This window comes from Passer domesticus, chromosome 7 (assembly GCF_036417665.1).
Source record: "Passer domesticus isolate bPasDom1 chromosome 7, bPasDom1.hap1, whole genome shotgun sequence".
Taxonomy (NCBI): Eukaryota; Metazoa; Chordata; class Aves; order Passeriformes; family Passeridae; genus Passer; species Passer domesticus.
In genome coordinates, this window is record NC_087480.1 from 28,259,551 (window position 1) to 28,402,765 (window position 143,215).

Below are 143,215 nucleotides of genomic sequence, written 5' to 3' on the forward strand. Positions count from 1 at the left end.
AAGTCACCAGGCCAGGTTCCTGATGTCAGTTTGCAGGAGGCGCTTGGCACTGTCAAACCAGCCACAGTTGCCTGTGGCGGCACCTTGCATCTGGGAGGTATCCGGATCCGTGTGGAATTTCATCAGGCAGCAGGCAACTGCGAGCCACCGGGCCCTGGACATGAACCATGGCCTTTCCCCTGAGAAAGAAAATCACCAGGCCAGGTTTCTGATGTCAGTTTGCAGGAAGCACTTGGCACTGTCAAACCAGGCACAGGTGCCTCTGGGGGCACCTTGCATCTTGGCGGTATCCTGGCCCGTCCAGAATTTTAGCAGGCAGACGGCCACTCCAGGACACCAGGCTCAGGATACCAACCATGGCCTTTCCCCAGAGAAACAAAAGTCACCAGGCCAGGTTCTTGATGTCAGTTGGCAGGAGGCACTTGGCACTGTCAAACCAGCCACAGGTGCCTGTGGGGGCACCTTGCATCTGGGAGGTATCCTGATCTGTGCGGAATTTCAGCAGGCAGCAGGCCACTCTGGGCCACAGTTTGTAGAATATGAACCATGGCCTTTCCCCAGAGAAACAAAAGTCACCAGGCCAGGTTCCTGATGTCAGTTTGCAGGAGGCACTTGGCACTGTCAAACCAGGCACAGGTGCCTGTGGGGGCACCTTGCATCTCGGCGGCATCCTGATCCATGCAGAATTCCAGCAAGCAGCCGGCCACTCCGGGCCACTAGGCCCTGGACACGTACAATGGCCTTTCCCCAGAGAAATAAATGTCACCAGGCAGGTTCCTGATGTCAGTTTGCAGGAGGCACTTGGCACTGTCAAACCAGCCACAGTTGGCTGTGGGGGCACTTTCCATCTGGGAGGCATCCTGATCCATGCGGAATTTCAGCAGGCAGCCGGGCACTCCAGGCCGCAAGGCCCTGGACATGAATCATGGTCTTTCTCCAGAGAAACGAATGTCACCGGGTCAGGTTCCTGATGTCAGTTTGCAGGAGGCACATGGCACTGTCAAACCAGCCACAGTTGCCTGTGGGGGCAACTTGCATCTGGGAGGTATCCTCAACCGTGTGAAATTTCAGCAGGCAGCCGGCCACTCCGGGCTGACGGGCCCCGGACAAGAACGATGGCCTTTCCCCAGAGAAACAAAACTTACCAGGCCAGGTTCCTGATGTCTGTTTGCAGGAGGCACTTGGCACTGTCAAACCAGCCACAGGTGCCTATGGTTTTAGTTTCGGTGTGGGAGGTATCCTGATCCATGCGGAATTTCAGCAGGCTGCTGGCCACTACGGGCCACCAGGCCTCGGAAAAGAATGATGGTCTTTCCGCAGAGAAACAAAAGTCACCAGGCCAGGTTCCTGATGTCAGTTTGCAGGAGGCACTTGGCACTGTCAAACCAGCCACAGGTGCCTGTGGGGGCACTTTTCATCTGGGAGGCATCCTGATCCATGCGGAATTTCAGCAGGCGGCCGGCCACTCCGGGCCACCAGGCCCTGGACAAGAACCACGGCTTTTCCCTAGGGAAACAAAAGTCACCCGGCCAGGTTCCTGATGTCAGTTTGCAGGAGGCACTTGGCACTGTCAAACCAGCCACAGTTGCCTCTGGGGGCACTTTCCATCTAGGAGGCATCCCGATCCATGCGGAATTTCAGCAGGCAGCCGGCCACTCCAGGCCGCAAGGCCCTGGACATGAATCATGGTCTTTCCCCAGAGAAAGGAAAGTCACAAGGCCAGGTTCCAGATGTCATTTTGCAGGAGGCACATGGCACTGTCAAACCAGCCACAGTTGCCTGTGGGGGCACCTTGCATCTGGGAGGTATCCTCAACCGTGTGGAATTTCAGCAGGCAGTCGGCCACTCCGGACTACGGGCCCTGGAGATGAACGATGGCCTTTCCCCAGAGAAACAAAAGTCACCAGGCCAGGTTCCTGATGTCAGTTTGCAGGAGGCACTTGGCACTGTCAAACCAGGCACAGGTGCCTGTGGGGGCACCTTGCACCTGGGTGCTATCCTGATCTGTGCGGTATTTTAGCAGGCAGCCGGCCACTCCTGGCCTCCGAGTACGGGACACGAACAATGGCACTTCCCCAGAGAAACAAAAGTCACCAGGCCAGGTTCCTGATGTCAGTTTGCAGGAGGCACATGGCACTGTCAAACCAGCCACAGTTGCCTGTGGGGGCAACTTGCATCTGGGAGGTATCCTCAACTGTGAGAAATTTCAGCAGGAAGCCGGCCATTCCGGGCTGGCGGGCCCCGGACAAGAACGGTGGCCTTTCCCCAGAGAAACAAAACTTACCAGGCCAGGTTCCTGATGTCTGTTTGCAGGAGGCACTTGGCACTGTCAAACCAGCCACAGTTGCCTATGGTTTTAGTTTTGGTCTGGGAGGTATCCTGATCCGTTCGGAATTTCAGCAGGGTGCTGGCCACTACGGGCCACCAGGCCTCGGAAGAGAATGATGGCCTTTCCCCAGAGAAACAAAAGTCACCAGGCCAGGTTCCTGATGTCAGTTTGCAGGAGGCACTTGGCACTGTCAAACCAGCCACAGTTGCCTGTGGGGGCACTTTTCATGTGGGAGGCATCCTGAACCGTGCGGAATTTCAGCAGGCAGCCGGCCACTCCGGGCCACAAGGCCGTGGAAATGAACTATGGTCTTTCCGCAGAGAAACAAAAGTCACCAGGCCAGGTTCCTGATGTCAGTTTGCAGGAGGCACTTGGCACTGTCAAACCAGCCACAGGTGCCTGTGGGGGCACCTTTCATCTGGGAGGTATCCTCAACCGTGAGGAATTTCAGCAGGCGGCCGGCCACTCCGGGCCACCAGGCCCTGGACAAGAACCACGGCTTTTCCCTAGGGAAACAAAAGTCACCCGGCCAGGTTCCTGATGTCAGTTTGCAGGAGGCACTTGGCACTGTCAAACCAGCCACAGTTGCCTGTGGGGCCACTTTCCATCTGGGAGGCATCCCGATCCATGCGGAATTTCAGCAGGCAGCCGGCCACTCCAGGCCGCAAGGCCCTGGACATGAATCATGGTCTTTCCCCAGAGAAAGGAAAGTCACAAGGCCAGGTTCCTGATGGCAGTTTGCAGGAGGCACTTGGCACTGTCAAACCAGCCACAGTTGTCTGTGGGTCCACCTTGCATCTGGGAGGTATCCAGATCTGTGCGGTATTTCAGCAGGCAGCCGGCCACTCCTGGATTCCGAGTACGGGACACGAAGGATGGCACTTCCCATGAGAAACAAAAGTCACCCGGCCAGGTTCCTGATGTCAGTTTGCAGGAGGCACTTGGCACTGTCAAACCAGCCACAGTTGCCTGTGGCGGCACCTTGAACCTGGGAGGTATCCTGATCCATGCGGAATTTCAGCAGGCAGCCGGCCACTCCGAGCCACCGGGCTCTGAACAAGAATAATAGCCTTTCCCCAGAGAAACAAAAGTCACCAGGCCAGGTTCCTGATGTCAATTTGCAGGACGCACTTGGCACTGTCAAACCAGCCAAAGTTGCCTGTGGGGGCACCTTGCATCTGGGAGGTATCCGGATCCGTGTGGAATTTCAGCAGGCAGCAGGCAACTGCGAGCCACCGGGCCCTGGACATGAACCATGGCCTTTCCCCTGACAAAGAAAATCACCAGGCCAGGTTTCTGATGTCAGTTTGCAGGAAGCACTTGGCACTGTCAAACCAGCCACAGTTGCCTCTGGGGGCACCTTGCATCTTGGCGGCATCCTGGTCCGTCCAGAATTTTAGCAGGCAGACGGCCACTCCAGGACACCAGGCTCAGGATACCAACCATGGCCTTTCCCCAGAGAAACAAAAGTCACCAGGCCAGGTTCCTGATGTCAGTTTGCAGGAGGCACATGGCACTGTCAAACCAGCCACAGTTGTCTCTGGGGGCACCTTGCATCTCGGCGGCATCCTGAGCCATGCAGAATTCCAGCAAGCAGCCGGCCACTCCGGGCCACTAAGCCTTGGACACGTACAATGGCCTTTCCCCAGAGAAACAAAAGTCACCAGGCCAGGTTCCTGATGTCAGTTTGCAGGAGGCACTTGGCACTGTCAAACCAGCCACAATTGCCTCTGGGGGCACTTTGCATCTGGGAGGCATCCTGATCCGTTCGGAATTTCAGCAGGCAGCCGGCCACTCCGGGACTACGGGTCCAGGATATGAACCATGGCCTTTCCCCAGAGAAACAAAAGTCACCCGGCCAGGTTCCTGATGTCAGTTTGCAGGAGGCACTTGGCACAGTCGAAGCAGCCACAGGTGCCTGTGGGGGCATCTTGCATCTCGGCGGCATCCTGATAAGTGAGGAATTTCAACAGGCAGCCGGCGTCTCCGGTCCTACGTATCCAGGATATGAACCATGGCCTTTCCCCAGAGAAACAAAAGTCACCCGGCCAGGTTCCTGATGTCAGTTTGCAGGAGGCACTTGGCACTGTCAAACCAGCCACAGTTGCCTGTGGGGGCGCTTTTCATCTGGGAGGCATCCTGATCCATGCAGAATTTCAGCAGGCGGCCGGCCACTGCGGGCCACCAGGCCCTGGACAAGAACCACGGCTTTTCCCTAGGGAAACAAAAGTCACCCGGCCAGGTTCCTGATGTCAGTTTGCAGGAGGCACTTGGCACTGTCAAACCAGCCACAGTTGCCTGTGGGGCCACTTTCCATCTGGCAGGTATCCTCAACCCTGTGGAATTTCAGCAGGCAGCCGGGCACTCCAGGCCGCAAGGCCCTGGACATGAATCATGGTCTTTCCCCAGAGAAAGGAAAGTCACCAGGCCAGGTTCCTGATGTCATTTTGCAGGAGGCACATGACACTGTCAAACCAGCCACAGTTGCCTGTGGGGGCACCTTGCATCTGGGAGGTATCCTCAACCCTGTGGAATTTCAGCAGGCAGCCGGCCACTCCGGGCCGGCGGGCCCCGGACAAGAACGATTGCCTTTCCCCAGAGAAACAAAACTTACCAGGCCAGGTTCCTGATGTCAGTTTGCAGGAGGCACTTGGCACTGTCAAACCAGCCACAGCGGCCTATGATTTTTGTTTCGGTCTGGGAGGTATCCTGATCCGTGCGGAATTTCAGCAGGCTGCCGGCCACTCCGGGCCAGCGGGCCCTGGAGAGGAACGATGGCCTTTCCCCAGAGAAACAAAAGTCACCAGGCCAGGTTCCTGATGTCAATTTGCAGGAGGCACTTGGCACTGTCAAACCAGCCACAGGTGCCTGTGGGGGCACCTTGCATCTGGGTGCTATCCTGATCTGTGCGGTATTTCAGCAGGCAGCCGGCCACTCCGAGCCACCGGGCTCTGAACAAGAATAATAACATTTCCCCTGAGAAACAAAAGTCACCAGGCCAGGTTCCTGATGTCAGTTTGCAGGAGGCGCTTGGCACTGTCAAACCAGCCACAGTTGCCTGTGGCGGCACCTTGCATCTGGGAGGTATCCGGATCCGTGTGGAATTTCATCAGGCAGCAGGCAACTGCGAGCCACCGGGCCCTGGACATGAACCATGGCCTTTCCCCTGAGAAAGAAAATCACCAGGCCAGGTTTCTGATGTCAGTTTGCAGGAAGCACTTGGCACTGTCAAACCAGGCACAGGTGCCTCTGGGGGCACCTTGCATCTTGGCGGTATCCTGGCCCGTCCAGAATTTTAGCAGGCAGACGGCCACTCCAGGACACCAGGCTCAGGATACCAACCATGGCCTTTCCCCAGAGAAACAAAAGTCACCAGGCCAGGTTCTTGATGTCAGTTGGCAGGAGGCACTTGGCACTGTCAAACCAGCCACAGGTGCCTGTGGGGGCACCTTGCATCTGGGAGGTATCCTGATCTGTGCGGAATTTCAGCAGGCAGCAGGCCACTCTGGGCCACAGTTTGTAGAATATGAACCATGGCCTTTCCCCAGAGAAACAAAAGTCACCAGGCCAGGTTCCTGATGTCAGTTTGCAGGAGGCACTTGGCACTGTCAAACCAGGCACAGGTGCCTGTGGGGGCACCTTGCATCTCGGCGGCATCCTGATCCATGCAGAATTCCAGCAAGCAGCCGGCCACTCCGGGCCACTAGGCCCTGGACACGTACAATGGCCTTTCCCCAGAGAAATAAATGTCACCAGGCAGGTTCCTGATGTCAGTTTGCAGGAGGCACTTGGCACTGTCAAACCAGCCACAGTTGGCTGTGGGGGCACTTTCCATCTGGGAGGCATCCTGATCCATGCGGAATTTCAGCAGGCAGCTGGGCACTCCAGGCCGCAAGGCCCTGGACATGAATCATGGTCTTTCTCCAGAGAAACGAATGTCACCGGGTCAGGTTCCTGATGTCAGTTTGCAGGAGGCACATGGCACTGTCAAACCAGCCACAGTTGCCTGTGGGGGCAACTTGCATCTGGGAGGTATCCTCAACCGTGTGAAATTTCAGCAGGCAGCCGGCCACTCCGGGCTGACGGGCCCCGGACAAGAACGATGGCCTTTCCCCAGAGAAACAAAACTTACCAGGCCAGGTTCCTGATGTCTGTTTGCAGGAGGCACTTGGCACTGTCAAACCAGCCACAGGTGCCTATGGTTTTAGTTTCGGTGTGGGAGGTATCCTGATCCATGCGGAATTTCAGCAGGCTGCTGGCCACTCCGGGCCACCAGGCCTCGGAAAAGAATGATGGTCTTTCCGCAGAGAAACAAAAGTCACCAGGCCAGGTTCCTGATGTCAGTTTGCAGGAGGCACTTGGCACTGTCAAACCAGCCACAGGTGCCTGTGGGGGCACTTTTCATCTGGGAGGCATCCTGATCCATGCGGAATTTCAGCAGGCGGCCGGCCACTCCGGGCCACCAGGCGCTGGACAAGAACCACGGCTTTTCCCTAGGGAAACAAAAGTCACCCGGCCAGGTTCCTGATGTCAGTTTGCAGGAGGCACTTGGCACTGTCAAACCAGCCACAGTTGCCTCTGGGGGCACTTTCCATCTGGGAGGCATCCCGATCCATGCGGAATTTCAGCAGGCAGCCGGCCACTCCAGGCCGCAAGGCCCTGGACATGAATCATGGTCTTTCCCCAGAGAAAGGAAAGTCACAAGGCCAGGTTCCAGATGTCATTTTGCAGGAGGCACATGGCACTGTCAAACCAGCCACAGTTGCCTGTGGGGGCACCTTGCATCTGGGAGGTATCCTCAACCGTGTGGAATTTCAGCAGGCAGTCGGCCACTCCGGACTACGGGCCCTGGAGATGAACGATGGCCTTTCCCCAGAGAAACAAAAGTCACCAGGCCAGGTTCCTGATGTCAGTTTGCAGGAGGCACTTGGCACTGTCAAACCAGGCACAGGTGCCTGTGGGGGCACCTTGCACCTGGGTGCTATCCTGATCTGTGCGGTATTTTAGCAGGCAGCCGGCCACTCCTGGCCTCCGAGTACGGGACACGAACAATGGCACTTCCCCAGAGAAACAAAAGTCACCAGGCCAGGTTCCTGATGTCAGTTTGCAGGAGGCACATGGCACTGTCAAACCAGCCACAGTTGCCTGTGGGGGCAACTTGCATCTGGGAGGTATCCTCAACTGTGAGAAATTTCAGCAGGAAGCCGGCCATTCCGGGCTGGCGGGCCCCGGACAAGAACGGTGGCCTTTCCCCAGAGAAACAAAACTTACCAGGCCAGGTTCCTGATGTCTGTTTGCAGGAGGCACTTGGCACTGTCAAACCAGCCACAGTTGCCTATGGTTTTAGTTTTGGTCTGGGAGGTATCCTGATCCGTTCGGAATTTCAGCAGGGTGCTGGCCACTACGGGCCACCAGGCCTCGGAAGAGAATGATGGCCTTTCCCCAGAGAAACAAAAGTCACCAGGCCAGGTTCCTGATGTCAGTTTGCAGGAGGCACTTGGCACTGTCAAACCAGCCACAGTTGCCTGTGGGGGCACTTTTCATGTGGGAGGCATCCTGAACCGTGCGGAATTTCAGCAGGCAGCCGCCCACTCCGGGCCACAAGTCCGTGGACATGAACTATGATCTTTCCGCAGAGAAACAAAAGTCACCAGGCCAGGTTCCTGATGTCAGTTTGCAGGAGGCAATTGGCACTGTCAAACCAGCCACAGGTGCCTGTGGGGGCACCTTTCATCTGGGAGGTATCCTCAACCGTGAGGAATTTCAGCAGGCGGCCGGCCACTCCGGGCCACCAGGCCCTGGACAAGAACCACGGCTTTTCCCTAGGGAAACAAAAGTCACCCGGCCAGGTTCCTGATGTCAGTTTGCAGGAGGCACTTGGCACTGTCAAACCAGCCACAGTTGCCTGTGGGGCCACTTTCCATCTGGGAGGCATCCGATCCATGCGGAATTTCAGCAGGCAGCCGGGCACTCCAGGCCGCAAGGCCCTGGACATGAATCATGGTCTTTCCCCAGAGAAAGGAAAGTCACCAGGCCAGGTTCCTGATGTCATTTTGCAGGAGGCACATGACACTGTCAAACCAGCCACAGTTGCCTGTGGGGGCACCTTGCATCTGGGAGGTATCCTCAACCGTGTGGAATTTCAGCAGGCAGTCGGCCACTCCGGGCCGGCGGGCCCCGGACAAGAACGATTGCCTTTCCCCAGAGAAACAAAACTTACCAGGCCAGGTTCCTGATGTCAGTTTGCAGGAGGCACTTGGCACTGTCAAACCAGCCACAGCGGCCTATGATTTTTGTTTCGGTCTGGGAGGTATCCTGATCCGTGCGGAATTTCAGCAGGCTGCCGGCCACTCCGGGCCAGCGGGCCCTGGAGAGGAACGATGGCCTTTCCCCAGAGAAACAAAAGTCACCAGGCCAGGTTCCTGATGTCAATTTGCAGGAGGCACTTGGCACTGTCAAACCAGCCACAGGTGCCTGTGGGGGCACCTTGCATCTGGGTGCTATCCTGATCTGTGCGGTATTTCAGCAGGCAGCCGGCCACTCCGAGCCACCGGGCTCTGAACAAGAATAATAACATTTCCCCTGAGAAACAAAAGTCACCAGGCCAGGTTCCTGATGTCAGTTTGCAGGAGGCGCTTGGCACTGTCAAACCAGCCACAGTTGCCTGTGGGGGCACCTTGCATCTGGGAGGTATCCGGATCCGTGTGGAATTTCATCAGGCAGCAGGCAACTGCGAGCCACCGGGCCCTGGACATGAACCATGGCCTTTCCCCTGAGAAAGAAAATCACCAGGCCAGGTTTCTGATGTCAGTTTGCAGGAAGCACTTGGCACTGTCAAACCAGGCACAGGTGCCTCTGGGGGCACCTTGCATCTTGGCGGTATCCTGGCCCGTCCAGAATTTTAGCAGGCAGACGGCCACTCCAGGACACCAGGCTCAGGATACCAACCATGGCCTTTCCCCAGAGAAACAAAAGTCACCAGGCCAGGTTCTTGATGTCAGTTGGCAGGAGGCACTTGGCACTGTCAAACCAGCCACAGGTGCCTGTGGGGGCACCTTGCATCTGGGAGGTATCCTGATCTGTGCGGAATTTCAGCAGGCAGCAGGCCACTCTGGGCCACAGTTTGTAGAATATGAACCATGGCCTTTCCCCAGAGAAACAAAAGTCACCAGGCCAGGTTCCTGATGTCAGTTTGCAGGAGGCACTTGGCACTGTCAAACCAGGCACAGGTGCCTGTGGGGGCACCTTGCATCTCGGCGGCATCCTGATCCATGCAGAATTCCAGCAAGCAGCCGGCCACTCCGGGCCACTAGGCCTTGGACACGTACAATGGCCTTTCCCCAGAGAAATAAATGTCACCAGGCAGGTTCCTGATGTCAGTTTGCAGGAGGCACTTGGCACTGTCAAACCAGCCACAGTTGGCTGTGGGGGCACTTTCCATCTGGGAGGCATCCTGATCCATGCGGAATTTCAGCAGGCAGCCGGGCACTCCAGGCCGCAAGGCCCTGGACATGAATCATGGTCTTTCTCCAGAGAAACGAATGTCACCGGGTCAGGTTCCTGATGTCAGTTTGCAGGAGGCACATGGCACTGTCAAACCAGCCACAGTTGCCTGTGGGGGCACCTTGCATCTGGGAGGTATCCTCAACCGTGTGAAATTTCAGCAGGCAGCCGGCCACTCCGGGCTGAAGGGCCCCGGACAAGAACGATGGCCTTTCCCCAGAGAAACAAAAGTCACCAGGCCAGGTTCCTGATGTCAGTTTGCAGGAGGCAATTGGCACTGTCAAACCAGCCACAGGTGCCTGTGGGGGCACCTTTCATCTGGGAGGTATCCTCAACCGTGAGGAATTTCAGCAGGCGGCCGGCCACTCCGGGCCACCAGGCCCTGGACAAGAACCACGGCTTTTCCCTAGGGAAACAAAAGTCACCTGGCCAGGTTCCTGATGTCAGTTTGCAGGAGGCACTTGGCACTGTCAAACCAGCCACAGTTGCCTGTGGGGCCACTTTCCATCTGGGAGGCATCCCGATCCATGCGGAATTTCAGCAGGCAGCCGGCCACTCCAGGCCGCAAGGCCCTGGACATGAATCATGGTCTTTCCCCAGAGAAAGGAAAGTCACAAGGCCAGGTTCCTGATGGCAGTTTGCAGGAGGCACTTGGCACTGTCAAACCAGCCACAGTTGTCTGTGGGTCCACCTTGCATCTGGGAGGTATCCTGATCTGTGCGGTATTTCAGCAGGCAGCCGGCCACTCCTGGATTCCGAGTACGGGACACGAACGATGGCACTTCCCATGAGAAACAAAAGTCACCAGGCCAGGTTCCTGATGTCAGTTTGCAGGAGGCACTTGGCACTGTCAAACCAGCCACAGTTGCCTGTGGCGGCACCTTGAACCTGGGAGGTATCCTGATCCATGCGGAATTTCAGCAGGCAGCCGGCCACTCCGAGCCACCGGGCTCTGAACAAGAATAATAGCCTTTCCCCAGAGAAACAAAAGTCACCAGGCCAGGTTCCTGATGTCAATTTGCAGGACGCACTTGGCACTGTCAAACCAGCCAAAGTTGCCTGTGGGGGCACCTTGCATCTGGGAGGTATCCGGATCCGTGTGGAATTTCAGCAGGCAGCAGGCAACTGCGAGCCACCGGGCCCTGGACATGAACCATGGCCTTTCCCCTGACAAAGAAAATCACCAGGCCAGGTTTCTGATGTCAGTTTGCAGGAAGCACTTGGCACTGTCAAACCAGCCACAGTTGCCTCTGGGGGCACCTTGCATCTTGGCGGCATCCTGGTCCGTCCAGAATTTTAGCAGGCAGACGGCCACTCCAGGACACCAGGCTCAGGATACCAACCATGGCCTTTCCCCAGAGAAACAAAAGTCACCAGGCCAGGTTCCTGATGAGTGTTGGCAGGAGGCACTTGGCACTGTCAAACCAGCCACAGTTTCCCGTGGGGCACCTTGCATCTGGGAGGTATCCTGATCCGTGCGGAATTTCAGGAGGCAGCCGGCCACGCTGGGCCACAGTTTGTAGGATATGAACCATGGCCTTTCCCCAGAGAAACAAAAGTCACCAGGCCAGGTTCCTGATGTCAGTTTGCAGGAGGCACATGGCACTGTCAAACCAGGCACAGGTGCCTGTGGGGGCACCTTGCATCTCGGCGGCATCCTGAGCCATGCAGAATTCCAGCAAGCAGCCGGCCACTCCGGGCCACTAGGCCTTGGACACGTACAATGGCCTTTCCCCAGAGAAACAAAAGTCACCAGGCCAGGTTCCTGATGTCAGTTTGCAGGAGGCACTTGGCACTGTCAAACCAGCCACAATTGCCTCTGGGGGCACTTTGCATCTGGGAGGCATCCTGATCCGTTCGGAATTTCAGCAGGCAGCCGGCCACTCCGGGACTACGGGTCCAGGATATGAACCATGGCCTTTCCCCAGAGAAACAAAAGTCACCCGGCCAGGTTCCTGATGTCAGTTTGCAGGAGGCACTTGGCACAGTCGAAGCAGCCACAGGTGCCTGTGGGGGCATCTTGCATCTCGGCGGCATCCTGATAAGTGAGGAATTTCAACAGGCAGCCGGCGTCTCCTGTCCTACGTATCCAGGATATGAACCATGGCCTTTCCCCAGAGAAACAAAACTCACCCGGCCAGGTTCCTGATGTCAGTTTGCAGGAGGCACTTGGCACTGTCAAACCAGCCACAGTTGCCTGTGGGGGCGCTTTTCATCTGGGAGGCATCCTGATCCATGCGGAATTTCAGCAGGCGGCCGGCCACTGCGGGCCACCAGGCCCTGGACAAGAACCACGGCTTTTCCCTAGGGAAACAAAAGTCACCCGGCCAGGTTCCTGATGTCAGTTTGCAGGAGGCACTTGGCACTGTCAAACCAGCCACAGTTGCCTGTGGGGCCACTTTCCATCTGGCAGGTATCCTCAACCCTGTGGAATTTCAGCAGGCAGCCGGGCACTCCAGGCCGCAAGGCCCTGGACATGAATCATGGTCTTTCCCCAGAGAAAGGAAAGTCACCAGGCCAGGTTCCTGATGTCATTTTGCAGGAGGCACATGACACTGTCAAACCAGCCACAGTTGCCTGTGGGGGCACCTTGCATCTGGGAGGTATCCTCAACCCTGTGGAATTTCAGCAGGCAGTCGGCCACTCCGGGCCGGCGGGCCCCGGACAAGAACGATTGCCTTTCCCCAGAGAAACAAAACTTACCAGGCCAGGTTCCTGATGTCAGTTTGCAGGAGGCACTTGGCACTGTCAAACCAGCCACAGCGGCCTATGATTTTTGTTTCGGTCTGGGAGGTATCCTGATCCGTGCGGAATTTCAGCAGGCTGCCGGCCACTCCGGGCCAGCGGGCCCTGGAGAGGAACGATGGCCTTTCCCCAGAGAAACAAAAGTCACCAGGCCAGGTTCCTGATGTCAATTTGCAGGAGGCACTTGGCACTGTCAAACCAGCCACAGGTGCCTGTGGGGGCACCTTGCATCTGGGTGCTATCCTGATCTGTGCGGTATTTCAGCAGGCAGCCGGCCACTCTGAGCCACCGGGCTCTGAACAAGAATAATAACATTTCCCCTGAGAAACAAAAGTCACCAGGCCAGGTTCCTGATGTCAGTTTGCAGGAGGCGCTTGGCACTGTCAAACCAGCCACAGTTGCCTGTGGCGGCACCTTGCATCTGGGAGGTATCCGGATCCGTGTGGAATTTCATCAGGCAGCAGGCAACTGCGAGCCACCGGGCCCTGGACATGAACCATGGCCTTTCCCCTGAGAAAGAAAATCACCAGGCCAGGTTTCTGATGTCAGTTTGCAGGAAGCACTTGGCACTGTCAAACCAGGCACAGGTGCCTCTGGGGGCACCTTGCATCTTGGCGGTATCCTGGCCCGTCCAGAATTTTAGCAGGCAGACGGCCACTCCAGGACACCAGGCTCAGGATACCAACCATGGCCTTTCCCCAGAGAAACAAAAGTCACCAGGCCAGGTTCTTGATGTCAGTTGGCAGGAGGCACTTGGCACTGTCAAACCAGCCACAGGTGCCTGTGGGGGCACCTTGCATCTGGGAGGTATCCTGATCTGTGCGGAATTTCAGCAGGCAGCAGGCCACTCTGGGCCACAGTTTGTAGAATATGAACCATGGCCTTTCCCCAGAGAAACAAAAGTCACCAGGCCAGGTTCCTGATGTCAGTTTGCAGGAGGCACTTGGCACTGTCAAACCAGGCACAGGTGCCTGTGGGGGCACCTTGCATCTCGGCGGCATCCTGATCCATGCAGAATTCCAGCAAGCAGCCGGCCACTCCGGGCCACTAGGCCTTGGACACGTACAATGGCCTTTCCCCAGAGAAATAAATGTCACCAGGCAGGTTCCTGATGTCAGTTTGCAGGAGGCACTTGGCACTGTCAAACCAGCCACAGTTGGCTGTGGGGGCACTTTCCATCTGGGAGGCATCCTGATCCATGCGGAATTTCAGCAGGCAGCCGGGCACTCCAGGCCGCAAGGCCCTGGACATGAATCATGGTCTTTCTCCAGAGAAACGAATGTCACCGGGTCAGGTTCCTGATGTCAGTTTGCAGGAGGCACATGGCACTGTCAAACCAGCCACAGTTGCCTGTGGGGGCACCTTGCATCTGGGAGGTATCCTCAACCGTGTGAAATTTCAGCAGGCAGCCGGCCACTCCGGGCTGACGGGCCCCGGACAAGAACGATGGCCTTTCCCCAGAGAAACAAAACTTACCAGGCCAGGTTCCTGATGTCAGTTTGCAGGAGGCACTTGGCACTGTCAAACCAGCCACAGTTGCCTATGGTTTTAGTTTCGGTGTGGGAGGTATCCTGATCCGTGCGGAATTTCAGCAGGCTGCTGGCCACTCCGGGCCACCAGGCCTCGGAAAAGAATGATGGTCTTTCCGCAGAGAAACAAAAGTCACCAGGCCAGGTTCCTGATGTCAGTTTGCAGGAGGCACTTGGCACTGTCAAACCAGCCACAGGTGCCTGTGGGGGCACTTTTCATCTGGGAGGCTTCCTGATCCATGCGGAATTTCAGCAGGCGGCCGGCCACTGCGGGCCACCAGGCCCTGGACAAGAACCACGGCTTTTCCCTAGGGAAACAAAAGTCACCCGGCCAGGTTCCTGATGTCAGTTTGCAGGAGGCACATGGCACTGTCAAACCAGCCACAGTTGCCTGTGGGGGCAACTTGCATCTGGGAGGTATCCTCAACCGTGTGAAATTTCAGCAGGCAGCCGGCCACTCCGGGCTGACGGGCCCCGGACAAGAACGATGGCCTTTCCCCAGAGAAACAAAACTTACCAGGCCAGGTTCCTGATGTCTGTTTGCAGGAGGCACTTGGCACTGTCAAACCAGCCACAATTGCCTATGGTTTTAGTTTCGGTGTGGGAGGTATCCTGATCCGTGCGGAATTTCAGCAGGCTGATGGCCACTACGGGCCACCAGGCCTCGGAAAAGAATGATGGTCTTTCCGCAGAGAAACAAAAGTCACCAGGCCAGGTTCCTGATGTCAGTTTGCAGGAGGCACTTGGCACTGTCAAACCAGCCACAGTTGCCTGTGGGGGCACTTTCCATCTGGGAGGCATCCCGATCCATGCGGAATTTCAGCAGGCAGCCGGCCACTCCAGGCCGCAAGGCCCTGGACAGGAATCATGGTCTTTCCCCAGAGAAAGGAAAGTCACAAGGCCAGGTTCCTGATGTCATTTTGCAGGAGGCACATGGCACTGTCAAACCAGCCACAGTTGCCTGTGGGGGCACCTTGCATCTGGGAGGTATCCTCAACCGTGTGGAATTTCAGCAGGCAGTCGGCCACTCCGGACTACGGGCCCTGGAGATGAACGATGGCCTTTCCCCAGAGAAACCAAAGTCACCAGGCCAGGTTCCTGATGTCAGTTTGCAGGAGGCACTTGGCACTGTCAAACCAGGCACAGGTGCCTGTGGGGGCACCTTGCACCTGGGTGCTATCCTGATCTTTGCGGTATTTCAGCAGGCAGCCGGCCACTCCTGGCCTCCGAGTACGGGACACGAACAATGGCACTTCCCCAGAGAAACAAAAGTCACCAGGCCAGGTTCCTGATGTCAGTTTGCAGGAGGCACATGGCACTGTCAAACCAGCCACAGTTGCCTGTGGGGGCAACTTGCATCTGGGAGGTATCCTCAACCGTGAGAAATTTCAGCAGGAAGCCGGCCATTCCGGGCTGGCGGGCCCCGGACAAGAACGGTGGCCTTTCCCCAGGGAAACAAAACTTACCAGGCCAGGTTCCTGATGTCTGTTTGCAGGAGGCACTTGGCACTGTCAAACCAGCCACAGTTGCCTATGGTTTTAGTTTTGGTCTGGGAGGTATCCTGATCCGTTCGGAATTTCAGCAGGGTGCTGGCCACTACGGGCCACCAGGACTCGGAAAAGAATGATGGCCTTTCCCCAGAGAAACAAAAGTCACCAGGCCAGGTTCCTGATGTCAGTTTGCAGGAGGCACTTGGCACTGTCAAACCAGCCACAGTTGCCTGTGGGGGCACTTTTCATGTGGGAGGCATCCTGAACCGTGCGGAATTTCAGCAGGCAGCCGGCCACTCCGGGCCACAAGGCCGTGGACATGAACTATGGTCTTTCCGCAGAGAAACAAAAGTCACCCGGCCAGGTTCCTGATGTCAGTTTGCAGGAGGCACTTGGCACTGTCAAACCAGCCACAGGTGCCTGTGGGGGCAACTTGCATCTGGGAGGTATCCTCAACCGTGTGAAATTTCAGCAGGCAGCCGGCCACTCCGGGCTGACGGGCCCCGGACAAGAACGATGGCCTTTCCCCAGAGAAACAAATCTTACCAGGCCAGGTTCCTGATGTCTGTTTGCAGGAGGCACTTGGCACTGTCAAACCAGCCACAGTTGCCTATGGTTTTAGTTTCGGTGTGGGAGGTATCCTGATCCGTGCGGAATTTCAGCAGGCTGCTGGCCACTACGGGCCACCAGGCCTCGGAAAAGAATGATGGTCTTTCCGCAGAGAAACAAAAGTCACCAGGCCAGGTTCCTGATGTCAGTTTGCAGGAGGCACTTGGCACTGTCAAACCAGCCACAGGTGCCTGTGGGGGCACTTTTCATCTGGGAGGCATCCCGATCCATGCGGAATTTCAGCAGGCGGCCGGCCACTCCGGGCCACCAGGCCCTGGACAAGAACCACGGCTTTTCCCTAGGGAAACAAAAGTCACCCGGCCAGGTTCCTGATGTCAGTTTGCAGGAGGCACTTGGCACTGTCAAACCAGCCACAGTTGCCTCTGGGGGCACTTTCCATCTGGGAGGCATCCCGATCCATGCGGAATTTCAGCAGGCAGCCGGCCACTCCAGGCCGCAAGGCCCTGGACAGGAATCATGGTCTTTCCCCAGAGAAAGGAAAGTCACAAGGCCAGGTTCCTGATGTCATTTTGCAGGAGGCACATGGCACTGTCAAACCAGCCACAGTTGCCTGTGGGGGCACCTTGCATCTGGGAGGTATCCTCAACCGTGTGGAATTTCAGCAGGCAGTCGGCCACTCCGGAATACGGGCCCTGGAGATGAACGATGGCCTTTCCCCAGAGAAACCAAAGTCACCAGGCCAGGTTCCTGATGTCAGTTTGCAGGAGGCACTTGGCACTGTCAAACCAGCCACAGGTGCCTGTGGGGGCACCTTGCACCTGGGTGCTATCCTGATCTTTGCGGTATTTCAGCAGGCAGCCGGCCACTCCTGGCCTCCGAGTACGGGACACGAACAATGGCACTTCCCCAGAGAAACAAAAGTCACCAGGCCAGGTTCCTGATGTCAGTTTGCAGGAGGCACATGGCACTGTCAAACCAGCCACAGTTGCCTGTGGGGGCAACTTGCATCTGGGAGGTATCCTCAACCGTGAGAAATTTCAGCAGGAAGCCGGCCATTCCGGGCTGGCGGGCCCCGGACAAGAACGGTGGCCTTTCCCCAGGGAAACAAAACTTACCAGGCCAGGTTCCTGATGTCTGTTTGCAGGAGGCACTTGGCACTGTCAAACCAGCCACAGTTGCCTATGGTTTTAGTTTTGGTCTGGGAGGTATCCTGATCCGTTCGGAATTTCAGCAGGGTGCTGGCCACTACGGGCCACCAGGCCTCGGAAAAGAATGATGGCCTTTCCCCAGAGAAACAAAAGTCACCAGGCCAGGTTCCTGATGTCAGTTTGCAGGAGGCACTTGGCACTGTCAAACCAGCCACAGTTGCCTGTGGGGGCACTTTTCATGTGGGAGGCATCCTGAACCGTGCGGAATTTCAGCAGGCAGCCGGCCACTCCGGGCCACAAGGCCGTGGACATGAACTATGGTCTTTCCGCAGAGAAACAAAAGTCACCAGGCCAGGTTCCTGATGTCAGTTTGCAGGAGGCACTTGGCACTGTCAAACCAGCCACAGGTGCCTGTGGGGGCACCTTTCATCTGGGAGGTATCCTCAACCGTGAGGAATTTCAGCAGGCGGCCGGCCACTCCGGGCCACCAGGCCCTGGACAAGAACCACGGCTTTTCCCTAGGGAAACAAAAGTCACCCGGCCAGGTTCCTGATGTCAGTTTGCAGGAGGCACTTGGCACTGTCAAACCAGCCACAGTTGCCTGTGGGGCCACTTTCCATCTGGGAGGCATCCCGATCCATGCGGAATTTCAGCAGGCAGCCGGGCACTCCAGGCCGCAAGGCCCTGGACATGAATCATGGTCTTTCCCCAGAGAAAGGAAAGTCACAAGGCCAGGTTCCTGAGGCAGTTTGCAGGAGGCACTTGGCACTGTCAAACCAGCCACAGGTGCCTGTGGGGGCACCTTGCATCTGGGTGCTATCCTGATCTGTGCGGTATTTCAGCAGGCAGCCGGCCACTCCTGGCCTCCGAGTACGGGACACGAACGATGGCACTTCCAATGAGAAACAAAAGTCACCAGGCCAGGTTCCTGATGTCAGTTTGCAGGAGGCACTTGGCACTGTCAAACCAGCCACAGTTGCCTGTGGCGGCACCTTGAACCTGGGAGGTATCCTGATCCATGCGGAATTTCAGCAGGCAGCCGGCCACTCCGAGCCACAGGGCTCTGAACAAGAATAATAACCTTTTCCCAGAGAAACAATAGTCACCAGGCCAGGTTCCTGATGTCAATTTGCAGGAGGCACTTGGCACTGTCAAACCAGCCAAAGTTGCCTGTGGGGGCACCTTGCATCTGGGAGGTATCCGGATCCGTGTGGAATTTCAGCAGGCAGCAGGCAACTGCGAGCCACTGGGCCCTGGACATGAACCATGGCCTTTCCCCTGACAAAGAAAATCACCAGGCCAGGTTTCTGATGTCAGTTTGCAGGAAGCACTTGGCACTGTCAAACCAGCCACAGTTGCCTCTGGGGGCACCTTGCATCTTGGCGGCATCCTGGTCCGTCCAGAATTTTAGCAGGCAGACGGCCACTCCAGGACACCAGGCTCAGGATACCAACCATGGCCTTTCCCCAGAGAAACAAAAGTCACCAGGCCAGGTTCCTGATGTCAGTTGGCAGGAGGCACTTGGCACTGTCAAACCAGCCACAGTTTCCCGTGGGGCACCTTGCATCTGGGAGGTATCCTGATCCGTGCGGAATTTCAGGAGGCAGCCGGCCACGCTGGGCCACAGTTTGTAGGGTATGAACCATGGCCTTTCCCCAGAGAAACAAAAGTCACCAGGCCAGGTTCCTGATGTCAGTTTGCAGGAGGCACATGGCACTGTCAAACCAGGCACAGGTGCCTGTGGGGGCACCTTGCATCTCGGCGGCATCCTGAGCCATGCAGAATTCCAGCAAGCAGCCGGCCACTCCGGGCCACTAGGCCTTGGACACGTACAATGGCCTTTCCCCAGAGAAACAAAAGTCACCAGGCCAGGTTCCTGATGTCAGTTTGCAGGAGGCACTTGGCACTGTCAAACCAGCCACAATTGCCTCTGGGGGCACTTTGCATCTGGGAGGCATCCTGATCCATGCAGAATTCCAGGAAGCAGCCGGCCACTCCGGGACTACGGGTCCAGGATATGAACCATGGCCTTTCCCCAGAGAAACAAAAGTCACCCGGCCAGGTTCCTGATGTCAGTTTGCAGGAGGCACTTGGCACAGTCGAAGCAGCCACAGGTGCCTGTGGGGGCATCTTGCATCTCGGCGGCATCCTGATAAGTGAGGAATTTCAACAGGCAGCCAGCGTCTCCGGTCCTACGTATCCAGGATATGAACCATGGCCTTTCCCCAGAGAAACAAAACTCACCCGGCCAGGTTCCTGATGTCAGTTTGCAGGAGGCACTTGGCACTGTCAAACCAGCCACAGTTGCCTGTGGGGGCGCTTTTCATCTGGGAGGCATCCTGATCCATGCGGAATTTCAGCAGGCGGCCGGCCACTGCGGGCCACCAGGCCCTGGACAAGAACCACGGCTTTTCCCTAGGGAAACAAAAGTCACCCGGCCAGGTTCCTGATGTCAGTTTGCAGGAGGCACTTGGCACTGTCAAACCAGCCACAGTTGCCTGTGGGGGCACTTTCCATCTGGGAGGTATCCTCAACCGTGTGGAATTTCAGCAGGCAGCCGGGCACTCCAGGCCGCAAGGCCCTGGACATGAATCATGGTCTTTCCCCAGACAAAGGAAAGTCACCAGGCCAGGTTCCTGATGTCATTTTGCAGGAGGCACATGACACTGTCAAACCAGCCACAGTTGCCTGTGGGGGCACCTTGCATCTGGGAGGTATCCTCAACCCTGTGGAATTTCAGCAGGCAGCCGGCCACTCCGGGCCGGCGGGCCCCGGACAAGAACGATTGCCTTTCCCCAGAGAAACAAAACTTACCAGGCCAGGTTCCTGATGTCAATTTGCAGGAGGCACTTGGCACTGTCAAACCAGCCACAGGTGCCTGTGGGGGCACCTTGCATCTGGGTGCTATCCTGATCTGTGCGGTATTTCAGCAGGCAGCCGGCCACTCCGAGCCACCGGGCTCTGAACAAGAATAATAACATTTCCCCTGAGAAACAAAAGTCACCAGGCCAGGTTCCTGATGTCAGTTTGCAGGAGGCACTTGGCGCTGTCAAACCAGCCACAGTTGCCTGTGGCGGCACCTTGCATCTGGGAGGTATCCGGATCCGTGTGGAATTTCATCAGGCAGCAGGCAACTGCGAGCCACCGGGCCCTGGACATGAACCATGGCCTTTCCCCTGAGAAAGAAAATCACCAGGCCAGGTTTCTGATGTCAGTTTGCAGGAAGCACTTGGCACTGTCAAACCAGGCACAGGTGCCTCTGGGGGCACCTTGCATCTTGGCGGTATCCTGGCCCGTCCAGAATTTTAGCAGGCAGACGGCCACTCCAGGACACCAGGCTCAGGATACCAACCATGGCCTTTCCCCAGAGAAACAAAAGTCACCAGGCCAGGTTCTTGATGTCAGTTGGCAGGAGGCACTTGGCACTGTCAAACCAGCCACAGGTGCCTGTGGGGGCACCTTGCATCTGGGAGGTATCCTGATCTGTGCGGAATTTCAGCAGGCAGCGGGCCACTCTGGGCCACAGTTTGTAGAATATGAACCATGGCCTTTCCGCAGAGAAACAAAAGTCACCAGGCCAGGTTCCTGATGTCAGTTTGCAGGAGGCACTTGGCACTGTCAAACCAGCCACAGGTGCCTGTGGGGGCACCTTGCATCTCGGCGGCATCCTGATCCATGCAGAATTCCAGGAAGCAGCCGGCCACTCCGGGCCACTAGGCCTTGGACACGTACAATGGCCTTTCCCCAGAGAAATAAATGTCACCAGGCAGGTTCCTGATGTCAGTTTGCAGGAGGCACTTGGCACTGTCAAACCAGCCACAGTTGGCTGTGGGGGCACTTTCCATCTGGGAGGCATCCTGATCCATGCGGAATTTCAGCAGGCAGCCGGGCACTCCAGGCCGCAAGGCCCTGGACATGAATCATGGTCTTTCTCCAGAGAAATGAATGTCACCGGGTCAGGTTCCTGATGTCAGTTTGCAGGAGGCACATGGCACTGTCAAACCAGCCACAGTTGCCTGTGGGGGCAACTTGCATCTGGGAGGTATCCTCAACCGTGTGAAATTTCAGCAGGCAGCCGGCCACTCTGGGCTGACGGGCCCCGGACAAGAACGATGGCCTTTCCCCAGAGAAACAAAACTTACCAGGCCAGGTTCCTGATGTCATTTTGCAGGAGGCACTTGGCACTGTCAAACCAGCCACAGTTGCCTATGGTTTTAGTTTCGGTGTGGGAGGCATCCTGATCCGTTCGGAATTTCAGCAGGCAGCCGGCCACTCCGGGACTACGGGTCCAGGATATGAACCATGGCCTTTCCGCAGAGAAACAAAAGTCACCAGGCCAGGTTCCTGATGTCAGTTTGCAGGAGGCACTTGGCACTGTCAAACCAGCCACAGGTGCCTGTGGGGGCACTTTTCATCTGGGAGGCATCCCGATCCATGCGGAATTTCAGCAGGCGGCCGGCCACTCCGGGCCACCAGGCCCTGGACAAGAACCACGGCTTTTCCCTAGGGAAACAAAAGTCACCCGGCCAGGTTCCTGATGTCAGTTTGCAGGAGGCACTTGGCACTGTCAAACCAGCCACAGTTGCCTGTGGGGCCACTTTCCATCTGGCAGGTATCCTCAACCCTGTGGAATTTCAGCAGGCAGCCGGGCACTCCAGGCCGCAAGGCCCTGGACATGAATCATGGTCTTTCCCCAGACAAAGGAAAGTCACCAGGCCAGGTTCCTGATGTCATTTTGCAGGAGGCACATGACACTGTCAAACCAGCCACAGTTGCCTGTGGGGGCACCTTGCATCTGGGAGGTATCCTCAACCCTGTGGAATTTCAGCAGGCAGCCGGCCACTCCGGGCCGGCGGGCCCCGGACAAGAACGATTGCCTTTCCCCAGAGAAACAAAACTTACCAGGCCAGGTTCCTGATGTCAATTTGCAGGAGGCACTTGGCACTGTCAAACCAGCCACAGGTGCCTGTGGGGGCACCTTGCATCTGGGTGCTATCCTGATCTGTGCGGTATTTCAGCAGGCAGCCGGCCACTCCGAGCCACCGGGCTCTGAACAAGAATAATAACATTTCCCCTGAGAAACAAAAGTCACCAGGCCAGGTTCCTGATGTCAGTTTGCAGGAGGCGCTTGGCGCTGTCAAACCAGCCACAGTTGCCTGTGGCGGCACCTTGCATCTGGGAGGTATCCGGATCCGTGTGGAATTTCATCAGGCAGCAGGCAACTGCGAGCCACCGGGCCCTGGACATGAACCATGGCCTTTCCCCTGAGAAAGAAAATCACCAGGCCAGGTTTCTGATGTCAGTTTGCAGGAAGCACTTGGCACTGTCAAACCAGGCACAGGTGCCTCTGGGGGCACCTTGCATCTTGGCGGTATCCTGGCCCGTCCAGAATTTTAGCAGGCAGACGGCCACTCCAGGACACCAGGCTCAGGATACCAACCATGGCCTTTCCCCAGAGAAACAAAAGTCACCAGGCCAGGTTCTTGATGTCAGTTGGCAGGAGGCACTTGGCACTGTCAAACCAGCCACAGGTGCCTGTGGGGGCACCTTGCATCTGGGAGGTATCCTGATCTGTGCGGAATTTCAGCAGGCAGCGGGCCACTCTGGGCCACAGTTTGTAGAATATGAACCATGGCCTTTCCCCAGAGAAACAAAAGTCACCAGGCCAGGTTCCTGATGTCAGTTTGCAGGAGGCACTTGGCACTGTCAAACCAGCCACAGGTGCCTGTGGGGGCACCTTGCATCTCGGCGGCATCCTGATCCATGCAGAATTCCAGGAAGCAGCCGGCCACTCCGGGCCACTAGGCCTTGGACACGTACAATGGCCTTTCCCCAGAGAAATAAATGTCACCAGGCAGGTTCCTGATGTCAGTTTGCAGGAGGCACTTGGCACTGTCAAACCAGCCACAGTTGGCTGTGGGGGCACTTTCCATCTGGGAGGCATCCTGATCCATGCGGAATTTCAGCAGGCAGCCGGGCACTCCAGGCCGCAAGGCCCTGGACATGAATCATGGTCTTTCTCCAGAGAAACGAATGTCACCGGGTCAGGTTCCTGATGTCAGTTTGCAGGAGGCACATGGCACTGTCAAACCAGCCACAGTTGCCTGTGGGGGCAACTTGCATCTGGGAGGTATCCTCAACCGTGTGAAATTTCAGCAGGCAGCCGGCCACTCTGGGCTGACGGGCCCCGGACAAGAACGATGGCCTTTCCCCAGAGAAACAAAACTTACCAGGCCAGGTTCCTGATGTCTGTTTGCAGGAGGCACTTGGCACTGTCAAACCAGCCACAGTTGCCTATGGTTTTAGTTTCGGTGTGGGAGGTATCCTGATCCGTGCGGAATTTCAGCAGGCTGCTGGCCACTCCGGGCCACCAGGCCTCGGAAAAGAATGATGGTCTTTCCGCAGAGAAACAAAAGTCACCAGGCCACGTTCCTGATGTCAGTTTGCAGGAGGCACTTGGCACTGTCAAACCAGCCACAGGTGCCTGTGGGGGCACTTTTCATCTGGGAGGCATCCCGATCCATGCGGAATTTCAGCAGGCGGCCGGCCACTCCGGGCCACCAGGCCCTGGACAAGAACCACGGCTTTTCCCTAGGGAAACAAAAGTCACCCGGCCAGGTTCCTGATGTCAGTTTGCAGGAGGCACTTGGCACTGTCAAACCAGCCACAGTTGCCTGTGGGGCCACTTTCCATCTGGCAGGTATCCTCAACCCTGTGGAATTTCAGCAGGCAGCCGGGCACTCCAGGCCGCAAGGCCCTGGACATGAATCATGGTCTTTCCCCAGACAAAGGAAAGTCACCAGGCCAGGTTCCTGATGTCATTTTGCAGGAGGCACATGACACTGTCAAACCAGCCACAGTTGCCTGTGGGGGCACCTTGCATCTGGGAGGTATCCTCAACCCTGTGGAATTTCAGCAGGCAGCCGGCCACTCCGGGCCGGCGGGCCCCGGACAAGAACGATTGCCTTTCCCCAGAGAAACAAAACTTACCAGGCCAGGTTCCTGATGTCAATTTGCAGGAGGCACTTGGCACTGTCAAACCAGCCACAGGTGCCTGTGGGGGCACCTTGCATCTGGGTGCTATCCTGATCTGTGCGGTATTTCAGCAGGCAGCCGGCCACTCCGAGCCACCGGGCTCTGAACAAGAATAATAACATTTCCCCTGAGAAACAAAAGTCACCAGGCCAGGTTCCTGATGTCAGTTTGCAGGAGGCGCTTGGCGCTGTCAAACCAGCCACAGTTGCCTGTGGCGGCACCTTGCATCTGGGAGGTATCCGGATCCGTGTGGAATTTCATCAGGCAGCAGGCAACTGCGAGCCACCGGGCCCTGGACATGAACCATGGCCTTTCCCCTGAGAAAGAAAATCACCAGGCCAGGTTTCTGATGTCAGTTTGCAGGAAGCACTTGGCACTGTCAAACCAGGCACAGGTGCCTCTGGGGGCACCTTGCATCTTGGCGGTATCCTGGCCCGTCCAGAATTTTAGCAGGCAGACGGCCACTCCAGGACACCAGGCTCAGGATACCAACCATGGCCTTTCCCCAGAGAAACAAAAGTCACCAGGCCAGGTTCTTGATGTCAGTTGGCAGGAGGCACTTGGCACTGTCAAACCAGCCACAGGTGCCTGTGGGGGCACCTTGCATCTGGGAGGTATCCTGATCTGTGCGGAATTTCAGGAGGCAGCCGGCCACGCTGGGCCACAGTTTGTAGGGTATGAACCATGGCCTTTCCCCAGAGAAACAAAAGTCACCAGGCCAGGTTCCTGATGTCAGTTTGCAGGAGGCACATGGCACTGTCAAACCAGGCACAGGTGCCTGTGGGGGCACCTTGCATCTCGGCGGCATCCTGAGCCATGCAGAATTCCAGCAAGCAGCCGGCCACTCCGGGCCACTAGGCCTTGGACACGTACAATGGCCTTTCCCCAGAGAAACAAAAGTCACCAGGCCAGGTTCCTGATGTCAGTTTGCAGGAGGCACTTGGCACTGTCAAACCAGCCACAATTGCCTCTGGGGGCACTTTGCATCTGGGAGGCATCCTGATCCATGCAGAATTCCAGGAAGCAGCCGGCCACTCCGGGACTACGGGTCCAGGATATGAACCATGGCCTTTCCCCAGAGAAACAAAAGTCACCCGGCCAGGTTCCTGATGTCAGTTTGCAGGAGGCACTTGGCACAGTCGAAGCAGCCACAGGTGCCTGTGGGGGCATCTTGCATCTCGGCGGCATCCTGATAAGTGAGGAATTTCAACAGGCAGCCAGCGTCTCCGGTCCTACGTATCCAGGATATGAACCATGGCCTTTCCCCAGAGAAACAAAACTCACCCGGCCAGGTTCCTGATGTCAGTTTGCAGGAGGCACTTGGCACTGTCAAACCAGCCACAGTTGCCTGTGGGGGCGCTTTTCATCTGGGAGGCATCCTGATCCATGCGGAATTTCAGCAGGCGGCCGGCCACTGCGGGCCACCAGGCCCTGGACAAGAACCACGGCTTTTCCCTAGGGAAACAAAAGTCACCCGGCCAGGTTCCTGATGTCAGTTTGCAGGAGGCACTTGGCACTGTCAAACCAGCCACAGTTGCCTGTGGGGGCACTTTCCATCTGGGAGGTATCCTCAACCGTGTGGAATTTCAGCAGGCAGCCGGGCACTCCAGGCCGCAAGGCCCTGGACATGAATCATGGTCTTTCCCCAGACAAAGGAAAGTCACCAGGCCAGGTTCCTGATGTCATTTTGCAGGAGGCACATGACACTGTCAAACCAGCCACAGTTGCCTGTGGGGGCACCTTGCATCTGGGAGGTATCCTCAACCCTGTGGAATTTCAGCAGGCAGCCGGCCACTCCGGGCCGGCGGGCCCCGGACAAGAACGATTGCCTTTCCCCAGAGAAACAAAACTTACCAGGCCAGGTTCCTGATGTCAATTTGCAGGAGGCACTTGGCACTGTCAAACCAGCCACAGGTGCCTGTGGGGGCACCTTGCATCTGGGTGCTATCCTGATCTGTGCGGTATTTCAGCAGGCAGCCGGCCACTCCGAGCCACCGGGCTCTGAACAAGAATAATAACATTTCCCCTGAGAAACAAAAGTCACCAGGCCAGGTTCCTGATGTCAGTTTGCAGGAGGCACTTGGCGCTGTCAAACCAGCCACAGTTGCCTGTGGCGGCACCTTGCATCTGGGAGGTATCCGGATCCGTGTGGAATTTCATCAGGCAGCAGGCAACTGCGAGCCACCGGGCCCTGGACATGAACCATGGCCTTTCCCCTGAGAAAGAAAATCACCAGGCCAGGTTTCTGATGTCAGTTTGCAGGAAGCACTTGGCACTGTCAAACCAGGCACAGGTGCCTCTGGGGGCACCTTGCATCTTGGCGGTATCCTGGCCCGTCCAGAATTTTAGCAGGCAGACGGCCACTCCAGGACACCAGGCTCAGGATACAAACCATGGCCTTTCCCCAGAGAAACAAAAGTCACCAGGCCAGGTTCTTGATGTCAGTTGGCAGGAGGCACTTGGCACTGTCAAACCAGCCACAGGTGCCTGTGGGGGCACCTTGCATCTGGGAGGTATCCTGATCTGTGCGGAATTTCAGCAGGCAGCGGGCCACTCTGGGCCACAGTTTGTAGAATATGAACCATGGCCTTTCCGCAGAGAAACAAAAGTCACCAGGCCAGGTTCCTGATGTCAGTTTGCAGGAGGCACTTGGCACTGTCAAACCAGCCACAGGTGCCTGTGGGGGCACCTTGCATCTCGGCGGCATCCTGATCCATGCAGAATTCCAGGAAGCAGCCGGCCACTCCGGGCCACTAGGCCTTGGACACGTACAATGGCCTTTCCCCAGAGAAATAAATGTCACCAGGCAGGTTCCTGATGTCAGTTTGCAGGAGGCACTTGGCACTGTCAAACCAGCCACAGTTGGCTGTGGGGGCACTTTCCATCTGGGAGGCATCCTGATCCATGCGGAATTTCAGCAGGCAGCCGGGCACTCCAGGCCGCAAGGCCCTGGACATGAATCATGGTCTTTCTCCAGAGAAATGAATGTCACCGGGTCAGGTTCCTGATGTCAGTTTGCAGGAGGCACATGGCACTGTCAAACCAGCCACAGTTGCCTGTGGGGGCAACTTGCATCTGGGAGGTATCCTCAACCGTGTGAAATTTCAGCAGGCAGCCGGCCACTCTGGGCTGACGGGCCCCGGACAAGAACGATGGCCTTTCCCCAGAGAAACAAAACTTACCAGGCCAGGTTCCTGATGTCATTTTGCAGGAGGCACTTGGCACTGTCAAACCAGCCACAGTTGCCTATGGTTTTAGTTTCGGTGTGGGAGGCATCCTGATCCGTTCGGAATTTCAGCAGGCAGCCGGCCACTCCGGGACTACGGGTCCAGGATATGAACCATGGCCTTTCCGCAGAGAAACAAAAGTCACCAGGCCAGGTTCCTGATGTCAGTTTGCAGGAGGCACTTGGCACTGTCAAACCAGCCACAGGTGCCTGTGGGGGCACTTTTCATCTGGGAGGCATCCCGATCCATGCGGAATTTCAGCAGGCGGCCGGCCACTCCGGGCCACCAGGCCCTGGACAAGAACCACGGCTTTTCCCTAGGGAAACAAAAGTCACCCGGCCAGGTTCCTGATGTCAGTTTGCAGGAGGCACTTGGCACTGTCAAACCAGCCACAGTTGCCTGTGGGGCCACTTTCCATCTGGCAGGTATCCTCAACCCTGTGGAATTTCAGCAGGCAGCCGGGCACTCCAGGCCGCAAGGCCCTGGACATGAATCATGGTCTTTCCCCAGACAAAGGAAAGTCACCAGGCCAGGTTCCTGATGTCATTTTGCAGGAGGCACATGACACTGTCAAACCAGCCACAGTTGCCTGTGGGGGCACCTTGCATCTGGGAGGTATCCTCAACCCTGTGGAATTTCAGCAGGCAGCCGGCCACTCCGGGCCGGCGGGCCCCGGACAAGAACGATTGCCTTTCCCCAGAGAAACAAAACTTACCAGGCCAGGTTCCTGATGTCAATTTGCAGGAGGCACTTGGCACTGTCAAACCAGCCACAGGTGCCTGTGGGGGCACCTTGCATCTGGGTGCTATCCTGATCTGTGCGGTATTTCAGCAGGCAGCCGGCCACTCCGAGCCACCGGGCTCTGAACAAGAATAATAACATTTCCCCTGAGAAACAAAAGTCACCAGGCCAGGTTCCTGATGTCAGTTTGCAGGAGGCGCTTGGCGCTGTCAAACCAGCCACAGTTGCCTGTGGCGGCACCTTGCATCTGGGAGGTATCCGGATCCGTGTGGAATTTCATCAGGCAGCAGGCAACTGCGAGCCACCGGGCCCTGGACATGAACCATGGCCTTTCCCCTGAGAAAGAAAATCACCAGGCCAGGTTTCTGATGTCAGTTTGCAGGAAGCACTTGGCACTGTCAAACCAGGCACAGGTGCCTCTGGGGGCACCTTGCATCTTGGCGGTATCCTGGCCCGTCCAGAATTTTAGCAGGCAGACGGCCACTCCAGGACACCAGGCTCAGGATACCAACCATGGCCTTTCCCCAGAGAAACAAAAGTCACCAGGCCAGGTTCTTGATGTCAGTTGGCAGGAGGCACTTGGCACTGTCAAACCAGCCACAGGTGCCTGTGGGGGCACCTTGCATCTGGGAGGTATCCTGATCTGTGCGGAATTTCAGCAGGCAGCGGGCCACTCTGGGCCACAGTTTGTAGAATATGAACCATGGCCTTTCCCCAGAGAAACAAAAGTCACCAGGCCAGGTTCCTGATGTCAGTTTGCAGGAGGCACTTGGCACTGTCAAACCAGCCACAGGTGCCTGTGGGGGCACCTTGCATCTCGGCGGCATCCTGATCCATGCAGAATTCCAGGAAGCAGCCGGCCACTCCGGGCCACTAGGCCTTGGACACGTACAATGGCCTTTCCCCAGAGAAATAAATGTCACCAGGCAGGTTCCTGATGTCAGTTTGCAGGAGGCACTTGGCACTGTCAAACCAGCCACAGTTGGCTGTGGGGGCACTTTCCATCTGGGAGGCATCCTGATCCATGCGGAATTTCAGCAGGCAGCCGGGCACTCCAGGCCGCAAGGCCCTGGACATGAATCATGGTCTTTCTCCAGAGAAACGAATGTCACCGGGTCAGGTTCCTGATGTCAGTTTGCAGGAGGCACATGGCACTGTCAAACCAGCCACAGTTGCCTGTGGGGGCAACTTGCATCTGGGAGGTATCCTCAACCGTGTGAAATTTCAGCAGGCAGCCGGCCACTCTGGGCTGACGGGCCCCGGACAAGAACGATGGCCTTTCCCCAGAGAAACAAAACTTACCAGGCCAGGTTCCTGATGTCTGTTTGCAGGAGGCACTTGGCACTGTCAAACCAGCCACAGTTGCCTATGGTTTTAGTTTCGGTGTGGGAGGTATCCTGATCCGTGCGGAATTTCAGCAGGCTGCTGGCCACTCCGGGCCACCAGGCCTCGGAAAAGAATGATGGTCTTTCCGCAGAGAAACAAAAGTCACCAGGCCACGTTCCTGATGTCAGTTTGCAGGAGGCACTTGGCACTGTCAAACCAGCCACAGGTGCCTGTGGGGGCACTTTTCATCTGGGAGGCATCCCGATCCATGCGGAATTTCAGCAGGCGGCCGGCCACTCCGGGCCACCAGGCCCTGGACAAGAACCACGGCTTTTCCCTAGGGAAACAAAAGTCACCCGGCCAGGTTCCTGATGTCAGTTTGCAGGAGGCACTTGGCACTGTCAAACCAGCCACAGTTGCCTGTGGGGCCACTTTCCATCTGGCAGGTATCCTCAACCCTGTGGAATTTCAGCAGGCAGCCGGGCACTCCAGGCCGCAAGGCCCTGGACATGAATCATGGTCTTTCCCCAGACAAAGGAAAGTCACCAGGCCAGGTTCCTGATGTCATTTTGCAGGAGGCACATGACACTGTCAAACCAGCCACAGTTGCCTGTGGGGGCACCTTGCATCTGGGAGGTATCCTCAACCCTGTGGAATTTCAGCAGGCAGCCGGCCACTCCGGGCCGGCGGGCCCCGGACAAGAACGATTGCCTTTCCCCAGAGAAACAAAACTTACCAGGCCAGGTTCCTGATGTCAATTTGCAGGAGGCACTTGGCACTGTCAAACCAGCCACAGGTGCCTGTGGGGGCACCTTGCATCTGGGTGCTATCCTGATCTGTGCGGTATTTCAGCAGGCAGCCGGCCACTCCGAGCCACCGGGCTCTGAACAAGAATAATAACATTTCCCCTGAGAAACAAAAGTCACCAGGCCAGGTTCCTGATGTCAGTTTGCAGGAGGCGCTTGGCGCTGTCAAACCAGCCACAGTTGCCTGTGGCGGCACCTTGCATCTGGGAGGTATCCGGATCCGTGTGGAATTTCATCAGGCAGCAGGCAACTGCGAGCCACCGGGCCCTGGACATGAACCATGGCCTTTCCCCTGAGAAAGAAAATCACCAGGCCAGGTTTCTGATGTCAGTTTGCAGGAAGCACTTGGCACTGTCAAACCAGGCACAGGTGCCTCTGGGGGCACCTTGCATCTTGGCGGTATCCTGGCCCGTCCAGAATTTTAGCAGGCAGACGGCCACTCCAGGACACCAGGCTCAGGATACCAACCATGGCCTTTCCCCAGAGAAACAAAAGTCACCAGGCCAGGTTCTTGATGTCAGTTGGCAGGAGGCACTTGGCACTGTCAAACCAGCCACAGGTGCCTGTGGGGGCACCTTGCATCTGGGAGGTATCCTGATCTGTGCGGAATTTCAGCAGGCAGCGGGCCACTCTGGGCCACAGTTTGTAGAATATGAACCATGGCCTTTCCCCAGAGAAACAAAAGTCACCAGGCCAGGTTCCTGATGTCAGTTTGCAGGAGGCACTTGGCACTGTCAAACCAGCCACAGGTGCCTGTGGGGGCACCTTGCATCTCGGCGGCATCCTGATCCATGCAGAATTCCAGGAAGCAGCCGGCCACTCCGGGCCACTAGGCCTTGGACACGTACAATGGCCTTTCCCCAGAGAAATAAATGTCACCAGGCAGGTTCCTGATGTCAGTTTGCAGGAGGCACTTGGCACTGTCAAACCAGCCACAGTTGGCTGTGGGGGCACTTTCCATCTGGGAGGCATCCTGATCCATGCGGAATTTCAGCAGGCAGCCGGGCACTCCAGTCCGCAAGGCCCTGGACATGAATCATGGTCTTTCTCCAGAGAAACGAATGTCACCGGGTCAGGTTCCTGATGTCAGTTTGCAGGAGGCACATGGCACTGTCAAACCAGCCACAGTTGCCTGTGGGGGCAACTTGCATCTGGGAGGTATCCTCAACCGTGTGAAATTTCAGCAGGCAGCCGGCCACTCTGGGCTGACGGGCCCCGGACAAGAACGATGGCCTTTCCCCAGAGAAACAAAACTTACCAGGCCAGGTTCCTGATGTCTGTTTGCAGGAGGCACTTGGCACTGTCAAACCAGCCACAGTTGCCTATGGTTTTAGTTTCGGTGTGGGAGGTATCCTGATCCGTGCGGAATTTCAGCAGGCAGCCGGCCACTCCGGGCCACAAGGCCTCGGAAAAGAATGATGGTCTTTCCGCAGAGAAACAAAAGTCACCAGGCCAGGTTCCTGATGTCAGTTTGCAGGAGGCACTTGGCACTGTCAAACCAGCCACAGGTGCCTGTGGGGGCACTTTTCATCTGGGAGGCATCCCGATCCATGCGGAATTTCAGCAGGCGGCCGGCCACTCCGGGCCACCAGGCCCTGGACAAGAACCACGGCTTTTCCCTAGGGAAACAAAAGTCACCCGGCCAGGTTCCTGATGTCAGTTTGCAGGAGGCACTTGGCACTGTCAAACCAGCCACAGTTGCCTCTGGGGGCACTTTCCATCTGGGAGGCATCCCGATCCATGCGGAATTTCAGCAGGCAGCCGGCCACTCCAGGCCGCAAGGCCCTGGACATGAATCATGGTCTTTCCCCAGAGAAAGGAAAGTCACAAGGCCAGGTTCCTGATGTCATTTTGCAGGAGGCACATGGCACTGTCAAACCAGCCACAGTTGCCTGTGGGGGCACCTTGCATCTGGGAGGTATCCTCAACCGTGTGGAATTTCAGCAGGCAGTCGGCCACTCCGGACTACGGGCCCTGGAGATGAACGATGGCCTTTCCCCAGAGAAACAAAAGTCACCAGGCCAGGTTCCTGATGTCAGTTTGCAGGAGGCACTTGGCACTGTCAAACCAGGCACAGGTGCCTGTGGGGGCACCTTGCATCTGGGTGCTATCCTGATCTGTGCGGTATTTCAGCAGGCAGCCGGCCACTCCTGGCCTCCGAGTACGGGACACGAACAATGGTACTTCCCATGAGAAACAAAAGTCACCAGGCCAGGTTCCTGATGTCAGTTTGCAGGAGGCACTTGGCACTGTCAAACCAGCCACAGTTGGCTGTGGGGGCATTTTCCCTCTGGGAGGCATCCTGATCCATGCGGAATTTCAGCAGGCAGCCGGGCACTCCAGGCCGCAAGGCCCTGGACATGAATCATGGTCTTTCTCCAGAGAAACGAATGTCACCGGGTCAGGTTCCTGATGTCAGTTTGCAGGAGGCACATGGCACTGTCAAAACAGCCACAGTTGCCTGTGGGGGCAACTTGCATCTGGGAGGTATCCTCAACCGTGTGAAATTTCAGCAGGCAGCCGGCCACTCCGGGCTGACGGGCCCCGGACAAGAACGATTGCCTTTCCCCAGAGAAACAAAACTTACCAGGCCAGGTTCCTGATGTCTGTTTGCAGGAGGCACTTGGCACTGTCAAACCAGCCACAGTTGCCTAAGGTTTTAGTTTCGGTGTGGGAGGTATCCTGATCCGTGCGGAATTTCAGCAGGCTGCTGGCCACTCCGGGCCACAAGGCCTCGGAAAAGAATGATGGTCTTTCCGCAGAGAAACAAAAGTCACCAGGCCAGGTTCCTGATGTCAATTTGCAGGAGGCACTTGGCACTGTCAAACCAGCCACAGGTGCCTGTGGGGGCACTTTTCATCTGGGAGGCATCCTGATCCATGCGGAATTTCAGCAGGCAGCCGGCCACTCCGGGCCACCAGGCGCTGGACAAGAACCACGGCTTTTCCCTAGGGAAACAAAAGTCACCCGGCCAGGTTCCTGATGTCAGTTTGCAGGAGGCACTTGGCACTGTCAAACCAGCCACAGTTGCCTCTGGGGGCACTTTCCATCTGGGAGGCATCCCGATCCATGCGGAATTTCAGCAGGCAGCCGGGCACTCCAGGCCGCAAGGCCCTGGACATGAATCATGGTCTTTCCCCAGAGAAAGGAAAGTCACAAGGCCAGGTTCCTGATGTCATTTTGCAGGAGGCACATGGCACTGTCAAACCAGCCACAGTTGCCTGTGGGGGCACCTTGCATCTGGGAGGTATCCTCAACCGTGTGGAATTTCAGCAGGCAGTCGGCCACTCCGGACTACGGGCCCTGGAGATGAACGATGGCCTTTCCCCAGAGAAAGGAAAGTCACCAGGCCAGGTTCCTGATGTCAGTTTGCAGGAGGCACTTGGCACTGTCAAACCAGGCACAGGTGCCTGTGGGGGCACCTTGCACCTGGGTGCTATCCTGATCTGTGCGGTATTTCAGCAGGCAGCCGGGCACTCCAGGCCGCAAGGCCCTGGACATGAATCATGGTCTTTCTCCAGAGAAACGAATGTCACCGGGTCAGGTTCCTGATGTCAATTTGCAGGACGCACTTGGCACTGTCAAACCAGCCACAGTGCCTCTGGGGGCACCTTGCATCTTGGCGGCATCCTGGTCCGTCCAGAATTTTAGCAGGCAGACGGCTACTCCAGGACACCAGGCTCAGGATATGATCCATGGCCTTTCCCCTGAGAAACAAAAGTCACCAGGCCAGGTTCTTGATGTCAGTTGGCAGGAGGCACTTGGCACTGTCAAACCAGCCACAGTTTCCCGTGGGGCACCTTGCATCTGGGAGGCATCCTGATCCATGCGGAATTTCAGCAGGCAGCCGGGCACTCCAGGCCGCAAGGCCCTGGACATGAATCATGGTCTTTCTCCAGAGAAACGAATGTCACCGGGTCAGGTTCCTGATGTCAGTTTGCAGGAGGCACTTGGCACTGTCAAACCAGCCACAGTTGCCTGTGGGGGCAACTTGCATCTGGGAGGTATCCTCAACCGTGTGAAATTTCAGCAGGCAGCCGGCCACTCCGGGCTGACGGGCCCCGGACAAGAACGATGGCCTTTCCCCAGAGAAACAAAACTTACCAGGCCAGGTTCCTGATGTCTGTTTGCAGGAGGCACTTGGCACTGTCAAACCAGCCACAGTTGCCTATGGTTTTAGTTTCGGTGTGGGAGGTATCCTGATCCGTGCGGAATTTCAGCAGGCTGCTGGCCACTCCGGGCCACCAGGCCTCGGAAAAGAATGATGGTCTTTCCGCAGAGAAACAAAAGTCACCAGGCCAGGTTCCTGATGTCAGTTTGCAGGAGGCACTTGGCACTGTCAAACCAGCCACAGGTGCCTGTGGGGGCACTTTTCATCTGGGAGGCATCCTGATCCATGCGGAATTTCAGCAGGCGGCCGGCCACTGCGGGCCACCAGGCCCTGGACAAGAAACACGGCTTTTCCCTAGGGAAACAAAAGTCACCCGGCCAGGTTCCTGATGTCAGTTTGCAGGAGGCACTTGGCACTGTCAAACCAGCCACAGTTGCCTCTGGGGGCACTTTCCATCTGGGAGGCATCCCGATCCATGCGGAATTTCAGCAGGCAGCCGGGCACTCCAGGCCGCAAGGCCCTGGACATGAATCATGGTCTTTCCCCAGAGAAAGGAAAGTCACAAGGCCAGGTTCCTGATGTCATTTTGCAGGAGGCACATGGCACTGTCAAACCAGCCACAGTTGCCTGTGGGGGCACCTTGCATCTAGGAGGTATCCTCAACCGTGTGGAATTTCAGCAGGCAGTCGGCCACTCCGGACTACGGGCCCTGGAGATGAACGATGGCCTTTCCCCAGAGAAACAAAAGTCACCAGGCCAGGTTCCTGATGTCAGTTTGCAGGAGGCACTTGGCACTGTCAAACCAGGCACAGGTGCCTGTGGGGGCACCTTGCACCTGGGTGCTATCCTGATCTGTGCGGTATTTCAGCAGGCAGCCGGCCACTCCTGGCCTCCGAGTACGGGACACGAACAATGGCACTTCCCATGAGAAACAAAAGTCTCCAGGCCAGGTTCCTGATGTCAGTTTGCAGGAGGCACTTGGCACTGTCAAACCAGCCACAGTTGCCTGTGGCGGCACCTTGAACCTGGGAGGTATCCTGATCCATGCGGAATTTCAGCAGGCAGCCGGCCACTCCGAGCCACCGGGCTCTGAACAAGAATAATAACCTTTCCCCAGAGAAAGGAAAGTCACCAGGCCAGGTTCCTGATGTCAATTTGCAGGACGCACATGGCACTGTCAAACCAGCCACAGTGCCTGTGGGGGCACCTTGCATCTTGGCGGCATCCTGGTCCGTCCAGAATTTTAGCAGGCAGACGGCTACTCCAGGACACCAGGCTCAGGATACCAACCATGGACTTTCCCCAGAGAAACAAAAGTCACCAGGCCAGGTTCTTGATGTCAGTTGGCAGGAGGCACTTGGCACTGTCAAACCAGCCGCAGTTTCCCGTGGGGCACCTTGCATCTGGGAGGTATCTTGATCCGTGCGGAATTTCAGCAGGCAGCAGGCCACTCTGGGCCACAGTTTGTAGAATATGAACCATGGCCTTTCCCCAGAGAAACAAAAGTCACCAGGCCAGGTTCCTGATGTCAGTTTGCAGGAGGCACTTGGCACTGTCAAACCAGCCACAGTTGCCTATGGTTTTAGTTTCGGTGTGGGAGGTATCCTGATCCGTTCGGAATTTCAGCAGGCTGCTGGCCACTACGGGCCACCAGGCCTCGGAAAAGAATGATGGTCTTTCCGCAGAGAAACAAAAGTCACCAGGCCAGGTTCCTGATGTCAGTTTGCAGGAGGCACTTGGCACTGTCAAACCAGCCACAGTTGACTCTGGCGGCACCTTGCTTCTGAGAGGCATCCTGAGATGTTCGGAATTTTAACAGGCACCAGGCCACATTGCGCCACCGGAACCACGACAGGAAACGTGGCCTTCTCTCTCAGAAACAAAACTCACCAGGCCAGGTTACCGAGGTCAGTTTGCAGGAGGCACTTGGCACTGTCAAACCAGCCACAGTTGCTTGTGGTGGCATCTTGCTTCAGGGAGGCATCCTGAGACATACGGAACATCAAAATGCACACGGCCACTATGGCCCACCGGATGCTGGACACGATCTATGGCCTTTTCTCTGAGAAACAAAACTCAGCCGGCCAGGTTGCTGATGTAAGTTTTCAGAATACACTTGGCACTGTCACACCAGCCACATTTGCCTGTGGTGGCGCCTTGCTTCTTCTGGGAGGCATTCTGAGATATTTGGAATTTCAGCAAGCAGCTGACCACAATCGGTCACCGGGCCCTGGACAGAAAGGATATTTTTCCCCAGAGAAACAAAAGTCACCAGGCCAGGTTCCTGATGTCAGTTTGCAGGAGGCACTTGGCACTGTCAAACCAGCCACAGTTAGCTGTGGGGGCACCTTTCATCTGGGAGGTATCTTCAACCGTGAGGAATTTTAGCAGGCAGCCGGCCACTCCGGGCCATTAGACCTTGGACACGTACAATGGCCTTTCCCCAGAGAAATAAAAGTCACCAGGCCAGGTTCCTGATGTCAGTTTGCAGGAGGCACTTGGCACTGTCAAACCTGCCACACGTACCTGTATGGGCACCGTGCATCTGGGAAGTATCCTCATCTGTGCGGAAGTTCAGCAGGCTGCCGGCCACACCAGGCCACCGGGCACTGGACACGAACGATGATCTTTCCCCAGAGAAACAAAAGTCACCAGGCCAGGTTCCTGATGTCAGTTTGCAGGAGGCACTTGGCACTGTCAAACAAGCCACAGTTGCCTGTGGGGGCATTTTCCATCTGGGAGGCATCCCGATCCATGCGGAATTTCAGCAGGCAGCTGGGCACCCCAGGCCGCAAGGCCCTGGACATGAATCATGGTCTTTCCCCAGAGAAAGGAAAGTCACAAGGCCAGGTTCCTGATGTCATTTTGCAGGAGGCACATGGCACTGTCAAACCAGCCACAGTTGCCTGTGGGGGCACCTTCCATCTACGAGGTATCCTCAACCGTGTGGAATTTCAGCAGGCAGCCGGCCACTCCGGGCCGGAGGGCCCCGGACAAGAACGATTGCCTTTCCCCAGAGAAACAAAACTTACCAGGCCAGGTTCCTGATGTCAGTTTGCAGGAGGCACTTGGCACTGTCAAACCAGCCACAGCGGCCTATGCTTTTAGTTTCGGTGTGGGAGGTATCCTGATCCGTGCGGAATTTCAGCAGGCTGCCTGCCACTCCGGGCCAGCGGGCCCCGGAAAAGAATGATGGCCTTTCCCCAGAGAAACAAAAGTCACCAGGCCAGGTTCCTGATGTCAGTTTGCAGGAGGCACTTGGCACTGTCAAACCAGCCACAGGTGCCTATGGGGGCACCTTGTATCTCGGCGGCATCCTGATCTGTGAGGAATTCCAGCAGGCAGCCGGCCACTCCGGGACTACGGGTCCAGGATATAAACCATGGCCTTTCCCCTGAGAAACAAAACTCACGAGGCAAGGTTCCTGATGTCAGTTTGCAGGAGGCACTTGGCACTGTCAAACCAGCCACAGTTGCCTGTGGGGGCTCCTTTCATCTGGGAGCTATCCTGATCTGTGCGGAATTTCAGCAGGCAGCCGGGCACTCCAGGCCGCAAGGCCCTGGACATTAATCATGGTCTTTCCCCAGAGAAAGGAAAGTCACAAGGCCAGGTTCCTGATGTCATTTTGCAGGAGGCACATGGCACTGTCAAACCAGCCACAGTTGCCTGTGGGGGCACCTTCCATCTACGAGGTATCCTCAACCGTGTGGAATTCCAGCAAGCAGCCGGCCACTCCGGGCCACTAGGCCTTAGACAAGTACAATGGCCTTTCCCCAGAGAAATAAATGTCACCAGGCCAGGTTCCTGATGTCAGTTTGCAGGAGGCACTTGGCACTGTCAAACCAGCCACAGTTGCCTCTGGGGGCACCTTGCATCTGGGAGGCATCCTGGTCCGTCCAGAATTTTAGCAGGCAGAAGGCCACTCAAGGACCCCAGGCTCAGGATACAAACCATGGCCTTTCCCCAGAGAAACAAAAGTCACCAGGCCAGGTTCCTGATGTCAGTTGGCAGGAGGCACTTGGCACTGTCAAACCAGCCACAGGTGCCTGTGGGGGCACCTTGCATCTGGGAGGTATCCTGATCTGTGCGGTATTTCAGCAGGCAGCCGGCCACACCTGGCTTCCGAGTACGGGACACGAACGATGGCACTTCCCATGACAAACAAAAGTCACCAGGCCAGGTTCCTGATGTCAGTTTGCAGGAGGCGCTTGGCACCGTCAAACCAGCCACAGTTGCCTGTGGCGGCACCTTGAACCTGGGAGGTATCCTGATCCATGCGGAATTTCAGCAGGCAGCCGGCCACTCCGAGCCACCGGGCTCTGAACAAGAATAATAGCCTTTCCCCAGAGAAACAAAAGTCACCAGGCCAGGTTCCTGATGTCAATTTGCAGGAGGCACTTGGCACTGTCAAACCAGCCAAAGTTGCCTGTGGGGGCACCTTGCATCTGGGAGGTATCCGGATCCGTGTGGAATTTCAGCAGGCAGCAGGCAACTGCGAGCCAGCGGACCCTGGACATGAACCATGGCCTTTCCCCTGAGAAAGAAAATCACCAGGCCAGGTTTCTGATGTCAGTTTGCAGGAAGCACTTGGCACTCTCAAACCAGCCACAGTTGCCTCTGGGGGCACCTTGCATCTTGGCGGCATCCTGGCCCGTCCAGAATTTTAGCAGGCAGACGGCCACTCCAGGACACCAGGCTCAGGATACCAACCATGGCCTTTCCCCAGAGAAACAAAAGTCACCAGGCCAGGTTCCTGATATCAGTTGGCAGGAGGCACTTGGCACTGTCAAACCAGCCACAGTTTCCCGTGGGGCACCTTGCATCTGGGAGGTATAATGATCCGTGCGGAATTTCAGGAGGCAGCCGGCCACGCTGGGCCACAGTTTGTAGGATATGAACCATGGCCTTTCCCCAGAGAAACAGAAGTCACCAGGCCAGGTTCCTGATGTCAGTTTGCAGGAGGCACATGGCACTGTCAAACCAGGCACAGGTGCCTGTGGGGGCACCTTGCATCTCGGCGGCATCCTGAGCCATGCAGAATTCCAGCAAGCAGCCGGCCACTCCGGGCCACTAGGCCTTGGACACGTACAATGGCCTTTCCCCAGAGAAACAAAAGTCACCTGGCCAGGTTCCTGATGTCAGTTTGCAGGAGGCACTTGGCACTGTCGAAGCAGCCACAGGTGCCTGTGGGGGCATCTTGCATCTCGGCGGCATCCTGATCAGTGAGGAATTTCAACAGGCAGCCGGCCTCTCCGGTCCTACGTATCCAGGATATGAACCATGGCCTTTCCCCAGAGAAACAAAACTCACCCGGCCAGGTTCCTGATGTCAGTTTGCAGGAGGCACTTGGCACTGTCAAACCAGCCACAGTTGCCTGTGGGGGCACCTTGCATCTGGGAGGTATCCTCAACCGTGCGGAATTTCAGCAGGCAGCCGGCCACCGCAGGCCACTCTGGGCCCCGGACAAGAATGATGGCCTTTCCCCAGAGAAACAAAAGTCACCAGGCCATGTTCCTGATGTCAGTTTGCAGGAGGCACTTGGCACTGTCAAACCAGCCACAGGTGCCTGTGGGGGCGCTTTTCATCTGGGAGGCATCCTGATCAGTGAGGAATTTCAGCAGGCGGCCGGCCACTCCGGGCCACCAGGCCCTGGACAAGAACCACGGCTTTTCCCTAGGGAAACAAAAGTCACCCGGCCAGGTTCCTGATGTCAGTTTGCAGGAGGCACTTGGCACTGTCAAACCAGCCACAGTTGCCTGTGGGGGCACTTTCCATCTGGGAGGTATCCTCAACCGTGTGGAATTTCAGCAGGCAGCCGGGCACTCCAGGCCGCAAGGCCCTGGACATGAATCATGGTCTTTCCCCAGACAAAGGAAAGTCACCAGGCCAGGTTCCTGATGTCATTTTGCAGGAGGCACATGACACTGTCAAACCAGCCACAGTTGCCTGTGGGGGCACCTTGCATCTGGGAGGTATCCTCAACCCTGTGGAATTTCAGCAGGCAGCCGGCCACTCCGGGCTGGCGGGCCCCGGACAAGAACGATTGCCTTTCCCCAGAGAAACAAAACTTACCAGGCCAGGTTCCTGATGTCAATTTGCAGGAGGCACTTGGCACTGTCAAACCAGCCACAGGTGCCTGTGGGGGCACCTTGCATCTGGGTGCTATCCTGATCTGTGCGGTATTTCAGCAGGCAGCCGGCCACTCCGAGCCACCGGGCTCTGAACAAGAATAATAACATTTCCCCTGAGAAACAAAAGTCACCAGGCCAGGTTCCTGATGTCAGTTTGCAGGAGGCGCTTGGCGCTGTCAAACCAGCCACAGTTGCCTGTGGCGGCACCTTGCATCTGGGAGGTATCCGGATCCGTGTGGAATTTCATCAGGCAGCAGGCAACTGCGAGCCACCGGGCCCTGGACATGAACCATGGCCTTTCCCCTGAGAAAGAAAATCACCAGGCCAGGTTTCTGATGTCAGTTTGCAGGAAGCACTTGGCACTGTCAAACCAGGCACAGGTGCCTCTGGGGGCACCTTGCATCTTGGCGGTATCCTGGCCCGTCCAGAATTTTAGCAGGCAGACGGCCACTCCAGGACACCAGGCTCAGGATACCAACCATGGCCTTTCCCCAGAGAAACAAAAGTCACCAGGCCAGGTTCTTGATGTCAGTTGGCAGGAGGCACTTGGCACTGTCAAACCAGCCACAGGTGCCTGTGGGGGCACCTTGCATCTGGGAGGTATCCTGATCTGTGCGGAATTTCAGCAGGCAGTGGGCCACTCTGGGCCACAGTTTGTAGAATATGAACCATGGCCTTTCCCCTGAGAAAGAAAATCACCAGGCCAGGTTTCTGATGTCAGTTTGCAGGAAGCACTTGGCACTGTCAAACCAGCCACAGTTGCCTCTGGGGGCACCTTGCATCTTGGCGGTATCCTGGCCCGTCCAGAATTTTAGCAGGCAGACGGCCACTCCAGGATACCAGGCTCAGGATACCAACCATGGCCTTTCCCCAGAGAAACAAAAGTCACCAGGCCAGGTTCCTGATGTCAGTTTGCAGGAGGCACTTGCACTGTCAAACCAGCCACAGGTGCCTGTGGGGGCACCTTGCATCTCGGTGGCATCCTGATCCATGCAGAATTCCAGCAAGCAGCCGGCCACTCCGGGCCACTAGGCCTTGGACACGTACAATGGCCTTTCCCCAGAGAAATAAATGTCACCAGGCAGGTTCCTGATGTCAGTTTGCAGGAGGCACTTGGCACTGTCAAACCAGCCACAGTTGGCTGTGGGGGCACTTTCCATCTGGGAGGCATCCTGATCCATGCGGAATTTCAGCAGGCAGCCGGGCACTCCAGGCCGCAAGGCCCTGGACATGAATCATGGTCTTTCTCCAGAGAAACGAATGCCACCGGGTCAGGTTCCTGATGTCAGTTTGCAGGAGGCACATGGCACTGTCAAACCAGCCACAGTTGCCTGTGGGGGCAACTTGCATCTGGGAGGTATCCTCAACCGTGTGAAATTTCAGCAGGCAGCCGGCCACTCTGGGCTGACGGGCCCCAGACAAGAACGATGGCCTTTCCCCAGAGAAACAAAACTTACCAGGCCAGGTTCCTGATGTCTGTTTGCAGGAGGCACTTGGCACTGTCAAACCAGCCACAGTTGCCTATGGTTTTAGTTTCGGTGTGGGAGGTATCCTGATCCGTGCGGAATTTCAGCAGGCTGCTGGCCACTCCGGGCCACCAGGCCTCGGAAAAGAATGATGGTCTTTCCCCAGAGAAACAAAAGTCACCAGGCCAGGTTCCTGATGTCAGTTTGCAGGAGGCACTTGGCACTGTCAAACCAGCCACAGGTGCCTGTGGGGGCACTTTTCATCTGGGAGGCATCCTGATCCATGCGGAATTTCAGCAGGCGGCCGGCCACTCCGGGCCACCAGGCCCTGGACAAGAACCACGGCTTTTCCCTAGGGAAACAAAAGTCACCCGGCCAGGTTCCTGATGTCAGTTTGCAGGAGGCACTTGGCACTGTCAAACCAGCCACAGTTGCCTCTGGGGGCACTTTCCATCTGGGAGGCATAGTGATCCATGCGGAATTTCAGCAGGCAGCCGGGCACTCCAGGCCGCAAGGCCCTGGACATGAATCATGGTCTTTCCCCAGAGAAAGGAAAGTCACCAGGCCAGGTTCCTGATGTCATTTTGCAGGAGGCACATGGCACTGTCAAACCAGCCACAGTTGCCTGTGGGGGCACCTTGCATCTGGGAGGTATCCTCAACCGTGTGGAATTTCAGCAGGCAGTCGGCCACTCCGGACTACGGGCCCTGGAGATGAACGATGGCCTTTCCCCAGAGAATCAAAAGTCACCAGGCCAGGTTCCTGATGTCAGTTTGCAGGAGGCACTTGGCACTGTCAAACCAGGCACAGGTGCCTGTGGGGGCACCTTGCATCTGGGTGTTATCCTGATCTGTGCGGTATTTCAGCAGGCAGCCGGCCACTCCTGGCCTCCGAGTACGGGACACGAACGATGGCACTTCCCCAGAGAAACAAAAGTCACCAGGCCAGGTTCCTGATGTCAGTTTGCAGGAGGCACTTGGCACTGTCAAACCAGCCACAGTTGCCTGTGGCGGCACCTTGAACCTGGGAGGTATCCTGATCCATGCGGAATTTCAGCAGGCAGCCGGCCACTCCGAGCCACCGGGCTCTGAACAAGAATAGTAACCTTTCCCCAGAGAAACAATAGTCACCAGGCCAGGTTCCTGATGTCAATTTGCAGGACGCACTTGGCACTGTCAAACCAGCCACAGTGCCTCTGGGGGCACCTTGCATCTTGGCGGCATCCTGGTCCGTCCAGAATTTTAGCAGGCAGACGGCTACTCCAGGACACCAGGCTCAGGATACCAACCATGGCCTTTCCCCAGAGAAACAAAAGTCACCAGGCCAGGTTCTTGATGTCAGTTGGCAGGAGGCACTTGGCACTGTCAAACCAGCCACAGTTTCCAGTGGGGCACCTTGCATCTGGGAGGTATCTTGATCCGTGCGGAATTTCAGCAGGCAGCAGGCCACTCTGGGCCACAGTTTGTAGAATATGAACCATGGCCTTTCCCCAGAGAAACAAAAGTCACCAGGCCAGGTTCCTGATGTCAGTTTGCAGGAGGCACTTGGCACTGTCAAACCAGCCACAGGTGCCTGTGGGGGCACCTTGCATCTCGGCGGCATCCTGATCCATGCAGAATTCCAGCAAGCAGCCGGCCACTCCGGGCCACTAGGCCTTGGACACGTACTATGGCCTTTCCCCAGAGAAATAAATGTCACCAGGCAGGTTCCTGATGTCAGTTTGCAGGAGGCACTTGGCACTGTCAAACCAGCCACAGTTGGCTGTGGGGGCACTTTCCATCTGGGAGGCATCCTGATCCATGCGGAATTTCAGCAGGCAGCCGGGCACTCCAGGCCGCAAGGCCCTGGACATGAATCATGGTCTTTCTCCAGAGAAACGAATGTCACCGGGTCAGGTTCCTGATGTCAGTTTGCAGGAGGCACATGGCACTGTCAAACCAGCCACAGTTGCCTGTGGGGGCAACTTGCATCTGGGAGGTATCCTCAACCGTGTGAAATTTCAGCAGGCAGCCGGCCACTCCGGGCTGACGGGCCCCGGACAAGAACGATGGCCTTTCCCCAGAGAAACAAAACTTACCAGGCCAGGTTCCTGATGTCTGTTTGCAGGAGGCACTTGGCACTGTCAAACCAGCCACAGTTGCCTGTGGGGCCACTTTCCATCTGGGAGGCATCCCGATCCGTGCGGAATTTCAGCAGGCAGCCGGGCACTCCAGGCCGCAAGGCCCTGGACATGAATCATGGTCTTTCCCCAGAGAAAGGAAAGTCACAAGGCCAGGTTCCTGATGGCAGTTTGCAGGAGGCACTTGGCACTGTCAAACCAGCCACAGGTGCCTGTGGGGGCACCTTGCATCTGGGTGCTATCCTGATCTGTGCGGTATTTCAGCAGGCAGCCGGCCACTCCTGGCCTCCGAGTACGGGACACGAACGATGGCACTTCCCCAGAGAAACAAAAGTCACCAGGCCAGGTTCCTGATGTCAGTTTGCAGGAGGCACTTGGCACTGTCAAACCAGCCACAGTTGCCTGTGGCGGCACCTTGAACCTGGGAGGTATCCTGATCCATGCGGAATTTCAGCAGGCAGCCGGCCACTCCGAGCCACAGGGCTCTGAACAAGAATAACAACCTTTCCCCAGAGAAACAATAGTCACCAGGCCAGGTTCCTGATGTCAATTTGCAGGACGCACTTGGCACTGTCAAACCAGCCAAAGTTGCCTGTGGGGGCACCTTGCATCTGGGAGGTATCCGGATCCGTGTGGAATTTCAGCAGGCAGCAGGCAACTGCGAGCCACCGGGCCCTGGACATGAACCATGGCCTTTCCCCTGACAAAGAAAATCACCAGGCCAGGTTTCTGATGTCAGTTTGCAGGAGGCACTTGGCACTGTCAAACCAGGCACAGGTGCCTGTGGGGGCACCTTGCATCTCGGCGGCATCCTGATCCATGCAGAATTCCAGCAAGCAGCCGGCCACTCCGGGCCACTAGGCCTTGGACACGTACAATGGCCTTTCCCCAGAGAAATAAATGTCACCAGGCAGGTTCCTGATGTCAGTTTGCAGGAGGCACTTGGCACTGTCAAACCAGCCACAGTTGTCTCTGGGGGCACCTTGCATCTGGGAGGCATCCTGGTCCGTCCAGAATTTTAGCAGGCAGACGGCCACTCCAGGACACCAGGCTCAGGATAACAACCATGGCCTTTCCCCAGAGAAACAAAAGTCACCAGGCCAGGTTCTTGATGTCAGTTGGCAGGAGGCACTTGGCACTGTCAAACCAGCCACAGTTGCCTGTGGGGGCACCTTGCATCTGGGAGGTATCCTGATCCGTGCCGAATTTTAGCAGGCAGCCGGCCACGCTGGGCCACAGTTTGTAGGATATGAACCATGGCCTTTCCCCAGAGAAACAAAAGTCACCAGGCCAGGTTCCTGATGTCAGTTTGCAGGAGGCACTTGGCACTGTCAAACCAGCCACAGGTGCCTGTGGAGGCACCTTGCATCTCGGCGGTATCCTGAGCCATGCAGAATTCCAGCAAGCACCCGGCCACTCCGGGCCACTAGGCCTTGGACACGTACAATGGCCTTTCCCCAGAGAAATAAATGTCACCAGGCCAGGTCCCTGATGTCAGTTTGCAGGAGGCACTTGGCACTGTCAAACCAGCCACAGTTGGCTGTGGGGGCACTTTCCATCTGGGAGGCATCCTGATCCATTCGGAATTTCAGCAGGCAGCCGGGCACTCCAGGCCGCAAGGCCCTGGACATGAATCATGGTCTTTCTCCAGAGAAACGAATGTCACCGGGTCAGGTTCCTGATGTCAGTTTGCAGGAGGCACATGGCACTGTCAAACCAGCCACAGTTGCCTGTGGGGGCAACTTGCATCTGGGAGGTATCCTCAACCGTGAGAAATTTCAGCAGGAAGCCGGCCATTCCGGGCTGGCGGGCCCCGGACAAGAACGGTGGCCTTTCCCCAGAGAAACAAAACTTACCAGGCCAGGTTCCTGATGTCTGTTTGCAGGAGGCACTTGGCACTGTCAAACCAGCCACAGTTGCCTATGGTTTTAGTTTTGGTCTGGGAGGTATCCTGATCCGTTCGGAATTTCAGCAGGGTGCTGGCCACTACGGGCCACCAGGCCTCGGAAAAGAATGATGGCCTTTCCCCAGAGAAACAAAAGTCACCAGGCCAGGTTCCTGATGTCAGTTTGCAGGAGGCACTTGGCACTGTCAAACCAGCCACAGTTGCCTGTGGGGGCACTTTTCATGTGGGAGGCATCCTGAACCGTGCGGAATTTCAGCAGGCAGCCGGCCACTCCGGGCCACAAGGCCGTGGACATGAACTATGGTCTTTCCGCAGAGAAACAAAAGTCACCAGGCCAGGTTCCTGATGTCAGTTTGCAGGAGGCACTTGGCACTGTCAAACCAGCCACAGGTGCCTGTGGGGGCACCTTTCATCTGGGAGGTATCCTCAACCGTGAGGAATTTCAGCAGGCGGCCGGCCACTCCGGGCCACCAGGCCCTGGACAAGAACCACGGCTTTTCCCTAGCGAAACAAAAGTCACCCGGCCAGGTTCCTGATGTCAGTTTGCAGGAGGCACTTGGCACTGTCAAACCAGCCACAGTTGCCTGTGGGGCCACTTTCCATCTGGGAGGCATCCCGATCCATGCGGAATTTCAGCAGGCAGCCGGGCACTCCAGGCCGCAAGGCCCTGGACATGAATCATGGTCTTTCCCCAGAGAAAGGAAAGTCACCAGGCCAGGTTCCTGATGGCAGTTTGCAGGAGGCACTTGGCACTGTCAAACCAGCCACAGGTGCCTGTGGGGGCACCTTGCATCTGGGTGCTATCCTGATCTGTGCGGTATTTCAGCAGGCAGCCGGCCACTCCTGGCCTCCGAGTACGGGACACGAACGATGGCACTTCCCATGAGAAACAAAAGTCACCCGGCCAGGTTCCTGATGTCAGTTTGCAGGAGGCACTTGGCACTGTCAAACCAGCCACAGTTGCCTGTGGCGGCACCTTGAACCTGGGAGGTATCCTGATCCATGCGGAATTTCAGCAGGCAGCCGGCCACTCCGAGCCACAGGGCTCTGAACAAGAATAACAACCTTTCCCCAGAGAAACAATAGTCACCAGGCCAGGTTCCTGATGTCAATTTGCAGGACGCACTTGGCACTGTCAAACCAGCCAAAGTTGCCTGTGGGGGCACCTTGCATCTGGGAGGTATCCGGATCCGTGTGGAATTTCAGCAGGCAGCAGGCAACTGCGAGCCACCGGGCCCTGGACATGAACCATGGCCTTTCCCCTGACAAAGAAAATCACCAGGCCAGGTTTCTGATGTCAGTTTGCAGGAGGCACTTGGCACTGTCAAACCAGGCACAGGTGCCTGTGGGGGCACCTTGCATCTCGGCGGCATCCTGATCCATGCAGAATTCCAGCAAGCAGCCGGCCACTCCGGGCCACTAGGCCTTGGACACGTACAATGGCCTTTCCCCAGAGAAATAAATGTCACCAGGCAGGTTCCTGATGTCAGTTTGCAGGAGGCACTGGGCACTGTCAAACCAGCCACAGTTGTCTCTGGGGGCACCTTGCATCTGGGAGGCATCCTGGTCCGTCCAGAATTTTAGCAGGCAGACGGCCACTCCAGGACACCAGGCTCAGGATAACAACCATGGCCTTTCCCCAGAGAAACAAAAGTCACCAGGCCAGGTTCTTGATGTCAGTTGGCAGGAGGCACTTGGCACTGTCAAACCAGCCACAGTTGCCTGTGGGGGCACCTTGCATCTGGGAGGTATCCTGATCCGTGCCGAATTTTAGCAGGCAGCCGGCCACGGTGGGCCACAGTTTGTAGGATATGAACCATGGCCTTTCCCCAGAGAATCAAAAGTCACCAGGCCAGGTTCCTGATGTCAGTTTGCAGGAGGCACTTGGCACTGTCAAACCAGCCACAGGTGCCTGTGGAGGCACCTTGCATCTCGGCGGTATCCTGAGCCATGCAGAATTCCAGCAAGCACCCGGCCACTCCGGGCCACTAGGCCTTGGACACGTACAATGGCCTTTCCCCAGAGAAATAAATGTCACCAGGCCAGGTCCCTGATGTCAGTTTGCAGGAGGCACTTGGCACTGTCAAACCAGCCACAGTTGGTTGTGGGGGCACTTTCCATCTGGGAGGCATCCTGATCCATTCGGAATTTCAGCAGGCAGCCGGGCACTCCAGGCCGCAAGGCCCTGGACATGAATCATGGTCTTTCTCCAGAGAAACTAATGTCACCGGGTCAGGTTCCTGATGTCAGTTTGCAGGAGGCACATGGCACTGTCAAACCAGCCACAGTTGCCTGTGGGGGCAACTTGCATCTGGGAGGTATCCTCAACCGTGAGAAATTTCAGCAGGAAGCCGGCCATTCCGGGCTGGCGGGCCCCGGACAAGAACGGTGGCCTTTCCCCAGAGAAACAAAACTTACCAGGCCAGGTTCCTGATGTCTGTTTGCAGGAGGCACTTGGCACTGTCAAACCAGCCACAGTTGCCTATGGTTTTAGTTTTGGTCTGGGAGGTATCCTGATCCGTTCGGAATTTCAGCAGGGTGCTGGCCACTACGGGCCACCAGGCCTCGGAAAAGAATGATGGCCTTTCCCCAGAGAAACAAAAGTCACCAGGCCAGGTTCCTGATGTCAGTTTGCAGGAGGCACTTGGCACTGTCAAACCAGCCACAGTTGCCTGTGGGGGCACTTTTCATGTGGGAGGCATCCTGAACCGTGCGGAATTTCAGCAGGCAGCCGGCCACTCCGGGCCACAAGGCCGTGGACATGAACTATGGTCTTTCCGCAGAGAAACAAAAGTCACCAGGCCAGGTTCCTGATGTCAGTTTGCAGGAGGCACTTGGCACTGTCAAACCAGCCACAGGTGCCTGTGGGGGCACTTTTCATCTGGGAGGTATCCTCAACCGTGAGGAATTTCAGCAGGCGGCCGGCCACTCCGGGCCACCAGGCCCTGGACAAGAACCACGGCTTTTCCCTAGGGAAACAAAAGTCACCCGGCCAGGTTCCTGATGTCAGTTTGCAGGAGGCACTTGGCACTGTCCAACCAGCCACAGTTGCCTGTGGTTCCACTGTCCATCTGGGAGGCATCCCGATCCATGCGGAATTTCAGCAGGCAGCCGGGCACTCCAGGCCGCAAGGCCCTGGACATGAATCATGGTCTTTCCCCAGAGAAAGGAAAGTCACAAGGCCAGGTTCCTGATGTCAGTTTGCAGGAGGCACATGGCACTGTCAAACCAGCCACAGTTGCCTGTGGGGGCACCTTGCATCTGGGAGGTATCCTCAACCGTGCGGAATTTCAGGAGGCAGCCGGCCACTCCGGGCCGGCGGGCCCCGGACAAGAACGATTGCCTTTCCCCAGAGAAACAAAACTTACCAGGCCAGGTTCCTGATGTCTGTTTGCAGGAGGCACTTGGCACTGTCAAACCAGCCACAGTTGCCTATGGTTTTAGTTTCGGTGTGGGAGGTATCCTGATCTGTGCGGAATTTCAGCAAGCAGCCGGACACTCCGGGCCACCAGGCCCTGGACATGAACCATGGCATTTCCCCAGAGAAACGAAAGTCACCAGGCCAGGTTCCTGATGTCAGTTTGCAGGAGGCACTTGGCACTGTCAAACCAGCCACAGTTGCCTGTGGGGGCACCTTGCATCTGGGAGGTATCCTCAACCGTGCGGAATTTCAGCAGGCAGCCGGCCACTCCGGCCAATCTGGTCCCCGGACAAGAACGATGGCCTTTCCCCAGAGAAACAAAACTTACCAGGCCAGGTTCCTGATGTCAGTTTGCAGGAGGCACTTGGCACTGTCAAACCAACCACAGTTGTCTGCGGGGGCACCTTGCGTCTGGGATGTATCCTCAACTGTGCGGAATTTCAGCAGGCAGCGGGCCACTCCGGGCCACAAGGCCCTGGACATGAATCGTGGCCTTTCCCCAGAGAAACCAAAGTGACCAGCCCAGCTTTCCGATGTCAGTTTGCAGGAGGCACTTGGCACTGTCAAACCAGACACAATTACCTGTGGGGACACCTTGCATCTGGGAGGCATCGTGGTGCTTTCGGAATTTCAGCAAGCAGCCGGTCCCTGCGTTCCAGCTGGTCCAGGATATAAACCATGGACTTTCCCCTGAGAAACAAAAGTCACATGGCCAGGTTCCTGATGTCAGTTTGCAGGAGGCACTTGGCACTGTCAAACCAGCCACAGGTGCCTGTGGGGGCACATTGTATCTGGGCGGTATCCTGATGCGTTCGGAATTTCAGCAGGCAGCCGGACACCCAGGGACACCCAGCCCTGGACACGAACGATGGCCTTTCCCCAGAGAAACAAAAGTCACCTGGCAAGGTTGCTGATGTCAGCTTGCAGGAGGCACTTGGCACTGTCAAACCAGCCACAGTTGCCTGTGGTGGTACTTTCGTTCTGGGAGGAATCCTGACCCGTTCGGAATTTCAGCAGGCAGCCGGCCACTCCGGGCCACTAGGCTCTGGACACGTACAATGGCCTTTCCCCAGACAAAGAAAAATCACCAGGCCTGGTTCCTGATATCAGTTTGCAGGATGCATATGGCACTGTCAAATCAGACGTAGTTGACTGTGGGGGCACCTTTCATGTGGGAGGCATCCTGATCCATGAGGAATTTCTGCAGGCAGTCGGCCACTCTGGACTACGGGCCCTGGAGATGAACGATGGCCTTTCCCCAGAGAAACAGAAGTTACCAGGCCAGGTTCCTGATGTCAGTTTGCAGGAGGCACTTGGCACTGTCAAACCAGCCACAGTTGCCTGTGGTGGTACTATCGGTCTGGGAGGTATCCTGATCCGTTCGGAATTTCAGCAGGGGGCCGGCCACTACGGGCCTCAGGCCCTGGACACGTACAATGGCCTTTCCAAAGAGAAACAAAAGTCACCAGGCCAGGTTCCTGATGTCAGTTTGCAGGAGGCACTTGGCACTGTCAAACCAGGCACAGGTGCCTATGGGGGCACCTTGCATCTGGGAGCTATCCTGATCTGTGCGGTATTTCAGCAGGCAGCTGGCCACTCCTGGCCTCCGAGTACGGGACACGAACGATGGCACTTCCCATGAGAAACAAAAGTCACCAGGCCAGGTTCCTGATGTCAGTTTGCAGGAGGCGCTTGGCACTGTCAAACCAGCCACAGTTGCCTGTGGCGGCACCTTGAACCTGGGAGGTATCCTGATCCATGCGGAATTTCAGCAGGCAGCCGGCCACTCCGAGCCACCGGGCTCTGAACAAGAATAATAACCTTTCCCCAGAGAAACAAAAGTCACCAGGCCAGGTTCCTGATGTCAGTTGGCAGGAGGCACTTGGCACTGTCAAACCAGCCACAGGTGCCTGTGGGGGCACCTTGCATCTCGGCGGCATCCTGATCCATGCAGAATTCCAGCAAGCAGCCGGCCACTCCGGGCCACTAGGCCTTGGACACGTACAATGGCCTTTCCCCAGAGAAATAAATGTCACCAGGCCAGGTTCCTGATGTCAGTTTGCAGGAGGCACTTGGCACTGTCAAACCAGCCACAGTTGCCTCTGGGGGCACCTTGCATCTGGGAGGCATCCTGGTCCGTCCAGAATTTTAGCAGGCAGACGGCCACTCCAGGACACCAGGCTCAGGATACCAACCATGGCCTTTCCCCAGAGAAACGAATGTCACCAGGCCAGGTTCTTGATGTCAGTTGGCAGGAGGCACTTGGCACTGTCAAACCAGCCGCAGTTTCCCGTGGGGCACCTTGCATCTGGGAGGCATCCTGATCCGTGCGGAATTTCAGCAGGCAGCCGGCCACTCCTGGCCTACGGGTCCAGGATATGAACCATGGCCTTTCCCCAGAGAAATAAATGTCACCAGGCCAGGTTCCTGATGTCAGTTTGCAGGAGGCACTTGGCACTGTCAAACCAGCCACAGTTGCCTCTGGGGGCACCTAGCAACCGGGAGGCATCCTGGTCCGTCCAGAATTTTAGCAGGCAGACGGCCACTCCAGGACACCAGGCTCAGGATACCAACCATGGCCTTTCCCCAGAGAAACAAAAGTCACCCGGCCAGGTTCCTGATGTCAGTTTGCAGGAGGCACTTGGCACTGTCGAACCAGCCACAGGTGCCTGTGGGGGCACCTTGCATCTCGGCGGCATCCTGATCCGTGAGGAATTTCAGCAGGCAGCCGGCCTCTCCGGTCCTATGTATCCAGGATATGAACCATGGCCTTTCCCCAGAGAAACAAAAGTCACCAGGCCAGGTTCCTGACGTCAGTTTGCAGGAGGCACTTGGCACTGTCAAACCAGCCACAGTTGGCTGTGGGGGCACTTTCCATCTGGGAGGCATCCTGATCCATGCGGAATTTCAGGAGGCAGCCGGACACTCCGGGCCACCAGGCCGTGGACAAGAACCATGGCCTTTCCCCAGAGAAACAAAAGTTACCAGGCCACGTTCCTGATGTCAGTTTGCAGGAGGCACTTGGCACTGTCAAACCAGCTCCAGTTGCCTGTGGGGCCACCTTGCATCTAGGAGGTATCCTCAACCGTGTGGAATTTCAGAAGGCAGTCGGCCACTCCGGGCCAGCGGGCCCCGGACAGGAACGATGGCCTTTCCCCAGAGAAACAAAACTTAGCAGGTCAGGCTCCTGATGTCAGTTTGCAGGAGGCACTTGGCACTGTCAAACCTGCCACAGTTGCCTGTGGTGGTACCTTGCATCTGGGCGGCATCCTAATCCGTTCAGAATTTCAGCAGGCAGCCGGCCACTCCTGGACTACGGTCCAGGATATGAACCATGACCTTTCCGCAGAGAAACAAAACTCACCAGGCCAGGTTCCTGATGTCAGTTTGAAGGAGGCACTTGGCACTGTCAAACCAGCCACACTTACCTTTATGGCACCTTGCATCTGGGAGGTATCCTCAACTGTGCGGAATTTCAGCAGGGGGCCAGCCACTCCGGGCCACCGGGCATTGGAGAAGAGTGATGGCCTTTCCCCAGAGAAACAAAAGTCACCAGGCCAGGTTCCTGATGTCAGTTTGCAGGAGGCACTTGGCACTGTCAAACCAGCCACAGTTGCCTGTGGGGGCACCTTGCATCTGGGAGGTATCCTCAACCGTGCGGAATTTCAGCAGGCAGTCGGCCACTCCGGGCCAGGGGGCACTGGACATCATCTATGGCTTTTCCCCAGACAAGCGAAAGTCACCAGGTCAGGTTCCTGATGTCAGTTTGCAGGAGGCACATGGCACTGTCAAACCAGCCACAGTTGCCTGTGGGGGCGCCTTGCATCTGGGAGGTAGCCTCAACCGTGTGGAATTTCAGCAGACAGCCGGCGACTCCGGGCCGGCGGAACCCGGACAAGAACGATGGCCTTTCCCCAGAGAAAGAAAACTTACCAGGCCAGGTTCCTGATGTCTGTTTGGAGGAAGCACTTGGCACTGTCAAACCTGCCACAGGTGCCTGTGGGGGCACCTTGCATCTCGGCGGCATCCTGATCCATGCAGAATTCCAGCAAGCAGCCGGCCACTCCGGGCCACTAGGCCTTGGACACGTACAATGGCCTTTCCCCAGAGAAATAAATGTCACCAGGCCAGGTTCCTGATGTCAGTTTGCAGGAGGCACTTGGCACTGTCAAACCAGCCACAGTTGCCTCTGGGGGCACCTTGCATCTGGGAGGCATCCTGGCCTGTCCAGAATTTTAGCAGGCAGGCGGCCACTCCAGGACACCAGGCTCAGGATACCAACCATGGCCTTTCCCCAGAGAAACAAAAGTCACCAGGCCAGGTTCTTGATGTCAGTTGGCAGGAGGCACTTGGCACTGTCAAACCAGCCACACTTTCCCGTGGGGCGCCTTGCATCTGGGAGGTATCCTGATCCGTGTGGAATTTCAGCAGGCAGCCGGCCACTCTGGGCCACAGTTTGTAGGATATGAACCATGGCCTGTCCCCAGAGAAACAAAAGTCACCAGGCCAGGTTCCTGATGTCAGTTTGCAGGAGGCACTTGGCACTGTCAAACCAGCCACAGGTGCCTGTGGGGGCACTTTGCATCTCGGCGGCATCCCGATCCATGCAGAATTCCAGCAAGCAGCCGGCCACTCCGGGCCACTAGGCCTTGGACACGTACAATGGCCTTTCCCCAGAGAAACAAAAGTCACCAGGCCAGGTTCCTGACGTCAGTTTGCAGGAGGCACTTGGCACTGTCAAACCAGCCACAGTTGCCTCTGGGGGCACCTTGCATCTGGGAGGCATCCTGGTCCGTCCAGAATTTTAGCAGGCAGACGGCCACTCCAGGACACCAGGCTCAGGATACCAACCATGGCCTTTCCCCAGAGAAACAAAAGTCACCAGGCCAAGTTCTTGATGTCAGTTGGCAGGAGGCACTTGGCACTGTCAAACCAGCCACAGTTTCCCGTGGGGCGCCTTGCATCTGGGAGGTATCCTGATCCGTGCGGAATTTCAGCAGGCAGCCGGCCACTCTGGGCCACAGTTTGTAGGATATGAACCATGGCCTGTCCCCAGAGAAACAAAAGTCACCAGGCCAGGTTCCTGATGTCAGTTTGCAGGAGGCACTTGGCACTGTCAAACCAGCCACAGGTGCCTGTGGGGGCATCCTGCATCTCGGCGGCATCCTGATCCATGCAGAAGTCCAGCAAGCAGCAGGCCACTCCGGGCCACTCCGCCCTGGACACCTACAATGGCCTTTCCCCAGAGAAACAAAAGTCACCAGGGCAGGTTCCTGATGTCAGTTTGCAGGAGGCAGTTGGCACTGTCAAACCAGCCACAATTGCCTCTGGGGGCACCTTGCATCTGGGAGGCATCCTGATCCGTTCGGAATTTCAGCAGGCAGCCGGCCACTCCTGGCCTACGGGTCCAGGATATGAACCATGGCCTTTCCCCAGAGAAACAAAACTCACCAGGCCAGGTTCCTGATGTCAGTTTGAAGGAGGCACTTGGCACTGTCAAACTAGCCACAGGTGCCTGTGGGGGCATCCTGCATCTCGGCGGCATCCTGATCCGTGAGGAATTTCAACAGGCAGGCGGCCTCTCCGGTCCTACGTATCCAGGATATGAACCATGGCCTTTCCTGAGAGAAACAAAAGTCACCAGGCCAGGTTCCTGATGTCAGTTTGCAGGAGGCACATGGCACTGTCAAACCAGCCACAGTTGCCTGTGGGGGCGCCTTGCATCTGGGATGTAGCCTTAACCCTGTGGAATTTCAGCAGACAGCCAGCCACTCCGGGCCGGCGGGCCCCGGACAAGAACGATGGCCTTTCCCCAGAGAAACAAAACTTACCAGGCCAGGTTCCTGATGTCAGTTTGCAGGAGGCACTTGGCACTGTCAAACCAGCCACAGTTGCCTCTGGGGGCACTTTTCATCTGGGAGGCATTCTGATCCATGCGGAATTTCAGGAGGCAGCCGGACACTCCGGGCCACCAGGCCGTGGACAAGAACCATGGCCTTTCCCCAGAGAAACAAAAGTTACCAGGCCAGGTTCCTGATGTCAGTTTGCAGGAGGCACTTGGCACTGTCAAACCAGCCACAGTTGCCTGTGGGGCCACCTTGCATCTAGGAGGTATCCTCAACCGTGTGGAATTTCAGAAGGCAGCCGGCCACTCCGGGCCAGCGGGCCCCGGACAGGAACGATGGCCTTTCACCCGGGGAAACAAAACTTACCAGGTCAGGTTCCTGATGTCAGTTTGCAGGAGGCACTTGGCACTGTCAAACCTGCCACAGTTGCCTGTGGTGGTACCTTGCATCTGGGCGGCATCCTAATCCGTTCAGAATTTCAGCAGGCAGCCGGCCACTCCTGGACTACGGGTCCAGGATATGAACCATGACCTTTCCCCAGAGAAACAAAAGTCACCAGGCCAGGTTCCTGATGTCAGTTTGCAGGAGGCACTTGGCACTGTCAAACCAGCCACAGTTGCCTGTGGCGGCACCTTGAACCTGGGAGGTATCCTGATCCATGCGGAATTTCAGCAGGCAGCCGGCCACTCCGAGCCACCGGGCTCTGAACAAGAATAATAACCTTTCCCCAGAGAAACAAAAGTCACCAGGCCAGGTTCCTGATGTCAGTTGGCAGGAGGCACTTGGCACTGTCAAACCAGCCACAGGTGCCTGTGGGGGCACCTTGCATCTCGGCGGCATCCTGATCCATGCAGAATTCCAGCAAGCAGCCGGCCACTCCGGGCCACTAGGCCTTGGACACGTACAATGGCCTTTCCCCAGAGAAATAAATGTCACCAGGCCAGGTTCCTGATGTCAGTTTGCAGGAGGCACTTGGCACTGTCAAACCAGCCACAGTTGCCTCTGGGGGCACCTTGCATCTGGGAGGCATCCTGGTCCGTCCAGAATTTTAGCAGGCAGACGGCCACTCCAGGACACCAGGCTCAGGATACCAACCATGGCCTTTCCCCAGAGAAACGAATGTCACCAGGCCAGGTTCTTGATGTCAGTTGGCAGGAGGCACTTGGCACTGTCAAACCAGCCGCAGTTTCCCGTGGGGCACCTTGCATCTGGGAGGCATCCTGATCCGTGCGGAATTTCAGCAGGCAGCCGGCCACTCCTGGCCTACGGGTCCAGGATATGAACCATGGCCTTTCCCCAGAGAAATAAATGTCACCAGGCCAGGTTCCTGATGTCAGTTTGCAGGAGGCACTTGGCACTGTCAAACCAGCCACAGTTGCCTCTGGGGGCACCTAGCAACCGGGAGGCATCCTGGTCCGTCCAGAATTTTAGCAGGCAGACGGCCACTCCAGGACACCAGGCTCAGGATACCAACCATGGCCTTTCCCCAGAGAAACAAAAGTCACCCGGCCAGGTTCCTGATGTCAGTTTGCAGGAGGCACTTGGCACTGTCGAACCAGCCACAGGTGCCTGTGGGGGCACCTTGCATCTCGGCGGCATCCTGATCCGTGAGGAATTTCAGCAGGCAGCCGGCCTCTCCGGTCCTATGTATCCAGGATATGAACCATGGCCTTTCCCCAGAGAAACAAAAGTCACCAGGCCAGGTTCCTGACGTCAGTTTGCAGGAGGCACTTGGCACTGTCAAACCAGCCACAGTTGGCTGTGGGGGCACTTTCCATCTGGGAGGCATCCTGATCCATGCGGAATTTCAGGAGGCAGCCGGACACTCCGGGCCACCAGGCCGTGGACAAGAACCATGGCCTTTCCCCAGAGAAACAAAAGTTACCAGGCCACGTTCCTGATGTCAGTTTGCAGGAGGCACTTGGCACTGTCAAACCAGCTCCAGTTGCCTGTGGGGCCACCTTGCATCTAGGAGGTATCCTCAACCGTGTGGAATTTCAGAAGGCAGTCGGCCACTCCGGGCCAGCGGGCCCCGGACAGGAACGATGGCCTTTCCCCAGAGAAACAAAACTTAGCAGGTCAGGCTCCTGATGTCAGTTTGCAGGAGGCACTTGGCACTGTCAAACCTGCCACAGTTGCCTGTGGTGGTACCTTGCATCTGGGCGGCATCCTAATCCGTTCAGAATTTCAGCAGGCAGCCGGCCACTCCTGGACTACGGTCCAGGATATGAACCATGACCTTTCCGCAGAGAAACAAAACTCACCAGGCCAGGTTCCTGATGTCAGTTTGAAGGAGGCACTTGGCACTGTCAAACCAGCCACACTTACCTTTATGGCACCTTGCATCTGGGAGGTATCCTCAACTGTGCGGAATTTCAGCAGGGGGCCAGCCACTCCGGGCCACCGGGCATTGGAGAAGAGTGATGGCCTTTCCCCAGAGAAACAAAAGTCACCAGGCCAGGTTCCTGATGTCAGTTTGCAGGAGGCACTTGGCACTGTCAAACCAGCCACAGTTGCCTGTGGGGGCACCTTGCATCTGGGAGGTATCCTCAACCGTGCGGAATTTCAGCAGGCAGTCGGCCACTCCGGGCCAGGGGGCACTGGACATCATCTATGGCTTTTCCCCAGACAAGCGAAAGTCACCAGGTCAGGTTCCTGATGTCAGTTTGCAGGAGGCACATGGCACTGTCAAACCAGCCACAGTTGCCTGTGGGGGCGCCTTGCATCTGGGAGGTAGCCTCAACCGTGTGGAATTTCAGCAGACAGCCGGCGACTCCGGGCCGGCGGAACCCGGACAAGAACGATGGCCTTTCCCCAGAGAAAGAAAACTTACCAGGCCAGGTTCCTGATGTCTGTTTGGAGGAAGCACTTGGCACTGTCAAACCTGCCACAGGTGCCTGTGGGGGCACCTTGCATCTCGGCGGCATCCTGATCCATGCAGAATTCCAGCAAGCAGCCGGCCACTCCGGGCCACTAGGCCTTGGACACGTACAATGGCCTTTCCCCAGAGAAATAAATGTCACCAGGCCAGGTTCCTGATGTCAGTTTGCAGGAGGCACTTGGCACTGTCAAACCAGCCACAGTTGCCTCTGGGGGCACCTTGCATCTGGGAGGCATCCTGGCCTGTCCAGAATTTTAGCAGGCAGGCGGCCACTCCAGGACACCAGGCTCAGGATACCAACCATGGCCTTTCCCCAGAGAAACAAAAGTCACCAGGCCAGGTTCTTGATGTCAGTTGGCAGGAGGCACTTGGCACTGTCAAACCAGCCACACTTTCCCGTGGGGCGCCTTGCATCTGGGAGGTATCCTGATCCGTGTGGAATTTCAGCAGGCAGCCGGCCACTCTGGGCCACAGTTTGTAGGATATGAACCATGGCCTGTCCCCAGAGAAACAAAAGTCACCAGGCCAGGTTCCTGATGTCAGTTTGCAGGAGGCACTTGGCACTGTCAAACCAGCCACAGGTGCCTGTGGGGGCACTTTGCATCTCGGCGGCATCCCGATCCATGCAGAATTCCAGCAAGCAGCCGGCCACTCCGGGCCACTAGGCCTTGGACACGTACAATGGCCTTTCCCCAGAGAAACAAAAGTCACCAGGCCAGGTTCCTGACGTCAGTTTGCAGGAGGCACTTGGCACTGTCAAACCAGCCACAGTTGCCTCTGGGGGCACCTTGCATCTGGGAGGCATCCTGGTCCGTCCAGAATTTTAGCAGGCAGACGGCCACTCCAGGACACCAGGCTCAGGATACCAACCATGGCCTTTCCCCAGAGAAACAAAAGTCACCAGGCCAAGTTCTTGATGTCAGTTGGCAGGAGGCACTTGGCACTGTCAAACCAGCCACAGTTTCCCGTGGGGCGCCTTGCATCTGGGAGGTATCCTGATCCGTGCGGAATTTCAGCAGGCAGCCGGCCACTCTGGGCCACAGTTTGTAGGATATGAACCATGGCCTGTCCCCAGAGAAACAAAAGTCACCAGGCCAGGTTCCTGATGTCAGTTTGCAGGAGGCACTTGGCACTGTCAAACCAGCCACAGGTGCCTGTGGGGGCATCCTGCATCTCGGCGGCATCCTGATCCATGCAGAAGTCCAGCAAGCAGCAGGCCACTCCGGGCCACTCCGCCCTGGACACCTACAATGGCCTTTCCCCAGAGAAACAAAAGTCACCAGGGCAGGTTCCTGATGTCAGTTTGCAGGAGGCAGTTGGCACTGTCAAACCAGCCACAATTGCCTCTGGGGGCACCTTGCATCTGGGAGGCATCCTGATCCGTTCGGAATTTCAGCAGGCAGCCGGCCACTCCTGGCCTACGGGTCCAGGATATGAACCATGGCCTTTCCCCAGAGAAACAAAACTCACCAGGCCAGGTTCCTGATGTCAGTTTGAAGGAGGCACTTGGCACTGTCAAACTAGCCACAGGTGCCTGAGGGGGCATCCTGCATCTCGGCGGCATCCTGATCCGTGAGGAATTTCAACAGGCAGGCGGCCTCTCCGGTCCTACGTATCCAGGATATGAACCATGGCCTTTCCTGAGAGAAACAAAAGTCACCAGGCCAGGTTCCTGATGTCAGTTTGCAGGAGGCACATGGCACTGTCAAACCAGCCACAGTTGCCTGTGGGGGCGCCTTGCATCTGGGATGTAGCCTTAACCCTGTGGAATTTCAGCAGACAGCCAGCCACTCCGGGCCGGCGGGCCCCGGACAAGAACGATGGCCTTTCCCCAGAGAAACAAAACTTACCAGGCCAGGTTCCTGATGTCAGTTTGCAGGAGGCACTTGGCACTGTCAAACCAGCCACAGTTGCCTCTGGGGGCACTTTTCATCTGGGAGGCATTCTGATCCATGCGGAATTTCAGGAGGCAGCCGGACACTCCGGGCCACCAGGCCGTGGACAAGAACCATGGCCTTTCCCCAGAGAAACAAAAGTTACCAGGCCAGGTTCCTGATGTCAGTTTGCAGGAGGCACTTGGCACTGTCAAACCAGCCACAGTTGCCTGTGGGGCCACCTTGCATCTAGGAGGTATCCTCAACCGTGTGGAATTTCAGAAGGCAGCCGGCCACTCCGGGCCAGCGGGCCCCGGACAGGAACGATGGCCTTTCACCCGGGGAAACAAAACTTACCAGGTCAGGTTCCTGATGTCAGTTTGCAGGAGGCACTTGGCACTGTCAAACCTGCCACAGTTGCCTGTGGTGGTACCTTGCATCTGGGCGGCATCCTAATCCGTTCAGAATTTCAGCAGGCAGCCGGCCACTCCTGGACTACGGGTCCAGGATATGAACCATGACCTTTCCCCAGAGAAACAAAAGTCACCAGGCCAGGTTCCTGATGTCAGTTTGCAGGAGGCACTTGGCACTGTCAAACCAGCCACACTTACCTTTTTGGGCAGCTTGCATCTGGGTGGTATCCTCATCTGTGCGGAATTTCAGCTGGGGGCCGGCCACTCCGGGCCACCGGGCATTGGAGAAGAATGATGGCCTTTCCCAAGAGAAACAAAAGTCACCAGGCCAGGTTCCTGATGTCAGTTTGCAGGAGGCACTTGGCACTGTCAAACCAGCCACAGTTGCCTGTGGTGGCACCTTACATCTGGGAGGTATCCTGATCCAAGCGGAATTTCAGCAGGCAGCAGGCAAGTAGGGGCCACCGGGCCCTGGACATGAACCATGGCCTTTCCCCTGAGAAAGAAAATCACCAGGCCAGGTTTCTGATGTCAGTTTGCAGGAAGCACTTGGCACTGTCAAACCAGCCACAGGTGCCTGTGGGGCACCTTGCATCTCGGCGGCATCCTGATCCATGCAGAATTTCAGCAGGCAGCCGGACACTCCTGGCCACCAGGCCGTGGACATGAACCATGGCCTTTCCCCAGAGAAACAAAAGTCACCAGGCCAGGTTCCTGATGTCAGTTTGCAGGAGGCACTTGGCACTGTCAAACCAGCCACAGTTGCCTCTGGGGGCTCCTTTCATCTGGGAGTTATCCTCATCCGTGCGGAATTTCAACAGGCAGCCGGCCACTCCAGGCCACCTGGCCGTGGAATGTAACGATGGCCTTTCCCCAGAGAAACAAAAGTCACCAGGCCAGGTTCCTGATGTCACTTTGCAGGAGGCACTTAGCACTGTCAAACCAGCTACACGTACCTGTATGGGCATCTGGCATCTGGGAGGTATCCTCATCTGTGCGGAAGTTCAGCAGGCTGCTGGCCACTCCAGGCCGCGGGGCACTGGACACGAACGATGCCCTTTCCCCTGAGAAACAAAAGTCACCAGGCCAGGTTCCTGATGTCAGTTTGCAGGAGGCACTTGGCACTGTCAAACCAGCCACAGTTGCCTGTGGTGGTACTTTCTATCTGGGAGGTATCTTCAACCGTGAGGAATTTCAGCAGGCAGCCAGCCACTATTGGCCACCCGTCCATGGATAGGAACGAAAGCCTTTCCCCTGAGAAACAAAAGACACCAGGCCAGGCTCCTGATGTCAGTTTGCAGGAGGCACTTGGCACTGTCAAACCAGCCACAGTTGTCTGTGGGTCCACCTTGCATCTGGGAGGTATCCTCAACCGTGCGGAATTTCAGCAGGCAGCCAGCCACTCCGGGCCACCGTGCCCCGGACAAGAATGATGGCCTTTCCCCAGAGAAAAAAAAGTCACCAGGCCAGGTTCCTGAGGTCTGTTTGCAGGAGGCACTTGGCACTGTCAAACCAGCCACAGTTGCCTGTGGAGGCATTTTTCATGTGGGAGACATCCTCAACCGTGCGGAATTTCAGCAGGAAGCCGGCCACTCGAGCCACCAGGCCCTGGACATGAACCATGGCCTTTCCCCAGAGAAACGAAAGTCACCAGGCCAGGTTCCTGATGTCAGTTTGCAGGAGGCACTTGGCACTGTCCAACTAGACGCAGTTGCCTGTGGGGGCTCCTTGCATCTGGGAGGTATCCTCATCCGTGCGGAATTTCAGCAGGCATCCGGCCACTCCAGAACACCGGGAACTGGACAAGAACCATGGCCTTTCCCCAGAGAAACAAAAGTCACCAGGCCAGGTTCCTGATGTCAGTTTGCAGGAGGCACTTGGCACTGTCAAACCAGCCACAGTTAGCTGTGGGGGCACCTTTCATCTGGGAGGTATCTTCAACCGTGAGGAATTTTAGCAGGCAGCCGGCCACTCCAGGCAGCGGGGCACTGGACACGAATGATGGCCTTTCCCCAGAGAAACAAAAGTCACCAGGCCAGGTTCCTGATGTCAGTTTGCAGGAGGCACTTGGCACTGTCAAACCAGCCACAGTTGCCTGTGGGGGCACCTTTCATCTGGGAGGCATCCTGATCCGTTTGGAATTTCAGCAGGCAGCCGGCCACTCGAGCCACCGGGCCCTGGAGAGGAACGATGGCCTTTCCCCAGAGAAACAGAACTCAGCAAGCCAGGTCGCTGATGTCAGTTTGCAGGAGGCACTTGGCACTGTCAAACCAGCCACAGTTGCCTCTGGGGGCACTTTTCATCTGGGAGGCATTCTGATCCATGCGGAATTTCAGGAGGCAGCCGGACACTCCGGGCCACCAGGCCGTGGACAAGAACCATGGCCTTTCCCCAGAGAAACAAAAGTTACCAGGCCACGTTCCTGATGTCAGTTTGCAGGAGGCACTTGGCACTGTCAAACCAGCTCCAGTTGCCTGTGGGGCCACCTTGCATCTAGGAGGTATCCTCAACCGTGTGGAATTTCAGAAGGCAGTCGGCCACTCCGGGCCAGCGGGCCCCGGACAGGAACGATGGCCTTTCCCCAGAGAAACAAAACTTAGCAGGTCTGGCTCCTGATGTCAGTTTGCAGGAGGCACTTGGCACTGTCAAACCTGCCACAGTTGCCTGTGGTGGTACCTTGCATCTGGGCGGCATCCTAATCCGTTCAGAATTTCAGCAGGCAGCCGGCCACTCCTGGACTACGGGTCCAGGATATGAACCATGACCTTTCCCCAGAGAAACAAAACTCACCAGGCCAGGTTCCTGATGTCAGTTTGAAGGAGGCACTTGGCACTGTCAAACCAGCCACACTTACCTTTTTGGGCAGCTTGCATCTGGGAGGTATCCTCATCTGTGCGGAATTTCAGCAGGGGGCCAGCCACTCCGGGCCACCGGGCATTGGAGAAGAGTGATGGCCTTTCCCCAGAGAAACAAAAGTCACCAGGCCAGGTTCCTGATGTCAGTTTGCAGGAGGCACTTGGCACTGTCAAACCAGCCACAGTTGCCTGTGGGGGCACTTTGCATCTGGGAGGTATCCTCAACCGTGCGGAATTTCAGCAGGCAGTCGGCCACTCCGGGCCAGGGGGCCCTGGACATCATCTATGGCCTTTCCCCAGACAAGCGAAAGTCACCAGGTCAGGTTCCTGATGTCAGTTTGCAGGAGGCACATGGCACTGTCAAACCAGCCACAGTTGCCTGTGGGGGCGCCTTGCATCTAGGAGGTAGCCTCAACCGTGTGGAATTTCAGCAGACAGCCGGCGACTCCGGGCCGGCGGAACCCGGACAAGAACGATGGCCTTTCCCCAGAGAAAGAAAACTTACCAGGCCAGGTTTCTGATGTATGTTTTGTGGAAGCACTTGGCACTGTCAAACCTGCCACAGGTGCCTGTGGGGGCACCTTGCATCTCGGCGGCATCCTGATCCATGCAGAATTCCAGCAAGCAGCCGGCCACTCCGGGCCACTAGGCCTTGGACACGTACAATGGCCTTTCCCCAGAGAAATAAATGTCACCAGGCCAGGTTCCTGATGTCAGTTTGCAGGAGGCACTTGGCACTGTCAAACCAGCCACAGTTGCCTCTGGGGGCACCTTGCATCTGGGAGGTATCCTGGCCCGTCCAGAATTTTAGCAGGCAGGCGGCCACTCCAGGACACCAGGCTCAGGATACCAACCATGGCCTTTCCCCAGAGAAACAAAGTCACCAGGCCAGGTTCTTGATGTCAGTTGGCAGGAGGCACTTGGCACTGTCAAACCAGCCACAGTTTCCCGTGGGGCGCCTTGCATCTGGGAGGTATCCTGATCCGTGCGGAATTTCAGCAGGCAGCCGGCCACTCTGGGCCACAGTTTGTAGGATATGAACCATGGCCTGTCCCCAGAGAAACAAAAGTCACCAGGCCAGGTTCCTGATGTCAGTTTGCAGGAGGCACTTGGCACTGTCAAACCAGCCACAGGTGCCTGTGGGGGCATCCTGCATCTCGGCGGCATCCTGATCCATGCAGAAGTCCAGCAAGCAGCCGGCCACTCCGGGCCACTAGGCCCTGGACACCTACAATGGCCTTTCCCCAGAGAAATAAAAGTCACCAGGGCAGGTTCCTGATGTCAGTTTGCAGGAGGCAGTTGGCACTGTCAAACCAGCCACAATTGCCTCTGGGGGCACCTTGCATCTGGGAGGCATCCAGATCCGTTCGGAATTTCAGCAGGCAGCCGGCCACTCCTGTCCTACGGGTCCAGGATATGAACCATGGCCTTTCCCCAGAGAAACAAAAGTCACATGGCCAGGTTCCTGATGTCAGTTTGCAGGAGGCACTTGGCACTGTCAAACCAGCCACAGGTGCCTGTGGGGGCATCCTGCATCTCGGCGGCATCCTGATCCGTGAGGAATTTCAACAGGCAGGCCGCCTCTTCGGTCCTACCTATCCAGGATATGAACCATGGCCTTTCCTGAGAGAAACAAAAGTCACCAGGCCAGGTTCCTGATGTCAGTTTGCAGGAGGCACATGGCACTGTCAAACCAGCCACAGTTGCCTGTGGGGGCACCTTGCATCTGGGAGGTAGCCTTAACCCTGTGGAATTTCAGCAGACAGCCAGCCACTCCGGGCCACCAGGCCGTGGACAAGAACCATGGCCTTTCCCCAGAGAAACAAAAGTTACCAGGCCACGTTCCTGATGTCAGTTTGCAGGAGGCACTTGGCACTGTCAAACCAGCTCCAGTTGCCTGTGGGGCCACCTTGCATCTAGGAGGTATCCTCAACCGTGTGGAATTTCAGAAGGCAGTCGGCCACTCCGGGCCAGCGGGCCCCGGACAGGAACGATGGCCTTTCCCCAGAGAAACAAAACTTAGCAGGTCAGGCTCCTGATGTCAGTTTGCAGGAGGCACTTGGCACTGTCAAACCTGCCACAGTTGCCTGTGGTGGTACCTTGCATCTGGGCGGCATCCTAATCCGTTCAGAATTTCAGCAGGCAGCCGGCCACTCCTGGACTACGGGTCCAGGATATGAAGCATGACCTTTCCCCAGAGAAACAAAACTCACCAGGCCAGGTTCCTGATGTCAGTTTGAAGGAGGCACTTGGCACTGTCAAACCAGCCACACTTACCTTTATGGCACCTTGCATCTGGGAGGTATCCTCATCTGTGCGGAATTTCAGCAGGGGGCCAGCCACTCCGGGCCACCGGGCATTGGAGAAGAGTGATGGCCTTTCCCCAGAGAAACAAAAGTCACCAGGCCAGGTTCCTGATGTCAGTTTGCAGGAGGCACTTGGCACTGTCAAACCAGCCACAGTTGCCTGTGGGGGCACCTTGCATCTGGGAGGTATCCTCAACCGTGAAGAATTTCAGCAGGCAGTCGGCCACTCCGGGCCAGGGGGCACTGGACATCATCTATGGCCTTTCCCCAGACAAGCGAAAGTCACCAGGTCAGGTTCCTGATGTCAGTTTGCAGGAGGCACATGGCACTGTCAAACCAGCCACAGTTGCCTGTGGGGGCGCCTTGCATCTGGGAGGTAGCCTCAACCGTGTGGAATTTCAGCAGACAGCCGGCGACTCCGGGCCGGCGGAACCCGGACAAGAACGATGGCCTTTCCCCAGAGAAACAAAACTTACCAGGCCAGGTTCCTGATGTCTGTTTGGAGGAAGCACTTGGCACTGTCAAACCTGCCACAGGTGCCTGTGGGGGCACCTTGCATCTCGGCGGCATCCTGATCCATGCAGAAGTCCAGCAAGCAGCCGGCCACTCCGGGCCACTAGGCCCTGGACACCTACAATGGCCTTTCCCCAGAGAAATAAAAGTCACCAGGGCAGGTTCCTGATGTCAGTTTGCAGGAGGCAGTTGGCACTGTCAAACCAGCCACAATTGCCTCTGGGGGCACCTTGCATCTGGGAGGCATCCAGATCCGTTCGGAATTTCAGCAGGCAGCCGGCCACTCCTGGCCTACGGGTCCAGGATATGAACCATGGCCTTTCCCCAGAGAAACAAAAGTCACATGGCCAGGTTCCTGATGTCAGTTTGCAGGAGGCACTTGGCACTGTCAAACCAGCCACAGGTGCCTGTGGGGGCATCCTGCATCTCGGCGGCATCCTGATCCGTGAGGAATTTCAACAGGCAGGCCGCCTCTTCGGTCCTACCTATCCAGGATATGAACCATGGCCTTTCCTGAGAGAAACAAAAGTCACCAGGCCAGGTTCCTGACGTCAGTTTGCAGGAGGCACTTGGCACTGTCAAACCAGCCACAGTTGGCTGTGGGGGCACTTTCCATCTGGGAGGCATCCTGATCCATGCGGAATTTCAGGAGGCAGCCGGACACTCCGGGCCACCAGGCCGTGGACAAGAACCATGGCCTTTCCCCAGAGAAACAAAAGTTACCAGGCCACGTTCCTGATGTCAGTTTGCAGGAGGCACTTGGCACTGTCAAACCAGCTCCAGTTGCCTGTGGGGCCACCTTGCATCTAGGAGGTATCCTCAACCGTGTGGAATTTCAGAAGGCAGTCGGCCACTCCGGGCCAGCGGGCCCCGGACAGGAACGATGGCCTTTCCCCAGAGAAACAAAACTTAGCAGGTCAGGCTCCTGATGTCAGTTTGCAGGAGGCACTTGGCACTGTCAAACCTGCCACAGTTGCCTGTGGTGGTACCTTGCATCTGGGCGGCATCCTAATCCGTTCAGAATTTCAGCAGGCAGCCGGCCACTCCTGGACTACGGTCCAGGATATGAACCATGACCTTTCCCCAGAGAAACAAAAGTCACCAGGCCAGGTTCCTGATGTCAGTTTGAAGGAGGCACTTGGCACTGTCAAACCAGCCACACTTACCTTTATGGCACCTTGCATCTGGGAGGTATCCTCAACTGTGCGGAATTTCAGCAGGGGGCCAGCCACTCCGGGCCACCGGGCATTGGAGAAGAGTGATGGCCTTTCCCCAGAGAAACAAAAGTCACCAGGCCAGGTTCCTGATGTCAGTTTGCAGGAGGCACTTGGCACTGTCAAACCAGCCACAGTTGCCTGTGGGGGCACCTTGCATCTGGGAGGTATCCTCAACCGTGCGGAATTTCAGCAGGCAGTCGGCCACTCCGGGCCAGGGGGCACTGGACATCATCTATGGCTTTTCCCCAGACAAGCGAAAGTCACCAGGTCAGGTTCCTGATGTCAGTTTGCAGGAGGCACATGGCACTGTCAAACCAGCCACAGTTGCCTGTGGGGGCGCCTTGCATCTGGGAGGTAGCCTCAACCGTGTGGAATTTCAGCAGACAGCCGGCGACTCCGGGCCGGCGGAACCCGGACAAGAACGATGGCCTTTCCCCAGAGAAAGAAAACTTACCAGGCCAGGTTCCTGATGTCTGTTTGGAGGAAGCACTTGGCACTGTCAAACCTGCCACAGGTGCCTGTGGGGGCACCTTGCATCTCGGCGGCATCCTGATCCATGCAGAATTCCAGCAAGCAGCCGGCCACTCCGGGCCACTAGGCCTTGGACACGTACAATGGCCTTTCCCCAGAGAAATAAATGTCACCAGGCCAGGTTCCTGATGTCAGTTTGCAGGAGGCACTTGGCACTGTCAAACCAGCCACAGTTGCCTCTGGGGGCACCTTGCATCTGGGAGGCATCCTGGCCTGTCCAGAATTTTAGCAGGCAGGCGGCCACTCCAGGACACCAGGCTCAGGATACCAACCATGGCCTTTCCCCAGAGAAACAAAAGTCACCAGGCCAGGTTCTTGATGTCAGTTGGCAGGAGGCACTTGGCACTGTCAAACCAGCCACACTTTCCCGTGGGGCGCCTTGCATCTGGGAGGTATCCTGATCCGTGTGGAATTTCAGCAGGCAGCCGGCCACTCTGGGCCACAGTTTGTAGGATATGAACCATGGCCTGTCCCCAGAGAAACAAAAGTCACCAGGCCAGGTTCCTGATGTCAGTTTGCAGGAGGCACTTGGCACTGTCAAACCAGCCACAGGTGCCTGTGGGGGCACTTTGCATCTCGGCGGCATCCCGATCCATGCAGAATTCCAGCAAGCAGCCGGCCACTCCGGGCCACTAGGCCTTGGACACGTACAATGGCCTTTCCCCAGAGAAACAAAAGTCACCAGGCCAGGTTCCTGACGTCAGTTTGCAGGAGGCACTTGGCACTGTCAAACCAGCCACAGTTGCCTCTGGGGGCACCTTGCATCTGGGAGGCATCCTGGTCCGTCCAGAATTTTAGCAGGCAGACGGCCACTCCAGGACACCAGGCTCAGGATACCAACCATGGCCTTTCCCCAGAGAAACAAAAGTCACCAGGCCAAGTTCTTGATGTCAGTTGGCAGGAGGCACTTGGCACTGTCAAACCAGCCACAGTTTCCCGTGGGGCGCCTTGCATCTGGGAGGTATCCTGATCCGTGCGGAATTTCAGCAGGCAGCCGGCCACTCTGGGCCACAGTTTGTAGGATATGAACCATGGCCTGTCCCCAGAGAAACAAAAGTCACCAGGCCAGGTTCCTGATGTCAGTTTGCAGGAGGCACTTGGCACTGTCAAACCAGCCACAGGTGCCTGTGGGAGCATCCTGCATCTCGGCGGCATCCTGATCCATGCAGAAGTCCAGCAAGCAGCAGGCCACTCCGGGCCACTCGGCCCTGGACACCTACAATGGCCTTTCCCCAGAGAAACAAAAGTCACCAGGGCAGGTTCCTGATGTCAGTTTGCAGGAGGCAGTTGGCACTGTCAAACCAGCCACAATTGCCTCTGGGGGCACCTTGCATCTGGGAGGCATCCTGATCCGTTCGGAATTTCAGCAGGCAGCCGGCCACTCCTGGCCTACGGGTCCAGGATATGAACCATGGCCTTTCCCCAGAGAAACAAAACTCACCAGGCCAGGTTCCTGATGTCAGTTTGAAGGAGGCACTTGGCACTGTCAAACCAGCCACAGGTGCCTGTGGGGGCATCCTGCATCTCGGCGGCATCCTGATCCGTGAGGAATTTCAACAGGCAGGCGGCCTCTCCGGTCCTACGTATCCAGGATATGAACCATGGCCTTTCCTGAGAGAAACAAAAGTCACCAGGCCAGGTTCCTGATGTCAGTTTGCAGGAGGCACATGGCACTGTCAAACCAGCCACAGTTGCCTGTGGGGGCGCCTTGCATCTGGGATGTAGCCTTAACCCTGTGGAATTTCAGCAGACAGCCAGCCACTCCGGGCCGGCGGGCCCCGGACAAGAACGATGGCCTTTCCCCAGAGAAACAAAACTTACCAGGCCAGGTTCCTGATGTCAGTTTGCAGGAGGCACTTGGCACTGTCAAACCAGCCACAGTTGCCTCTGGGGGCACTTTTCATCTGGGAGGCATTCTGATCCATGCGGAATTTCAGGAGGCAGCCGGACACTCCGGGCCACCAGGCCGTGGACAAGAACCATGGCCTTTCCCCAGAGAAACAAAAGTTACCAGGCCAGGTTCCTGATGTCAGTTTGCAGGAGGCACTTGGCACTGTCAAACCAGCCACAGTTGCCTGTGGGGCCACCTTGCATCTAGGAGGTATCCTCAACCGTGTGGAATTTCAGAAGGCAGCCGGCCACTCCGGGCCAGCGGGCCCCGGACAGGAACGATGGCCTTTCACCCGGGGAAACAAAACTTACCAGGTCAGGTTCCTGATGTCAGTTTGCAGGAGGCACTTGGCACTGTCAAACCTGCCACAGTTGCCTGTGGTGGTACCTTGCATCTGGGCGGCATCCTAATCCGTTCAGAATTTCAGCAGGCAGCCGGCCACTCCTGGACTACGGGTCCAGGATATGAACCATGACCTTTCCCCAGAGAAACAAAAGTCACCAGGCCAGGTTCCTGATGTCAGTTTGCAGGAGGCACTTGGCACTGTCAAACCAGCCACACTTACCTTTTTGGGCAGCTTGCATCTGGGTGGTATCCTCATCTGTGCGGAATTTCAGCTGGGGGCCGGCCACTCCGGGCCACCGGGCATTGGAGAAGAATGATGGCCTTTCCCAAGAGAAACAAAAGTCACCAGGCCAGGTTCCTGATGTCAGTTTGCAGGAGGCACTTGGCACTGTCAAACCAGCCACAGTTGCCTGTGGTGGCACCTTACATCTGGGAGGTATCCTGATCCAAGCGGAATTTCAGCAGGCAGCAGGCAAGTAGGGGCCACCGGGCCCTGGACATGAACCATGGCCTTTCCCCTGAGAAAGAAAATCACCAGGCCAGGTTTCTGATGTCAGTTTGCAGGAAGCACTTGGCACTGTCAAACCAGCCACAGGTGCCTGTGGGGCACCTTGCATCTCGGCGGCATCCTGATCCATGCAGAATTTCAGCAGGCAGCCGGACACTCCTGGCCACCAGGCCGTGGACATGAACCATGGCCTTTCCCCAGAGAAACAAAAGTCACCAGGCCAGGTTCCTGATGTCAGTTTGCAGGAGGCACTTGGCACTGTCAAACCAGCCACAGTTGCCTCTGGGGGCTCCTTTCATCTGGGAGTTATCCTCATCCGTGCGGAATTTCAACAGGCAGCCGGCCACTCCAGGCCACCTGGCCGTGGAATGTAACGATGGCCTTTCCCCAGAGAAACAAAAGTCACCAGGCCAGGTTCCTGATGTCAGTTTGCAGGAGGCACTTAGCACTGTCAAACCAGCTACACGTACCTGTATGGGCATCTGGCATCTGGGAGGTATCCTCATCTGTGCGGAAGTTCAGCAGGCTGCTGGCCACTCCAGGCCGCGGGGCACTGGACACGAACGATGCCCTTTCCCCTGAGAAACAAAAGTCACCAGGCCAGGTTCCTGATGTCAGTTTGCAGGAGGCACTTGGCACTGTCAAACCAGCCACAGTTGCCTGTGGTGGTACTTTCTATCTGGGAGGTATCTTCAACCGTGAGGAATTTCAGCAGGCAGCCAGCCACTATTGGCCACCCGTCCATGGATAGGAACGAAAGCCTTTCCCCTGAGAAACAAAAGACACCAGGCCAGGCTCCTGATGTCAGTTTGCAGGAGGCACTTGGCACTGTCAAACCAGCCACAGTTGTCTGTGGGTCCACCTTGCATCTGGGAGGTATCCTCAACCGTGCGGAATTTCAGCAGGCAGCCAGCCACTCCGGGCCACCGTGCCCCGGACAAGAATGATGGCCTTTCCCCAGAGAAAAAAAAGTCACCAGGCCAGGTTCCTGAGGTCTGTTTGCAGGAGGCACTTGGCACTGTCAAACCAGCCACAGTTGCCTGTGGAGGCATTTTTCATGTGGGAGACATCCTCAACCGTGCGGAATTTCAGCAGGAAGCCGGCCACTCGAGCCACCAGGCCCTGGACATGAACCATGGCCTTTCCCCAGAGAAACGAAAGTCACCAGGCCAGGTTCCTGATGTCAGTTTGCAGGAGGCACTTGGCACTGTCCAACTAGACGCAGTTGCCTGTGGGGGCTCCTTGCATCTGGGAGGTATCCTCATCCGTGCGGAATTTCAGCAGGCATCCGGCCACTCCAGAACACCGGGAACTGGACAAGAACCATGGCCTTTCCCCAGAGAAACAAAAGTCACCAGGCCAGGTTCCTGATGTCAGTTTGCAGGAGGCACTTGGCACTGTCAAACCAGCCACAGTTAGCTGTGGGGGCACCTTTCATCTGGGAGGTATCTTCAACCGTGAGGAATTTTAGCAGGCAGCCGGCCACTCCAGGCAGCGGGGCACTGGACACGAATGATGGCCTTTCCCCAGAGAAACAAAAGTCACCAGGCCAGGTTCCTGATGTCAGTTTGCAGGAGGCACTTGGCACTGTCAAACCAGCCACAGTTGCCTGTGGGGGCACCTTTCATCTGGGAGGCATCCTGATCCGTTTGGAATTTCAGCAGGCAGCCGGCCACTCGAGCCACCGGGCCCTGGAGAGGAACGATGGCCTTTCCCCAGAGAAACAGAACTCAGCAAGCCAGGTCGCTGATGTCAGTTTGCAGGAGGCACTTGGCACTGTCAAACCAGCCACAGTTGCCTCTGGGGGCACTTTTCATCTGGGAGGCATTCTGATCCATGCGGAATTTCAGGAGGCAGCCGGACACTCCGGGCCACCAGGCCGTGGACAAGAACCATGGCCTTTCCCCAGAGAAACAAAAGTTACCAGGCCACGTTCCTGATGTCAGTTTGCAGGAGGCACTTGGCACTGTCAAACCAGCTCCAGTTGCCTGTGGGGCCACCTTGCATCTAGGAGGTATCCTCAACCGTGTGGAATTTCAGAAGGCAGTCGGCCACTCCGGGCCAGCGGGCCCCGGACAGGAACGATGGCCTTTCCCCAGAGAAACAAAACTTAGCAGGTCTGGCTCCTGATGTCAGTTTGCAGGAGGCACTTGGCACTGTCAAACCTGCCACAGTTGCCTGTGGTGGTACCTTGCATCTGGGCGGCATCCTAATCCGTTCAGAATTTCAGCAGGCAGCCGGCCACTCCTGGACTACGGGTCCAGGATATGAACCATGACCTTTCCCCAGAGAAACAAAACTCACCAGGCCAGGTTCCTGATGTCAGTTTGAAGGAGGCACTTGGCACTGTCAAACCAGCCACACTTACCTTTTTGGGCAGCTTGCATCTGGGAGGTATCCTCATCTGTGCGGAATTTCAGCAGGGGGCCAGCCACTCCGGGCCACCGGGCATTGGAGAAGAGTGATGGCCTTTCCCCAGAGAAACAAAAGTCACCAGGCCAGGTTCCTGATGTCAGTTTGCAGGAGGCACTTGGCACTGTCAAACCAGCCACAGTTGCCTGTGGGGGCACTTTGCATCTGGGAGGTATCCTCAACCGTGCGGAATTTCAGCAGGCAGTCGGCCACTCCGGGCCAGGGGGCCCTGGACATCATCTATGGCCTTTCCCCAGACAAGCGAAAGTCACCAGGTCAGGTTCCTGATGTCAGTTTGCAGGAGGCACATGGCACTGTCAAACCAGCCACAGTTGCCTGTGGGGGCGCCTTGCATCTAGGAGGTAGCCTCAACCGTGTGGAATTTCAGCAGACAGCCGGCGACTCCGGGCCGGCGGAACCCGGACAAGAACGATGGCCTTTCCCCAGAGAAAGAAAACTTACCAGGCCAGGTTTCTGATGTATGTTTTGTGGAAGCACTTGGCACTGTCAAACCTGCCACAGGTGCCTGTGGGGGCACCTTGCATCTCGGCGGCATCCTGATCCATGCAGAATTCCAGCAAGCAGCCGGCCACTCCGGGCCACTAGGCCTTGGACACGTACAATGGCCTTTCCCCAGAGAAATAAATGTCACCAGGCCAGGTTCCTGATGTCAGTTTGCAGGAGGCACTTGGCACTGTCAAACCAGCCACAGTTGCCTCTGGGGGCACCTTGCATCTGGGAGGTATCCTGGCCCGTCCAGAATTTTAGCAGGCAGGCGGCCACTCCAGGACACCAGGCTCAGGATACCAACCATGGCCTTTCCCCAGAGAAACAAAGTCACCAGGCCAGGTTCTTGATGTCAGTTGGAAGGAGGCACTTGGCACTGTCAAACCAGCCACAGTTTCCCGTGGGGCGCCTTGCATCTGGGAGGTATCCTGATCCGTGCGGAATTTCAACAGGCAGCGGGCCACTCTGGGCCACAGTGTGTAGGATATGAACCATGGCCTGTCCCCAGAGAAACAAAAGTCACCAGGCCAGGTTTCTGATGTCAGTTTGCAGGAGGCACTTGGCACTGTCAAACCAGCCACAGGTGCCTGTGGGGGCACTTTGCATCTCGGCGGCATCCTGATCCATGCAGAATTCCAGCAAGCAGCCGGCCACTCCGGGCCACTAGGCCTTGGACACGTACAATGGCCTTTCCCCAGAGAAATAAATGTCACCAGGCCAGGTTCCTGATGTCAGTTTGCAGGAGGCACTTGGCACTGTCAAACCAGCCACAGTTGCCTCTGGGGGCACCTTGCATCTGGGAGGCATCCTGGTCCGTCCAGAATTTTAGCAGGCAGACGGCCACTCCAGGACACCAGGCTCAGGATACCAACCATGGCCTTTCCCCAGAGAAACAAAAGTCACCAGGCCAGGTTCTTGATGTCAGTTGGCAGGAGGCACTTGGCACTGTCAAACCAGCCACAGTTTCCCGTGGGGCGCCTTGCATCTGGGAGGTATCCTGATCCGTGCGGAATTTCAGCAGGCAGCCGGCCACTCTGGGCCACAGTTTGTAGGATATGAACCATGGCCTGTCCCCAGAGAAACAAAAGTCACCAGGCCAGGTTCCTGATGTCAGTTTGCAGGAGGCACTTGGCACTGTCAAACCAGCCACAGGTGCCTGTGGGGGCATCCTGCATCTCGGCGGCATCCTGATCCATGCAGAAGTCCAGCAAGCAGCCGGCCACTCCGGGCCACTAGGCCCTGGACACCTACAATGGCCTTTCCCCAGAGAAAGAAAACTTACCAGGCCAGGTTTCTGATGTATGTTTTGTGGAAGCACTTGGCACTGTCAAACCTGCCACAATTGCCTCTGGGGGCACCTTGCATCTGGGAGGCATCCAGATCCGTTCGGAATTTCAGCAGGCAGCCGGCCACTCCTGGCCTACGGGTCCAGGATATGAACCATGGCCTTTCCCCAGAGAAACAAAAGTCACATGGCCAGGTTCCTGATGTCAGTTTGCAGGAGGCACTTGGCACTGTCAAACCAGCCACAGGTGCCTGTGGGGGCATCCTGCATCTCGGCGGCATCCTGATCCGTGAGGAATTTCAACAGGCAGGCCGCCTCTTCGGTCCTACCTATCCAGGATATGAACCATGGCCTTTCCTGAGAGAAACAAAAGTCACCAGGCCAGGTTCCTGATGTCAGTTTGCAGGAGGCACATGGCACTGTCAAACCAGCCACAGTTGCCTGTGGGGGCACTTTGCATCTGGGAGGTAGCCTTAACCCTGTGGAATTTCAGCAGACAGCCAGCCACTCCGGGCCACCAGGCCGTGGACAAGAACCATGGCCTTTCCCCAGAGAAACAAAAGTTACCAGGCCACGTTCCTGATGTCAGTTTGCAGGAGGCACTTGGCACTGTCAAACCAGCTCCAGTTGCCTGTGGGGCCACCTTGCATCTAGGAGGTATCCTCAACCGTGTGGAATTTCAGAAGGCAGTCGGCCACTCCGGGCCAGCGGGCCCCGGACAGGAACGATGGCCTTTCCCCAGAGAAACAAAACTTAGCAGGTCAGGCTCCTGATGTCAGTTTGCAGGAGGCACTTGGCACTGTCAAACCTGCCACAGTTGCCTGTGGTGGTACCTTGCATCTGGGCGGCATCCTAATCCGTTCAGAATTTCAGCAGGCAGCCGGCCACTCCTGGACTACGGGTCCAGGATATGAAGCATGACCTTTCCCCAGAGAAACAAAACTCACCAGGCCAGGTTCCTGATGTCAGTTTGAAGGAGGCACTTGGCACTGTCAAACCAGCCACACTTACCTTTATGGCACCTTGCATCTGGGAGGTATCCTCATCTGTGCGGAATTTCAGCAGGGGGCCAGCCACTCCGGGCCACCGGGCATTGGAGAAGAGTGATGGCCTTTCCCCAGAGAAACAAAAGTCACCAGGCCAGGTTCCTGATGTCAGTTTGCAGGAGGCACTTGGCACTGTCAAACCAGCCACAGTTGCCTGTGGGGGCACCTTGCATCTGGGAGGTATCCTCAACCGTGAAGAATTTCAGCAGGCAGTCGGCCACTCCGGGCCAGGGGGCACTGGACATCATCTATGGCCTTTCCCCAGACAAGCGAAAGTCACCAGGTCAGGTTCCTGATGTCAGTTTGCAGGAGGCACATGGCACTGTCAAACCAGCCACAGTTGCCTGTGGGGGCGCCTTGCATCTGGGAGGTAGCCTCAACCGTGTGGAATTTCAGCAGACAGCCGGCGACTCCGGGCCGGCGGAACCCGGACAAGAACGATGGCCTTTCCCCAGAGAAACAAAACTTACCAGGCCAGGTTCCTGATGTCTGTTTGGAGGAAGCACTTGGCACTGTCAAACCTGCCACAGGTGCCTGTGGGGGCACCTTGCATCTCGGCGGCATCCTGATCCATGCAGAAGTCCAGCAAGCAGCCGGCCACTCCGGGCCACTAGGCCCTGGACACCTACAATGGCCTTTCCCCAGAGAAATAAAAGTCACCAGGGCAGGTTCCTGATGTCAGTTTGCAGGAGGCAGTTGGCACTGTCAAACCAGCCACAATTGCCTCTGGGGGCACCTTGCATCTGGGAGGCATCCAGATCCGTTCGGAATTTCAGCAGGCAGCCGGCCACTCCTGGCCTACGGGTCCAGGATATGAACCATGGCCTTTCCCCAGAGAAACAAAAGTCACATGGCCAGGTTCCTGATGTCAGTTTGCAGGAGGCACTTGGCACTGTCAAACCAGCCACAGGTGCCTGTGGGGGCATCCTGCATCTCGGCGGCATCCTGATCCGTGAGGAATTTCAACAGGCAGGCCGCCTCTTCGGTCCTACCTATCCAGGATATGAACCATGGCCTTTCCTGAGAGAAACAAAAGTCACCAGGCCAGGTTCCTGATGTCAGTTTGCAGGAGGCACATGGCACTGTCAAACCAGCCACAGTTGCCTGTGGGGGCACCTTGCATCTGGGAGGTAGCCTTAACCCTGTGGAATTTCAGCAGACAGCCAGCCACTCCGGGCCACCAGGCCGTGGACAAGAACCATGGCCTTTCCCCAGAGAAACAAAAGTTACCAGGCCACGTTCCTGATGTCAGTTTGCAGGAGGCACTTGGCACTGTCAAACCAGCTCCAGTTGCCTGTGGGGCCACCTTGCATCTAGGAGGTATCCTCAACCGTGTGGAATTTCAGAAGGCAGTCGGCCACTCCGGGCCAGCGGGCCCCGGACAGGAACGATGGCCTTTCCCCAGAGAAACAAAACTTAGCAGGTCAGGCTCCTGATGTCAGTTTGCAGGAGGCACTTGGCACTGTCAAACCTGCCACAGTTGCCTGTGGTGGTACCTTGCATCTGGGCGGCATCCTAATCCGTTCAGAATTTCAGCAGGCAGCCGGCCACTCCTGGACTACGGGTCCAGGATATGAAGCATGACCTTTCCCCAGAGAAACAAAACTCACCAGGCCAGGTTCCTGATGTCAGTTTGAAGGAGGCACTTGGCACTGTCAAACCAGCCACACTTACCTTTATGGCACCTTGCATCTGGGAGGTATCCTCATCTGTGCGGAATTTCAGCAGGGGGCCAGCCACTCCGGGCCACCGGGCATTGGAGAAGAGTGATGGCCTTTCCCCAGAGAAACAAAAGTCACCAGGCCAGGTTCCTGATGTCAGTTTGCAGGAGGCACTTGGCACTGTCAAACCAGCCACAGTTGCCTGTGGGGGCACCTTGCATCTGGGAGGTATCCTCAACCGTGAAGAATTTCAGCAGGCAGTCGGCCACTCCGGGCCAGGGGGCACTGGACATCATCTATGGCCTTTCCCCAGACAAGCGAAAGTCACCAGGTCAGGTTCCTGATGTCAGTTTGCAGGAGGCACATGGCACTGTCAAACCAGCCACAGTTGCCTGTGGGGGCGCCTTGCATCTGGGAGGTAGCCTCAACCGTGTGGAATTTCAGCAGACAGCCGGCGACTCCGGGCCGGCGGAACCCGGACAAGAACGATGGCCTTTCCCCAGAGAAAGAAAACTTACCAGGCCAGGTTCCTGATGTCTGTTTGGAGGAAGCACTTGGCACTGTCAAACCTGCCACAGGTGCCTGTGGGGGCACCTTGCATCTCGGCGGCATCCTGATCCATGCAGAAGTCCAGCAAGCAGCCGGCCACTCCGGGCCACTAGGCCCTGGACACCTACAATGGCCTTTCCCCAGAGAAATAAAAGTCACCAGGGCAGGTTCCTGATGTCAGTTTGCAGGAGGCAGTTGGCACTGTCAAACCAGCCACAATTGCCTCTGGGGGCACCTTGCATCTGGGAGGCATCCAGATCCGTTCGGAATTTCAGCAGGCAGCCGGCCACTCCTGGCCTACGGGTCCAGGATATGAACCATGGCCTTTCCCCAGAGAAACAAAAGTCACATGGCCAGGTTCCTGATGTCAGTTTGCAGGAGGCACTTGGCACTGTCAAACCAGCCACAGGTGCCTGTGGGGGCATCCTGCATCTCGGCGGCATCCTGATCCGTGAGGAATTTCAACAGGCAGGCCGCCTCTTCGGTCCTACCTATCCAGGATATGAACCATGGCCTTTCCTGAGAGAAACAAAAGTCACCAGGCCAGGTTCCTGATGTCAGTTTGCAGGAGGCACATGGCACTGTCAAACCAGCCACAGTTGCCTGTGGGGGCACCTTGCATCTGGGAGGTAGCCTTAACCCTGTGGAATTTCAGCAGACAGCCAGCCACTCCGGGCCACCAGGCCGTGGACAAGAACCATGGCCTTTCCCAAGAGAAACAAAAGTCACCAGGCCAGGTTCCTGATGTCAGTTTGCAGGAGGCACTTGGCACTGTCAAACCAGCCACAGTTGCCTGTGGTGGCACCTTACATCTGGGAGGTATCCTGATCCAAGCGGAATTTCAGCAGGCAGCAGGCAAGTAGGGGCCACCGGGCCCTGGACATGAACCATGGCCTTTCCCCTGAGAAAGAAAATCACCAGGCCAGGTTTCTGATGTCAGTTTGCAGGAAGCACTTGGCACTGTCAAACCAGCCACAGTTGCCTGTGGGGCACCTTGCATCTCGGCGGCATCCTGATCCATGCAGAATTTCAGCAGGCAGCCGGACACTCCGGGCCACCAGGCCGTGGACATGAACCATGGCCTTTCCCCAGAGAAACAAAAGTCACCAGGCCAGGTTCCTGATGTCAGTTTGCAGGAGGCACTTGGCACTGTCAAACCAGCCACAGTTGCCTCTGGGGGCTCCTTTCATCTGGGAGTTATCCTCATCCGTGCGGAATTTCAACAGGCAGCCGGCCACTCCAGGCCACCTGGCCGTGGAATGTAACGATGGCCTTTCCCCAGAGAAACAAAAGTCACCAGGCCAGGTTCCTGATGTCAGTTTGCAGGAGGCACTTAGCACTGTCAAACCAGCTACACGTACCTGTATGGGCATCTGGCATCTGGGAGGTATCCTCATCTGTGCGGAAGTTCAGCAGGCTGCTGGCCACTCCAGGCCGCGGGGCACTGGACACGAACGATGCCCTTTCCCCTGAGAAACAAAAGTCACCAGGCCAGGTTCCTGATGTCAGTTTGCAGGAGGCACTTGGCACTGTCAAACCAGCCACAGTTGCCTGTGGTGGTACTTTCTATCTGGGAGGTATCTTCAACCGTGAGGAATTTCAGCAGGCAGCCAGCCACTATTGGCCACCCGTCCATGGATAGGAACGAAAGCCTTTCCCCTGAGAAACAAAAGACACCAGGCCAGGCTCCTGATGTCAGTTTGCAGGAGGCACTTGGCACTGTCAAACCAGCCACAGTTGTCTGTGGGTCCACCTTGCATCTGGGAGGTATCCTCAACCGTGCGGAATTTCAGCAGGCAGCCAGCCACTCCGGGCCACCGTGCCCCGGACAAGAATGATGGCCTTTCCCCAGAGAAAAAAAAGTCACCAGGCCAGGTTCCTGAGGTCTGTTTGCAGGAGGCACTTGGCACTGTCAAACCAGCCACAGTTGCCTGTGGAGGCATTTTTCATGTGGGAGACATCCTCAACCGTGCGGAATTTCAGCAGGAAGCCGGCCACTCGAGCCACCAGGCCCTGGACATGAACCATGGCCTTTCCCCAGAGAAACGAAAGTCACCAGGCCAGGTTCCTGATGTCAGTTTGCAGGAGGCACTTGGCACTGTCCAACTAGACGCAGTTGCCTGTGGGGGCTCCTTGCATCTGGGAGGTATCCTCATCCGTGCGGAATTTCAGCAGGCATCCGGCCACTCCAGAACACCGGGAACTGGACAAGAACCATGGCCTTTCCCCAGAGAAACAAAAGTCACCCGGCCAGGTTCCTGATGTCAGTTTGCAGGAGGCACTTGGCACTGTCAAACCAGCCACAGTTAGCTGTGGGGGCACCTTTCATCTGGGAGGTATCTTCAACCGTGAGGAATTTTAGCAGGCAGCCGGCCACTCCAGGCAGCGGGGCACTGGACACGAATGATGGCCTTTCCCCAGAGAAACAAAAGTCACCAGGCCAGGTTCCTGATGTCAGTTTGCAGGAGGCACTTGGCACTGTCAAACCAGCCACAGTTGCCTGTGGGGGCACCTTTCATCTGGGAGGCATCCTGATCCGTTTGGAATTTCAGCAGGCAGCCGGCCACTCGAGCCACCGGGCCCTGGAGAGGAACGATGGCCTTTCCCCAGAGAAACAGAACTCAGCAAGCCAGGTCGCTGATGTCAGTTTGCAGGAGGCACTTGGCACTGTCAAACCAGCCACAGTTGCCTCTGGGGGCACTTTTCATCTGGGAGGCATTCTGATCCATGCGGAATTTCAGGAGGCAGCCGGACACTCCGGGCCACCAGGCCGTGGACAAGAACCATGGCCTTTCCCCAGAGAAACAAAAGTTACCAGGCCACGTTCCTGATGTCAGTTTGCAGGAGGCACTTGGCACTGTCAAACCAGCTCCAGTTGCCTGTGGGGCCACCTTGCATCTAGGAGGTATCCTCAACCGTGTGGAATTTCAGAAGGCAGTCGGCCACTCCGGGCCAGCGGGCCCCGGACAGGAACGATGGCCTTTCCCCAGAGAAACAAAACTTAGCAGGTCTGGCTCCTGATGTCAGTTTGCAGGAGGCACTTGGCACTGTCAAACCTGCCACAGTTGCCTGTGGTGGTACCTTGCATCTGGGCGGCATCCTAATCCGTTCAGAATTTCAGCAGGCAGCCGGCCACTCCTGGACTACGGGTCCAGGATATGAACCATGACCTTTCCCCAGAGAAACAAAACTCACCAGGCCAGGTTCCTGATGTCAGTTTGAAGGAGGCACTTGGCACTGTCAAACCAGCCACACTTACCTTTTTGGGCAGCTTGCATCTGGGAGGTATCCTCATCTGTGCGGAATTTCAGCAGGGGGCCAGCCACTCCGGGCCACCGGGCATTGGAGAAGAGTGATGGCCTTTCCCCAGAGAAACAAAAGTCACCAGGCCAGGTTCCTGATGTCAGTTTGCAGGAGGCACTTGGCACTGTCAAACCAGCCACAGTTGCCTGTGGGGGCACTTTGCATCTGGGAGGTATCCTCAACCGTGCGGAATTTCAGCAGGCAGTCGGCCACTCCGGGCCAGGGGGCCCTGGACATCATCTATGGCCTTTCCCCAGACAAGCGAAAGTCACCAGGTCAGGTTCCTGATGTCAGTTTGCAGGAGGCACATGGCACTGTCAAACCAGCCACAGTTGCCTGTGGGGGCGCCTTGCATCTAGGAGGTAGCCTCAACCGTGTGGAATTTCAGCAGACAGCCGGCGACTCCGGGCCGGCGGAACCCGGACAAGAACGATGGCCTTTCCCCAGAGAAAGAAAACTTACCAGGCCAGGTTTCTGATGTATGTTTTGTGGAAGCACTTGGCACTGTCAAACCTGCCACAGGTGCCTGTGGGGGCACCTTGCATCTCGGCGGCATCCTGATCCATGCAGAATTCCAGCAAGCAGCCGGCCACTCCGGGCCACTAGGCCTTGGACACGTACAATGGCCTTTCCCCAGAGAAATAAATGTCACCAGGCCAGGTTCCTGATGTCAGTTTGCAGGAGGCACTTGGCACTGTCAAACCAGCCACAGTTGCCTCTGGGGGCACCTTGCATCTGGGAGGTATCCTGGCCCGTCCAGAATTTTAGCAGGCAGGCGGCCACTCCAGGACACCAGGCTCAGGATACCAACCATGGCCTTTCCCCAGAGAAACAAAGTCACCAGGCCAGGTTCTTGATGTCAGTTGGAAGGAGGCACTTGGCACTGTCAAACCAGCCACAGTTTCCCGTGGGGCGCCTTGCATCTGGGAGGTATCCTGATCCGTGCGGAATTTCAACAGGCAGCGGGCCACTCTGGGCCACAGTGTGTAGGATATGAACCATGGCCTGTCCCCAGAGAAACAAAAGTCACCAGGCCAGGTTTCTGATGTCAGTTTGCAGGAGGCACTTGGCACTGTCAAACCAGCCACAGGTGCCTGTGGGGGCACTTTGCATCTCGGCGGCATCCTGATCCATGCAGAATTCCAGCAAGCAGCCGGCCACTCCGGGCCACTAGGCCTTGGACACGTACAATGGCCTTTCCCCAGAGAAATAAATGTCACCAGGCCAGGTTCCTGATGTCAGTTTGCAGGAGGCACTTGGCACTGTCAAACCAGCCACAGTTGCCTCTGGGGGCACCTTGCATCTGGGAGGAATCCTGGTCCGTCCAGAATTTTAGCAGGCAGACGGCCACTCCAGGACACCAGGCTCAGGATACCAACCATGGCCTTTCCCCAGAGAAACAAAAGTCACCAGGCCAGGTTCTTGATGTCAGTTGGCAGGAGGCACTTGGCACTGTCAAACCAGCCACAGTTTCCCGTGGGGCGCCTTGCATCTGGGAGGTATCCTGATCCGTGCGGAATTTCAGCAGGCAGCCGGCCACTCTGGGCCACAGTTTGTAGGATATGAACCATGGCCTGTCCCCAGAGAAACAAAAGTCACCAGGCCAGGTTCCTGATGTCAGTTTGCAGGAGGCACTTGGCACTGTCAAACCAGCCACAGGTGCCTGTGGGGGCATCCTGCATCTCGGCGGCATCCTGATCCATGCAGAAGTCCAGCAAGCAGCCGGCCACTCCGGGCCACTAGGCCCTGGACACCTACAATGGCCTTTCCCCAGAGAAATAAAAGTCACCAGGGCAGGTTCCTGATGTCAGTTTGCAGGAGGCAGTTGGCACTGTCAAACCAGCCACAATTGCCTCTGGGGGCACCTTGCATCTGGGAGGCATCCAGATCCGTTCGGAATTTCAGCAGGCAGCCGGCCACTCCTGGCCTACGGGTCCAGGATATGAACCATGGCCTTTCCCCAGAGAAACAAAAGTCACATGGCCAGGTTCCTGATGTCAGTTTGCAGGAGGCACTTGGCACTGTCAAACCAGCCACAGGTGCCTGTGGGGGCATCCTGCATCTCGGCGGCATCCTGATCCGTGAGGAATTTCAACAGGCAGGCCGCCTCTTCGGTCCTACCTATCCAGGATATGAACCATGGCCTTTCCTGAGAGAAACAAAAGTCACCAGGCCAGGTTCCTGATGTCAGTTTGCAGGAGGCACATGGCACTGTCAAACCAGCCACAGTTGCCTGTGGGGGCACCTTGCATCTGGGAGGTAGCCTTAACCCTGTGGAATTTCAGCAGACAGCCAGCCACTCCGGGCCACCAGGCCGTGGACAAGAACCATGGCCTTTCCCCAGAGAAACAAAAGTTACCAGGCCACGTTCCTGATGTCAGTTTGCAGGAGGCACTTGGCACTGTCAAACCAGCTCCAGTTGCCTGTGGGGCCACCTTGCATCTAGGAGGTATCCTCAACCGTGTGGAATTTCAGAAGGCAGTCGGCCACTCCGGGCCAGCGGGCCCCGGACAGGAACGATGGCCTTTCCCCAGAGAAACAAAACTTAGCAGGTCAGGCTCCTGATGTCAGTTTGCAGGAGGCACTTGGCACTGTCAAACCTGCCACAGTTGCCTGTGGTGGTACCTTGCATCTGGGCGGCATCCTAATCCGTTCAGAATTTCAGCAGGCAGCCGGCCACTCCTGGACTACGGGTCCAGGATATGAAGCATGACCTTTCCCCAGAGAAACAAAACTCACCAGGCCAGGTTCCTGATGTCAGTTTGAAGGAGGCACTTGGCACTGTCAAACCAGCCACACTTACCTTTATGGCACCTTGCATCTGGGAGGTATCCTCATCTGTGCGGAATTTCAGCAGGGGGCCAGCCACTCCGGGCCACCGGGCATTGGAGAAGAGTGATGGCCTTTCCCCAGAGAAACAAAAGTCACCAGGCCAGGTTCCTGATGTCAGTTTGCAGGAGGCACTTGGCACTGTCAAACCAGCCACAGTTGCCTGTGGGGGCACCTTGCATCTGGGAGGTATCCTCAACCGTGAAGAATTTCAGCAGGCAGTCGGCCACTCCGGGCCAGGGGGCACTGGACATCATCTATGGCCTTTCCCCAGACAAGCGAAAGTCACCAGGTCAGGTTCCTGATGTCAGTTTGCAGGAGGCACATGGCACTGTCAAACCAGCCACAGTTGCCTGTGGGGGCGCCTTGCATCTGGGAGGTAGCCTCAACCGTGTGGAATTTCAGCAGACAGCCGGCGACTCCGGGCCGGCGGAACCCGGACAAGAACGATGGCCTTTCCCCAGAGAAAGAAAACTTACCAGGCCAGGTTCCTGATGTCTGTTTGGAGGAAGCACTTGGCACTGTCAAACCTGCCACAGGTGCCTGTGGGGGCACCTTGCATCTCGGCGGCATCCTGATCCATGCAGAAGTCCAGCAAGCAGCCGGCCACTCCGGGCCACTAGGCCCTGGACACCTACAATGGCCTTTCCCCAGAGAAATAAAAGTCACCAGGGCAGGTTCCTGATGTCAGTTTGCAGGAGGCAGTTGGCACTGTCAAACCAGCCACAATTGCCTCTGGGGGCACCTTGCATCTGGGAGGCATCCAGATCCGTTCGGAATTTCAGCAGGCAGCCGGCCACTCCTGGCCTACGGGTCCAGGATATGAACCATGGCCTTTCCCCAGAGAAACAAAAGTCACATGGCCAGGTTCCTGATGTCAGTTTGCAGGAGGCACTTGGCACTGTCAAACCAGCCACAGGTGCCTGTGGGGGCATCCTGCATCTCGGCGGCATCCTGATCCGTGAGGAATTTCAACAGGCAGGCCGCCTCTTCGGTCCTACCTATCCAGGATATGAACCATGGCCTTTCCTGAGAGAAACAAAAGTCACCAGGCCAGGTTCCTGATGTCAGTTTGCAGGAGGCACATGGCACTGTCAAACCAGCCACAGTTGCCTGTGGGGGCACCTTGCATCTGGGAGGTAGCCTTAACCCTGTGGAATTTCAGCAGACAGCCAGCCACTCCGGGCCACCAGGCCGTGGACAAGAACCATGGCCTTTCCCCAGAGAAACAAAAGTTACCAGGCCACGTTCCTGATGTCAGTTTGCAGGAGGCACTTGGCACTGTCAAACCAGCTCCAGTTGCCTGTGGGGCCACCTTGCATCTAGGAGGTATCCTCAACCGTGTGGAATTTCAGAAGGCAGTCGGCCACTCCGGGCCAGCGGGCCCCGGACAGGAACGATGGCCTTTCCCCAGAGAAACAAAACTTAGCAGGTCAGGCTCCTGATGTCAGTTTGCAGGAGGCACTTGGCACTGTCAAACCTGCCACAGTTGCCTGTGGTGGTACCTTGCATCTGGGCGGCATCCTAATCCGTTCAGAATTTCAGCAGGCAGCCGGCCACTCCTGGACTACGGGTCCAGGATATGAAGCATGACCTTTCCCCAGAGAAACAAAACTCACCAGGCCAGGTTCCTGATGTCAGTTTGAAGGAGGCACTTGGCACTGTCAAACCAGCCACACTTACCTTTATGGCACCTTGCATCTGGGAGGTATCCTCAACCGTGAAGAATTTCAGCAGGCAGTCGGCCACTCCGGGCCAGGGGGCACTGGACATCATCTATGGCCTTTCCCCAGACAAGCGAAAGTCACCAGGTCAGGTTCCTGATGTCAGTTTGCAGGAGGCACATGGCACTGTCAAACCAGCCACAGTTGCCTGTGGGGGCGCCTTGCATCTGGGAGGTAGCCTCAACCGTGTGGAATTTCAGCAGACAGCCGGCGACTCCGGGCCGGCGGAACCCGGACAAGAACGATGGCCTTTCCCCAGAGAAAGAAAACTTACCAGGCCAGGTTCCTGATGTCTGTTTGGAGGAAGCACTTGGCACTGTCAAACCTGCCACAGGTGCCTGTGGGGGCACCTTGCATCTCGGCGGCATCCTGATCCATGCAGAAGTCCAGCAAGCAGCCGGCCACTCCGGGCCACTAGGCCCTGGACACCTACAATGGCCTTTCCCCAGAGAAATAAAAGTCACCAGGGCAGGTTCCTGATGTCAGTTTGCAGGAGGCAGTTGGCACTGTCAAACCAGCCACAATTGCCTCTGGGGGCACCTTGCATCTGGGAGGCATCCAGATCCGTTCGGAATTTCAGCAGGCAGCCGGCCACTCCTGGCCTACGGGTCCAGGATATGAACCATGGCCTTTCCCCAGAGAAACAAAAGTCACATGGCCAGGTTCCTGATGTCAGTTTGCAGGAGGCACTTGGCACTGTCAAACCAGCCACAGGTGCCTGTGGGGGCATCCTGCATCTCGGCGGCATCCTGATCCGTGAGGAATTTCAACAGGCAGGCCGCCTCTTCGGTCCTACCTATCCAGGATATGAACCATGGCCTTTCCTGAGAGAAACAAAAGTCACCAGGCCAGGTTCCTGATGTCAGTTTGCAGGAGGCACATGGCACTGTCAAACCAGCCACAGTTGCCTGTGGGGGCACCTTGCATCTGGGAGGTAGCCTTAACCCTGTGGAATTTCAGCAGACAGCCAGCCACTCCGGGCCACCAGGCCGTGGACAAGAACCATGGCCTTTCCCCAGAGAAACAAAAGTTACCAGGCCACGTTCCTGATGTCAGTTTGCAGGAGGCACTTGGCACTGTCAAACCAGCTCCAGTTGCCTGTGGGGCCACCTTGCATCTAGGAGGTATCCTCAACCGTGTGGAATTTCAGAAGGCAGTCGGCCACTCCGGGCCAGCGGGCCCCGGACAGGAACGATGGCCTTTCCCCAGAGAAACAAAACTTAGCAGGTCAGGCTCCTGATGTCAGTTTGCAGGAGGCACTTGGCACTGTCAAACCTGCCACAGTTGCCTGTGGTGGTACCTTGCATCTGGGCGGCATCCTAATCCGTTCAGAATTTCAGCAGGCAGCCGGCCACTCCTGGACTACGGGTCCAGGATATGAACCATGACCTTTCCGCAGAGAAACAAAAGTCACCAGGCCAGGTTCCTGATGTCAGTTTGAAGGAGGCACTTGGCACTGTCAAACCAGCCACACTTACCTTTATGGCACCTTGCATCTGGGAGGTATCCTCATCTGTGCGGAATTTCAGCAGGGGGCCAGCCACTCCGGGCCACCGGGCATTGGAGAAGAGTGATGGCCTTTCCCCAGAGAAACAAAAGTCACCAGGCCAGGTTCCTGATGTCAGTTTGCAGGAGGCACTTGGCACTGTCAAACCAGCCACAGTTGCCTGTGGGGGCACCTTGCATCTGGGAGGTATCCTCAACCGTGAAGAATTTCAGCAGGCAGTCGGCCACTCCGGGCCAGGGGGCACTGGACATCATCTATGGCCTTTCCCCAGACAAGCGAAAGTCACCAGGTCAGGTTCCTGATGTCAGTTTGCAGGAGGCACATGGCACTGTCAAACCAGCCACAGTTGCCTGTGGGGGCGCCTTGCATCTGGGAGGTAGCCTCAACCGTGTGGAATTTCAGCAGACAGCCGGCGACTCCGGGCCGGCGGAACCCGGACAAGAACGATGGCCTTTCCCCAGAGAAAGAAAACTTACCAGGCCAGGTTCCTGATGTCTGTTTGGAGGAAGCACTTGGCACTGTCAAACCTGCCACAGGTGCCTGTGGGGGCACCTTGCATCTCGGCGGCATCCTGATCCATGCAGAATTCCAGCAAGCAGCCGGCCACTCCGGGCCACTAGGCCTTGGACACGTACAATGGCCTTTCCCCAGAGAAATAAAAGGCACCAGGGCAGGTTGCTGATGTCAGTTTGCAGGAGGCACTTGGCACTGTCAAACCAGCCACAATTGCCTCTGGGGGCACCTTGCATCTGGGAGGCATCCAGATCCGTTCGGAATTTCAGCAGGCAGCCGGCCACTCCTGGCCTACGGGTCCAGGATATGAACCATGGCCTTTCCCCAGAGAAACAAAAGTCACATGGCCAGGTTCCTGATGTCAGTTTGCAGGAGGCACTTGGCACTGTCAAACCAGCCACAGGTGCCTGTGGGGGCATCCTGCATCTCGGCGGCATCCTGATCCGTGAGGAATTTCAACAGGCAGGCGGCCTCTCCGGTCCTACCTATCCAGGATATGAACCATGGCCTTTCCCCAGAGAAACAAAACTTACCAGGCCAGGTTCCTGATGTCAGTTTGCAGGAGGCACTTGGCACTGTCAAACCAGCCACAGTTGCCTCTGGGGGCACCTTGCATCTGGGAGGCATCCTGGCCCGTCCAGAATTTTAGCAGGCAGGCAGCCACTCCAGGACACCAGGCTCAGGATACCAACCATGGCCTTTCCCCAGAGAAACAAAAGCCACCAGGCCAGGTTCTTGATGTCAGTTGGAAGGAGGCACTTGGCACTGTCAAACCAGCCACAGTTTCCCGTGGGGCGCCTTGCATCTGGGAAGTATCCTGATCCGTGCGGAATTTCAACAGGCAGCGGGCCACTCTGGGCCACAGTTTGTAGGATATGAACCACGGCCTGTCCCCAGAGAAACAAAAGTCACCAGGCCAGGTTTCTGATGTCAGTTTGCAGGAGGCACTTGGCACTGTCAAACCAGCCACAGGTGCCTGTGGGGGCACTTTGCATCTCGGCGGCATCCTGATCCATGCAGAATTCCAGCAAGCAGCCGGCCACTCCGGGCCACTAGGCCTTGGACACGTACAATGGCCTTTCCCCAGAGAAATAAATGTCACCAGGCCAGGTTCCTGATGTCAGTTTGCAGGAGGCACTTGGCACTGTCAAACCAGCCACAGTTGCCTCTGGGGGCACCTTGCATCTGGGAGGCATCCTGGTCCGTCCAGAATTTTAGCAGGCAGACGGCCACTCCAGGACACCAGGCTCAGGATACCAACCATGGCCTTTCCCCAGAGAAACAAAAGTCACCAGGCCAGGTTCTTGATGTCAGTTGGCAGAAGGCACTTGGCACTGTCAAACCAGCCACAGTTTCCCGTGGGGCGCCTTGCATCTGGGAGGTATCCTGATCCGTGCGGAATTTCAGCAGGCAGCCGGCCACTCTGGGCCACAGTTTGTAGGATATGAACCATGGCCTGTCCCCAGAGAAACAAAAGTCACCAGGCCAGGTTCCTGATGTCAGTTTGCAGGAGGCACTTGGCACTGTCAAACCAGCCACAGGTGCCTGTGGGGGCATCCTGCATCTCGGCGGCATCCTGATCCATGCAGAAGTCCAGCAAGCAGCCGGCCACTCCGGGCCACTAGGCCCTGGACACCTACAATGGCCTTTCCCCAGAGAAATAAAAGTCACCAGGGCAGGTTGCTGATGTCAGTTTGCAGGAGGCACTTGGCACTGTCAAACCAGCCACAATTGCCTCTGGGGGCACCTTGCATCTGGGAGGCATCCTGATCCGTTCGGAATTTCAGCAGGCAGCCGGCCACTCCTGGCCTACGGGTCCAGGATATGAACCATGGCCTTTCCCCAGAGAAACAAAAGTCACATGGCCAGGTTCCTGATGTCAGTTTGCAGGAGGCACTTGGCACTGTCAAACCAGCCACAGGTGCCTGTGGGGGCATCCTGCATCTCGGCGGCATCCTGATCCGTGAGGAATTTCAACAGGCAGGCGGCCTCTCCGGTCCTACCTATCCAGGATATGAACCATGGCCTTTCCTGAGAGAAACAAAAGTCACCAGGCCAGGTTCCTGATGTCAGTTTGCAGGAGGCACATGGCACTGTCAAACCAGCCACAGTTGCCTGTGGGGGCACCTTGCATCTGGGAGGTAGCCTTAACCCTGTGGAATTTCAGCAGACAGCCAGCCACTCCGGGCCGGCGGGCCCCGGACAAGAATGATGGCCTTTCCCCAGAGAAACAAAACTTACCAGGCCAGGTTCCTGATGTCAGTTTGCAGGAGGCACTTGGCACTGTCAAACCAGCCACAGTTGCCTGTGGGGGCACTTTTCATCTGGGAGGCATTCTGATCCATGCGGAATTTCAGGAGGCAGCCGGACACTCCGGGCCACCAGGCCGTGGACAAGAACCATGGCCTTTCCCCAGAGAAACAAAAGTTACCAGGCCACGTTCCTGATGTCAGTTTGCAGGAGGCACTTGGCACTGTCAAACCAGCTCCAGTTGCCTGTGGGGCCACCTTGCATCTAGGAGGTATCCTCAACCGTGTGGAATTTCAGAAGGCAGTCGGCCACTCCGGGCCAGCGGGCCCCGGACAGGAACGATGGCCTTTCCCCAGAGAAACAAAACTTAGCAGGTCAGGCTCCTGATGTCAGTTTGCAGGAGGCACTTGGCACTGTCAAACCTGCCACAGTTGCCTGTGGTGCTACCTTGCATCTGGGCGGCATCCTAATCCGTTCAGAATTTCAGCAGGCAGCCGGCCACTCCTGGACTACGGGTCCAGGATATGAACCATGACCTTTCCCCAGAGAAACAAAACTCACCAGGCCAGGTTCCTGATGTCAGTTTGAAGGAGGCACTTGGCACTGTCAAACCAGCCACACTTACCTTTATGGCACCTTGCATCTGGGAGGTATCCTCATCTGTGCGGAATTTCAGCAGGGGGCCAGCCACTCCGGGCCACCGGGCATTGGAGAAGAGTGATGGCCTTTCCCCAGAGAAACAAAAGTCACCAGGCCAGGTTCCTGATGTCAGTTTGCAGGAGGCACTTGGCACTGTCAAACCAGCCACAGTTGCCTGTGGGGGCACCTTGCATCTGGGAGGTATCCTCAACCGTGAAGAATTTCAGCAGGCAGTCGGCCACTCCGGGCCAGGGGGCCCTGGACATCATCTATGGCCTTTCCCCAGACAAGCGAAAGTCACCAGGTCAGGTTCCTGATGTCAGTTTGCAGGAGGCACATGGCACTGTCAAACCAGCCACAGTTGCCTGTGGGGGCGCCTTGCATCTGGGAGGTAGCCTCAACCGTGTGGAATTTCAGCAGACAGCCGGCGACTCCGGGCCGGCGGAACCCGGACAAGAACGATGGCCTTTCCCCAGAGAAAGAAAACTTACCAGGCCAGGTTCCTGATGTCTGTTTGGAGGAAGCACTTGGCACTGTCAAACCTGCCACAGGTGCCTGTGGGGGCACCTTGCATCTCGGCGGCATCCTGATCCATGCAGAATTCCAGCAAGCAGCCGGCCACTCCGGGCCACTAGGCCTTGGACACGTACAATGGCCTTTCCCCAGAGAAATAAATGTCACCAGGCCAGGTTCCTGATGTCAGTTTGCAGGAGGCACTTGGCACTGTCAAACCAGCCACAATTGCCTCTGGGGGCACCTTGCATCTGGGAGGCATCCTGATCCGTTCGGAATTTCAGCAGGCAGCCGGCCACTCCTGGCCTACGGGTCCAGGATATGAACCATGGCCTTTCCCCAGAGAAACAAAAGTCACATGGCCAGGTTCCTGATGTCAGTTTGCAGGAGGCACTTGGCACTGTCAAACCAGCCACAGGTGCCTGTGGGGGCATCCTGCATCTCGGCGGCATCCTGATCCGTGAGGAATTTCAACAGGCAGGCGGCCTCTCCGGTCCTACCTATCCAGGATATGAACCATGGCCTTTCCTGAGAGAAACAAAAGTCACCAGGCCAGGTTCCTGATGTCAGTTTGCAGGAGGCACATGGCACTGTCAAACCAGCCACAGTTGCCTGTGGGGGCACCTTGCATCTGGGAGGTAGCCTTAACCCTGTGGAATTTCAGCAGACAGCCAGCCACTCTGGGCCGGCGGGCCCCGGACAAGAATGATGGCCTTTCCCCAGAGAAACAAAACTTACCAGGCCAGGTTCCTGATGTCAGTTTGCAGGAGGCACTTGGCACTGTCAAACCAGCCACAGTTGCCTCTGGGGGCACCTTGCATCTGGGAGGCATCCTGGCCCGTCCAGAATTTTAGCAGGCAGGCGGCCACTCCAGGACACCAGGCTCAGGATACCAACCATGACCTTTCCCCAGAGAAACAAAAGCCACCAGGCCAGGTTCTTGATGTCAGTTGGAAGGAGGCACTTGGCACTGTCAAACCAGCCACAGTTTCCCGTGGGGCGCCTTGCATCTGGGAGGTATCCTGATCCGTGCGGAATTTCAACAGGCAGCGGGCCACTCTGGGCCACAGTTTGTAGGATATGAACCACGGCCTGTCCCCAGAGAAACAAAAGTCACCAGGCCAGGTTTCTGATGTCAGTTTGCAGGAGGCACTTGGCACTGTCAAACCAGCCACAGGTGCCTGTGGGGGCACTTTGCATCTCGGCGGCATCCTGATCCATGCAGAATTCCAGCAAGCAGCCGGCCACTCCGGGCCACTAGGCCTTGGACACGTACAATGGCCTTTCCCCAGAGAAATAAATGTCACCAGGCCAGGTTCCTGATGTCAGTTTGCAGGAGGCACTTGGCACTGTCAAACCAGCCACAGTTGCCTCTGGGGGCACCTTGCATCTGGGAGGCATCCTGGTCCGTCCAGAATTTTAGCAGGCAGACGGCCACTCCAGGACACCAGGCTCAGGATACCAACCATGGCCTTTCCCCAGAGAAACAAAAGTCACCAGGCCAGGTTCTTGATGTCAGTTGGCAGGAGGCACTTGGCACTGTCAAACCAGCCACAGTTTCCCGTGGGGCGCCTTGCATCTGGGAGGTATCCTGATCCGTGCGGAATTTCAGCAGGCAGCCGGCCACTCTGGGCCACAGTTTGTAGGATATGAACCATGGCCTGTCCCCAGAGAAACAAAAGTCACCAGGCCAGGTTCCTGATGTCAGTTTGCAGGAGGCACTTGGCACTGTCAAACCAGCCACAGGTGCCTGTGGGGGCATCCTGCATCTCGGCGGCATCCTGATCCGTGAGGAATTTCAACAGGCAGGCGGCCTCTCCGGTCCTACCTATCCAGGATATGAACCATGGCCTTTCCTGAGAGAAACAAAAGTCACCAGGCCAGGTTCCTGATGTCAGTTTGCAGGAGGCACATGGCACTGTCAAACCAGCCACAGTTGCCTGTGGGGGCACCTTGCATCTGGGAGGTAGCCTTAACCCTGTGGAATTTCAGCAGACAGCCAGCCACTCCGGGCCGGCGGGCCCCGGACAAGAATGATGGCCTTTCCCCAGAGAAACAAAACTTACCAGGCCAGGTTCCTGATGTCAGTTTGCAGGAGGCACTTGGCACTGTCAAACCAGCCACAGTTGCCTCTGGGGGCACTTTTCATCTGGGAGGCATTCTGATCCATGCGGAATTTCAGGAGGCAGCCGGACACTCCGGGCCACCAGGCCGTGGACAAGAACCATGGCCTTTCCCCAGAGAAACAAAAGTTACCAGGCCACGTTCCTGATGTCAGTTTGCAGGAGGCACTTGGCACTGTCAAACCAGCTCCAGTTGCCTGTGGGGCCACCTTGCATCTAGGAGGTATCCTCAACCGTGTGGAATTTCAGAAGGCAGTCGGCCACTCCGGGCCAGCGGGCCCCGGACAGGAACGATGGCCTTTCCCCAGAGAAACAAAACTTAGCAGGTCAGGCTCCTGATGTCAGTTTGCAGGAGGCACTTGGCACTGTCAAACCTGCCACAGTTGCCTGTGGTGCTACCTTGCATCTGGGCGGCATCCTAATCCGTTCAGAATTTCAGCAGGCAGCCGGCCACTCCTGGACTACGGGTCCAGGATATGAACCATGGCCTTTCCCCAGAGAAACAAAAGTCACCAGGCCAGGTTCCTGAGGTCTGTTTGCAGGAGGCACTTGGCACTGTCAAACCAGCCACAGTTGCCTGTGGAGGCATTTTTCATGTGGGAGACATCCTCAACCGTGCGGAATTTCAGCAGGAAGCCGGCCACTCGAGCCACCAGGCCCTGGACATGAACCATGGCCTTTCCCCAGAGAAACGAAAGTCACCAGGCCAGGTTCCTGATGTCTGTTTGCAGGAGGCACTTGGCACTGTCCAACTAGACGCAGTTGCCTGTGGGGGCTCCTTGCATCTGGGAGGTATCCTCATCCGTGCGGAATTTCAGCAGGCATCCGGCCACTCCAGAACACCGGGAACTGGACAAGAACCATGGCCTTTCCCCAGAGAAACAAAAGTCACCTGGCCAGGTTCCTGATGTCAGTTTGCAGGAGGCACTTGGCACTGTCAAACCAGCCACAGTTGCCTGTGGTGGCACCTTTCATCTGGGAGGTATCTTCAACCGTGTGGAATTTTAGCAGGCAGCCGGCCACTCCAGGCAGCGGGGCACTGGACACGAATGATGGCCTTTCCCCAGAGAAACAAAAGTCACCAGGCCAGGTTCCTGATGTCAGTTTGCAGGAGGCACTTGGCACTGTCAAACCAGCCACAGTTGCCTGTGGGGGCACCTTTCATCTGGGAGGCATCCTGATCCGTTTGGAATTTCAGCAGGCAGCCGGCCACTAGAGCCACCGGGCCCTGGAGAGGAACGATGGCCTTTCCCCAGAGAAACAGAACTCATCAAGCCAGGTCGCTGATGTCAGTTTGCAGGAGGCACTTGGCACTGTCAAACCAGCCACATTTGCCTTGGGTGGTACTTTCGGTCTGGGAGGCATCCTGATCCGTGCTGAATTTCAGCAGGCAGCCGGCCGCGCCCGGCCAACGGGACCCAGAAAAGAATGTTGGCCTTTCCCCAGAGAAACAAAAGTCACCAGGCCAGGTTCCTGGTGTCAGCTTGCAGGAGGCACTTGGCACTGTCAAACCAGCCGCAGTTGCCTGTGGGGGCATTTTTCATGTGGTAGGCATCCTGATCCATTTGGAATTTCAGAAGGCAGCCGGCGACTCCGGGCCACCAGGCCCTGGACAAGAATGATGGCCTTTCCCCAGAGAAACAAAAGTCACCAGGCCAGGTTCCTGATGTCAGTTTGCAGGAGGCACTTGGCACTGTCAAACCAGCCACAGTTGTCTGTGGGTCCACCTTGCATCTGGGAGGTATCCTCAACCGTGCGGAATTTCAGCAGGCAGCCAGCCACTCCGGGCCACTGTGCCCCGGACAAGAATGATGGCCTTTCATCAAAGAAAGAAAAGTCACCAGGCCAGGTTCCTGATGTCTGTTTGCAGGAGGCACTTGGCACTGTCAAACTAGACGCAGTTGCCTCTGGGGTCATTTTTCATCTGGGAGGCATCCTCAACCGTGCGGAATTTCAGCAGGCAGCCGGCCACTCCGGGCCACCAGGCCCTGGACATGAACCATGGCCTTTCCCCAGAGAAACGAAAGTCACCAGGCCAGGTTCCTGATGTCTGTTTGCAGGAGGCACTTGGCACTGTCAAACCAGCCACAGTTGGCTGTGGGGGCACTTTTCATCTGGGAGGCATCCTGATCCATGCGGAATTTCAGCAGGCAGCCGGCCACTCCGGGCCCCCGGGCCCTGGACATGAACCATGGCCTTTCCCCAGAGAAAAAAAAGTCATCAGGCCAGGTTTCTGATGTCAGTTTGTAGGAGGCACATGGCACTGTCCAACTAGACGCAGTTGCCTGTGGGGGCTCCTTGCATCTGGGAGGTATCCTCATCCGTGCGGAATTTCAGCAGGCATCCGGCCACATCAGAACACCGGGAACTGGACAAGAATGAATGCCATTCCCCAGAGAAACAAAAGTCACCAGGCCAGGTTCCTGATGTCAGTTTGCAGGAGGCACTTGGCACTGTCAAACCAGCCACAGTTACCTGTGGGGGCACCTTTCATCTGGGAGGTATCCTCAACCGTGAGGAATTTCAGCAGGCAGCCGGCCACTGCAGGCAGCAGGGCACTGGACACGAATGATGGCCTTTCCCCAGAGAAACAAAAGTCACCAGGCCAGGTTCCTGATGTCAGTTTGCAGGAGGCACTTGGCACTGTCAAACCAGCCACAGTTGTCTGTGGGTCCGCCTTGCATCTGGGAGGCATCCTGAACCGTGCGGAATTTCAGCAGGCAGCCAGCCACTCCGGGCCACCGTGCCCCGGACAAGAATGATGGCCTTTCATCAGAGAAACAAAAGTCACCAGGCCAGGTTCCTGATGTCATTTTGCAGGAGGCACTTGGCACTGTCAAACCAGACGCAGTTGCCTCTGGGGTCATTTTTCATATGGGAGGCATCCTGATCCATGCGGAATTTCAGCAGGCACCAGGCCACTCCGGGCCACCAGGCCCTGGACATGAGCCATGCCCATTCCCCTGAGAAACAAAAGTCACCAGGCCAGGTTGCTGATGTCAGTTTGCAGGAGGCACTTGGCACTGTCAAACCAGCCACAGTTGCCTGTCGGGGCAACTTGCATCTGGGAGGTATCCTCAACCGTGTGGAATTTCAGCAGGCAGCCAGCCACTCCGGGCCACCGTGCCCCAGACAAGAATGATGGCCTTTCCCCAGAGAAAAAAAAGTCACCAGGCCAGGTTCCTGATGTCTGTTTGCAGGAGGAACTCGGCACTGTCAAACCAGCCACAGTTGCCTGTGGAGGCTTTTTTCATGTGGGAGACATCCTCAACCGTGCGGAATTTCAGCAGGCACCAGGCCACTCCGGGCTACCAGGCCCTGGACATGAACCATGGCCTTTCCCCAGAGAAACAAAAGTCACCAGGCCAGGTTCCTGATGTCTGTTTGCAGGAGGCACTTGGCACTGTCAAACCAGCCACAGTTGCCTGTGGGGGCATTTTTCATGAGGGAGGCATCCTGATCCATGCGGAATTTCAGCAGGCAGCCGGCCACTCCGGGCTTCCAGGCCCTGGACATGAACCATGGCCTTTCCCCTGAGAAACAGAAGTCAGCCGGCCAGGTTCCTGATGTCAGTTTGCAGGAGGCACTTGGCAGTGTCAAACCAGCCACAGTTGCCTGTGGTGGCACCTTCCATCTCGGCGGCATCCTGATCCATGCAGAATTTCAGCAGGCAGCCGGCCACTCCGGGCCCCCAGGCCATGGATATGAACCATGGACTTTCCCCAGAGAAACAAAAGTCACCAGGCCAGGTTCCTGATGTCAGTTTGCAGGAGGCACTTGGCACTGTCAAACCAGCCACAGTTAGCTGTGGGGGCACCTTTCATCTGGGAGGTATCCTCAACCGTGAGGAATTTCAGCAGGCAGCCGGCCACTCCAGGCCGCGGGGCACTGGACACGAATGATGGCCTTTACCCAGAGAAATAAAAGTCACCAGGCCAGGTTCCTGATGTCAGTTTGCAGGAGGCACTTGGCACTGTCAAACCAGCCACAGTTGCCTCTGGTGGTACTTTCGGTCTGGGAGGTATCCTGATCCATTTGGAATTTCAGAAGGCAGCCGGCCACTCCGGGCCACCAAGCCCTGGACATGAACCATGGCCTTTCCCCAGAGAAACAAAAGTCACATGGCCAGGTTCCTGATGTCAGTTTGCAGGAGGCACTTGGCACTGTGAAACCAGACGCCGTTGCCTATGGGTGCATTTTTCATCTGGGAGGCATCCTCAACCGTGTGGAATTTCAGCAGGCAGCCGGCCACTCCGGCCGCTCTGGGCCCCGGACAAGAATGATGGCCTTTCCCCAGAGAAACAAAAGTCACCAGGCCAGGTTCCTGATGTCAGTTTGCAGGAGGCACTTGGCACTGTCAAACCAGCCACAGTTGCCTCTGGTGGTACTTTCGGTCTGGGAGGTATCCTGATCCATTTGGAATTTCAGAAGGCAGCCGGCCACTCCGGGCCACCAAGCCCTGGACATGAACCATGGCCTTTCCCCAGAGAAACAAAAGTCACCAGGCCAGGTTCCTGATGTCAGTTTGCAGGAGGCACTTGGCACTGTGAAACCAGACGCCGTTGCCTGTGGGGGCATTTTTCATCTGGGAGGCATCCTCAACATTGTGGAATTTCAGCAGGCAGTCGGCCACTCCAGGCAGCGGGGCACTGGACACGAATGATGGCCTTTCCCCAGAGAAACGAAAGTCACCAGGCCAGGTTCCTGATGTCAGTTTGCAGGAGGCACTTGGCACTGTCAAACCAGCCACAGTTGCCTCTGGTGGTACTTTCGGTCTGGGAGGTATCCTGATCCTTTTGGAATTTCAGAAGGCAGCCGGCCACTCCGGGCCACCAGGCCCAGGACATGAACCATGGCCTTTCCCCAGAGAAACAAAAGTCACCAGGCCAGGTTCCTGATGTCAGTTTGCAGGAGGCACTTGGCACTGTGAAACCAGACGCCGTTGCCTGTGGGGGCATTTTTCATCTGGGAGGCATCCTCAACATTGTGGAATTTCAGCAGGCAGTCGGCCACTCCAGGCAGCGGGGCACTGGACACGAATGATGGACTTTCCCCAGAGAAACGAAAGTCACCAGGCCAGGTTCCTGATGTCAGTTTGCAGGAGGCACTTGGCACTGTCAAACCAGCCACAGTTGCCTCTGGGGGCACCTTGCATCTGGGAGGCATCCTGGTCCGTCCAGAATTTTAGCAGGCAGACGGCCACTCCAGGACACCAGGCTCAGGATACCAACCATGGCCTTTCCCCAGAGAAACAAAAGTCACCAGGCCAGGTTCTTGATGTCAGTTGGCAGGAGGCACTTGGCACTGTCAAACCAGCCACAGTTTCCCGTGGGGCGCCTTGCATCTGGGAGGTATCCTGATCCGTGCGGAATTTCAGCAGGCAGCCGGCCACTCTGGGCCACAGTTTGTAGGATATGAACCATGGCCTGTCCCCAGAGAAACAAAAGTCACCAGGCCAGGTTCCTGATGTCAGTTTGCAGGAGGCACTTGGCACTGTCAAACCAGCCACAGGTGCCTGTGGGGGCATCCTGCATCTCGGCGGCATCCTGATCCATGCAGAAGTCCAGCAAGCAGCCGGCCACTCCGGGCCACTAGGCCCTGGACACCTACAATGGCCTTTCCCCAGAGAAATAAAAGTCACCAGGGCAGGTTCTTGATGTCAGTTGGAAGGAGGCACTTGGCACTGTCAAACCAGCCACAGGTGCCTGTGGAGGCACTTTGCATCTCGGCGGCATCCTGATCCATGCAGAATTCCAGCAAGCAGCCGGCCACTCCGGGCCACTAGGCCTTGGACACGTACAATGGCCTTTCCCCAGAGAAATAAATGTCACCAGGCCAGGTTCCTGATGTCAGTTTGCAGGAGGCACTTGGCACTGTCAAACCAGCCACAGTTGCCTCTGGGGGCACCTTGCATCTGGGAGGCATCCTGGTCCATCCAGAATTTTAGCAGGCAGACGGCCACTCCAGGACACCAGGCTCAGGATACCAACCATGGCCTTTCCCCAGAGGAACAAAAGTCACCAGGCCAGGTTCTTGATGTCAGTTGGCAGGAGGCACTTGGCACTGTCAAACCAGCCACAGTTTCCCGTGGGGCGCCTTGCATCTGGGAGGTATCCTGATCCGTGCGGAATTTCAGCAGGCAGCCGGCCACTCTGGGCCACAGTTTGTAGGATATGAACCATGGTCTTTCCGCAGAGAAACAAAAGTCACCAGGCCAGGTTCCTGATGTCAGTTTGCAGGAGGCACTTGGCACTGTCAAACCAGCCACAGGTGCCTGTGGGGGCATCCTGCATCTCGGCGGCATCCTGATCCATGCAGAAGTCCAGCAAGCAGCCGGCCACTCCGGGCCAGTAGGCCCTGGACACCTACAATGGCCTTTCCCCAGAGAAATAAAAGTCACCAGGGCAGGTTGCTGATGTCAGTTTGCAGGAGGCACTTGGCACTGTCAAACCAGCCACAATTGCCTCTGGGGGCACCTTGCATCTGGGAGGCATCCAGATCCGTTCGGAATTTCAGCAGGCAGCCGGCCACTCCTGGCCTACGGGTCCAGGATATGAACCATGGCCTTTCCCCAGAGAAACAAAAGTCACATGGCCAGGTTCCTGATGTCAGTTTGCAGGAGGCACTTGGCACTGTCAAACCAGCCACAGGTGCCTGTGGGGGCATCCTGCATCTCGGCGGCATCCTGATCCGTGAGGAATTTCAACAGGCAGGCGGCCTCTCCGGTCCTACCTATCCAGGATATGAACCATGGCCTTTCCTGAGAGAAACAAAAGTCACCAGGCCAGGTTCCTGATGTCAGTTTGCAGGAGGCACATGGCACTGTCAAACCAGCCACAGTTGCCTGTGGGGGCACCTTGCATCTGGGAGGTAGCCTTAACCCTGTGGAATTTCAGCAGACAGCCAGCCACTCCGGGCCGGCGGGCCCCGGACAAGAATGATGGCCTTTCCCCAGAGAAACAAAACTTACCAGGCCAGGTTCCTGATGTCAGTTTGCAGGAGGCACTTGGCACTGTCAAACCAGCCACAGTTGCCTCTGGGGGCACTTTTCATCTGGGAGGCATTCTGATCCATGCGGAATTTCAGGAGGCAGCCGGACACTCCGGGCCACCAGGCCGTGGACAAGAACCACGGCCTTTCCCCAGAGAAACAAAACTTACCAGGCCAGGTTCCTGATGTCAGTTTGCAGGAGGCACTTGGCACTGTCAAACCAGCTCCAGTTGCCTGTGGGGCCACCTTGCATCTAGGAGGTATCCTCAACCGTGTGGAATTTCAGAAGGCAGTCGGCCACTCCGGGCCAGCGGGCCCCGGACAGGAACGATGGCCTTTCCCCAGAGAAACAAAAGTCACATGGCCAGGTTCCTGATGTCAGTTTGCAGGAGGCACTTGGCACTGTCAAACCAGCCACAGGTGCCTGTGGGGGCATCCTGCATCTCGGCGGCATCCTGATCCGTGAGGAATTTCAACAGGCAGGCCGCCTCTCCGGTCCTACCTATCCAGGATATGAACCATGGCCTTTCCTGAGAGAAACAAAAGTCACCAGGCCAGGTTCCTGATGTCAGTTTGCAGGAGGCACTTGGCACTGTCAAACCAGCCACAGTTGCCTGTGGGGGCACTTTTCATGTGGGAGGCATCCTGAACCGTGCGGAATTTCAGCAGGCAGCCGGCCACTCCGGGCCACAAGGCCGTGGACATGAACTATGGTCTTTCCGCAGAGAAACAAAAGTCACCAGGCCAGGTTCCTGATGTCAGTTTGCAGGAGGCACTTGGCACTGTCAAACCAGCCACAGGTGCCTGTGGGGGCACCTTTCATCTGGGAGGTATCCTCAACCGTGAGGAATTTCAGCAGGCGGCCGGCCACTCCGGGCCACCAGGCCCTGGACAAGAACCACGGCTTTTCCCTAGCGAAACAAAAGTCACCCGGCCAGGTTCCTGATGTCAGTTTGCAGGAGGCACTTGGCACTGTCAAACCAGCCACAGTTGCCTGTGGGGCCACTTTCCATCTGGGAGGCATCCCGATCCATGCGGAATTTCAGCAGGCAGCCGGGCACTCCAGGCCGCAAGGCCCTGGACATGAATCATGGTCTTTCCCCAGAGAAAGGAAAGTCACAAGGCCAGGTTCCTGATGGCAGTTTGCAGGAGGCACTTGGCACTGTCAAACCAGCCACAGGTGCCTGTGGGGGCACCTTGCATCTGGGTGCTATCCTGATCTGTGCGGTATTTCAGCAGGCAGCCGGCCACTCCTGGCCTCCGAGTACGGGACACGAACGATGGCACTTCCCCAGAGAAACAAAAGTCACCAGGCCAGGTTCCTGATGTCAGTTTGCAGGAGGCACTTGGCACTGTCAAACCAGCCACAGTTGCCTGTGGCGGCACCTTGAACCTGGGAGGTATCCTGATCCATGCGGAATTTCAGCAGGCAGCCGGCCACTCCGAGCCACAGGGCTCTGAACAAGAATAATAACCTTTCCCCAGAGAAACAATAGTCACCAGGCCAGGTTCCTGATGTCAATTTGCAGGACGCACTTGGCACTGTCAAACCAGCCAAAGTTGCCTGTGGGGGCACCTTGCATCTGGGAGGTATCCGGATCCGTGTGGAATTTCAGCAGGCAGCAGGCAACTGCGAGCCACCGGGCCCTGGACATGAACCATGGCCTTTCCCCTGACAAAGAAAATCACCAGGCCAGGTTTCTGATGTCAGTTTGCAGGAGGCACTTGGCACTGTCAAACCAGCCACAGGTGCCTGTGGGGGCACCTTGCATCTCGGCGGCATCCTGATCCATGCAGAATTCCAGCAAGCAGCCGGCCACTCCGGGCCACTAGGCCTTGGACACGTACAATGGCCTTTCCCCAGAGAAATAAATGTCACCAGGCAGGTTCCTGATGTCAGTTTGCAGGAGGCACTTGGCACTGTCAAACCAGCCACAGTTGTCTCTGGGGGCACCTTGCATCTGGGAGGTATCCGGATCCGTGCGGAATTTCAGCAGGCAGCAGGCAACTGCGAGCCACCGGGCCCTGGACATGAACCATGGCCTTTCCCCTGACAAAGAAAATCACCAGGCCAGGTTTCTGATGTCAGTTTGCAGGAGGCACTTGGCACTGTCAAACCAGCCACAGGTGCCTGTGGGGGCACCTTGCATCTCGGCGGCATCCTGATCCATGCAGAATTCCAGCAAGCAGCCGGCCACTCCGGGCCACTAGGCCTTGGACACGTACAATGGCCTTTCCCCAGAGAAATAAATGTCACCAGGCAGGTTCCTGATGTCAGTTTGCAGGAGGCACTTGGCACTGTCAAACCAGCCACAGTTGTCTCTGGGGGCACCTTGCATCTGGGAGGCATCCTGGTCCGTCCAGAATTTTAGCAGGCAGACGGCCACTCCAGGACACCAGGCTCAGGATAACAACCATGGCCTTTCCCCAGAGAAACAAAAGTCACCAGGCCAGGTTCTTGATGTCAGTTGGCAGGAGGCACTTGGCACTGTCAAACCAGCCACAGTTTCCCGTGGGGCACCTTGCATCTGGGAGGTATCCTGATCCGTGCCGAATTTTAGCAGGCAGCCGGCCACGCTGGGCCACAGTTTGTAGGATATGAACCATGGCCTTTCCCCAGAGAAACAAAAGTCACCAGGCCAGGTTCCTGAGGTCTGTTTGCAGGAGGCACTTGGCACTGTCAAACCAGCCACAGTTGCCTGTGGAGGCATTTTTCATGTGGGAGACATCCTCAACCGTGCGGAATTTCAGCAGGAAGCCGGCCACTCCGGGCCACCAGGCCCTGGACATGAACCATGGCCTTTCCCCAGAGAAACGAAAGTCACCAGGCCAGGTTCCTGATGTCTGTTTGCAGGAGGCACTTGGCACTGTCCAACTAGACGCAGTTGCCTGTGGGGGCTCCTTGCATCTGGGAGTTATCCTCATCCGTGCGGAATTTCAACAGGCAGCCGGCCACTCCAGGCCACCTGGCCGTGGAATGAAACGATGGCCTTTCCCCAGAGAAACAAAAGTCACCTGGCCAGGTTCCTGATGTCAGTTTGCAGGAGGCACTTAGCACTGTCAAACCAGCTACACGTACCTGTATGGGCATCTTGCATCTGGGAGGTATCCTCATCTGTGCGGAAGTTCAGCAGGCTGCTGGCCACTCCAGGCCACCGGGCACTGGACACGAACAATGCCCTTTCCCCTGAGAAACAAAAGTCACCAGGCCAGGTTCCTGATGTCAGTTTGCAGGAGGCACTTGGCACTGTCAAACCAGACACAGTTGCCTGTGGTGGTACTTTCCATCTGGGAGGTATCTTCAACCGTGAGGAATTTCAGCAGGCAGCCAGCCACTATTGGCCACCCGTCCATGGATAGGAACGAAAGCCTTTCCCCTGAGAAACAAAAGACACCAGGCCAGGCTCCTGATGTCAGTTTGCAGGAGGCACTTGGCACTGTCAAACCAGCCACAGTTACCTGTGGGTCCACCTTGCATCTGGGAGGTATCCTCAACCGTGCGGAATTTCAGCAGGCAGCCAGCCACTCCGGGCCACCGTGCCCCGGACAAGAATGATGGCCTTTCCCCAGAGAAAAAAAAGTCACCAGGCCAGGTTCCTGAGGTCTGTTTGCAGGAGGCACTTGGCACTGTCAAACCAGCCACAGTTGCCTGTGGAGGCATTTTTCATGTGGGAGACATCCTCAACCGTGCGGAATTTCAGCAGGAAGCCGGCCACTCGAGCCACCAGGCCCTGGACATGAACCATGGCCTTTCCCCAGAGAAACGAAAGTCACCAGGCCAGGTTCCTGATGTCTGTTTGCAGGAGGCACTTGGCACTGTCCAACTAGACGCAGTTGCCTGTGGGGGCTCCTTGCATCTGGGAGGTATCCTCATCCGTGCGGAATTTCAGCAGGCATCCGGCCACTCCAGAACACCGGGAACTGGACAAGAACCATGGCCTTTCCCCAGAGAAACAAAAGTCACCTGGCCAGGTTCCTGATGTCAGTTTGCAGGAGGCACTTGGCACTGTCAAACCAGCCACAGTTGCCTGTGGTGGCACCTTTCATCTGGGAGGTATCTTCAACCGTGTGGAATTTTAGCAGGCAGCCGGCCACTCCAGGCAGCGGGGCACTTGACACGAATGATGGCCTTTCCCCAGAGAAACAAAAGTCACCAGGCCAGGTTCCTGATGTCAGTTGGCAGGAGGCACTTGGCACTGTCAAACCAGCCACAGTTGCCTGTGGGGGCACCTTTCATCTGGGAGGCATCCTGATCCGTTTGGAATTTCAGCAGGCAGCCGGCCACTAGAGCCACCGGGCCCTGGAGAGGAACGATGGCCTTTCCCCAGAGAAACAGAACTCATCAAGCCAGGTCGCTGATGTCAGTTTGCAGGAGGCACTTGGCACTGTCAAACCAGCCACATTTGCCTTGGGTGGTACTTTCGGTCTGGGAGGCATCCTGATCCGTGCTGAATTTCAGCAGGCAGCCGGCCGCGCCCGGCCAACGGGACCCAGAAAAGAATGTTGGCCTTTCCCCAGAGAAACAAAAGTCACCAGGCCAGGTTCCTGGTGTCAGCTTGCAGGAGGCACTTGGCACTGTCAAACCAGCCGCAGTTGCCTGTGGGGGCATTTTTCATGTGGTAGGCATCCTGATCCATTTGGAATTTCAGAAGGCAGCCGGCGACTCCGGGCCACCAGGCCCTGGACAAGAATGATGGCCTTTCCCCAGAGAAACAAAAGTCACCAGGCCAGGTTCCTGATGTCAGTTTGCAGGAGGCACTTGGCACTGTCAAACCAGCCACAGTTGTCTGTGGGTCCACCTTGCATCTGGGAGGTATCCTCAACCGTGCGGAATTTCAGCAGGCAGCCAGCCACTCCGGGCCACTGTGCCCCGGACAAGAATGATGGCCTTTCATCAAAGAAAGAAAAGTCACCAGGCCAGGTTCCTGATGTCTGTTTGCAGGAGGCACTTGGCACTGTCAAACTAGACGCAGTTGCCTCTGGGGTCATTTTTCATCTGGGAGGCATCCTGAACCGTGCGGAATTTCAGCAGGCAGCCGGCCACTCCGGGCCACCAGGCCCTGGACATGAACCATGGCCTTTCCCCAGAGAAACGAAAGTCACCAGGCCAGGTTCCTGATGTCTGTTTGCAGGAGGCACTTGGCACTGTCAAACCAGCCACAGTTGGCTGTGGGGGCACTTTTCATCTGGGAGGCATCCTGATCCATGCGGAATTTCAGCAGGCAGCCGGCCACTCCGGGCCCCCGGGCCCTGGACATGAACCATGGCCTTTCCCCAGAGAAAAAAAAGTCATCAGGCCAGGTTTCTGATGTCAGTTTGTAGGAGGCACATGGCACTGTCCAACTAGACGCAGTTGCCTGTGGGGGCTCCTTGCATCTGGGAGGTATCCTCATCCGTGCGGAATTTCAGCAGGCATCCGGCCACATCAGAACACCGGGAACTGGACAAGAATGAATGCCATTCCCCAGAGAAACAAAAGTCACCAGGCCAGGTTCCTGATGTCAGTTTGCAGGAGGCACTTGGCACTGTCAAACCAGCCACAGTTACCTGTGGGGGCACCTTTCATCTGGGAGGTATCCTCAACCGTGAGGAATTTCAGCAGGCAGCCGGCCACTGCAGGCAGCAGGGCACTGGACACGAATGATGGCCTTTCCCCAGAGAAACAAAAGTCACCAGGCCAGGTTCCTGATGTCAGTTTGCAGGAGGCACTTGGCACTGTCAAACCAGCCACAGTTGTCTGTGGGTCCGCCTTGCATCTGGGAGGCATCCTGAACCGTGCGGAATTTCAGCAGGCAGCCAGCCACTCCGGGCCACCGTGCCCCGGACAAGAATGATGGCCTTTCATCAGAGAAACAAAAGTCACCAGGCCAGGTTCCTGATGTCATTTTGCAGGAGGCACTTGGCACTGTCAAACCAGACGCAGTTGCCTCTGGGGTCATTTTTCATATGGGAGGCATCCTGATCCATGCGGAATTTCAGCAGGCACCAGGCCACTCCGGGCCACCAGGCCCTGGACATGAGCCATGCCCATTCCCCTGAGAAACAAAAGTCACCAGGCCAGGTTGCTGATGTCAGTTTGCAGGAGGCACTTGGCACTGTCAAACCAGCCACAGTTGCCTGTCGGGGCAACTTGCATCTGGGAGGTATCCTCAACCGTGTGGAATTTCAGCAGGCAGCCAGCCACTCCGGGCCACCGTGCCCCAGACAAGAATGATGGCCTTTCCCCAGAGAAAAAAAAGTCACCAGGCCAGGTTCCTGATGTCTGTTTGCAGGAGGAACTCTGCACTGTCAAACCAGCCACAGTTGCCTGTGGAGGCTTTTTTCATGTGGGAGACATCCTCAACCGTGCGGAATTTCAGCAGGCACCAGGCCACTCCGGGCTACCAGGCCCTGGACATGAACCATGGCCTTTCCCCAGAGAAACGAAAGTCACCAGGCCAGGTTCCTGATGTCTGTTTGCAGGAGGCACTTGGCACTGTCAAACCAGCCACAGTTGCCTGTGGGGGCATTTTTCATGAGGGAGGCATCCTGATCCATGCGGAATTTCAGCAGGCAGCCGGCCACTCCGGGCTTCCAGGCCCTGGACATGAACCATGGCCTTTCCCCTGAGAAACAGAAGTCAGCCGGCCAGGTTCCTGATGTCCGTTTGCAGGAGGCACTTGGCAGTGTCAAACCAGCCACAGTTGCCTGTGGTGGCACCTTCCATCTCGGCGGCATCCTGATCCATGCAGAATTTCAGCAGGCAGCCGGCCACTCCGGGCCCCCAGGCCATGGACATGAACCATGGACTTTCCCCAGAGAAACAAAAGTCACCAGGCCAGGTTCCTGATGTCAGTTTGCAGGAGGCACTTGGCACTGTCAAACCAGCCACAGTTAGCTGTGGGGGCACCTTTCATCTGGGAGGTATCCTCAACCGTGAGGAATTTCAGCAGGCAGCCGGCCACTCCAGGCCGCGGGGCACTGGACACGAATGATGGCCTTTACCCAGAGAAATAAAAGTCACCAGGCCAGGTTCCTGATGTCAGTTTGCAGGAGGCACTTGGCACTGTCAAACCAGCCACAGTTGCCTCTGGTGGTACTTTCGGTCTGGGAGGTATCCTGATCCATTTGGAATTTCAGAAGGCAGCCGGCCACTCCGGGCCACCAAGCCCTGGACATGAACCATGGCCTTTCCCCAGAGAAACAAAAGTCACATGGCCAGGTTCCTGATGTCAGTTTGCAGGAGGCACTTGGCACTGTGAAACCAGACGCCGTTGCCTATGGGTGCATTTTTCATCTGGGAGGCATCCTCAACCGTGTGGAATTTCAGCAGGCAGCCGGCCACTCCGGCCGCTCTGGGCCCCGGACAAGAATGATGGCCTTTCCCCAGAGAAACAAAAGTCACCAGGCCAGGTTCCTGATGTCAGTTTGCAGGAGGCACTTGGCACTGTCAAACCAGCCACAGTTGCCTCTGGTGGTACTTTCGGTCTGGGAGGTATCCTGATCCATTTGGAATTTCAGAAGGCAGCCGGCCACTCCGGGCCACCAAGCCCTGGACATGAACCATGGCCTTTCCCCAGAGAAACAAAAGTCACCAGGCCAGGTTCCTGATGTCAGTTTGCAGGAGGCACTTGGCACTGTGAAACCAGACGCCGTTGCCTGTGGGGGCATTTTTCATCTGGGAGGCATCCTCAACATTGTGGAATTTCAGCAGGCAGTCGGCCACTCCAGGCAGCGGGGCACTGGACACGAATGATGGCCTTTCCCCAGAGAAACGAAAGTCACCAGGCCAGGTTCCTGATGTCAGTTTGCAGGAGGCACTTGGCACTGTCAAACCAGCCACAGTTGCCTCTGGTGGTACTTTCGGTCTGGGAGGTATCCTGATCCTTTTGGAATTTCAGAAGGCAGCCGGCCACTCCGGGCCACCAGGCCCAGGACATGAACCATGGCCTTTCCCCAGAGAAACAAAAGTCACCAGGCCAGGTTCCTGATGTCAGTTTGCAGGAGGCACTTGGCACTGTGAAACCAGACGCCGTTGCCTGTGGGGGCATTTTTCATCTGGGAGGCATCCTCAACATTGTGGAATTTCAGCAGGCAGTCGGCCACTCCAGGCAGCGGGGCACTGGACACGAATGATGGACTTTCCCCAGAGAAACGAAAGTCACCAGGCCAGGTTCCTGATGTCAGTTTGCAGGAGGCACTTGGCACTGTCAAACCAGCCACAGTTGCCTCTGGGGGCACCTTGCATCTGGGAGGCATCCTGGTCCGTCCAGAATTTTAGCAGGCAGACGGCCACTCCAGGACACCAGGCTCAGGATACCAACCATGGCCTTTCCCCAGAGAAACAAAAGTCACCAGGCCAGGTTCTTGATGTCAGTTGGCAGGAGGCACTTGGCACTGTCAAACCAGCCACAGTTTCCCGTGGGGCGCCTTGCATCTGGGAGGTATCCTGATCCGTGCGGAATTTCAGCAGGCAGCCGGCCACTCTGGGCCACAGTTTGTAGGATATGAACCATGGCCTGTCCCCAGAGAAACAAAAGTCACCAGGCCAGGTTCCTGATGTCAGTTTGCAGGAGGCACTTGGCACTGTCAAACCAGCCACAGGTGCCTGTGGGGGCATCCTGCATCTCGGCGGCATCCTGATCCATGCAGAAGTCCAGCAAGCAGCTGGCCACTCCGGGCCACTAGGCCCTGGACACCTACAATGGCCTTTCCCCAGAGAAATAAAAGTCACCAGGGCAGGTTCTTGATGTCAGTTGGAAGGAGGCACTTGGCACTGTCAAACCAGCCACAGGTGCCTGTGGAGGCACTTTGCATCTCGGCGGCATCCTGATCCATGCAGAATTCCAGCAAGCAGCCGGCCACTCCGGGCCACTAGGCCTTGGACACGTACAATGGCCTTTCCCCAGAGAAATAAATGTCACCAGGCCAGGTTCCTGATGTCAGTTTGCAGGAGGCACTTGGCACTGTCAAACCAGCCACAGTTGCCTCTGGGGGCACCTTGCATCTGGGAGGCATCCTGGTCCATCCAGAATTTTAGCAGGCAGACGGCCACTCCAGGACACCAGGCTCAGGATACCAACCATGGCCTTTCCCCAGAGGAACAAAAGTCACCAGGCCAGGTTCTTGATGTCAGTTGGCAGGAGGCACTTGGCACTGTCAAACCAGCCACAGTTTCCCGTGGGGCGCCTTGCATCTGGGAGGTATCCTGATCCGTGCGGAATTTCAGCAGGCAGCCGGCCACTCTGGGCCACAGTTTGTAGGATATGAACCATGGTCTTTCCGCAGAGAAACAAAAGTCACCAGGCCAGGTTCCTGATGTCAGTTTGCAGGAGGCACTTGGCACTGTCAAACCAGCCACAGGTGCCTGTGGGGGCATCCTGCATCTCGGCGGCATCCTGATCCATGCAGAAGTCCAGCAAGCAGCCGGCCACTCCGGGCCACTAGGCCCTGGACACCTACAATGGCCTTTCCCCAGAGAAATAAAAGTCACCAGGGCAGGTTGCTGATGTCAGTTTGCAGGAGGCACTTGGCACTGTCAAACCAGCCACAATTGCCTCTGGGGGCACCTTGCATCTGGGAGGCATCCAGATCCGTTCGGAATTTCAGCAGGCAGCCGGCCACTCCTGGCCTACGGGTCCAGGATATGAACCATGGCCTTTCCCCAGAGAAACAAAAGTCACATGGCCAGGTTCCTGATGTCAGTTTGCAGGAGGCACTTGGCACTGTCAAACCAGCCACAGGTGCCTGTGGGGGCATCCTGCATCTCGGCGGCATCCTGATCCGTGAGGAATTTCAACAGGCAGGCGGCCTCTCCGGTCCTACCTATCCAGGATATGAACCATGGCCTTTCCTGAGAGAAACAAAAGTCACCAGGCCAGGTTCCTGATGTCAGTTTGCAGGAGGCACATGGCACTGTCAAACCAGCCACAGTTGGCTGTGGGGGCACTTTTCATCTGGGAGGCATCCTGATCCATGCGGAATTTCAGCAGGCAGCCGGCCACTCCGGGCCCCCGGGCCCTGGACATGAACCATGGCCTTTCCCCAGAGAAAAAAAAGTCATCAGGCCAGGTTTCTGATGTCAGTTTGTAGGAGGCACATGGCACTGTCCAACTAGACGCAGTTGCCTGTGGGGGCTCCTTGCATCTGGGAGGTATCCTCATCCGTGCGGAATTTCAGCAGGCATCCGGCCACATCAGAACACCGGGAACTGGACAAGAATGAATGCCATTCCCCAGAGAAACAAAAGTCACCAGGCCAGGTTCCTGATGTCAGTTTGCAGGAGGCACTTGGCACTGTCAAACCAGCCACAGTTACCTGTGGGGGCACCTTTCATCTGGGAGGTATCCTCAACCGTGAGGAATTTCAGCAGGCAGCCGGCCACTGCAGGCAGCAGGGCACTGGACACGAATGATGGCCTTTCCCCAGAGAAACAAAAGTCACCAGGCCAGGTTCCTGATGTCAGTTTGCAGGAGGCACTTGGCACTGTCAAACCAGCCACAGTTGTCTGTGGGTCCGCCTTGCATCTGGGAGGCATCCTGAACCGTGCGGAATTTCAGCAGGCAGCCAGCCACTCCGGGCCACCGTGCCCCGGACAAGAATGATGGCCTTTCATCAGAGAAACAAAAGTCACCAGGCCAGGTTCCTGAGGTCTGTTTGCAGGAGGCACTTGGCACTGTCAAACCAGCCACAGTTGCCTGTGGAGGCATTTTTCATGTGGGAGACATCCTCAACCGTGCGGAATTTCAGCAGGAAGCCGGCCACTCCGGGCCACCAGGCCCTGGACATGAACCATGGCCTTTCCCCAGAGAAACGAAAGTCACCAGGCCAGGTTCCTGATGTCTGTTTGCAGGAGGCACTTGGCACTGTCCAACTAGACGCAGTTGCCTGTGGGGGCTCCTTGCATCTGGGAGTTATCCTCATCCGTGCGGAATTTCAACAGGCAGCCGGCCACTCCAGGCCACCTGGCCGTGGAATGAAACGATGGCCTTTCCCCAGAGAAACAAAAGTCACCTGGCCAGGTTCCTGATGTCAGTTTGCAGGAGGCACTTAGCACTGTCAAACCAGCTACACGTACCTGTATGGGCATCTTGCATCTGGGAGGTATCCTCATCTGTGCGGAAGTTCAGCAGGCTGCTGGCCACTCCAGGCCACCGGGCACTGGACACGAACAATGCCCTTTCCCCTGAGAAACAAAAGTCACCAGGCCAGGTTCCTGATGTCAGTTTGCAGGAGGCACTTGGCACTGTCAAACCAGACACAGTTGCCTGTGGTGGTACTTTCCATCTGGGAGGTATCTTCAACCGTGAGGAATTTCAGCAGGCAGCCAGCCACTATTGGCCACCCGTCCATGGATAGGAACGAAAGCCTTTCCCCTGAGAAACAAAAGACACCAGGCCAGGCTCCTGATGTCAGTTTGCAGGAGGCACTTGGCACTGTCAAACCAGCCACAGTTACCTGTGGGTCCACCTTGCATCTGGGAGGTATCCTCAACCGTGCGGAATTTCAGCAGGCAGCCAGCCACTCCGGGCCACCGTGCCCCGGACAAGAATGATGGCCTTTCCCCAGAGAAAAAAAAGTCACCAGGCCAGGTTCCTGAGGTCTGTTTGCAGGAGGCACTTGGCACTGTCAAACCAGCCACAGTTGCCTGTGGAGGCATTTTTCATGTGGGAGACATCCTCAACCGTGCGGAATTTCAGCAGGAAGCCGGCCACTCGAGCCACCAGGCCCTGGACATGAACCATGGCCTTTCCCCAGAGAAACGAAAGTCACCAGGCCAGGTTCCTGATGTCTGTTTGCAGGAGGCACTTGGCACTGTCCAACTAGACGCAGTTGCCTGTGGGGGCTCCTTGCATCTGGGAGGTATCCTCATCCGTGCGGAATTTCAGCAGGCATCCGGCCACTCCAGAACACCGGGAACTGGACAAGAACCATGGCCTTTCCCCAGAGAAACAAAAGTCACCTGGCCAGGTTCCTGATGTCAGTTTGCAGGAGGCACTTGGCACTGTCAAACCAGCCACAGTTGCCTGTGGTGGCACCTTTCATCTGGGAGGTATCTTCAACCGTGTGGAATTTTAGCAGGCAGCCGGCCACTCCAGGCAGCGGGGCACTTGACACGAATGATGGCCTTTCCCCAGAGAAACAAAAGTCACCAGGCCAGGTTCCTGATGTCAGTTTGCAGGAGGCACTTGGCACTGTCAAACCAGCCACAGTTGCCTGTGGGGGCACCTTTCATCTGGGAGGCATCCTGATCCGTTTGGAATTTCAGCAGGCAGCCGGCCACTAGAGCCACCGGGCCCTGGAGAGGAACGATGGCCTTTCCCCAGAGAAACAGAACTCATCAAGCCAGGTCGCTGATGTCAGTTTGCAGGAGGCACTTGGCACTGTCAAACCAGCCACATTTGCCTTGGGTGGTACTTTCGGTCTGGGAGGCATCCTGATCCGTGCTGAATTTCAGCAGGCAGCCGGCCGCGCCCGGCCAACGGGACCCAGAAAAGAATGTTGGCCTTTCCCCAGAGAAACAAAAGTCACCAGGCCAGGTTCCTGGTGTCAGCTTGCAGGAGGCACTTGGCACTGTCAAACCAGCCGCAGTTGCCTGTGGGGGCATTTTTCATGTGGTAGGCATCCTGATCCATTTGGAATTTCAGAAGGCAGCCGGCGACTCCGGGCCACCAGGCCCTGGACAAGAATGATGGCCTTTCCCCAGAGAAACAAAAGTCACCAGGCCAGGTTCCTGATGTCAGTTTGCAGGAGGCACTTGGCACTGTCAAACCAGCCACAGTTGTCTGTGGGTCCACCTTGCATCTGGGAGGTATCCTCAACCGTGCGGAATTTCAGCAGGCAGCCAGCCACTCCGGGCCACTGTGCCCCGGACAAGAATGATGGCCTTTCATCAAAGAAAGAAAAGTCACCAGGCCAGGTTCCTGATGTCTGTTTGCAGGAGGCACTTGGCACTGTCAAACTAGACGCAGTTGCCTCTGGGGTCATTTTTCATCTGGGAGGCATCCTCAACCGTGCGGAATTTCAGCAGGCAGCCGGCCACTCCGGGCCACCAGGCCCTGGACATGAACCATGGCCTTTCCCCAGAGAAACGAAAGTCACCAGGCCAGGTTCCTGATGTCTGTTTGCAGGAGGCACTTGGCACTGTCAAACCAGCCACAGTTGGCTGTGGGGGCACTTTTCATCTGGGAGGCATCCTGATCCATGCGGAATTTCAGCAGGCAGCCGGCCACTCCGGGCCCCCGGGCCCTGGACATGAACCATGGCCTTTCCCCAGAGAAAAAAAAGTCATCAGGCCAGGTTTCTGATGTCAGTTTGTAGGAGGCACATGGCACTGTCCAACTAGACGCAGTTGCCTGTGGGGGCTCCTTGCATCTGGGAGGTATCCTCATCCGTGCGGAATTTCAGCAGGCATCCGGCCACATCAGAACACCGGGAACTGGACAAGAATGAATGCCATTCCCCAGAGAAACAAAAGTCACCAGGCCAGGTTCCTGATGTCAGTTTGCAGGAGGCACTTGGCACTGTCAAACCAGCCACAGTTACCTGTGGGGGCACCTTTCATCTGGGAGGTATCCTCAACCGTGAGGAATTTCAGCAGGCAGCCGGCCACTGCAGGCAGCAGGGCACTGGACACGAATGATGGCCTTTCCCCAGAGAAACAAAAGTCACCAGGCCAGGTTCCTGATGTCAGTTTGCAGGAGGCACTTGGCACTGTCAAACCAGCCACAGTTGTCTGTGGGTCCGCCTTGCATCTGGGAGGCATCCTGAACCGTGCGGAATTTCAGCAGGCAGCCAGCCACTCCGGGCCACCGTGCCCCGGACAAGAATGATGGCCTTTCATCAGAGAAACAAAAGTCACCAGGCCAGGTTCCTGATGTCATTTTGCAGGAGGCACTTGGCACTGTCAAACCAGACGCAGTTGCCTCTGGGGTCATTTTTCATATGGGAGGCATCCTGATCCATGCGGAATTTCAGCAGGCACCAGGCCACTCCGGGCCACCAGGCCCTGGACATGAGCCATGCCCATTCCCCTGAGAAACAAAAGTCACCAGGCCAGGTTGCTGATGTCAGTTTGCAGGAGGCACTTGGCACTGTCAAACCAGCCACAGTTGCCTGTCGGGGCAACTTGCATCTGGGAGGTATCCTCAACCGTGTGGAATTTCAGCAGGCAGCCAGCCACTCCGGGCCACCGTGCCCCAGACAAGAATGATGGCCTTTCCCCAGAGAAAAAAAAGTCACCAGGCCAGGTTCCTGATGTCTGTTTGCAGGAGGAACTCGGCACTGTCAAACCAGCCACAGTTGCCTGTGGAGGCTTTTTTCATGTGGGAGACATCCTCAACCGTGCGGAATTTCAGCAGGCACCAGGCCACTCCGGGCTACCAGGCCCTGGACATGAACCATGGCCTTTCCCCAGAGAAACGAAAGTCACCAGGCCAGGTTCCTGATGTCTGTTTGCAGGAGGCACTTGGCACTGTCAAACCAGCCACAGTTGCCTGTGGGGGCATTTTTCATGAGGGAGGCATCCTGATCCATGCGGAATTTCAGCAGGCAGCCGGCCACTCCGGGCTTCCAGGCCCTGGACATGAACCATGGCCTTTCCCCTGAGAAACAGAAGTCAGCCGGCCAGGTTCCTGATGTCCGTTTGCAGGAGGCACTTGGCAGTGTCAAACCAGCCACAGTTGCCTGTGGTGGCACCTTCCATCTCGGCGGCATCCTGATCCATGCAGAATTTCAGCAGGCAGCCGGCCACTCCGGGCCCCCAGGCCATGGACATGAACCATGGACTTTCCCCAGAGAAACAAAAGTCACCAGGCCAGGTTCCTGATGTCAGTTTGCAGGAGGCACTTGGCACTGTCAAACCAGCCACAGTTAGCTGTGGGGGCACCTTTCATCTGGGAGGTATCCTCAACCGTGAGGAATTTCAGCAGGCAGCCGGCCACTCCAGGCCGCGGGGCACTGGACACGAATGATGGCCTTTACCCAGAGAAATAAAAGTCACCAGGCCAGGTTCCTGATGTCAGTTTGCAGGAGGCACTTGGCACTGTCAAACCAGCCACAGTTGCCTCTGGTGGTACTTTCGGTCTGGGAGGTATCCTGATCCATTTGGAATTTCAGAAGGCAGCCGGCCACTCCGGGCCACCAAGCCCTGGACATGAACCATGGCCTTTCCCCAGAGAAACAAAAGTCACATGGCCAGGTTCCTGATGTCAGTTTGCAGGAGGCACTTGGCACTGTGAAACCAGACGCCGTTGCCTATGGGTGCATTTTTCATCTGGGAGGCATCCTCAACCGTGTGGAATTTCAGCAGGCAGCCGGCCACTCCGGCCGCTCTGGGCCCCGGACAAGAATGATGGCCTTTCCCCAGAGAAACAAAAGTCACCAGGCCAGGTTCCTGATGTCAGTTTGCAGGAGGCACTTGGCACTGTCAAACCAGCCACAGTTGCCTCTGGTGGTACTTTCGGTCTGGGAGGTATCCTGATCCATTTGGAATTTCAGAAGGCAGCCGGCCACTCCGGGCCACCAAGCCCTGGACATGAACCATGGCCTTTCCCCAGAGAAACAAAAGTCACCAGGCCAGGTTCCTGATGTCAGTTTGCAGGAGGCACTTGGCACTGTGAAACCAGACGCCGTTGCCTGTGGGGGCATTTTTCATCTGGGAGGCATCCTCAACATTGTGGAATTTCAGCAGGCAGTCGGCCACTCCAGGCAGCGGGGCACTGGACACGAATGATGGCCTTTCCCCAGAGAAACGAAAGTCACCAGGCCAGGTTCCTGATGTCAGTTTGCAGGAGGCACTTGGCACTGTCAAACCAGCCACAGTTGCCTCTGGTGGTACTTTCGGTCTGGGAGGTATCCTGATCCTTTTGGAATTTCAGAAGGCAGCCGGCCACTCCGGGCCACCAGGCCCAGGACATGAACCATGGCCTTTCCCCAGAGAAACAAAAGTCACCAGGCCAGGTTCCTGATGTCAGTTTGCAGGAGGCACTTGGCACTGTGAAACCAGACGCCGTTGCCTGTGGGGGCATTTTTCATCTGGGAGGCATCCTCAACATTGTGGAATTTCAGCAGGCAGTCGGCCACTCCAGGCAGCGGGGCACTGGACACGAATGATGGACTTTCCCCAGAGAAACGAAAGTCACCAGGCCAGGTTCCTGATGTCAGTTTGCAGGAGGCACTTGGCACTGTCAAACCAGCCACAGTTGCCTCTGGGGGCACCTTGCATCTGGGAGGCATCCTGGTCCGTCCAGAATTTTAGCAGGCAGACGGCCACTCCAGGACACCAGGCTCAGGATACCAACCATGGCCTTTCCCCAGAGAAACAAAAGTCACCAGGCCAGGTTCTTGATGTCAGTTGGCAGGAGGCACTTGGCACTGTCAAACCAGCCACAGTTTCCCGTGGGGCGCCTTGCATCTGGGAGGTATCCTGATCCGTGCGGAATTTCAGCAGGCAGCCGGCCACTCTGGGCCACAGTTTGTAGGATATGAACCATGGCCTGTCCCCAGAGAAACAAAAGTCACCAGGCCAGGTTCCTGATGTCAGTTTGCAGGAGGCACTTGGCACTGTCAAACCAGCCACAGGTGCCTGTGGGGGCATCCTGCATCTCGGCGGCATCCTGATCCATGCAGAAGTCCAGCAAGCAGCCGGCCACTCCGGGCCACTAGGCCCTGGACACCTACAATGGCCTTTCCCCAGAGAAATAAAAGTCACCAGGGCAGGTTCTTGATGTCAGTTGGAAGGAGGCACTTGGCACTGTCAAACCAGCCACAGGTGCCTGTGGAGGCACTTTGCATCTCGGCGGCATCCTGATCCATGCAGAATTCCAGCAAGCAGCCGGCCACTCCGGGCCACTAGGCCTTGGACACGTACAATGGCCTTTCCCCAGAGAAATAAATGTCACCAGGCCAGGTTCCTGATGTCAGTTTGCAGGAGGCACTTGGCACTGTCAAACCAGCCACAGTTGCCTCTGGGGGCACCTTGCATCTGGGAGGCATCCTGGTCCATCCAGAATTTTAGCAGGCAGACGGCCACTCCAGGACACCAGGCTCAGGATACCAACCATGGCCTTTCCCCAGAGGAACAAAAGTCACCAGGCCAGGTTCTTGATGTCAGTTGGCAGGAGGCACTTGGCACTGTCAAACCAGCCACAGTTTCCCGTGGGGCGCCTTGCATCTGGGAGGTATCCTGATCCGTGCGGAATTTCAGCAGGCAGCCGGCCACTCTGGGCCACAGTTTGTAGGATATGAACCATGGTCTTTCCGCAGAGAAACAAAAGTCACCAGGCCAGGTTCCTGATGTCAGTTTGCAGGAGGCACTTGGCACTGTCAAACCAGCCACAGGTGCCTGTGGGGGCATCCTGCATCTCGGCGGCATCCTGATCCATGCAGAAGTCCAGCAAGCAGCCGGCCACTCCGGGCCACTAGGCCCTGGACACCTACAATGGCCTTTCCCCAGAGAAATAAAAGTCACCAGGGCAGGTTGCTGATGTCAGTTTGCAGGAGGCACTTGGCACTGTCAAACCAGCCACAATTGCCTCTGGGGGCACCTTGCATCTGGGAGGCATCCAGATCCGTTCGGAATTTCAGCAGGCAGCCGGCCACTCCTGGCCTACGGGTCCAGGATATGAACCATGGCCTTTCCCCAGAGAAACAAAAGTCACATGGCCAGGTTCCTGATGTCAGTTTGCAGGAGGCACTTGGCACTGTCAAACCAGCCACAGGTGCCTGTGGGGGCATCCTGCATCTCGGCGGCATCCTGATCCGTGAGGAATTTCAACAGGCAGGCGGCCTCTCCGGTCCTACCTATCCAGGATATGAACCATGGCCTTTCCTGAGAGAAACAAAAGTCACCAGGCCAGGTTCCTGATGTCAGTTTGCAGGAGGCACATGGCACTGTCAAACCAGCCACAGTTGGCTGTGGGGGCACTTTTCATCTGGGAGGCATCCTGATCCATGCGGAATTTCAGCAGGCAGCCGGCCACTCCGGGCCCCCGGGCCCTGGACATGAACCATGGCCTTTCCCCAGAGAAAAAAAAGTCATCAGGCCAGGTTTCTGATGTCAGTTTGTAGGAGGCACATGGCACTGTCCAACTAGACGCAGTTGCCTGTGGGGGCTCCTTGCATCTGGGAGGTATCCTCATCCGTGCGGAATTTCAGCAGGCATCCGGCCACATCAGAACACCGGGAACTGGACAAGAATGAATGCCATTCCCCAGAGAAACAAAAGTCACCAGGCCAGGTTCCTGATGTCAGTTTGCAGGAGGCACTTGGCACTGTCAAACCAGCCACAGTTACCTGTGGGGGCACCTTTCATCTGGGAGGTATCCTCAACCGTGAGGAATTTCAGCAGGCAGCCGGCCACTGCAGGCAGCAGGGCACTGGACACGAATGATGGCCTTTCCCCAGAGAAACAAAAGTCACCAGGCCAGGTTCCTGATGTCAGTTTGCAGGAGGCACTTGGCACTGTCAAACCAGCCACAGTTGTCTGTGGGTCCGCCTTGCATCTGGGAGGCATCCTGAACCGTGCGGAATTTCAGCAGGCAGCCAGCCACTCCGGGCCACCGTGCCCCGGACAAGAATGATGGCCTTTCATCAGAGAAACAAAAGTCACCAGGCCAGGTTCCTGATGTCATTTTGCAGGAGGCACTTGGCACTGTCAAACCAGACGCAGTTGCCTCTGGGGTCATTTTTCATATGGGAGGCATCCTGATCCATGCGGAATTTCAGCAGGCACCAGGCCACTCCGGGCCACCAGGCCCTGGACATGAGCCATGCCCATTCCCCTGAGAAACAAAAGTCACCAGGCCAGGTTGCTGATGTCAGTTTGCAGGAGGCACTTGGCACTGTCAAACCAGCCACAGTTGCCTGTCGGGGCAACTTGCATCTGGGAGGTATCCTCAACCGTGTGGAATTTCAGCAGGCAGCCAGCCACTCCGGGCCACCGTGCCCCAGACAAGAATGATGGCCTTTCCCCAGAGAAAAAAAAGTCACCAGGCCAGGTTCCTGATGTCTGTTTGCAGGAGGAACTCGGCACTGTCAAACCAGCCACAGTTGCCTGTGGAGGCTTTTTTCATGTGGGAGACATCCTCAACCGTGCGGAATTTCAGCAGGCACCAGGCCACTCCGGGCTACCAGGCCCTGGACATGAACCATGGCCTTTCCCCAGAGAAACGAAAGTCACCAGGCCAGGTTCCTGATGTCTGTTTGCAGGAGGCACTTGGCACTGTCAAACCAGCCACAGTTGCCTGTGGGGGCATTTTTCATGAGGGAGGCATCCTGATCCATGCGGAATTTCAGCAGGCAGCCGGCCACTCCGGGCTTCCAGGCCCTGGACATGAACCATGGCCTTTCCCCTGAGAAACAGAAGTCAGCCGGCCAGGTTCCTGATGTCCGTTTGCAGGAGGCACTTGGCAGTGTCAAACCAGCCACAGTTGCCTGTGGTGGCACCTTCCATCTCGGCGGCATCCTGATCCATGCAGAATTTCAGCAGGCAGCCGGCCACTCCGGGCCCCCAGGCCATGGACATGAACCATGGACTTTCCCCAGAGAAACAAAAGTCACCAGGCCAGGTTCCTGATGTCAGTTTGCAGGAGGCACTTGGCACTGTCAAACCAGCCACAGTTAGCTGTGGGGGCACCTTTCATCTGGGAGGTATCCTCAACCGTGAGGAATTTCAGCAGGCAGCCGGCCACTCCAGGCCGCGGGGCACTGGACACGAATGATGGCCTTTACCCAGAGAAATAAAAGTCACCAGGCCAGGTTCCTGATGTCAGTTTGCAGGAGGCACTTGGCACTGTCAAACCAGCCACAGTTGCCTCTGGTGGTACTTTCGGTCTGGGAGGTATCCTGATCCATTTGGAATTTCAGAAGGCAGCCGGCCACTCCGGGCCACCAAGCCCTGGACATGAACCATGGCCTTTCCCCAGAGAAACAAAAGTCACATGGCCAGGTTCCTGATGTCAGTTTGCAGGAGGCACTTGGCACTGTGAAACCAGACGCCGTTGCCTATGGGTGCATTTTTCATCTGGGAGGCATCCTCAACCGTGTGGAATTTCAGCAGGCAGCCGGCCACTCCGGCCGCTCTGGGCCCCGGACAAGAATGATGGCCTTTCCCCAGAGAAACAAAAGTCACCAGGCCAGGTTCCTGATGTCAGTTTGCAGGAGGCACTTGGCACTGTCAAACCAGCCACAGTTGCCTCTGGTGGTACTTTCGGTCTGGGAGGTATCCTGATCCATTTGGAATTTCAGAAGGCAGCCGGCCACTCCGGGCCACCAAGCCCTGGACATGAACCATGGCCTTTCCCCAGAGAAACAAAAGTCACCAGGCCAGGTTCCTGATGTCAGTTTGCAGGAGGCACTTGGCACTGTCAAACCAGCCACAGTTACCTGTGGGGGCACCTTTCATCTGGGAGGTATCCTCAACCGTGAGGAATTTCAGCAGGCAGCCGGCCACTGCAGGCAGCAGGGCACTGGACACGAATGATGGCCTTTCCCCAGAGAAACAAAAGTCACCAGGCCAGGTTCCTGATGTCAGTTTGCAGGAGGCACTTGGCACTGTCAAACCAGCCACAGTTGTCTGTGGGTCCGCCTTGCATCTGGGAGGCATCCTGAACCGTGCGGAATTTCAGCAGGCAGCCAGCCACTCCGGGCCACCGTGCCCCGGACAAGAATGATGGCCTTTCATCAGAGAAACAAAAGTCACCAGGCCAGGTTCCTGATGTCATTTTGCAGGAGGCACTTGGCACTGTCAAACCAGACGCAGTTGCCTCTGGGGTCATTTTTCATATGGGAGGCATCCTGATCCATGCGGAATTTCAGCAGGCACCAGGCCACTCCGGGCCACCAGGCCCTGGACATGAGCCATGCCCATTCCCCTGAGAAACAAAAGTCACCAGGCCAGGTTGCTGATGTCAGTTTGCAGGAGGCACTTGGCACTGTCAAACCAGCCACAGTTGCCTGTCGGGGCAACTTGCATCTGGGAGGTATCCTCAACCGTGTGGAATTTCAGCAGGCAGCCAGCCACTCCGGGCCACCGTGCCCCAGACAAGAATGATGGCCTTTCCCCAGAGAAAAAAAAGTCACCAGGCCAGGTTCCTGATGTCTGTTTGCAGGAGGAACTCGGCACTGTCAAACCAGCCACAGTTGCCTGTGGAGGCTTTTTTCATGTGGGAGACATCCTCAACCGTGCGGAATTTCAGCAGGCACCAGGCCACTCCGGGCTACCAGGCCCTGGACATGAACCATGGCCTTTCCCCAGAGAAACGAAAGTCACCAGGCCAGGTTCCTGATGTCTGTTTGCAGGAGGCACTTGGCACTGTCAAACCAGCCACAGTTGCCTGTGGGGGCATTTTTCATGAGGGAGGCATCCTGATCCATGCGGAATTTCAGCAGGCAGCCGGCCACTCCGGGCTTCCAGGCCCTGGACATGAACCATGGCCTTTCCCCTGAGAAACAGAAGTCAGCCGGCCAGGTTCCTGATGTCCGTTTGCAGGAGGCACTTGGCAGTGTCAAACCAGCCACAGTTGCCTGTGGTGGCACCTTCCATCTCGGCGGCATCCTGATCCATGCAGAATTTCAGCAGGCAGCCGGCCACTCCGGGCCCCCAGGCCATGGACATGAACCATGGACTTTCCCCAGAGAAACAAAAGTCACCAGGCCAGGTTCCTGATGTCAGTTTGCAGGAGGCACTTGGCACTGTCAAACCAGCCACAGTTAGCTGTGGGGGCACCTTTCATCTGGGAGGTATCCTCAACCGTGAGGAATTTCAGCAGGCAGCCGGCCACTCCAGGCCGCGGGGCACTGGACACGAATGATGGCCTTTACCCAGAGAAATAAAAGTCACCAGGCCAGGTTCCTGATGTCAGTTTGCAGGAGGCACTTGGCACTGTCAAACCAGCCACAGTTGCCTCTGGTGGTACTTTCGGTCTGGGAGGTATCCTGATCCATTTGGAATTTCAGAAGGCAGCCGGCCACTCCGGGCCACCAAGCCCTGGACATGAACCATGGCCTTTCCCCAGAGAAACAAAAGTCACATGGCCAGGTTCCTGATGTCAGTTTGCAGGAGGCACTTGGCACTGTGAAACCAGACGCCGTTGCCTATGGGTGCATTTTTCATCTGGGAGGCATCCTCAACCGTGTGGAATTTCAGCAGGCAGCCGGCCACTCCGGCCGCTCTGGGCCCCGGACAAGAATGATGGCCTTTCCCCAGAGAAACAAAAGTCACCAGGCCAGGTTCCTGATGTCAGTTTGCAGGAGGCACTTGGCACTGTCAAACCAGCCACAGTTGCCTCTGGTGGTACTTTCGGTCTGGGAGGTATCCTGATCCATTTGGAATTTCAGAAGGCAGCCGGCCACTCCGGGCCACCAAGCCCTGGACATGAACCATGGCCTTTCCCCAGAGAAACAAAAGTCACCAGGCCAGGTTCCTGATGTCAGTTTGCAGGAGGCACTTGGCACTGTGAAACCAGACGCCGTTGCCTGTGGGGGCATTTTTCATCTGGGAGGCATCCTCAACATTGTGGAATTTCAGCAGGCAGTCGGCCACTCCAGGCAGCGGGGCACTGGACACGAATGATGGCCTTTCCCCAGAGAAACGAAAGTCACCAGGCCAGGTTCCTGATGTCAGTTTGCAGGAGGCACTTGGCACTGTCAAACCAGCCACAGTTGCCTCTGGTGGTACTTTCGGTCTGGGAGGTATCCTGATCCTTTTGGAATTTCAGAAGGCAGCCGGCCACTCCGGGCCACCAGGCCCAGGACATGAACCATGGCCTTTCCCCAGAGAAACAAAAGTCACCAGGCCAGGTTCCTGATGTCAGTTTGCAGGAGGCACTTGGCACTGTGAAACCAGACGCCGTTGCCTGTGGGGGCATTTTTCATCTGGGAGGCATCCTCAACATTGTGGAATTTCAGCAGGCAGTCGGCCACTCCAGGCAGCGGGGCACTGGACACGAATGATGGACTTTCCCCAGAGAAACGAAAGTCACCAGGCCAGGTTCCTGATGTCAGTTTGCAGGAGGCACTTGGCACTGTCAAACCAGCCACAGTTGCCTCTGGGGGCACCTTGCATCTGGGAGGCATCCTGGTCCGTCCAGAATTTTAGCAGGCAGACGGCCACTCCAGGACACCAGGCTCAGGATACCAACCATGGCCTTTCCCCAGAGAAACAAAAGTCACCAGGCCAGGTTCTTGATGTCAGTTGGCAGGAGGCACTTGGCACTGTCAAACCAGCCACAGTTTCCCGTGGGGCGCCTTGCATCTGGGAGGTATCCTGATCCGTGCGGAATTTCAGCAGGCAGCCGGCCACTCTGGGCCACAGTTTGTAGGATATGAACCATGGCCTGTCCCCAGAGAAACAAAAGTCACCAGGCCAGGTTCCTGATGTCAGTTTGCAGGAGGCACTTGGCACTGTCAAACCAGCCACAGGTGCCTGTGGGGGCATCCTGCATCTCGGCGGCATCCTGATCCATGCAGAAGTCCAGCAAGCAGCCGGCCACTCCGGGCCACTAGGCCCTGGACACCTACAATGGCCTTTCCCCAGAGAAATAAAAGTCACCAGGGCAGGTTCTTGATGTCAGTTGGAAGGAGGCACTTGGCACTGTCAAACCAGCCACAGGTGCCTGTGGAGGCACTTTGCATCTCGGCGGCATCCTGATCCATGCAGAATTCCAGCAAGCAGCCGGCCACTCCGGGCCACTAGGCCTTGGACACGTACAATGGCCTTTCCCCAGAGAAATAAATGTCACCAGGCCAGGTTCCTGATGTCAGTTTGCAGGAGGCACTTGGCACTGTCAAACCAGCCACAGTTGCCTCTGGGGGCACCTTGCATCTGGGAGGCATCCTGGTCCATCCAGAATTTTAGCAGGCAGACGGCCACTCCAGGACACCAGGCTCAGGATACCAACCATGGCCTTTCCCCAGAGGAACAAAAGTCACCAGGCCAGGTTCTTGATGTCAGTTGGCAGGAGGCACTTGGCACTGTCAAACCAGCCACAGTTTCCCGTGGGGCGCCTTGCATCTGGGAGGTATCCTGATCCGTGCGGAATTTCAGCAGGCAGCCGGCCACTCTGGGCCACAGTTTGTAGGATATGAACCATGGTCTTTCCGCAGAGAAACAAAAGTCACCAGGCCAGGTTCCTGATGTCAGTTTGCAGGAGGCACTTGGCACTGTCAAACCAGCCACAGGTGCCTGTGGGGGCATCCTGCATCTCGGCGGCATCCTGATCCATGCAGAAGTCCAGCAAGCAGCCGGCCACTCCGGGCCACTAGGCCCTGGACCCCTACAATGGCCTTTCCCCAGAGAAATAAAAGTCACCAGGGCAGGTTGCTGATGTCAGTTTGCAGGAGGCACTTGGCACTGTCAAACCAGCCACAATTGCCTCTGGGGGCACCTTGCATCTGGGAGGCATCCAGATCCGTTCGGAATTTCAGCAGGCAGCCGGCCACTCCTGGCCTACGGGTCCAGGATATGAACCATGGCCTTTCCCCAGAGAAACAAAAGTCACATGGCCAGGTTCCTGATGTCAGTTTGCAGGAGGCACTTGGCACTGTCAAACCAGCCACAGGTGCCTGTGGGAGCATCCTGCATCTCGGCGGCATCCTGATCCGTGAGGAATTTCAACAGGCAGGCGGCCTCTCCGGTCCTACCTATCCAGGATATGAACCATGGCCTTTCCTGAGAGAAACAAAAGTCACATGGCCAGGTTCCTGATGTCAGTTTGCAGGAGGCACATGGCACTGTCAAACCAGCCACAGTTGCCTGTGGGGGCACCTTGCATCTGGGAGGTAGCCTTAACCCTGTGGAATTTCAGCAGACAGCCAGCCACTCCGGGCCGGCGGGCCCCGGACAAGAATGATGGCCTTTCCCCAGAGAAACAAAACTTACCAGGCCAGGTTCCTGATGTCAGTTTGCAGGAGGCACTTGGCACTGTCAAACCAGCCACAGTTGCCTCTGGGGGCACTTTTCATCTGGGAGGCATTCTGATCCATGCGGAATTTCAGGAGGCAGCCGGACACTCCGGGCCACCAGGCCGTGGACAAGAACCACGGCCTTTCCCCAGAGAAACAAAACTTACCAGGCCAGGTTCCTGATGTCAGTTTGCAGGAGGCACTTGGCACTGTCAAACCAGCTCCAGTTGCCTGTGGGGCCACCTTGCATCTAGGAGGTATCCTCAACCGTGTGGAATTTCAGAAGGCAGTCGGCCACTCCGGGCCAGCGGGCCCCGGACAGGAACGATGGCCTTTCCCCAGAGAAACAAAAGTCACATGGCCAGGTTCCTGATGTCAGTTTGCAGGAGGCACTTGGCACTGTCAAACCAGCCACAGGTGCCTGTGGGGGCATCCTGCATCTCGGCGGCATCCTGATCCGTGAGGAATTTCAACAGGCAGGCCGCCTCTCCGGTCCTACCTATCCAGGATATGAACCATGGCCTTTCCTGAGAGAAACAAAAGTCACCAGGCCAGGTTCCTGATGTCAGTTTGCAGGAGGCACTTGGCACTGTCAAACCAGCCACAGTTGCCTGTGGGGGCACTTTTCATGTGGGAGGCATCCTGAACCGTGCGGAATTTCAGCAGGCAGCCGGCCACTCCGGGCCACAAGGCCGTGGACATGAACTATGGTCTTTCCGCAGAGAAACAAAAGTCACCAGGCCAGGTTCCTGATGTCAGTTTGCAGGAGGCACTTGGCACTGTCAAACCAGCCACAGGTGCCTGTGGGGGCACCTTTCATCTGGGAGGTATCCTCAACCGTGAGGAATTTCAGCAGGCGGCCGGCCACTCCGGGCCACCAGGCCCTGGACAAGAACCACGGCTTTTCCCTAGCGAAACAAAAGTCACCCGGCCAGGTTCCTGATGTCAGTTTGCAGGAGGCACTTGGCACTGTCAAACCAGCCACAGTTGCCTGTGGGGCCACTTTCCATCTGGGAGGCATCCCGATCCATGCGGAATTTCAGCAGGCAGCCGGGCACTCCAGGCCGCAAGGCCCTGGACATGAATCATGGTCTTTCCCCAGAGAAAGGAAAGTCACAAGGCCAGGTTCCTGATGGCAGTTTGCAGGAGGCACTTGGCACTGTCAAACCAGCCACAGGTGCCTGTGGGGGCACCTTGCATCTGGGTGCTATCCTGATCTGTGCGGTATTTCAGCAGGCAGCCGGCCACTCCTGGCCTCCGAGTACGGGACACGAACGATGGCACTTCCCCAGAGAAACAAAAGTCACCAGGCCAGGTTCCTGATGTCAGTTTGCAGGAGGCACTTGGCACTGTCAAACCAGCCACAGTTGCCTGTGGCGGCACCTTGAACCTGGGAGGTATCCTGATCCATGCGGAATTTCAGCAGGCAGCCGGCCACTCCGAGCCACAGGGCTCTGAACAAGAATAATAACCTTTCCCCAGAGAAACAATAGTCACCAGGCCAGGTTCCTGATGTCAATTTGCAGGACGCACTTGGCACTGTCAAACCAGCCAAAGTTGCCTGTGGGGGCACCTTGCATCTGGGAGGTATCCGGATCCGTGTGGAATTTCAGCAGGCAGCAGGCAACTGCGAGCCACCGGGCCCTGGACATGAACCATGGCCTTTCCCCTGACAAAGAAAATCACCAGGCCAGGTTTCTGATGTCAGTTTGCAGGAGGCACTTGGCACTGTCAAACCAGGCACAGGTGCCTGTGGGGGCACCTTGCATCTCGGCGGCATCCTGATCCATGCAGAATTCCAGCAAGCAGCCGGCCACTCCGGGCCACTAGGCCTTGGACACGTACAATGGCCTTTCCCCAGAGAAATAAATGTCACCAGGCAGGTTCCTGATGTCAGTTTGCAGGAGGCACTTGGCACTGTCAAACCAGCCACAGTTGTCTCTGGGGGCACCTTGCATCTGGGAGGTATCCGGATCCGTGCGGAATTTCAGCAGGCAGCAGGCAACTGCGAGCCACCGGGCCCTGGACATGAACCATGGCCTTTCCCCTGACAAAGAAAATCACCAGGCCAGGTTTCTGATGTCAGTTTGCAGGAGGCACTTGGCACTGTCAAACCAGCCACAGGTGCCTGTGGGGGCACCTTGCATCTCGGCGGCATCCTGATCCATGCAGAATTCCAGCAAGCAGCCGGCCACTCCGGGCCACTAGGCCTTGGACACGTACAATGGCCTTTCCCCAGAGAAATAAATGTCACCAGGCAGGTTCCTGATGTCAGTTTGCAGGAGGCACTTGGCACTGTCAAACCAGCCACAGTTGTCTCTGGGGGCACCTTGCATCTGGGAGGCATCCTGGTCCGTCCAGAATTTTAGCAGGCAGACGGCCACTCCAGGACACCAGGCTCAGGATAACAACCATGGCCTTTCCCCAGAGAAACAAAAGTCACCAGGCCAGGTTCTTGATGTCAGTTGGCAGGAGGCACTTGGCACTGTCAAACCAGCCACAGTTTCCCGTGGGGCACCTTGCATCTGGGAGGTATCCTGATCCGTGCCGAATTTTAGCAGGCAGCCGGCCACGCTGGGCCACAGTTTGTAGGATATGAACCATGGCCTTTCCCCAGAGAAACAAAAGTCACCAGGCCAGGTTCCTGATGTCAGTTTGCAGGAGGCACTTGGCACTGTCAAACCAGCCACAGGTGCCTGTGGAGGCACCTTGCATCTCGGCGGTATCCTGAGCCATGCAGAATTCCAGCAAGCACCCGGCCACTCCGGGCCACTAGGCCTTGGACACGTACAATGGCCTTTCCCCAGAGAAATAAATGTCACCAGGCCAGGTCCCTGATGTCAGTTTGCAGGAGGCACTTGGCACTGTCAAACCAGCCACAGTTGGTTGTGGGGGCACTTTCCATCTGGGAGGCATCCTGATCCATTCGGAATTTCAGCAGGCAGCCGGGCCCTCCAGGCCGCAAGGCCCTGGACATGAATCATGGTCTTTCTCCAGAGAAACGAATGTCACCGGGTCAGGTTCCTGATGTCAGTTTGCAGGAGGCACATGGCACTGTCAAACCAGCCACAGTTGCCTGTGGGGGCAACTTGCATCTGGGAGGTATCCTCAACCGTGAGAAATTTCAGCAGGAAGCCGGCCATTCCGGGCTGGCGGGCCCCGGACAAGAACGGTGGCCTTTCCCCAGAGAAACAAAACTTACCAGGCCAGGTTCCTGATGTCTGTTTGCAGGAGGCACTTGGCACTGTCAAACCAGCCACAGTTGCCTATGGTTTTAGTTTTGGTCTGGGAGGTATCCTGATCCGTTCGGAATTTCAGCAGGGTGCTGGCCACTACGGGCCACCAGGCCTCGGAAAAGAATGATGGCCTTTCCCCAGAGAAACAAAAGTCACCAGGCCAGGTTCCTGATGTCAGTTTGCAGGAGGCACTTGGCACTGTCAAACCAGCCACAGTTGCCTGTGGGGGCACTTTTCATGTGGGAGGCATCCTGAACCGTGCGGAATTTCAGCAGGCAGCCGGCCACTCCGGGCCACAAGGCCGTGGACATGAACTATGGTCTTTCCGCAGAGAAACAAAAGTCACCAGGCCAGGTTCCTGATGTCAGTTTGCAGGAGGCACTTGGCACTGTCAAACCAGCCACAGGTGCCTCTGGGGGCACCTTGCATCTGGGTGCTATCCTGATCTGTGCGGTATTTCAGCAGGCAGCCGGCCACTCCTGGCCTCCGAGTACGGGACACGAACCATGGCACTTCCCCAGAGAAACAAAAGTCACCAGGCCAGGTTCCTGATGTCAGTTTGCAGGAGGCACTTGGCACTGTCAAACCAGCCACAGTTGCCTGTGGCGGCACCTTGAACCTGGGAGGTATCCTGATCCATGCGGAATTTCAGCAGGCAGCCGGCCACTCCGAGCCACAGGGCTCTGAACAAGAATAATAACCTTTCCCCAGAGAAACAATAGTCACCAGGCCAGGTTCCTGATGTCAATTTGCAGGACGCACTTGGCACTGTCAAACCAGCCAAAGTTGCCTGTGGGGGCACCTTGCATCTGGGAGGTATCCGGATCCGTGTGGAATTTCAGCAGGCAGCAGGCAACTGCGAGCCACCGGGCCCTGGACATGAACCATGGCCTTTCCCCTGACAAAGAAAATCACCAGGCCAGGTTTCTGATGTCAGTTTGCAGGAGGCACTTGGCACTGTCAAACCAGCCACAGGTGCCTGTGGGGGCACCTTGCATCTCGGCGGCATCCTGATCCATGCAGAATTCCAGCAAGCAGCCGGCCACTCCGGGCCACTAGGCCTTGGACACGTACAATGGCCTTTCCCCAGAGAAATAAATGTCACCAGGCAGGTTCCTGATGTCAGTTTGCAGGAGGCACTTGGCACTGTCAAACCAGCCACAGTTGTCTCTGGGGGCACCTTGCATCTGGGAGGCATCCTGGTCCGTCCAGAATTTTAGCAGGCAGACGGCCACTCCAGGACACCAGGCTCAGGATAACAACCATGGCCTTTCCCCAGAGAAACAAAAGTCACCAGGCCAGGTTCTTGATGTCAGTTGGCAGGAGGCACTTGGCACTGTCAAACCAGCCACAGTTGCCTGTGGGGGCACCTTGCATCTGGGAGGTATCCTGATCCGTGCCGAATTTTAGCAGGCAGCCGGCCACGCTGGGCCACAGTTTGTAGGATATGAACCATGGCCTTTCCCCAGAGAAACAAAAGTCACCAGGCCAGGTTCCTGATGTCAGTTTGCAGGAGGCACTTGGCACTGTCAAACCAGCCACAGGTGCCTGTGGAGGCACCTTGCATCTCGGCGGTATCCTGAGCCATGCAGAATTCCAGCAAGCACCCGGCCACTCCGGGCCACTAGGCCTTGGACACGTACAATGGCCTTTCCCCAGAGAAATAAATGTCACCAGGCCAGGTCCCTGATGTCAGTTTGCAGGAGGCACTTGGCACTGTCAAACCAGCCACAGTTGGTTGTGGGGGCACTTTCCATCTGGGAGGCATCCTGATCCATTCGGAATTTCAGCAGGCAGCCGGGCACTCCAGGCCGCAAGGCCCTGGACATGAATCATGGTCTTTCTCCAGAGAAACGAATGTCACCGGGTCAGGTTCCTGATGTCAGTTTGCAGGAGGCACATGGCACTGTCAAACCAGCCACAGTTGCCTGTGGGGGCAACTTGCATCTGGGAGGTATCCTCAACCGTGAGAAATTTCAGCAGGAAGCCGGCCATTCCGGGCTGGCGGGCCCCGGACAAGAACGGTGGCCTTTCCCCAGAGAAACAAAACTTACCAGGCCAGGTTCCTGATGTCTGTTTGCAGGAGGCACTTGGCACTGTCAAACCAGCCACAGTTGCCTATGGTTTTAGTTTTGGTCTGGGAGGTATCCTGATCCGTTCGGAATTTCAGCAGGGTGCTGGCCACTACGGGCCACCAGGCCTCGGAAAAGAATGATGGCCTTTCCCCAGAGAAACAAAAGTCACCAGGCCAGGTTCCTGATGTCAGTTTGCAGGAGGCACTTGGCACTGTCAAACCAGCCACAGTTGCCTGTGGGGGCACTTTTCATGTGGGAGGCATCCTGAACCGTGCGGAATTTCAGCAGGCAGCCGGCCACTCCGGGCCACAAGGCCGTGGACATGAACTATGGTCTTTCCGCAGAGAAACAAAAGTCACCAGGCCAGGTTCCTGATGTCAGTTTGCAGGAGGCACTTGGCACTGTCAAACCAGCCACAGGTGCCTCTGGGGGCACCTTGCATCTGGGTGCTATCCTGATCTGTGCGGTATTTCAGCAGGCAGCCGGCCACTCCTGGCCTCCGAGTACGGGACACGAACGATGGCACTTCCCCAGAGAAACAAAAGTCACCAGGCCAGGTTCCTGATGTCAGTTTGCAGGAGGCACTTGGCACTGTCAAACCAGCCACAGTTGCCTGTGGCGGCACCTTGAACCTGGGAGGTATCCTGATCCATGCGGAATTTCAGCAGGCAGCCGGCCACTCCGAGCCACAGGGCTGTGAACAAGAATAATAACCTTTCCCCAGAGAAACAATAGTCACCAGGCCAGGTTCCTGATGTCAATTTGCAGGACGCACTTGGCACTGTCAAACCAGCCAAAGTTGCCTGTGGGGGCACCTTGCATCTGGGAGGTATCCGGATCCGTGTGGAATTTCAGCAGGCAGCAGGCAACTGCGAGCCACCGGGCCCTGGACATGAACCATGGCCTTTCCCCTGACAAAGAAAATCACCAGGCCAGGTTTCTGATGTCAGTTTGCAGGAGGCACTTGGCACTGTCAAACCAGCCACAGGTGCCTGTGGGGGCACCTTGCATCTCGGCGGCATCCTGATCCATGCAGAATTCCAGCAAGCAGCCGGCCACTCCGGGCCACTAGGCCTTGGACACGTACAATGGCCTTTCCCCAGAGAAATAAATGTCACCAGGCAGGTTCCTGATGTCAGTTTGCAGGAGGCACTTGGCACTGTCAAACCAGCCACAGTTGTCTCTGGGGGCACCTTGCATCTGGGAGGCATCCTGGTCCGTCCAGAATTTTAGCAGGCAGACGGCCACTCCAGGACACCAGGCTCAGGATAACAACCATGGCCTTTCCCCAGAGAAACAAAAGTCACCAGGCCAGGTTCTTGATGTCAGTTGGCAGGAGGCACTTGGCACTGTCAAACCAGCCACAGTTGCCTGTGGGGGCACCTTGCATCTGGGAGGTATCCTGATCCGTGCCGAATTTTAGCAGGCAGCCGGCCACGCTGGGCCACAGTTTGTAGGATATGAACCATGGCCTTTCCCCAGAGAAACAAAAGTCACCAGGCCAGGTTCCTGATGTCAGTTTGCAGGAGGCACTTGGCACTGTCAAACCAGCCACAGGTGCCTGTGGAGGCACCTTGCATCTCGGCGGTATCCTGAGCCATGCAGAATTCCAGCAAGCACCCGGCCACTCCGGGCCACTAGGCCTTGGACACGTACAATGGCCTTTCCCCAGAGAAATAAATGTCACCAGGCCAGGTCCCTGATGTCAGTTTGCAGGAGGTACTTGGCACTGTCAAACCAGCCACAGTTGGTTGTGGGGGCACTTTCCATCTGGGAGGCATCCTGATCCATTCGGAATTTCAGCAGGCAGCCGGGCACTCCAGGCCGCAAGGCCCTGGACATGAATCATGGTCTTTCTCCAGAGAAACGAATGTCACCGGGTCAGGTTCCTGATGTCAGTTTGCAGGAGGCACATGGCACTGTCAAACCAGCCACAGTTGCCTCTGGGGGCAACTTGCATCTGGGAGGTATCCTCAACCGTGAGAAATTTCAGCAGGAAGCCGGCCATTCCGGGCTGGCGGGCCCCGGACAAGAACGGTGGCCTTTCCCCAGAGAAACAAAACTTACCAGGCCAGGTTCCTGATGTCTGTTTGCAGGAGGCACTTGGCACTGTCAAACCAGCCACAGTTGCCTATGGTTTTAGTTTTGGTCTGGGAGGTATCCTGATCCGTTCGGAATTTCAGCAGGGTGCTGGCCACTACGGGCCACCAGGCCTCGGAAAAGAATGATGGCCTTTCCCCAGAGAAACAAAAGTCACCAGGCCAGGTTCCTGATGTCAGTTTGCAGGAGGCACTTGGCACTGTCAAACCAGCCAGAGTTGCCTGTGGGGGCACTTTTCATGTCGGAGGCATCCTGAACCGTGCGGAATTTCAGCAGGCAGCCGGCCACTCCGGGCCACAAGGCCGTGGACATGAACTATGGTCTTTCCGCAGAGAAACAAAAGTCACCAGGCCAGGTTCCTGATGTCAGTTTGCAGGAGGCACTTGGCACTGTCAAACCAGCCACAGGTGCCTCTGGGGGCACCTTGCATCTGGGTGCTATCCTGATCTGTGCGGTATTTCAGCAGGCAGCCGGCCACTCCTGGCCTCCGAGTACGGGACACGAACGATGGCACTTCCCATGAGAAACAAAAGTCACCAGGCCAGGTTCCTGATGTCAGTTTGCAGGAGGCACTTGGCACTGTCAAACCAGCCACAGTTGCCTGTGGCGGCACCTTGAACCTGGGAGGTATCCTGATCCATGCGGAATTTCAGCAGGCAGCCGGCCACTCCGAGCCACAGGGCTCTGAACAAGAATAATAACCTTTCCCCAGAGAAACAATAGTCACCAGGCCAGGTTCCTGATGTCAATTTGCAGGACGCACTTGGCACTGTCAAACCAGCCAAAGTTGCCTGTGGGGGCACCTTGCATCTGGGAGGTATCCGGATCCGTGTGGAATTTCAGCAGGCAGCAGGCAACTGCGAGCCACCGGGCCCTGGACATGAACCATGGCCTTTCCCCTGACAAAGAAAATCACCAGGCCAGGTTTCTGATGTCAGTTTGCAGGAGGCACTTGGCACTGTCAAACCAGCCACAGGTGCCTGTGGGGGCACCTTGCATCTCGGCGGCATCCTGATCCATGCAGAATTCCAGCAAGCAGCCGGCCACTCCGGGCCACTAGGCCTTGGACACGTACAATGGCCTTTCCCCAGAGAAATAAATGTCACCAGGCAGGTTCCTGTTGTCAGTTTGCAGGAGGCACTTGGCACTGTCAAACCAGCCACAGTTGTCTCTGGGGGCACCTTGCATCTGGGAGGCATCCTGGTCCGTCCAGAATTTTAGCAGGCAGACGGCCACTCCAGGACACCAGGCTCAGGATAACAACCATGGCCTTTCCCCAGAGAAACAAAAGTCACCAGGCCAGGTTCTTGATGTCAGTTGGCAGGAGGCACTTGGCACTGTCAAACCAGCCACAGTTGCCTGTGGGGGCACCTTGCATCTGGGAGGTATCCTGATCCGTGCCGAATTTTAGCAGGCAGCCGGCCACGCTGGGCCACAGTTTGTAGGATATGAACCATGGCCTTTCCCCAGAGAAACAAAAGTCACCAGGACAGGTTCCTGATGTCAGTTTGCAGGAGGCACTTGGCACTGTCAAACCAGCCACAGGTGCCTGTGGAGGCACCTTGCATCTCGGCGGTATCCTGAGCCATGCAGAATTCCAGCAAGCACCCGGCCACTCCGGGCCACTAGGCCTTGGACACGTACAATGGCCTTTCCCCAGAGAAATAAATGTCACCAGGCCAGGTCCCTGATGTCAGTTTGCAGGAGGCACTTGGCACTGTCAAACCAGCCACAGTTGGTTGTGGGGGCACTTTCCATCTGGGAGGCATCCTGATCCATTCGGAATTTCAGCAGGCAGCCGGGCACTCCAGGCCGCAAGGCCCTGGACATGAATCATGGTCTTTCTCCAGAGAAACGAATGTCACCGGGTCAGGTTCCTGATGTCAGTTTGCAGGAGGCACATGGCACTGTCAAACCAGCCACAGTTGCCTGTGGGGGCAACTTGCATCTGGGAGGTATCCTCAACCGTGAGAAATTTCAGCAGGAAGCCGGCCATTCCGGGCTGGCGGGCCCCGGACAAGAACGGTGGCCTTTCCCCAGAGAAACAAAACTTACCAGGCCAGGTTCCTGATGTCTGTTTGCAGGAGGCACTTGGCACTGTCAAACCAGCCACAGTTGCCTATGGTTTTAGTTTTGGTCTGGGAGGTATCCTGATCCGTTCGGAATTTCAGCAGGGTGCTGGCCACTACGGGCCACCAGGCCTCGGAAAAGAATGATGGCCTTTCCCCAGAGAAACAAAAGTCACCAGGCCAGGTTCCTGATGTCAGTTGGCAGGAGGCACTTGGCACTGTCAAACCAGCCACAGTTGCCTGTGGGGGCACTTTTCATGTGGGAGGCATCCTGAACCGTGCGGAATTTCAGCAGGCAGCCGGCCACTCCGGGCCACAAGGCCGTGGACATGAACTATGGTCTTTCCGCAGAGAAACAAAAGTCACCAGGCCAGGTTCCTGATGTCAGTTTGCAGGAGGCACTTGGCACTGTCAAACCAGCCACAGGTGCCTGTGGGGGCACCTTTCATCTGGGAGGTATCCTCAACCGTGAGGAATTTCAGCAGGCGGCCGGCCACTCCGGGCCACCAGGCCCTGGACAAGAACCACGGCTTTTCCCTAGCGAAACAAAAGTCACCCGGCCAGGTTCCTGATGTCAGTTTGCAGGAGGCACTTGGCACTGTCAAACCAGCCACAGTTGCCTGTGGGGCCACTTTCCATCTGGGAGGCATCCCGATCCATGCGGAATTTCAGCAGGCAGCCGGGCACTCCAGGCCGCAAGGCCCTGGACATGAATCATGGTCTTTCCCCAGAGAAAGGAAAGTCACCAGGCCAGGTTCCTGATGGCAGTTTGCAGGAGGCACTTGGCACTGTCAAACCAGCCACAGTTGCCTGTGGGGGCACTTTTCATGTGGGAGGCATCCTGAACCGTGCGGAATTTCAGCAGGCAGCCGGCCACTCCGGGCCACAAGGCCGTGGACATGAACTATGGTCTTTCCGCAGAGAAACAAAAGTCACCAGGCCAGGTTCCTGATGTCAGTTTGCAGGAGGCACTTGGCACTGTCAAACCAGCCACAGGTGCCTGTGGGGGCACCTTGCATCTGGGAGGTATCCTCAACCGTGAGGAATTTCAGCAGGCGGCCGGCCACTCCGGGCCACCAGGCCCTGGACAAGAACCACGGCTTTTCCCTAGGGAAACAAAAGTCACCCGGCCAGGTTCCTGATGTCAGTTTGCAGGAGGCACTTGGCACTGTCAAACCAGCCACAGTTGCCTGTGGGGCCACTTTCCATCTGGGAGGCATCCCGATCCATGCGGAATTTCAGCAGGCAGCCGGGCACTCCAGGCCGCAAGGCCCTGGACATGAATCATGGTCTTTCCCCAGAGAAAGGAAAGTCACCAGGCCAGGTTCCTGATGGCAGTTTGCAGGAGGCACTTGGCACTGTCAAACCAGCCACAGGTGCCTGTGGGGGCACCTTGCATCTGGGTGCTATCCTGATCTGTGCGGTATTTCAGCAGGCAGCCGGCCACTCCTGGCCTCCGAGTACGGGACACGAACGATGGCACTTCCCATGAGAAACAAAAGTCACCAGGCCAGGTTCCTGATGTCAGATTGCAGGAGGCACTTGGCACTGTCAAACCAGCCAAAGTTGCCTGTGGGGGCACCTTGCATCTGGGAGGTATCCGGATCCGTGTGGAATTTCAGCAGGCAGCAGGCAACTGCGAGCCACCGGGCCCTGGACATGAACCATGGCCTTTCCCCTGACAAAGAAAATCACCAGGCCAGGTTTCTGATGTCAGTTTGCAGGAGGCACTTGGCACTGTCAAACCAGCCACAGTTGTCTCTGGGGGCACCTTGCATCTGGGAGGCATCCTGGTCCGTCCAGAATTTTAGCAGGCAGACGGCCACTCCAGGACACCAGGCTCAGGATAACAACCATGGCCTTTCCCCAGAGAAACAAATGTCACCAGGCCAGGTTCCTGATGGCAGTTTGCAGGAGGCACTTGGCACTGTCAAACCAGCCACAGGTGCCTGTGGGGGCACCTTGCATCTGGGTGCTATCCTGATCTGTGCGGTATTTCAGCAGGCAGCCGGCCACTCCTGGCCTCCGAGTACGGGACACGAACGATGGCACTTCCCATGAGAAACAAAAGTCACCAGGCCAGGTTCCTGATGTCAGTTTGCAGGAGGCACTTGGCACTGTCAAACCAGCCACAGTTGCCTGTGGCGGCACCTTGAACCTGGGAGGTATCCTGTTCCATGCGGAATTTCAGCAGGCAGCCGGCCACTCCGAGCCACAGGGCTGTGAACAAGAATAATAACCTTTCCCCAGAGAAACAATAGTCACCAGGCCAGGTTCCTGATGTCAATTTGCAGGACGCACTTGGCACTGTCAAACCAGCCAAAGTTGCCTGTGGGGGCACCTTGCATCTGGGAGGTATCCGGATCCGTGTGGAATTTCAGCAGGCAGCAGGCAACTGCGAGCCACCGGGCCCTGGACATGAACCATGGCCTTTCCCCTGACAAAGAAAATCACCAGGCCAGGTTTCTGATGTCAGTTTGCAGGAGGCACTTGGCACTGTCAAACCAGCCACAGGTGCCTGTGGGGGCACCTTGCATCTCGGCGGCATCCTGATCCATGCAGAATTCCAGCAGGCAGCCGGCCACTCCGGGCCACTAGGCCTTGGACACGTACAATGGCCTTTCCCCAGAGAAATAAATGTCACCAGGCAGGTTCCTGATGTCAGTTTGCAGGAGGCACTTGGCACTGTCAAACCAGCCACAGTTGTCTCTGGGGGCACCTTGCATCTGGGAGGCATCCTGGTCCGTCCAGAATTTTAGCAGGCAGACGGCCACTCCAGGACACCAGGCTCAGGATAACAACCATGGCCTTTCCCCAGAGAAACAAAAGTCACCAGGCCAGGTTCTTGATGTCAGTTGGCAGGAGGCACTTGGCACTGTCAAACCAGCCACAGTTGCCTGTGGGGGCACCTTGCATCTGGGAGGTATCCTGATCCGTGCCGAATTTTAGCAGGCAGCCGGCCACGCTGGGCCACAGTTTGTAGGATATGAACCATGGCCTTTCCCCAGAGAAACAAAAGTCACCAGGCCAGGTTCCTGATGTCAGTTTGCAGGAGGCACTTGGCACTGTCAAACCAGCCACAGGTGCCTGTGGAGGCACCTTGCATCTCGGCGGTATCCTGAGCCATGCAGAATTCCAGCAAGCACCCGGCCACTCCGGGCCACTAGGCCTTGGACACGTACAATGGCCTTTCCCCAGAGAAATAAATGTCACCAGGCCAGGTCCCTGATGTCAGTTTGCAGGAGGCACTTGGCACTGTCAAACCAGCCACAGTTGGTTGTGGGGGCACTTTCCATCTGGGAGGCATCCTGATCCATTCGGAATTTCAGCAGGCAGCCGGGCACTCCAGGCCGCAAGGCCCTGGACATGAATCATGGTCTTTCTCCAGAGAAACGAATGTCACCGGGTCAGGTTCCTGATGTCAGTTTGCAGGAGGCACATGGCACTGTCAAACCAGCCACAGTTGCCTGTGGGGGCAACTTGCATCTGGGAGGTATCCTCAACCGTGAGAAATTTCAGCAGGAAGCCGGCCATTCCGGGCTGGCGGGCCCCGGACAAGAACGGTGGCCTTTCCCCAGAGAAACAAAACTTACCAGGCCAGGTTCCTGATGTCTGTTTGCAGGAGGCACTTGGCACTGTCAAACCAGCCACAGTTGCCTATGGTTTTAGTTTTGGTCTGGGAGGTATCCTGATCCGTTCGGAATTTCAGCAGGGTGCTGGCCACTACGGGCCACCAGGCCTCGGAAAAGAATGATGGCCTTTCCCCAGAGAAACAAAAGTCACCAGGCCAGGTTCCTGATGTCAGTTTGCAGGAGGCACTTGGCACTGTCAAACCAGCCACAGTTGCCTGTGGGGGCACTTTTCATGTGGGAGGCATCCTGAACCGTGCGGAATTTCAGCAGGCAGCCGGCCACTCCGGGCCACAAGGCCGTGGACATGAACTATGGTCTTTCCGCAGAGAAACAAAAGTCACCAGGCCAGGTTCCTGATGTCAGTTTGCAGGAGGCACTTGGCACTGTCAAACCAGCCACAGTTGCCTGTGGGGGCACCTTGCATCTGGGAGGTATCCTCAACCGTGAGGAATTTCAGCAGGTGGCCGGCCACTCCGGGCCACCAGGCCCTGGACAAGAACCACGGCTTTTCCCTAGGGAAACAAAAGTCACCCGGCCAGGTTCCTGATGTCAGTTTGCAGGAGGCACTTGGCACTGTCAAACCAGCCACAGTTGCCTGTGGGGCCACTTTCCATCTGGGAGGCATCCCGATCCATGCGGAATTTCAGCAGGCAGCCGGGCACTCCAGGCCGCAAGGCCTTGGACATGAATCATGGTCTTTCCCCAGAGAAAGGAAAGTCACAAGGCCAGGTTCCTGATGGCAGTTTGCAGGAGGCACTTGGCAATGTCAAACCAGCCACAGGTGCCTGTGGGGGCACCTTGCATCTGGGTGCTATCCTGATCTGTGCGGTATTTCAGCAGGCAGCCGGCCACTCCTGGCCTCCGAGTACGGGACACGATCGATGGCACTTCCCATGAGAAACAAAAGTCACCAGGCCAGGTTCCTGATGTCAGTTTGCAGGAGGCACTTGGCACTGTCAAACCAGCCACAGTTGCCTGTGGCGGCACCTTGAACCTGGGAGGTATCCTGATCCATGCGGAATTTCAGCAGGCAGCCGGCCACTCCGAGCCACAGGGCTCTGAACAAGAATAATAACCTTTCCCCAGAGAAACAATAGTCACCAGGCCAGGTTCCTGATATCAGTTTGCAGGAGGCACTTGGCACTGTCGAAGCAGCCACAGGTGCCTGTGGGAGCATCTTGCATCTCGGCGGCATCCTGATCAGTGAGGAATTTCAACAGGCAGCTGGCCTCTCCGGTCCTAGGTATCCAGGATATGAACCATGGCCTTTCCCCAGAGAAACAAAAGTCACCAGGCCAGGTTCCTGATGTCAGTTTGCAGGAGGCACATGGCACTGTCAAACCAGCCACAGTTGGTTGTGGGGGCACTTTCCATCTGGGAGGCATCCTGATCCATTCGGAATTTCAGCAGGCAGCCGGGCACTCCAGGCCGCAAGGCCCTGGACATGAATCATGGTCTTTCTCCAGAGAAACGAATGTCACCGGGTCAGGTTCCTGATGTCAGTTTGCAGGAGGCACATGGCACTGTCAAACCAGCCACAGTTGCCTGTGGGGGCAACTTGCATCTGGGAGGTATCCTCAACCGTGAGAAATTTCAGCAGGAAGCCGGCCATTCCGGGCTGGCGGGCCCCGGACAAGAACGGTGGCCTTTCCCCAGAGAAACAAAACTTACCAGGCCAGGTTCCTGATGTCTGTTTGCAGGAGGCACTTGGCACTGTCAAACCAGCCACAGTTGCCTATGGTTTTAGTTTTGGTCTGGGAGGTATCCTGATCCGTTCGGAATTTCAGCAGGGTGCTGGCCACTACGGGCCACCAGGCCTCGGAAAAGAATGATGGCCTTTCCCCAGAGAAACAAAAGTCACCAGGCCAGGTTCCTGATGTCAGTTTGCAGGAGGCACTTGGCACTGTCAAACCAGCCACAGTTGCCTGTGGGGGCACTTTTCATGTGGGAGGCATCCTGAACCGTGCGGAATTTCAGCAGGCAGCCGGCCACTCCGGGCCACAAGGCCGTGGACATGAACTATGGTCTTTCCGCAGAGAAACAAAAGTCACCAGGCCAGGTTCCTGATGTCAGTTTGCAGGAGGCACTTGGCACTGTCAAACCAGCCACAGGTGCCTGTGGGGGCACTTTTCATCTGGGAGGTATCCTCAACCGTGAGGAATTTCAGCAGGCGGCCGGCCACTCCGGGCCACCAGGCCCTGGACAAGAACCACGGCTTTTCCCGAGGGAAACAAAAGTCACCCGGCCAGGTTCCTGATGTCAGTTTGCAGGAGGCACTTGGCACTGTCCAACCAACCACAGTTGCCTGTGGTTCCACTGTCCATCTGGGAGGCATCCCGATCCATGCGGAATTTCAGCAGGCAGCCGGGCACTCCAGGCCGCAAGGCCCTGGACATGAATCATGGTCTTTCCCCAGAGAAAGGAAAGTCACAAGGCCAGGTTCCTGATGTCAGTTTGCAGGAGGCACATGGCACTGTCAAACCAGCCACAGTTGCCTGTGGGGGCACCTTGCATCTGGGAGGTATCCTCAACCGTGCGGAATTTCAGGAGGCAGCCGGCCACTCCGGGCCGGCGGGCCCCGGACAAGAACGATTGCCTTTCCCCAGAGAAACAAAACTTACCAGGCCAGGTTCCTGATGTCTGTTTGCAGGAGGCACTTGGCACTGTCAAACCAGCCACAGTTGCCTATGGTTTTAGTTTCGGTGTGGGAGGTATCCTGATCTGTGCGGAATTTCAGCAAGCAGCCGGACACTCAGGGCCACCAGGCCCTGGACATGAACCATGGCATTTCCCCAGAGAAACGAAAGTCACCAGGCCAGGTTCCTGATGTCAGTTTGCAGGAGGCACTTGGCACTGTCAAACCAGCCACAGTTGCCTGTGGGGGCACCTTTCATCTGGGAGGTATCCTCAACCGTGCGGAATTTCAGCAGGCAGCCGGCCTCTCCGGCCAATCTGGTCCCCGGACAAGAACGATGGCCTTTCCCCAGAGAAACAAAACTTACCAGGCCAGGTTCCTGATGTCAGTTTGCAGGAGGCACTTGGCACTGTCAAACCAACCACAGTTGTCTGCGGGGGCACCTTGCGTCTGGGATGTATCCTCAACTGTGCGGAATTTCAGCAGGCAGCGGGCCACTCCGGGCCACAAGGCCCTGGACATGAATCGTGGCCTTTCCCCAGAGAAACCAAAGTGACCAGCCCAGCTTTCCGATGTCAGTTTGCAGGAGGCACTTGGCACTGTCAAACCAGACACAATTACCTGTGGGGACACCTTGCATCTGGGAGGCATCGTGGTGCTTTCGGAATTTCAGCAAGCAGCCGGTCCCTGCGGTCCAGCTGGTCCAGGATATAAACCATGGACTTTCCCCTGAGAAACAAAAGTCACATGGCCAGGTTCCTGATGTCAGTTTGCAGGAGGCACTTGGCACTGTCAAACCAGCCACAGGTGCCTGTGGGGGCACATTGTATCTGGGCGGTATCCTGATGCGTTCGGAATTTCAGCAGGCAGCCGGACACCCAGGGACACCCAGCCCTGGACACGAACGATGGCCTTTCCCCAGAGAAACAAAAGTCACCTGGCAAGGTTGCTGATGTCAGCTTGCAGGAGGCACTTGGCACTGTCAAACCAGCCACAGTTGCCTGTGGTGGTACTTTCGTTCTGGGAGGAATCCTGACCCGTTCGGAATTTCAGCAGGCAGCCGGCCACTCCGGGCCACTAGGCTCTGGACACGTACAATGGCCTTTCCCCAGACAAAGAAAAATCACCAGGCCTGGTTCCTGATATCAGTTTGCAGGATGCATATGGCACTGTCAAATCAGACGTAGTTGACTGTGGGGGCACCTTTCATGTGGGAGGCATCCTGATCCATGAGGAATTTCTGCAGGCAGTCGGCCACTCTGGACTACGGGCCCTGGAGATGAACGATGGCCTTTCCCCAGAGAAACAGAAGTTACCAGGCCAGGTTCCTGATGTCAGTTTGCAGGAGGCACTTGGCACTGTCAAACCAGCCACAGTTGCCTGTGGTGGTACTATCGGTCTGGGAGGTATCCTGATCCGTTCGGAATTTCAGCAGGGGGCCGGCCACTACGGGCCTCAGGCCCTGGACACGTACAATGGCCTTTCCAAAGAGAAACAAAAGTCACCAGGCCAGGTTGCTGATGTCAGTTTGCAGGAGGCACTTGGCACTGTCAAACCAGGCACAGGTGCCTATGGGGGCACCTTGCATCTGGGAGCTATCCTGATCTGTGCGGTATTTCAGCAGGCAGCTGGCCACTCCTGGCCTCCGAGTACGGGACACGAACGATGGCACTTCCCATGAGAAACAAAAGTCACCAGGCCAGGGTCCTGATGTCAGTTTGCAGGAGGCGCTTGGCACTGTCAAACCAGCCACAGTTGCCTGTGGCGGCACCTTGAACCTGGGAGGTATCCTGATCCATGCGGAATTTCAGCAGGCAGCCGGCCACTCCGAGCCACCGGGCTCTGAACAAGAATAATAACCTTTCCCCAGAGAAACAAAAGTCACCAGGCCAGGTTCCTGATGTCAGTTGGCAGGAGGCACTTGGCACTGTCAAACCAGCCACAGGTGCCTG